Source organism: Cajanus cajan, chromosome 2 (assembly GCF_000230855.2).
Source record: "Cajanus cajan strain Asha chromosome 2, NIPB_CcT2T_4, whole genome shotgun sequence".
Taxonomy (NCBI): domain Eukaryota; kingdom Viridiplantae; phylum Streptophyta; class Magnoliopsida; order Fabales; family Fabaceae; genus Cajanus; species Cajanus cajan.
In genome coordinates this window covers 55,664,199-55,797,808 of record NC_138518.1, presented here as the reverse complement: position 1 = coordinate 55,797,808, position 133,610 = coordinate 55,664,199, and the positions used below count along the sequence as shown (strand labels likewise).

At 32.2% G+C, this 133,610-nt stretch overlaps 12 protein-coding genes, 2 long non-coding RNA genes, 7 other non-coding genes and 1 pseudogene across 24 annotated transcripts; 17 read left to right on the top strand and 5 right to left on the bottom strand.

Moving 5' to 3' along the window:
• Positions 1–6,041: 6,041 nt before the first annotated feature.
• On the top strand, positions 6,042–14,796 carry LOC109805315 (DEA(D/H)-box RNA helicase family protein). Its single transcript, XM_020367353.3, has 19 exons — positions 6,042–6,419; positions 7,068–7,247; positions 7,466–7,534; positions 7,673–7,779; positions 8,335–8,413; positions 9,112–9,285; positions 9,403–9,551; positions 9,912–10,007; positions 10,361–10,463; positions 10,665–10,727; positions 10,955–11,016; positions 11,220–11,316; positions 11,791–11,909; positions 12,004–12,046; positions 12,306–12,407; positions 12,988–13,086; positions 13,199–13,285; positions 13,394–13,668; positions 14,405–14,796. Exons 1-19 carry the CDS (start codon positions 6,075–6,077, stop codon positions 14,418–14,420), a joined length of 2,265 nt encoding a protein of 754 aa, XP_020222942.2. The 5' UTR covers positions 6,042–6,074; the 3' UTR covers positions 14,421–14,796.
• A 3,746-nt stretch (positions 14,797–18,542) lies between these two features.
• On the top strand, positions 18,543–19,610 carry LOC109804768 (uncharacterized; the record flags this gene model as incomplete). Its single annotated transcript, XM_020366611.3, has 1 exon — positions 18,543–19,610. A coding segment is annotated over one exon (516 nt), but the record flags the coding sequence as incomplete, so codon positions are not given.
• A 4,131-nt stretch (positions 19,611–23,741) lies between these two features.
• LOC114916318 (U1 spliceosomal RNA) lies at positions 23,742–23,908 on the bottom strand. Its single transcript, XR_003804724.1, has one exon. It is a non-coding gene; the product is annotated as a U1 spliceosomal RNA (small nuclear RNA).
• Positions 23,909–26,647: 2,739 nt separating this feature from the next.
• On the bottom strand, positions 26,648–26,808 carry LOC114916319 (U1 spliceosomal RNA). Its single transcript, XR_003804725.1, has one exon. It is a non-coding gene; the product is annotated as a U1 spliceosomal RNA (small nuclear RNA).
• Positions 26,809–33,072: 6,264 nt separating this feature from the next.
• On the top strand, positions 33,073–36,736 carry GDC1 (Ankyrin repeat family protein). The gene is made up of 2 exons (XM_020367064.3): positions 33,073–33,420; positions 36,353–36,736. Exons 1-2 carry the CDS (start codon positions 33,160–33,162, stop codon positions 36,605–36,607), a joined length of 516 nt encoding a protein of 171 aa, XP_020222653.1. The 5' UTR covers positions 33,073–33,159; the 3' UTR covers positions 36,608–36,736.
• A 10,271-nt stretch (positions 36,737–47,007) lies between these two features.
• Positions 47,008–49,231, top strand: LOC109808984 (uncharacterized). Its single transcript, XM_083069761.1, has 2 exons — positions 47,008–47,629; positions 48,146–49,231. Exons 1-2 carry the CDS (start codon positions 47,219–47,221, stop codon positions 48,293–48,295), a joined length of 561 nt encoding a protein of 186 aa, XP_082925887.1. The 5' UTR covers positions 47,008–47,218; the 3' UTR covers positions 48,296–49,231.
• A 935-nt stretch (positions 49,232–50,166) lies between these two features.
• LOC145955060 (uncharacterized protein At1g08160-like) lies at positions 50,167–50,859 on the top strand. Its single transcript, XM_083069760.1, has one exon. The coding sequence runs from the start codon at positions 50,167–50,169 to the stop codon at positions 50,857–50,859; it is 693 nt and encodes a 230-aa protein (XP_082925886.1).
• An 870-nt stretch (positions 50,860–51,729) lies between these two features.
• On the bottom strand, positions 51,730–53,595 carry LOC109805018 (fructose-bisphosphate aldolase, cytoplasmic isozyme 1-like; annotated as a pseudogene). The gene is made up of 3 exons (XR_014431583.1): positions 53,568–53,595; positions 52,569–53,253; positions 51,730–52,206 (listed from the first exon to the last, which is right to left on the bottom strand). The product of XR_014431583.1 is annotated as a fructose-bisphosphate aldolase, cytoplasmic isozyme 1-like (transcript).
• Positions 53,596–53,898: 303 nt separating this feature from the next.
• On the bottom strand, positions 53,899–57,285 carry LOC109805356 (uridine kinase-like protein 3). The gene is given in 12 exon segments (XM_083068463.1): positions 53,899–54,075; positions 54,186–54,268; positions 54,412–54,484; positions 54,564–54,657; positions 55,020–55,080; positions 55,542–55,602; positions 55,698–55,781; positions 55,899–56,093; positions 56,384–56,463; positions 56,763–56,787; positions 56,789–56,860; positions 57,181–57,285. Coding segments are annotated over 12 exon segments (1,110 nt in total).
• LOC145954378 (uncharacterized) lies at positions 57,270–58,647 on the top strand. The gene is made up of 3 exons (XR_014431584.1): positions 57,270–57,410; positions 57,504–57,738; positions 58,318–58,647. It is a non-coding gene; the product is annotated as an uncharacterized LOC145954378 (long non-coding RNA).
• A 3,230-nt stretch (positions 58,648–61,877) lies between these two features.
• On the top strand, positions 61,878–66,389 carry LOC145954376 (uridine kinase-like protein 4). Of its 2 annotated transcripts, XR_014431581.1 has the most exons (5): positions 61,878–62,040; positions 62,784–62,959; positions 63,714–63,805; positions 65,142–65,277; positions 65,837–66,389. XR_014431581.1 is itself a non-coding variant. In XM_083068462.1 (4 exons), exons 1-4 carry the CDS (start codon positions 62,404–62,406, stop codon positions 65,175–65,177), a joined length of 327 nt encoding a protein of 108 aa, XP_082924588.1. In that variant the 5' UTR covers positions 62,047–62,403; the 3' UTR covers positions 65,178–65,440. The 2 variants fall into 2 exon arrangements, 1 of the variants encoding a protein (XP_082924588.1); XM_083068462.1 differs by lacking the exons at positions 61,878–62,040; positions 65,837–66,389 and adding an exon at positions 62,047–62,426 and having other exon boundaries at positions 65,142–65,440.
• A 192-nt stretch (positions 66,390–66,581) lies between these two features.
• On the bottom strand, positions 66,582–70,017 carry LOC145949290 (heme A synthase COX15-like). Its single transcript, XM_083069759.1, is given in 7 exon segments — positions 66,582–66,896; positions 68,064–68,195; positions 68,458–68,568; positions 68,680–68,705; positions 68,708–68,924; positions 69,014–69,239; positions 69,800–70,017. Coding segments are annotated over 7 exon segments (1,101 nt in total). The 3' UTR covers positions 66,582–66,725.
• LOC109810693 (putative galactinol--sucrose galactosyltransferase 1) lies at positions 69,557–72,456 on the top strand. 2 transcript variants are annotated; one of them, XR_014431580.1, is made up of 4 exons: positions 69,557–70,376; positions 70,484–70,618; positions 70,717–71,126; positions 71,233–72,456. XR_014431580.1 is itself a non-coding variant. In XM_083068461.1 (3 exons), the coding sequence occupies exons 1-3, from the start codon at positions 70,333–70,335 to the stop codon at positions 71,057–71,059; spliced, it is 522 nt and encodes a 173-aa protein (XP_082924587.1). In that variant the 5' UTR covers positions 69,557–70,332; the 3' UTR covers positions 71,060–71,193. The 2 variants fall into 2 exon arrangements, 1 of the variants encoding a protein (XP_082924587.1); XM_083068461.1 differs by lacking the exon at positions 71,233–72,456 and having other exon boundaries at positions 70,717–71,193.
• Positions 72,457–78,045: 5,589 nt separating this feature from the next.
• On the top strand, positions 78,046–80,974 carry LOC109805303 (septum-promoting GTP-binding protein 1). Its single transcript, XM_020367336.3, has 6 exons — positions 78,046–78,510; positions 78,868–78,988; positions 79,095–79,191; positions 79,303–79,342; positions 79,890–79,973; positions 80,365–80,974. The coding sequence occupies exons 1-6, from the start codon at positions 78,121–78,123 to the stop codon at positions 80,527–80,529; spliced, it is 897 nt and encodes a 298-aa protein (XP_020222925.1). The 5' UTR covers positions 78,046–78,120; the 3' UTR covers positions 80,530–80,974.
• A 2,966-nt stretch (positions 80,975–83,940) lies between these two features.
• Positions 83,941–89,702, top strand: LOC145954377 (uncharacterized). Its single transcript, XR_014431582.1, has 2 exons — positions 83,941–85,196; positions 85,473–89,702. It is a non-coding gene; the product is annotated as an uncharacterized LOC145954377 (long non-coding RNA).
• LOC114916317 (U1 spliceosomal RNA) lies at positions 84,700–84,860 on the top strand. Its single transcript, XR_003804723.1, has one exon. It is a non-coding gene; the product is annotated as a U1 spliceosomal RNA (small nuclear RNA).
• LOC114916321 (U1 spliceosomal RNA) lies at positions 85,984–86,143 on the top strand. Its single transcript, XR_003804727.2, has one exon. It is a non-coding gene; the product is annotated as a U1 spliceosomal RNA (small nuclear RNA).
• On the top strand, positions 89,542–89,702 carry LOC114916330 (U1 spliceosomal RNA). The gene has a single exon (XR_003804735.1). It is a non-coding gene; the product is annotated as a U1 spliceosomal RNA (small nuclear RNA).
• Positions 89,703–103,436: 13,734 nt separating this feature from the next.
• On the top strand, positions 103,437–107,475 carry LOC145954375 (uncharacterized). The gene has a single exon (XM_083068460.1). It carries the CDS (start codon positions 106,845–106,847, stop codon positions 107,466–107,468), a length of 624 nt encoding a protein of 207 aa, XP_082924586.1. The 5' UTR covers positions 103,437–106,844; the 3' UTR covers positions 107,469–107,475.
• On the top strand, positions 107,472–111,631 carry LOC145954047 (uncharacterized; the record flags this gene model as incomplete). Its single annotated transcript, XM_083067718.1, has 1 exon — positions 107,472–111,631. A coding segment is annotated over one exon (669 nt), but the record flags the coding sequence as incomplete, so codon positions are not given.
• Positions 109,761–109,921, top strand: LOC114916320 (U1 spliceosomal RNA). Its single transcript, XR_003804726.1, has one exon. It is a non-coding gene; the product is annotated as a U1 spliceosomal RNA (small nuclear RNA).
• Positions 111,472–111,632, top strand: LOC114916331 (U1 spliceosomal RNA). The gene has a single exon (XR_003804736.1). It is a non-coding gene; the product is annotated as a U1 spliceosomal RNA (small nuclear RNA).
• The last annotated feature ends 21,978 nt before the right edge of the window (positions 111,633–133,610 follow it).

Sequence of the window (133,610 nt, the reverse complement as noted above, 5' to 3'; positions counted from 1 at the left end):
CGTGCAGTTTTTTAGTTTAGGGTTTATTAGTTGTAATATATTATAAGAATGAAAATAAAAAAAATATATATATATATAAAAATTTAAGTTAAAAAATAATATTAATGTAATATTGCTAAAAAGACAGAAACATATTTTTACCTCGAAAGAATAAGTAAAATATTGCACAATTTTTTGTGTTGATGTTTGTACCCATTGTTTGAGGAAAAACTAATAAGAAAAGGAAAGAAAAAAATTGAAATAAAAATTATTAAAATGTTCAAAATATTTTTTTTTATTTTTTATATACTTTCTTTTCAACTAAATAATTAGTTTTTAAATTGTATAATTTTCTACTATTCTTGTTTCTTTCACACTATAAGTCAAAATATAGAATACCTCTCAAAGTATGAACTCTATCTAAATGTTAATTTTTCCATATGAAAATAATTTAAATTTGGGCATGTTTTCAATATTAACCCGAGCAAAAAAATAATCGAATTCTTCTTCTTTTTCTGCTAACTAACGAAAAAATTTATATATAAATCATATGCATCATCCACATAAGTCGATAATTACTACAATAACAAAATTCTTTTTTAAAATATCTAATATAATTATAGTAAAAATTTGAACTTGATGACATTCAATTAAATTCAAAACAATTTCGCGTTAATTAATTCAGAAGTTCAATAGGTGAATCAAATTATTTTAAGACAATAAATGTGCTACACTTTTTAATCTAAATTGCATTCCTTTTCCAATAAAAAACAATAAAAGTTAGATAATTAATTCTTATGTACGTACCAAACAATTCAAACACTTAAAAATCCAAGCACATGTGGTGTGGTATTAACTCTTAACTCCACCCAAATTCTCCAAAGTCATGAACTATAGAATAAGACGTGGTACTTGAAAAATAAAATAAAATAAAATGCTATCCACATTAAAGATCATCAAACATTTTAAATTCAACAAATGGGTCCAACGTTTCCATGAAAATGTGGCACATTTTTCTGACACCAAATCCACTTCATAAGACACGTTAAGGAATACCAACCAATATGTTGTTTGCAAGTCTAATGCTAAAAGTTTGCGTTGTTAACGAATTTCAACAAACTATCAATGATCACAGAAATTAATCATAGTGTTTAACGAACCAATTGCAATTAAAAATTATTGTCGGCTATTGGTATAGATGAGGAAAAATAATTGAATAACGAAAGCAAGTGTTGATCTCAAATTTTTCATTTGTAAATCGGATTTGGTAAATTATGTCATGTGGATCTAAATTATGAGGTAGCTTACGCAAAATACTTTCTTCCTAAAGAGGCATTGAGACAAAACTTTGGTTATTAAGAGACAGTGACAAGAAGACAAGGTGTGTTTTGTTGCAACAAGATATTACCAATGATATGATGTTAAATTTCCTAGCTAGACAACCTTTAAGGAACTGCAATACGTAAGTCACTTGAATGATAATTAGAAACCACTCAATTCTATAGGTAACTTTATGAGGTGTTATTTTAAGAAGTTGTTATTATGAGGCTTCACCTTATTAAAAAAATATAAATTAGGCTTCACCTTATTAAAAAAATATAAATGCTATGAGGTTTATGTATTTATTATTTAAGAAAATATTGGAGATCTTGTATCAATTAATATAAATAAGTGATAAATAGTTTTTATCTTATATAATGATTTTGTAGAATTAAGTAATAGACTTAAATTTATATTAAATTTATTGGATCATCTAATACAAAGTTATTATCAAATTATTTATAAATATTTAGTTGTATAAAGTTTACGTTCGAGGTATTCAATTTATGTGAAAAGACATTCATCTACTTAACTCTCATCTTACAAATAAAATTTTGTTAGATAATTAGACTTAAGCACACTTTTTTTTTAAATGTTTATATATGTATTTTATTTTTTTATCATCTATTTTTCGTTAAAAATTATTTAAAATCATGTCATCATGGTCATATTTTAAAATTTGATTATCGTTTCAATTGTATTTAGTAATTGTATATTAATTATTAGTTTGTAATCAGGAGAATATAATTTATTAAAAAATATTTTGATTTAAATTATTTTTTATATCATGAATATACATCAAATTATATTAGTATTAATTGTAATGTTTATCATAAAAAATTTCTTCAATATTATAACATTAATTAATAATAAGACTAAAATATATGAATAAATAAATAAGATTAAAAGATTGATAACAAGAATTTTTCGCGTATTAATTTTTTTAAACTAAATAATTAGTTGTAATTTACATAATATTGTTACTTCTAATATAATTATTTTAAGTAAAATAACTAAGATAAACATACACAAAAATGTCATAATTTTATATATATTTACCTTTTGTCTAAGGAGAGATTAGAGTTCTAAAGAATTTTTTGTACACAATATTTAAAACATTATTAAGTTTTATCTCCTAGTGGCAATAAAGTTGCAATACTTGAAATAGCTACCACAATAACAATCTTGCCTTGAAATCTAACTTTTGTAAGGAGAGTTTTCCAAAGAAACATTTTACCTATTTCTCCTAAATCATACACAAGAAATAACTTTCCAAAACTCATGTTAATATACTATAATATAGTGTCATGGATTGACTTTGATCATAATTTAAGTCACAAAGTAGTATAGAGTATTCTTCTTGCATTTTTAACTTGTTGTAATTTAATTTTTCAATAATATGATGATTATTCATTTGGGTCATTAAACGATCATGGAGAATAGGCATTCTTAGGTAATCTTTCAATATTTTCCTACCTTTTTAAGAATTTTTTCAATATCTAAAAAGTGCATCATTTTTGAATGTGTTCATCTAATAAATGGAGATCAAAGAAGTTTTAACAACCGATATTGCTTGTATAAAATATCTTTTTAAAGTAATTGCTAATGTGACCCCCAAATGCATCTTGGAACAATAACCTTACAATGCAACAAAATTGTAAAAAATAATCGACGAAGTTGTGTTCTCGTATCCCATATTGAAGTTTCTTGTAAGCAATCATCCCTTTTTTTTTATCATCATCTAATTAACCAAGGACATAACATGCCTATTTAAAGGTAGGATATATGAAACCATGTATAGTTCTTATTTGTTCACAAGAACAACAACCTCAAAAAATATTCAAAAGCATTCTTAAATAATATTTCTCACTTGTTGTGGGATACATAGTATATTCTCCCAAAACACCTATTGTTGCGCCTTCTTGTCCATATCTTTTAATTGTTGTTCCACACAAATATTGTAAGAAAATCTATGTAAGTTAATTTTCGAGCTTCAATATTTTTAGAATTCATTCTCATCCACTCAATGAACATTATCCTCTCAATTCCTAGCAATGTCAAATATTATTAATTGTAATATCTTATAGAAAATAAATTGTATTTTGCCTTGGAAGATGAGAAGATAAACACTCTTGGTTCTTGATAAAATGTGAAATTGGAAAATTTGTCAAACAACCTCAACTGCATAAATATATCTACAATAAAGATAGGATTGCATTTCATCATATCCATGAATTGAATTTGTAAAGTCATGAGCATAATTTTATAGATTTGAGATAACAACAATAACTGAATCTAAGCCTTTATTGATATACTTGAATATATATTTAAATGGTCTTGATCAGTTGTAAAGTTCAACATTGATATGAGCATCAAACATGACTAAAATATCTCTATTATAAGGGACTGCTTAATGAATGTCAAGTTGTGATGGAAACATGCCAAGGCTACTCCCTTCCATCAAGTTGGGTGCCATTCTTCCGAATGTACCTACCATTGTTTTTCCTCATATATATTGGAAAGTCATCTTCACCTAAAAGTGTCTTATCATGGAACTTTTTAGGATAATGCTTTGAACATTTGTTATTCACCATGCATGGAGAACAATAATTTAATATTCCACAAGGTCCATGAATCATGAATCTGTCAACTACACTAAAAGAAAACTAATATGTGTGGATGAGGTAAGACCTATTTTCTAGAATTTCATTATGTAGACAACTAAACTAAATTTAAAAGGAAGGTTAAAGATTCATATAAATTCCTATATAAAATAGAAAAATATAAAATATAAAAGAAATGACTATTTAGTATATAACCATTTAATAACATCATTATATTGCAAAGTTCTCGACCTTGGTTAGTTAGAGGCCGAGACTAGAGACCTAAGTCAAGTTTCAAAAGTAAGGTCGAGACCTAAGCCAACTTTTTAGAATAAGTACAAACAGGTTATGAAAGAGTTAATGTGAATTACTAGGAACGTTACATCCTGAATCTCATCATTAGTAACATACTACCTAATTGGTAACAAGGGAAATAAAGTCCAAGGTTCAAGCCTAAATACCTTATTTGAGCATAGAAATCATAGTTTTAAAAATTGGTCAGTCATATTAGGAATTGGTGCTCTGGCCAGTCTAAGTCCCTTATTAGATGAGGCATGCATTTGACCTGTTACACCTTGGTCAAGTTTTCAGTTAAACCACCAACCCATTGGGTTTCGCAACCCAGAGTGGATCATTATTTTTTTTTACTTCACAATAATGTTGTTTTAAAATTTAAAAATAAAAAATTAAACATTTATAATTTAGAAAACTAAACCAGTGAATGTGTTAACACATTCAAATAAAATCCAAAATTCCCAATTTTGAACTTGAAAACCTATTGTGTAAAAAAGAAAGATCGAGGGATATAGTGAAACTCACTGAACCATTTGTATGTCTGTTGTCTATTGTTGATAGTGAAGATAAACTTGTTATGGGTTTTATTTACCAAGCTATACATAAAGTTAGAAAATAAATAATGAACAGGTTTAGAAGAAATAAGAAGAAAAAGAAACCTTACTTGAAGATCATAAATAATCATTGGAATTCACAACTTCATAGAAATCTTCATGTTGCTGATTATTGGTTGAATCTAACTTGTAGATTTAGTGATGAAGAATTTGAACAACATTTGTCCACAACATTTAGCCTTTTATATGTCATTGAAAAGTATTCTGATAGAGATCTTGAACTATGAAATAAATTAACTGCAGATATGAGAATATATAAAGATGAGTTAGATTTTGGAAGGCAATCTACTTTATGCGAGCAAAATACAATTATGCCACTGTCATCGTTAATAACATATTACCTAATTGATAATAAGGAAAATAAAGCCCAAGGTCCAAGTGCAAAGACCTTATTTAAGAGTTGAAATATCTTTTGTTAGTACCCTCATACACGGAGCGTTTCGTCACCAAATACCTATTGGCTATGTTATTGGAATGAAGTGAAGTAAGAAAAAAATTACCAAGATACTTTTAGACAAGTACAAAAATAAATTAACCAAAATTCATAAAGGACCAAACTAATGCAAATTAAATTGTAAAAAATACTTTAATTTAATTCAAATTTATTATCACACCCAAATTAAACTAACTCGAATAATATATATTTTATATCAACTCTTATATATTAAACCTTTTAAGATTTCGCGAGATTGTTTTTAGAGATTTTTTTAATCTCTTATTAATTCACTTTTTTATTTATCATATTTATTTATAAATTAAAATTTAATATTTTTAAGATACATTATCAATAATTAAAAATAATCTTTTATCTTAAATAAAAAAAATATAATCATATTTAAAAACATCTATTTTTATAAATTTAAAATATAACTTACATATTTAGATATAATTAATATATATATATATATAATTTATTATAAAACTTTATTATATATAATAAACATTTAACTCGTGAAATTCAAACTAAAATACTAATTTAATTTGATTTGATATTTTATCAAGATGTTTTTTTTTTTTTTTAAATAATTTTAAAAATCCCACGGTATCCATACTCGGAAAGTCTCCAATGAAGGATGTCCATTGGGCCGAAAACGAAATTGGAAGGAAGCTCGCCCGACCCGGTCCAATTGACAAAGGCGACCGGGCCGAAAGGGGTGTAAAAGTAAAACTGGTTGTTGAATCCGACCCGGCCCATTGAAGAAGAACCCTTCTAAAAACCTTGTGCACAAAAAAACTCACAACAACCCTTCTCTCTGCACTAACAATGTCGCCGAGCTTCGTCTTCGACCCTCCCAGCGACGAAGAAATCGAACTCTCCGAACACGAAGAAGACGAAGACGAAGACGAAGCTGATTCAGGATCAGAATCAGAATCAGAAGAAGAAGAAGAAGAAGAAGAAGAAGAAGAGGGGAACACAGAAGCGCGGGTTTCGAAGAAGAAAACACAGTCTCCATGGGACTTCGCCAAATACACAGAGTCAGTGGCCGAGGAACACGCTCGCAGGAGCACCACCTCGGTCGACGAGAAAATCTCCAAAGCACTGAAACAACGTTCCGCGCCGCTCCTTGCTGCGCCCGACCACAGCTCTGACTCCGAGCCTGATGAACGGGTATCGTAGGGTTTTCGTTTTTCTTCTATATTCGTTTACCCTTTTGGGTTTTTACTCGCACACAATGGTAAAAATGCTTTTTTTTTTTTTGGGTTTTATTTGTTGGGATGGTTGTAGAAGAAGTGCGTCTCTGTTTCAGAAGTTGGTTTTGTTTTGGATAGGGAGTGGTTATTTGATTCAAATGTTGCTTTTTGTTTGTTATTTGTTGTTGGGTTTGTTAAGGGAGAGTAGAGAAGGAGCTTGCTAAGGGTGTTTTTTGAGTCATGATAGAAAAGTAGTGTTTTGTGTTTTGTTTAAGATATTGCTTGTTTGTTTATTTAGTGTATGCTTAGAAAGATTATAGAAGGAGTGTTTATTTGTTTCAAGAGGAGTGCTAGTAACATGCATCGGAATACAGTCTTCTGACATAGTTAGGCTGTTGCTAGTTAAAATTTGTTGGAAACGGTTGTGAGTGGGGGCTTATTAAAGGAGTGAGATGTCACCGGTTTTGTGTTTTCTAATAAATTTAAGCTAATAATAACGTGCTTTAAAAGAGTGTGTTGCTAGTATTTTTTGTTTTAGGATTTGCTTTTTGATCCATGATAGGAAATAGTGCTTATTTGTTTCAGAAGTTGATTTTTTTTTTTTGAATTTGTTGGGTTTATTTAGGAAGATTATAGACTGGAGGAAGAAGATGAAGAAGACGGTAATGATGATGATAACAAGTCCTTTTTTGCTCCTTCTGAAGGAACCTCCTTCCATGCTGATTCCTTCTTGCAGCTCAATTTGTCTCGCCCTTTGCTCCGGGCTTGTGAGGCCTTGGGGTATGCTAAACCTACGCCAATTCAGGTTTTTATTTTTGGCTTTGTTTTTGTTGTATTTTTTTTTATATTTTTACTCTCAGAATAGTTGGAATGCTACGTAGGACACTTTGTCTCGAGTAAATTACATAATTCTATCTTTTCAGTCTTAGCATGATTGTAATTGATTATGTTATTTCATGCTGTGTAGGGAATTTTTCCTTGACATATTTATTTTGTTTTTGGAATTTTGAATTTTGATGATAGGCAGCATGTATTCCACTAGCGTTGACTGGTCGTGATATATGTGGAAGTGCCATTACTGGGTCAGGGAAGGTAATGTCTCAGTTACTTTTCTTTAGGTGTTTGTAAATTTGTGATACTATGCTTCTGTGATTTGGTGCCTGAGTTTTTGTACTATGGTCTTTGTTTTAATGCCCTTCATTCATATCCTGCTATTGTCTTTCCATGCAGACAGCTGCATTTGCACTACCTACTCTAGAGAGGTTGTTGTTCCGTCCAAAGCGCATGCGTGCAATAAGGGTCCTCATTCTTACTCCAACCAGAGAGTTGGCAGTCCAGTAAGTATTCTCATAATTGTTCTCATTTTTGCTTCTGGATCATATTTATTATGTAAAAATATTCCAAATAGTTACTTGTGCTAGGAGAGCAAGTGGCCTACAGATCTGAATTGTACCATGAATGTTCTTTTTCTTTTATTTGGCTGAGAATTTTGTATACCTTCTAGTATATATGGCTTTGCATGTATCTTTTTCATTCCCACCTTTGCAAATGCTTGAGCTAACATGCTTATTGAGTATACATAGCTCAGTCATGGTTGTGCATTGGATTGATCTAATTTTTGCATTATTCGATGCCCTTTTTATTTGTTTAAATTAATGAAATAATTTAGGTTGTAAATGCAAGTACAAACTTCTTGATGCTCAAATCCAAATTAGGCTTAATTTAAATTGATGATATATGTATATATGCATAATTGTATTTATATACTCTATTCTTATGAATTTAGTACTTCCAGTCAAAGGTTGTTGATGTTAAATTTTGAAAGCACTCTTTTTATGATGATTCATGTAAATTACTTTCCAGGTATACTTATTTCTAATTATTTTTTACAGAGTTCACAGTATGATAGAGAAGCTTGCTCAGTTTACTGATATAAGGTGTTGCCTGGTTGTTGGGGGTTTGTCAACAAAGGTTTGATCACTGTTTCAATTTCACAATGACTTATTTATAAGATACGTTGGTAGTTCAGAATAGAGTTATGTACTTCTTGTGATGATTTCAGTATGCATCAGCTATTTTGGTTTTGTCCACGGGAAATATCATATTCTGTCTTCTGTCTTTTTATACAGTTCCATCTGCAATTCTGCTAAATAAACATTGGGTCTTGTCCCAATACATTCATGTCTGTTTTGAGTCTTTTGACATACAAAATTCAATCCTTGGGTTTCAAGAGATGAATTTTCTTTCATATTAGTGGTGTATTAAATTTGGAATATTTTAGCATTGTATATGATATGATCTCTTTTTGTTGATGATATGAATTCCTGTAACTAAGCAATTTATAAAAGTGGCCTTTTCTAATGGCTTACTAAATTAACGAGCCCTGTGAAGAAATGTTTTCAAACTAGTAAGCTAGAAGAATGGATTGTATTTTGACAAGCAAAAATTCATTGATTTTTTCATAATCTGCGGTTTGTTTGATTTTTGCCCAAATGTTATCTCATTGGTAAATATCACATGGTTAGGTGGGCTTATTTATTTTTTTATGAATGAGAGGATGCAATGTGATTCTTATAGCTTTAAAATTTCTCCCAGTTATCTAGTTGATTGGTAACACAGATTGTCTCCTTTGCTATTTATGCTTTAAAAGTGATATTTTCTCATCCTAGGTGCAAGAGGCTGCTTTGAGATCAATGCCAGACATTGTTGTAGCTACTCCAGGACGCATGATAGACCATTTACGCAATTCCATGTCTGTGGATTTGGATGATCTTGCTGTTCTAATCCTTGATGAGGCAGATCGTCTTTTGGAGCTTGGATTTAATGCTGAAATTCAAGAACTCGTAAGTTTTAGTGGCCATTTAACACAAGAACCATTCAGTTAAATATGCTGTTTTATAATTTATCATGTTTCAGTTTTTAGGAAAATAAGTGTTAAACCAAGTTTGATGGTTTGACAGGTTCGCTTGTGTCCTAAAAAAAGGCAGACTATGCTGTTTTCAGCAACAATGACCGAGGAGGTTGATGAACTTATTAAACTTTCCCTGTCAAAGCCCTTGCGTCTTTCTGCTGACCCTTCTACAAAACGGCCAGCAACATTGACTGAGGAGTAATTTCTTTATTATTTTTCTTTCCCTTTATATTTTCTAATTTCTTCACTCATTTCTATTGTCTTCTGTTAGGTATGCTTTGATAGTTAGCTGTATTTCATATACAATAAAATTTCAATAAGAAATACTTTTTCAATGTTTTCCCTTGTAAGCAATGCTTTTGATGGAATGGACTGAGGCTTTTTGAACTTTTAAAAAAAACAACTGAAGAAGCGTGTGTTTCTTGCTTGTTAAGAGTATTTTTATTTTATCCATAGAAGATAATTAAGTGAAACTATCATTTTAATTTTTTAAGCTTGAAAGGTTAAAGCATCTAGTAAAATACATTGAGCTTTCTCAACTGTTGTTTTCCTTTTCAGGGTTGTTAGAATAAGAAGAATGCGGGAAGTAAATCAAGAAGCAGTTCTTCTTGCAATGTGCACCAAGACTTTTACATCCAAAGTCATAATCTTCAGGTTTCATTTCATCATCATTTACTGTGCTTATACATGTATATGTGATTGTATTTCATGAATTGTTTATGAATTCTCTTATATAGCTTTTTAACAAGTAGGAGGTTGATTTTACTCTGACTTCTTCGTATTATTAGGCCTCTTAATCTAGCGGTTGGTCATCATGTTGTGATGGTTGTAGCTGTCTAGTTGCAAGGAGCCTTATTATGAATTATGATCCCAATTAGCTGAAAATCTTTGTTTTTTATCTTAGAATTTATGTCTTACCCTTCATCTACACTGCTTGATGATTATTATTTCCTTTCTGCTACCTCTAACTAACTAATAACTGTTTAATATATAATTTTGATGTGCAGTGGAACCAAGCAAGCTGCGCATAGGTTGAAAATTATATTTGGATTATCTGGCTTAAAAGCTGCTGAGCTTCATGGAAATCTTACTCAAGCCCAGCGTCTTGAAGTATGTTGCTAATATTAATGTGTATTTGTGTATTTTTTGCTCTTTGGTTGGCTTTGTTCTTATGTTACTATCAAATTTTTGGGATTCTAAAATGATGATGATTTGGATTTCATTTGTTTGTTTTTTATTTTCCTGTTGAAAGGATTTGCTCCATTGATTGTGGTTATGGAAAGATCTACTCACTTCTGATTATCTATTTAGGCTTTGGAACAGTTCAGGAAGCAGCAAGTGGATTTTTTGGTCGCAACAGATGTGGCTGCCCGTGTAAGTCAATCCTTGATGTTTATTTAATTATTTCTTCTTTACTTTGAATATTGTATTATTATGGCAAACACCTCGCTTTTTTTCCCCTTGTCCTGAAACACAGGATAAGGATTGTAAAACTGTGATAGCTTGAGGGGAAATACAATTATTAAATCTGTGGCTTATCATTAATTTTCTTTTGGTGTCTTGGATATAGATCTGACACTGTTGGATATGATTCTTTTTAGGGCCTTGACATTATTGGTGTTCAAACAGTTATCAACTTTGCATGTCCGCGTGATCTTACTAGGTATACTCTATGATCCATCTTGGTGGTAACTCTGCTTGACATGTTGCAGCTTTCTTGTGCATCCTGTAATTTTTGTCATTTTCCTGCATTGCTACTGAAGTTACAATTTATCATACATGATTACATATTGATCTCAGCTTAAAAACATTATCTCGTTCTCTCTTTGAACATCCTGATAACTTAAATATCTCTTATCTCTGAAGCTATGTTCATCGAGTGGGTCGTACTGCAAGAGCTGGAAGAGAAGGATATGCTGTCACTTTTGTGACGGACAATGACCGATCCCTTTTAAAAGCCATTGTGAGTATCATTTGAAGAATTTCTGCATTTGTTTTCAGCTTTATTTTATATTTCCTTGCACACTTTTCCTTACAATATAAAAAAGTTATGGAACCTGACCTGGATTTTGGATCCCATTTACATGGGTTCTGTCAATAAATATTAATTTTCCCAATAAGTTATTCAAGTTTCAATAAAAAAATGTTAATATTTTTCCCAATTAGTTATTCAAGTTTGACATTTCGTGAGAAAGTTCCTACTTTCAAAATAAACATTCATAAAGCATTCTCTACCGAGAGCAATCCATTCATTATTAATCACTTCACAAAAGTATGCCTGAAGGAAACCCAAATATATTTTTGTTTACATAGTTGAAAAGTTTATTAATTCTATGTTAAGGTGGAGATGTAAACTGAAAAAGGAAAAAGAAAGTTGATGTTTTAAATGAGCCATTCATTACTTAATCTTTCCTGTACATGCTTTTTAATTAATTAGGCAAAGAGGGCTGGTTCAAAGCTGAAAAGCCGCATTGTTGCTGAGCAATCTATACTCAAGTGGTCTAATATAATTGAGCAAATGGAGGATCAAATTGCTGAAGTACTTCAAGAAGAGAGGTTTTGATTATTTTTAATTGTTAAGGCTTCATTCTTTTTATTTTCTCTTTCTTTTTATTAATATTGTACTGTATTTTATTTTCAATTTATACAGAGAAGAAATGGCCCTAAGGAAAGCTGAAATGGAAGCCACAAAGGTATTGATAAATTATTTTGTTTTACTTGCCTTCAATCCTGTATGCCTTGGATTACACAAATGTAATTATGTACAGTTCATGTGTTCTCATCTTGTCTTGCAAAATAGCATTTCCAAAGTAGCATCACTTAGAAAATTGTATGTCTTAATACGATTGTATTGTATTCTGTGGCTTTAGAACCCTATATTGATTATTTTCATTTTCTCATCCTTTAACATGTTTCCTTAACTAAAATCATGCACTTATATGAAATTGTCAGGCTGAAAACATGATTGCACATAAGGATGAGATCTTTTCCCGTCCCAAAAGAACCTGGTTTGTCACAGAAAAGGAGAAAAAGCTTGCTGCAAAAGCAGCCAAGGTACAATATTGGCTCATGCTGAAATAGTTTCTCAAATTACTGTCATTTATTTTACTACTTTACGGTGGACTGAGTGGTTCATTATAATTCTAAGAACAATCTGACTAGGGATAAATTGCGTATCTTCTGGACGGTCCACAATAGGTCTCTATATATTGCTGCATATCTGGATTAGCTTATTTGAGGAAATAATCTCTCTCACACACGTGCACATATTCAGTCTCCCATTTGCAGCTTTTTAGGAAAGCTTTTGGAAAATGATGATTATTTCTTCTAATAAAAGCTAAATCAAACATGCAGCTAGTATTAGTATTATTAGTTATTATAATTTTTCAATCCTATTTACACAATATATGAACCTTAATTAGTTCCTAAACTTGCTCCTAATTCATTCTATCATATAAACATGTTTCCATAAATTTCCACGAGATTCTAATGATGGTGATGCATACCCCTTACCTTTATCAGTGAATGTGACATGCTAGTTGAACTAATTGAATGACAGTGGTATTTTTGGGTTCTACTTCTCTTGTGTGAAATGTTGCCTGGTGTTGATAAAAAATGAAATGACTGTAAACAGGCATCCATGGATAAGAACAAAAGTTCTGGGAGAGAGGTAATTAGTGCTGAACAAGCTGAAGACCTCAGAATGAAGGAAAAGAGGAAGCGAGAGCGAGAGGTAAAAATGTTCCCCAATTTTGTTATGCATACAATTGTTTTTGTACATAAGTTATAAATAAGCTTGCTTGTGTGTTGCTATGTATTTACATAATGAATATGATTTGGTATAGAAAAATTTACCTAGAAAGAAGCGTAGAAAATTGGAAGCAGCTAGAGAGATGTTGGAGGACGAGGAGCAAGATGACAAACAAGTAGAGGTATATACTTCTTTCTTTTCCTATTAGCATTCTCTTTGCAGCTAAGTTTGAAATACACTCTTTATTCTTCACCCTGTTGCACCTAAAATGAAATGCATATGATTGCAGGCTAAGGGGGAAAATAAAAAAGAAAAGGGTGGAATGTCACTTGTTGATCTTGCTTACCGACGGGCAAAGGCAGTGAAGGCTGTCAAGAAGGCATTAGATTCTGGCAAAATTGTGCAGAAGAATAAAAAGAAATCTAATAATGCTCCGCGCAAAACTTCTTCAAGGACAGAAGAGATGCGGGAGCTATTCCAGACTGATATGAAGGATAAAAAGACAAAAAGAAGAGGTGTTGGGGGAGGAAAGAAGTCAAAGAGTTCATTCAAAAGCAAGTCAAGGTATTAATTGATAACATTGTCTGAATTATGAAACTAGGAAGTGGAGTATGTTTCCAAGCTTTTAGGCATCTAACATACTTTTGATTTCATCTTGATTGAGTGCAAAAATCCATTTGCTTCTGAAGTTCGATTCATCTGAAGTGAGTCCTTTGAGAGGCCAGCTAAACACGTAATGATATAGCCAATCAGTATTAATCTTGTCATTTCATTTTCTTGGTAATAAAATTGTGTAAATCTTACTCTAAATATATATTTAAAAAAACCCAAGACGCAGCAGTCAATAATTTTAAAGATTTCATTTTATTTATTTATTAAAATATGATCTAGCATTTCATGCACCTTCCTCCCCTTTCCCTTCTTGATGGCTGTAGGTTGGTATGTTACCTAGATGTGTTATGTCATGGAAAGACACGTTCAATGCTGAAAGCAAAAAAAGAAAAAAGAAATAAAAAAGTCAAACTTTGCTTATTTGAATATTTGTCACTACTTAGGTTTCGCTTAACATAAAAATTCTCCTTTTTTTGGTTACAACTTTTGGTTTATTCAAGTCCATAGTTTTGTGGTAAATGAGATATTTGGTTGCAATAAATTTTATCATTTTTTTTTCCTTTTCAACATGGCGAAAAATCAGTGTGCAGTGCACCCCCTCTTTCTTTTCTATTCCAATTATTGCATTGGTAGTAACTTTTAAGCATTTCAACATTTATTTTACACTTGTTTGTGCAATGCTTTGCAGGTACAAGCGAAAGTAGTTTGAAGTTATAATCCTTGTCATAAATATGTGCATGGAAGAAGGACCACAACCTGCAATGCATTGACCTGACATGTAGTCAAATGGTTGTACCATATCCACTCCACTATTGGATTAAATGATCTCCCACCTGTGAATTTCGGCTGATGCGTTTGGATGTTATTGGGTGGCCATGGTGACATGTGTGTAATCACAGTGGGGTAGGATAGCAGTACCTATTACTTCCAATACTTTTTTTTTTAATTGTATCACATGAGTTTGATTCTTACCCCAGTTGGACAGCATAATTTATAGCTGCTCAATTTTGTAATCCTAGCACCAGATTGAGTTTTAAATGTTACCAATAGCAAAATATTTATTTCTGATTACTCTTTTAATTTGGTTCTTGTGCTGTATATATATTAAGTGAAGCTTAAATGCTCCTCACTGTTGACTTGGGAAATTCGGTGTGAAAGAAAAATTCATTAACCGTTATAAAAAGAAAAAGGAAATGTATTATAGTGATTGGTGAAAGAATGAAATGACAATGTTAGGAGTAATGCATATTATTAAATGATAAGTTAATATGAAAAGCATAATGTTAAGATAAATTTTTTATTTGGCATAAAGGATCATATAATGTCTTTTAAAAAATCATAATAAACAATTAACAATTTATACATAGATTCGAGTCTTAACTTTTTTAAAAAAAAAACTTCAGAATAAAATATTTTATTCTATTCTTCAAATCAGTTCACGTTTTTATTTTTGCTCAGGTCTTTACTGTCTTGGTTGATTCTTAAATAATGCTTTAATTAGTTCTGAATTAGCATTTTGTTCCAGAGATTTTTGGACTGCTTAGACTGGTAGCCTACCTTCTTAGTCCAAATTGATCAAATTACAACCATTACAGCCTCCACCATTAATTATTATGTTGGTTAGGAGGAGGAATATTTCATGCTTATATGTATTTTTTTAAAATAAAAAAATGTAAAAAAATTAAAATAAAAGATAAATGATAAATAATCAAAATTTTAAAAATAAAATATTGAGGAAAAATAACCATTTGTTGATGTAGAGAAAAAATCGTGATTAATTTATGATGATAGGATACTGACGAATAGAAATTAAAATTTAAGTTTAAGGTTATTTTTAAAGTTAAATAAATAAAGTAATAAAAGATGACTATGATATTAAAAGGTAAAATTAACCATTAAAAAAGGGAAAACTGAAACTCTATAGTTATAAAAAAAGAAAAAATTGAAGTGAAAGGCTCCATTTTTTTTCGTAATTCAATTACTCCTAGAGTAGCTTTGCGAACTAGTTTTCACATTGGATAAGGAATACCAAGTATATTTTATTAAATACTTTTAATCACTTAAAAGGCTAAATAATATAGGCTGAATGTGCAATTTTATATATTTCAAATGTTTTTGTTGTTATAAATAGTTTATTTTAAAAAAAATATGGTAGTCTGATTACTTGATTCAATCAAATCCAAGTTCAGATTTTTTTTTCACAAACATTATTTAACTCAGTTCATTTAAACTTAATCAATTTAGATTGCACTTTAAATTCAACCAACTCAATTTGTGATCACCCATAACATGATACTTATTTTTAATTTGGTTCTTATACTTTACACTAATTCTATGTTATGCTTATTTGACATCTTTTTCGTGGTGTTATGGTAATTGGTGAAGGTGGCATTGAAATTGATTCTAAGTATAAAAATTAAATTGAAAACTCTTTTCATGAGTATCAAATTTCATAGAGATAAAAATTATATAAAGCTATTATTATGAAAATTGAAAAATATAGATGTCCTTAATTTGGTTCTCTAAAGAATTATGATACCAATTTATTCTTTTATTTATAAAACGTATTGTCCTACATATCAAGTTTGATATTAAGGAATTAAGCTCCTATTTGTTCTGGTATTGGAAAATCAATTCTTACACATTTTAATAATTTTTTTTTCAAACTGAGTTTAATTTAAATTCACGTTATAATTATGTTAAATGATTCAAAATTAAATCTCTTAAAATCAATTATACCCAATTTTAAAAGAAACGAGCCTTAAATTACTATACATTTTAAGTTCTAGAAATAACTGAATATTAACTTTATATTATTAAATTGAACTACTTTTGTGTTTGATAAATTAATTTTAAAGATTAAATTGTGACACTTGTGTAGAAATAAGGATCTTCTCTCAAAATATAAACAAAACATTTCAAATTGAAGTAATGAATTTACATAACTTGAGTCTATCTTTTTCTTTAGATAACATTTTATCACTGTCTCTATTTTTTCTTTACTAGTTTAAATTTTTTTCAATATTTAACATACAAATCATAATTTTTTTTTTAAAAATAGTATGACATTTATAAACATTCTTTTCAAAATCACAGCTGAATAGAGTGAGAATATGAACATTTGGTTTGAAAATTAACCGCGCGGCGCCTACAATTATTGTCAAACCAGCAACAGTGAATTCGACATACTCCGATGTAGAGACACAAAAAGTTTGTCTTACAGTTGGATTTCGATATGATTTTGTCTCTTTCTTTGTTTTTTCTTGGGGAAAAAAATAATAGTTTTGTCTGAAGACCATTCTGTCCTATTTTTGCTTATAAACCAAAGTTTTCATTTTCCCAGATTCTAATTTGCAAAAAAGATTATCTTTTTCTTTTCCCATTCTTTTTTATCTGAGAAAATCTTAGCTGGGTCAGTTTCAAATTTTAAAATTTGAAATGTGAGGAGCTGTGTTAAGGACTGCACTGTTAATGCTTCTGATCAGTAAGATAGCTATCCTTATTTCCACAACCCTTGAACTTACCTGTGTTATGATTTGCTATTTTGTTTCTACAACGTAAGGTTAGTTAGGATTTAAATTTGAGTGCATGTTTGTGTTTTTTTTGTTTCTTTCTATTTTTTTTTATATTAATTTAATATTGAGTCTTTGATATTCTGCTTGAGTATACTCTTTCATATTGTCAAATTTAATGGCTTATTTGTGTTTGATTTCTATGTCTTTTCTTGAAGTTGCTACCATTCCCTGGATTCTGCTAATGTAGTCCCTTTAAGGATTGGATGATTTTTAGTAGATTTGATTCTGCGTCATCCTCGTGGTCCTTTTGGGTTTGTTTCTTTACCTTTTTCATTCCTTTTTTTTCTTTGATAATTCATGCTTCCTTTATTTCATAGCCATAAATGCATGAAGATGATTCTAGTTGGCATTCTCCAACTTAGATTATGATGTGTGGAGTGTGGTTGGTGTCTCGTGGTTGAGGGGCCACATAATGTATCGTGATAATGTACATTCATATTTGTGTTTATTCAGCCAAATAAATCATGGTTTATTTGCTTGCCCTACTCAACTTTGTTATGGAAAATGGGTTTCCTTGTTTTATGATTTGCATCTCGATTGGGCTTATCATTTGAATGCAGTGGTTTATGTGAGTATGCTTTTCTGCTGTGCAGCTTGTAATACCTTACACCCCTTCCAACCCCTCTTTCTTGTTGTATGATATGATGCCTATCACTGATTTATTCATCATTTCCATTTACTTTCAATCAAGAATTGTTAAGTGGTAAACTAAAGCTACTCATGGCCTGATTGTATAAATTTCTCTAGAAGCATTTCTAGGAGAGAAAAATAGGAAGAAAAATTGAAATAAACTCCATAAGCTAAAACTAGTTTATGCATGGGTTAAAAATAAAATTTTGGAGAAATTAATAGAAGGGAGTTTTTACAAATTAGTTTATGGAGAAGTTTATTTCATTTTTCCTTTCTATGTTTCTATCTTATAAGTATTTCTGGAGAAGTTTACTTAAAAATCTATTTATTACTTATTATAATTTGCATACACTAACTGGGTGTATTGTTAACTCCTGCAAATTTACATCTTTCAATCCTGAATTGTTAATTGAAAGATTATGAACATGTTTGTATACAAACTTAAAAGGGCTTTTAAGAGTGTTTTACTGTAAAATACTCTATTTCCTATAGAGAAACTCTCAAAAATGTTTTTAAATTTTATCCAGATAGACACTGAGTTATTGATTGATTTGAATGTACTATTTACATGTAGAGATCATTTGGTAAATTTTCTGATAATATTCATCTCAGAAGCTTTGAACATTTGGGTCTTTGATCGGAGCTAAGAAGAGCATGGAAGGTATTAAGGGCGATGAAGGAGCAGTCACAGTAGGAACCACCGGAACAATCAGCTTGTTGATGACAAGGGAATTGGATCAGATCTCTTCTGTTCCACACCAGCAGGTATCTTCAACAAGTAAACCTCGAATATCATTTTCAAGTGGTAGTACTACGCCAAAACGCCCACAATCAAGAAAATCATTTGAAGCTAGTAGCAGCAGCAGTAGAAACAACATCATAAACCATATAAGTCCTGGAATTGGCCACAAAACAAAAGTTAATGGCAAACATACCCATCAAATACCCATGCTTGGTTCCAATAACGTTGCATTGGAAACAAGTCCAGAAGTGAAGAAAAAAGATAAAAAGAAGAAATCTAAAATTGTTGAAGTTGTGGACATCAAATGTGGTTATGTAGATAAAGCTTGGGCTAGCCCTATAACAAATTCTCTCAAGAAGTTGGGTTTTTCTAAGCTCTCTGAGAACATTACCTAAAGCTGAAATTTTATGTCAGACTTCAGGTTCTTGTAGCTGAAAGCGGAGGTGAAGTTTGTCTTACTGTTGTCAGATACATCTACCACAGAACAGATTCTTGGTAGGAGTTTGCTACTTGATCGCTTTTTCTTTGTACTTTCTACTCTGGATACAGTTGTCGGTCTGGAATCAATACTAATTGAGGAATCTATGTTGATGGTTTGAGACTTGTTCTTCTGTGACCAGTCTTGAGAATTGACTTTGAGCCGGCTGAAGTACTCAATTTCTTGCATTAGAAGGGATCCAACTGTACCTCTTGTTCCTATTTCTACAGGAGGAAATTCAGCCATCTCTATTGTGTTGCTTGTGGCAAGGATGGTGGGTTTATGCATGCTTTATTTTGTTGGTGTTAAGGAGAAAGCAAATCTTGTGATTGAAGAGGGGTGGTTTGTTATATTTTTTTGGTTGTGAACTTTTCCACAAACTGTGGGACATTTTCTTAGGTTTGAAGAGACTTGGTTTCACAAGAACTCTCCACCTATTTATATGAAGTGCTTGGTATCTATTTGTATAGTTGGTGACATAGTCTTTGCATTCATGTGCTTCTAGTTTTACACTTGAGCTCCTAACTATTGTACTATACTTGTAACTTCAAGTTTCATCATGTCTAGTCACAAGGAAATTAGGTAACTATTTGGGAGTCTAGTCTGTAATTTGGACCATAAGTTCACATGAAAGAATTCAAATACTTATTCATTGCTCGTACAATTTATAATGTGTTGGAGAAGTTATATAAAAGAAGTTTTACAGATTAACTTGTACATAATCTAATTTTAGGTCTATGGAAAAACGTATTTCATCTTTCTTTTCCATTTTTTCTTCTTAAAAGTGTTTTCAAAGAAGTTTATCAAAACAAATCTGTACTCAATGATAGTGCTTTAATTATTTTCAAACTAGGATTTTCAGTTTTCTGGTTCCACTGTTTATAATTAGAAGATTTAGAAAAATGAAGAGAGCATTGAAGATTGGTGGTAGGAAAATCAAATTGAGGGATTCATGATTCATATTTTTTTTTTTCTACACCCAAATTTGCTAATGTCCCAACTTGCAACTATGTTATTATCATTGTGCTTTTTAAATCTGGTTTTGATACATTTTAGTTATCTACATTATGGAACCTATTTCTTACTTACGTTCTTTTTATTTTGCTATTCGATTTTGTTGTCATCCACACTTTACTTTCCAAAAAGGACTCCGTAAGTTTGAGGGACTTGTGCAATCTGTCACACTTTGTGGACCCTCTCTACTGCCTTTGTTTGTAGTGGAGTCACTCACGGGAATTCCCTTCATTTGCATGTGGACTTCTTGGACACAGATGCCTTTTCACAAGATAGAAAACAAAGGTTCTCACCAAACCTAAGAAAAACTTTCATTCACTAGGGGGACCAGTTCCTTGCCATTTGATCTATATTGTGCATTCTAAGAATACCACACTTAAGCTTCTAATTCCAAGGAGAAATTACATCATTGAGTTTTAGATAAGTTTTTTCGGAAGCACTTCTAAGGAAAAAATAGGAAAGAAAATCTAAATAAAACTCTTCATAAGCTAAAATTAGCTTATGCATGAATTAAAAAGAAGGTTTTAGAGAAATTAATAAGAGAAAATTTTTACTACGTAATTTATGTATAAGTTAATTTTAGTTTATAAAAAAAATTATTTCATTTTTTTCTTTTCTAATTTGTTTTCTTAGAAGTGCTTTAGAAGAAACTTATCCAAACATAACTATTTTCATGCAAAGGAATTGATCAAATCAACTTGGAATAAGTGAGTAATCCTAGTTGCCTAAATTAGTTAAAAGATAACTGATTTTGTGAGTGCTTCGATCAGTTTTTAGCTATGGTAATCTAAAGGGTCAGTCATGACTACTGGCTATTTTTCTTCTTCTTATGGTATATTAATTTTTGAAAAATAAAATTAAGAATTAAGATTCAAAAATTCTTTCTCTCTGACAGCAGAGAATCCTTATCTAATGGAAAGTAGCTACAAGGACAATTCCATTGTTATTTTCAATCATTTGTCTCTGTATTCTTAAAGTATGATAAACTTTTCTGATTCTGTTTTGCATGTGACAAACATCTCATTGGTAAAAGACAATTCACACGTGACTAGTTTTCAATGGCATTAGCATAATTTGAAGACCCACTTCCTACTTTACATTGTTATCTTTTAAAGCTACCTTTAAGATATATTTCTTTTGATATAAATTATTTTCAAATATTTAAGGACTAACAAACTTTTGCAAGATTTTGTTTGCCCCTCAATTTTTGGTAACATTTCTAAATTAGAGTAAGATATAATTTCAGACAAATTCGGACTTAATCACCAATTCCTTTTAAAGATTTTTGGTAAAATTATGGACTATTTATCTCATTCTTGCACAAATGCACATGAAAGGATATGAAATATAAGAAAAATTAATTTAATTTCAAATCTTAGCTAATACTGGTTAATGTATATTGCTGTTTAATCTTAAATTTTGTTATGTGGGCCTTTTAAGGTTGACTACTTGTGAATAGTGTAATTGGGGAGAGAGGTAACGAAATACTAAATCATGTTCTAGTAAGGTTGAAAGATAAATTATGCTTATCAGTGTTTGCACACTTTGGATTTAGAGTGGATAGTGTAATTTAAATGAAAACCGTTATATTAGCATGCAGTAACCTAGAAACAACTCAGACCAGGGTCAGTGTGGGATGATATTTTGCATTTTTCTGAGAAATTTAAGATAACTTTTGTTAAAATAAATGGAATTTGTATACAAACTTAATAATGAGCTCATTGGGTGGATACCCACCTAAGATTCAAATTGAGGTGATGAGGCCCCATGGATGCTTCAACATGAAAGTTTTAAGCTTAGTTACAAAATAAATCAAGTTGGTGTTGTACTAAACAGTATATTACCCACTCAGATTTGTGATACCAGTGATCAATTATTGTGCTTGCTCAAGATGAACTAAACAGTTTTTCTATACGAATTCTTTCTATGAAAATATATTCATTAAAATACAAAAATACCAACAGAAAAAACTGTTTAGTAAAAAAATTAGGTTCCAAAAGTAGAATATAGTTGAAAGACAAATTTCCTAAAAAGTTGCAAAAATTATTTGAATACTAAGAGAAATAATCTTAATAATCAAATTAAGATGCTGCGGGATCATCCTAAAAGGCATGATCACCGATATGTCTTCCATTGATCACAAAAATTTACAGTCAAGATATGTCTTCCATTGATCACAAATACTATACACACATACACATTTAGATATTGTCCAAAAAGTCTTACTAATAAAAACTACTCATGAATACATTCCATGGTAACTAACTCATAAAATTCAGTCACACTCTAACATGTTAATCTAACTTTGACAACTTATATTAGAATCAACCTCTGACATGTTAATTTAACTTTGACAACTTATATTAGAATCAACCACAAAAATGTTAAATAGCAGACACAATTTTGACATGTTAATCTAACTTTGACAAATTAGTACAATGGAGGTCACTCTCCTAGGTCATGAACCTTATTGATCATCCATTAACCCCATCCAGGTAAGTATGTTGCCAAGTGTCAATCATTTCTTATTTGTAACTCATTCTCTGTGCTACTCTGACAAATCTTTTCAATGTGGGATTCTTTTATACAAATTGAAGACCAGCGAAAAAGTGATCTCAAGTTGTAGCTTGCTCTGCTAAGGGATATAAGCAATCAGTGGAATTACATCTGAAAAAGAAATGATTTGGTTGACGTTCCATTATTCTTCTTCTTATAGGATTGTGGCATGATTCATAGTTTTAATTTTTTTTTAATTAGTGTTGGAATATGAAGGATCATCTCCATCATAGAATAAAAACTTAACATTTTTCAATTTCCTTTTAATGTTTGATGATTGATAACCTATTAACTTTATTTCTGATATAAATTTGACAAATTCTTCTACATTATTCTATGCAGTTAAAAAGAATTATTCATCCTCCATCGAAGAGGAAATAGGAAAAGGAAAAACTAAATAGGTTCCCCCAAAATTGTCAGAGACTTGTGCAGAAAGAGTAAAGAAAGCATCACTAAATTAAGCTACAACAATTTCACTTATGGTCATATTTCATGTTTCAGATTATAATTAAAGGCTAACAATCCCATAGGAAGTTATAATCATATTTCCTGTTTCAGAAGTGAGTTTTCTCAAGCAAGATTTAACTATGCAACACAAAGGAAGGGAGAAAAACATTTCACACCTATTGGAGACTGAAATACTTATGCACTCTTGCTCATAACCAATTATGTTGTTAAGATTTAACTATGTCACACAAGGGCAAGGTTAATAGGTTCAGTTAGCTATTGACTAACATAAAGATGAAAATTTAGTAAGAGAAATATATTGTTGTTTTTCTATTAACCAAGAATTTGTTATATACATGATAAAGGAAAACAAAACAGTTGTAATTGTATAACCCACTACTAGTGGAACTGTCTGTATAGATGCAAGTACTTACCAAAATTAAACTATGTTCACATATTAAGTTTTAAGAAATGAGTAAACACTTCAAATATAATACTGAAAGATTCAAGAATTCAATAAAAGAATAAATAAAATGTAATAACCTGCAAAAACAGTAATTAAAATAAGCTTAAAACTGAACTGGAGGGGGCTGCGCGAACGCAGGCCCCCACTACCACTACCACAAATTATGATGTAGGCTCTGTCACTTGGACAGACCTTAGAGAAGCACCCCTCCTAAGTGCAATGGAGGTCACTCCCCTAGGCCATGGGCCTTCTTGATCACCCATTGACCCCATCCAGGTAAGTATGTTGTAATGAGTCATATGTTTCACTTTTATAGTCCATCCTCCTTGTTACATCAACTCACTTTTCGATGTGGGATTTATTTGTGCAGAGAGCTTCGAAGACTAAATCCAAATGGTCCGTGTGCTTCATCCAAAGAAAAAGCAATATATCAAAGGTAGAAAGTATTGCCTCCAAGAATCAGAACTCCATTAATATAAGATTATAGCTTTAATTTCCCATATCTGTCTCCGATTTTATCGATTGGAAAAAATTCGAACCCGAAATTGATAAACACGAGTTTTTCTGTCTAAATCCGGCGAATTCGGGTGGGTAACTACGGGAACGAGTTAGATTGTCATGCCTAAACCAAGTTTTGATTAATATAGAGTGGTTTTATTATTTATTTAGTTTTAATAAGCTCTAACAGTTTTCTTATATATCCTTGTAGAGAAAGAAAGAAGGCCTCTCTATATTTATTATAGGTAACCATATAGATTAATGGGTGAGGGATTTTATTTATTATAGAGTGAGTAATTTTAAAATATTTTATTTAAGAATAAAATTATTCAATTAAAAGTGAAAATCAAAAAAAGCGATTACTTAAATATAATATTTATACTTCTATACTTATTTGGTGTCCATTTTTTTTTCTTATTTTATCTTCAATAATAACACATAATATCTAATAAGTGCACTAATTATTATGAGAGATTTGTTTTTTTAATGGAGACATAAAGTGTTTTTTTTTACTAGTATATATTAAAGATGTTCATTTTTGTACTGTAAAATCCAAACTTGTGAATTTAAGAAATAAGAAAATGGATAGTCACTTATGGTAGAACTTAGAATAGAGCTCTGTTTCTCAAAGTCATAGACTTCACTTAAATGTTTTTGTTGAGGGATTCATTTAAATAGAGAGCTTTGAAGACTGATGCCAATTATACAAATGATCTCAAAATTACATGGTTCTAAATGACTTGTATAGGACTAGTAAATAATAATATTTGCTAAGATTAATGTAGCAAATATGTTGACACCTTTTGATACTAGATAGAACATAATACCTTTGATTTTATGTTGATCTCACTAGGCAGAACCTTGAGAAAAACAACGGAGTATTGATAAATATACTTCTAAGAGTTAAACTTCAAGTTTGGAATAACAGCATAAAATTTTTTTCTCCAAAATGAGGGTTAAAGTTAAACCTACTCTATTTTGCAAAAAATAATAGCCACAAACTGCAATCACTAAGAGAACGAAATTTAATCATTACCCGTAAAATATAACAAAAAAAAATCTGTGTGGAATGTAATTGGAGGAACCAATTATTTTTGTTGCAATGACAATATGCATTCCCAGGTCTGATTATGGACGGTGTCAATGAAATTAATGACAAAAGCAAATTATGTATACATTTATTTGTAGTTATTATTCTCTTAATTAGGATAATATGCAGAATAAATGTAAATATTGAAGTTTAACTAATTTAGCGGGCAGAAAATCACAGCAAATTATGTGATTTGTTTGAAATTATTTTGTACTTATATGAGAATTATTTAAGAAGAGAACACACAACTTTTGGCTTGATTCCCTGGATGCATGTCTGTGAAAAAGTATGATGTGTCTTAATAGCAAAAATCACTCAGTTTGAACATTCAAGCTCAGATATATGTCAAAGGAAAATATTTGTGGGTCATGTTGATGCAGCACTCTTCTCTTGAAAAGACCATGATAATTTTGTGAAGAGACAAATTCCAGTTCATGAAACTACATGATGAGACATTTATTATGAACTAGCAATCTAACGTATTCAGTCCAATCTCATGGTGTACCATCATTGGATGCATGTCTCAATGATCTGTTACGTGAACAACACCTTCATACACAAACATCATAAAATATAAATCATCTACTGTTCCTGTGACATACATATCACAAGAAAAATCAAGAAGTCATGACATAAATTCTATTCAATATTTTTTTCTGCATGTTATTTAGACATTATGTTTCAAACTGTCAATAAAAAAGATATGCAAGACTGCAACTACCGGAAAAAAAAATATGGGCTACTATTAAGGAATGACTAACAAGGCCACCAAGGTGAACTGCAACAACTTTTACAACCATAGATGATTGGTCTATTCCTAGTAGTTCTTCCAACCTAACACCTGTACAACAAAACATTCCTATTGCTGTTCCAACTTTAACCGATGAAAAAACATTAAAAAACTTGATTGTTGTAGCAGATGATTCTTGGTTTTACATTAAATTCTAGTTTACTAAGTAACCACAATGCTACTTAAAATCTATTAAAGATAAGCAGCAAAGCATATAAAATAGATATATATCATTGAAAAATGAAGAAGATATAAAAATAAAGGAATAATATATTTAGTCTAAAGACCTCAAAAATGATAAAAGTCCTCTGCATCAGCCAAACTCTCCCATCCTCTCCTTATGCAGCAACTACATGAATCTGTGGAACTACATGAATCTGTGGTTTTCTCCTTCTCTTAGTCAGATTAGTAATTAATAATTATCACACGAGTTAGCATGATTCACGCATACTAGGGTCATTTAATTTCAGTTCAGAGACATTTTCTTACAATTATTAGACTTCCCTATTGCTGTCAAAATCAAACTTCTTATTCATCTCTATCAAAGTGGAAATAAGATGAACACCTAAATGTATTTCTTAAAAGCTTAAAAAGTTTAAAACTAATCTAGAAGAAAACAAAAATTAAAAACTTAAAACTGAACAGGAAGGGGCCGCGCGAACGCAGGCCCCCACTACCACAAATTATGATGTAGGCTCTGCCACTTGGACAGACCTTAAAGAAGCACCCCTCCTAAGTGCAATGGAGGTCACTCCCCTAGGCCATGGACCTTATTGATTATCCATTGACCCCATCCAGGTAAGTATGTTGTTAAGTGTTAATCATGTCTTATTTGTTACTCATTCTCTGTGCTACTCTGACAAATTTTTTCGATGTGGGATTCATTATGGTCTCAAGTCAAGTTGCAGCTTACTGCTCCTAATGGAAAAACAATGTGGATTACATCTATGGCAAGCTTATTATTGGATTACTGCATAATTAATAATTATGAATAATTTTTTATTAATGATGAAATATGAAGTATCATCTCCATCAAAGAATAAGAACAATATTTTTCAAATATTTTTTTCATTGTTTGATGACTTATAACCTATTAACCTTATTTCTTTTGATTATAACTTGGCCTCATAGTTTGCTATTCTGAACATTTCTTTCATCCCGACCCTTAATGTTATTTTTTACGTTACACATGGCTCCTAATATTAGTATATTATAATATGATTAATTTATTAATAAATCAGAGTGGTGCAACGGAAGTATTTGTTATTTTTTATTTTTATTTTCTTTTTTTATAAATATTTAATTAGGATGAAAAATAAACCCCTTGGCCAGTCCGCTAAAAACTGAGGGAAGGATTAAGCATTCTAGTTCGCTTGTCCCCCAACTAGGTCAAATGTAGTAGATTGACTCACTTATTTGTTTTTTATATTTTAATTTTATCTTTAATGCTAAGTTTAAATAATTTGTTTATTTTATATATATATATATATATATATATACAATTTGGCATTTTTTATGCAATAAATATGTTGAAATAACTATTTTTATTATAATTACATATCTATTTTATTGTGCACCATATTAGAAATTTGTTGTGCACCAAATCAAACAAAATTTATAGTGATTTGAGATTTATCCTATTATTTAGGTATACTAATTAATGTGAGTTTTTTGGATATTGAGAAAGAAATATATTGAAAGAGATATAAAAAAAAGACATTTTTCCTTTTTTTTCTCCTTTTTATATTATATTTTTATGACTAGTTGGTCCGCCAACCCATCTTTAGGTGAGACAAGTTAGGGCAGGATATCCAACTTGTATTTACTTAGTAGGCAAGCCTAACCCGATTATTTTTTGTTGACTAACAGCGGTGTATATATTTAATAGTGGTTGTCCATCATTATTGTATATATTTCACCTAATACTATTCCTTATTTATGATCATTTATGCCTATAAATATATTATTTTATTTTTAAAAATAATATAAAAAAAATCTTCATTCTCTCCCTTATATTTTTTCTTTATCTTTTTTATCCTTTCTCTTCATTGCTATATATATATATTTTGCAATTTATAGTTTTATGTTGATTTTTATAACACATTAACACAATAATTTTTCTTTCATTGGTGTTGCAACCTGTTAGACAAAGTTGAAAAGATTTTTCTTGAAGGAAATCATAGTTTTCAAATTCATATTACAAGGTTTAGTATTTTATTAGAATTATATTTTGTCTTTATAATCATATTCTTCGCATTATGTATTTAATAGAATAGTTGAGTTGTTTATCTAATTGTGAAATTTGTTTAAATACTATTGATTTTGAAGACGAAATCAAGAAAATAAATGATAAGAATATTTTGCAATGGTCCAAAAGACATTGTCAAATAAAAAAAAAATTAACAATATTTTTTCTCATTAGAAATGGGAAAATGGTGCAAAAATGAAAATGAATGAATAATTTTTTCACTAGAAGTAAGAAATAATACGAAAAGTGAAAAAAGAAAATAATTTTCACTAGAAGTAAAAAAATTTGTCCAAAAAGTAAAAGAGAAAAAGATAGATAAAGTAGCAAAAATGATAGGAATATACTATATAATGTTTGATCTATCAATATAAATAAGCAATTTGGATCCTCTCTTGCAATTTTCTCTCTCCAGCCTCTCTCTTGCAACATTAATAGCTATTGGATATATCTAATGACTCAAATTTAATCTTATAATTAATGTAACTTCTTAAATGATTAAATTTGAGCCATTAAATATATCTAATTACTATTAATGTTGCAGGAGAAAGACTCGAGAGAGAAAATTACAGGAGAGGATCCAAATTCATAAATAAGAACATCACCAAAAGTGAAATAATTTTGTCAAGGCTATAGTTACAATGTCAAATAACATTTGGGATACTTATAAGTACTGTGGATAGTGAAGTGATCCCTAGGTGTGAATTACTAAAGGACTTGTGAGTACTCCTACATTTGTAATTGATATCATTCTTGATTGAATTGGTTAAAATAATTGAATTGTTATGTGTTTGGATACAATCAAAGTTACACATCATTCAAACAAGATGATGGACATATATTTGTAAACACACAATTGTCTTCATTGGTAAGAAGTCTTTTGGGTGATAATCAAAAGCAAAATTATGAGAACTTAGACCCAAAGTAGACAACATTTGGAGATCTTATTATTTGATTATGATTTTTATAGGAATAATATAATTTAATGAAAATATGATCAATTTTTATTTTTTTTAGATATAACATTTATAGGGAAAATATTTTTTTTTCCTGATTTTTAGCATTGTTTTTTCCCTTAGAGTCAACCTAGCAATGACATAAATATATTTTTATAAATGATATTTGAAATTATCTTTATCATTTTATTATTATACATTATAGTGAGAAAGATTTACTTTTTTTTAAAATAAAAGAAAGACATAAACACCAAGAGTTATGATTATTTCAAAAGAACATATGATTGTGTTGCATAATTGCTAGTAATTGATTTTAACGATTTTTATTTTTCTTGTGTCATTTATTTTCTAAAATGATAAAGTAAAATGTTGTTGAGATATGTCTTGTAAATGTTTTTCTTTTTGTACAATACATTTATTTCTAGATTATATATGTCTTTATGATATAAAAATTAGTGTAAATTTGAAATTAAATTTGTGTTTAAAGATACATAAAGAAAAATATTATTTTTACAATAATTTCTCAATTTGAAAAATATGCTAGCAAAATATTTTACATTTTTCATACATCTATTGTGCTCCTAAAGTAGCAATATTGAAAGAAAGAAAAAAGCGAAATGAAGAAATATCCTAAGTTAATTTATTGTCTCTTGAATATTAAATAAATTAAGATTTTTGATGCATGAGACCATTTCAACTAACACTATTTCACTCCCTAAAGTGAATGTAATAATTTATTAAAGGCTTCAAAAGTTTATGATATATGGTACTACATACATAATTGAAGATTCTATAAAAGTTAATATATTATTACTTAAAGAAACAAAGTTACATATCGATAATATATTATATTATTTTAAGTCTTGTAAAAATTTACTAAGTTCAAGACATTCATCTACATTATATCATATTAAAACAATCAATAAAGGAAACGTAAAGTACTTTGAAATCATGAGACTTAACTTGAATAAAATAGATATTGGAAAAATTATTATTTTTCATGTGGTTTGTACAACATACATACATACATACATATATATATATATATATACATATATATATATATATTAGTACAATTTAAATACATTATCGTAAAACAAAAGTTTACAAATAAAAAAATTTATTATTTGGCATAATTGGTTAGGCTATCTAGAAAGTCTATTATGATATAAAAAATAATTAAAAATTTATGCAGACACTTATTGAAGAGCTTGAAAATTCTTCAATCTAATAATTTATTATGTCCTAATTGTTTATGGGAGTTAATAATTTGATCATCACTAGATAATTGAGAAAGAAAATTTTATATGTTTAGAACAATTTGAGGGTGATATTTGTAAACCAATACACACATCATGTGAATCATTAAGATATTTTATGATTTTAATTGATTTGTTTATTGTAAATTTACAACTCAATGCTTGCAAGATTGTTACCTTAGATTAACAAGACTAAGAGTTTATTTTTCTAATTTTCCAATTGAGAAAATTCATCTTGATAAAGCTGGTGAATTTACATCTCTTGTCTTTAATGAGTAATGTAAGTCTATTAAAATTTATATTGAACATTATGTAACACATGGTCATACATAAAATGAAATCTAAAATTCATTTATTAAGCATCTAAATAAGACTATTACTCATGAGATCAAAATTTTCAATGTCTACTTGGGGATCCATAATCTTACATTTTGTAGTAATAATTTTGCATCAAACCAACAAGTTATCATAAGTTCTCCTTTTTATAATTGATTTTTGGTATCCAACCTTATATTTCTTATTTAAGAACTTTTGAATGTGTTGAATTATTATTCTACAATACGCCAAGATGAATCCTCGAATTAGGTTGAATTATTATTATTTCTATTACACATTGGTCAGTGTAATAGAAATGTAAGAACAATGAAGGTGACAGTATTGTATATGTTTAAGCATCGGCAAAAATGGTTGAATGCTTGCATTTGTGCCCAGCTATTAGGATGTAACTAGGTCAGCGCCACGTTTAGGATCCTTAAAACCCCCAGGTGAAGTTGTCAAACGGAAACTTCACTTTCAAATCTTTGAACGCAATCATACATATAGAACGAATCCATGTTTGGTGCAAGCTTGCCTAGGAAGATGTAATCGGGGTTTGGGGACGCATCGTTATGACACTCAATGGTACTTATCGGGTATGGATCCTCCGTAGCATTGAATGTCAAGCACTTGGTGTATTTTAGCAAATTGGCAATCACCCAGACATCCTGATACCGAGAAAAGTAAGCTGCCACCTCTCCCAAGTGTACCTCAACACTTTGGATGAGCCATACTTTTTTCGGCTAGACACTCGCTTGGGTGCAGGTCGACCTGTCAAACTGGTACTAGTAGAAGCTTCTTCCTAGCTCTTTTCGTCGCTCTCGCATTGTTCTTTGGTCCCACTGTGAATCGACATCACCTTGGGATCACCCCTAGCGAACTTCACACCCACACTCACGTGGCCACTTGATGTAGACGATGACAATGACAAAGCATAGGAACTGAATGACGACCCCAAGATAGACAACCTTACCGAAGAATCTTTGATTAAAGCATGACTAGACCTTATAGCCATGATAAAGAGAATTAAAAGAATATACGTACCAATTATAAGCTAATGGGACTCGGCCATCACGACGCACTCACTTGGCTATCACGACGCACTCTCTCAGCTATCAAAACACATTCACTTGGCTATCACAATGTACTCGCTCGGATTCAGATGAAATGACAAGATGGACTTCACCACACACACACACACACATATATATAGCTAGCACTTTGATAGAAGAAGGTAAGATCCCTTCATTGTAACTGTTAGATCTCCAAGATCTAACGGTGTATAATGCATGACTCTTCATTTCAACTGTCTCAATAAGAGTAATCAATACAATGGTTACTAATGATGTGCCTCCTAACATCCCTTACTTCCCACTTTTACCCTTGGTTCAATTTCTCTCTCCAAGGTTGGGAGGCATGTATATCGGATAGGTCGTTTGGCCACCAGACCGACTAGATCGAGATCCTTCAACACCTTGGTAACCAAAAAGATCATGTCATCTATCGACACCTTCAACCACCGAAAGGGATCAGGGTGCCTCTCGACACCCTTGGCAGTCGAAATGACTAAAGATAAACCAACCCCTTCGAAAGTCGATAAGGTCCAAGGACTTACAGACATAGGTAATCCTCAATTATTTTAACTAAGATAATTAGGGCTTAATTACAAGTACAAAATCAATTATCAATATATTACCTAATTGGTAACTCTAACTTAGGGCCCATCGAGATAGGACTCATTAATGTTAGTATAAATAGTTCATATCTCAAGACAAAATTTTTATTCATGACTTGCATTTATTATTCAAAATAACTTATTTGCGCATCGGAGTGCCTTTTATAAGTGTTCACATCTCGACAACCAATTTAGAGAGCGAAAAGAAGTGAAGGCATCAATTGAGAGCAGAGAAATATCTTCACACAAGTACATATAATTTTTAAAAAAATTCACAAATATTTGAATTTTAAATTTTTTATCTAAATAAAATATTTCATCCTAAAGTATTTAATTTTTTTTTTAAAAATTAAACCAATCCATTAAAATTTTAAAAATTACAATAATGAAGTGAAAGGTCCAACAAAAGAAAAATGATCCATCTTCCAAAATTTCCAATCAAAAAAATCTCCAAACTTTTAAGTTTTAGAATATTGAAATTAAAGAAATATTTCAAATAAAATTATTCAGTAAGTGTGAATTGTTTGAATGATTCGGAACACACAGCAAAACTCCCAACAAAGTATTGTGTACGGTGTGGTGGAAAGCAGCGTATAATTCCCCTATCTATCTTCAAACTTCAGACACGTGGGTGGATAGCAAGTGCAAGACAGAATAGAAGTGAAGTGAAAGTGGAAGAAGCTAAGTTTTTGCTTCATAGCTGAACAATGGCTTCCATCCCATGCATCACCCATAGTCCCATCACTTCTATACCCAATGTCTCTCCTTCACTGCGTGTTTCCGCCTCACAGTTTGTGGGCTTCAGAAAGAGACTTGGGTGGGTCAGCCTCACCTCCGGAATTGGGCCCTCCAACGGCTCCCGAGCCACGTGCTGGTTCAGGTTCGGCAAGAACGGCGTTGATGCCGAGGGTGCTGGTATTTATGGCAGCCAGCGCCGTGATGACTTTGACAGAGACGATGTGGAACAGGTTCGTGACACAACTTGTCGTTAGTTATTGTTCACATTTATGTGTGGAATTCTGTCTTGTGCATGTGGTTCTGGTGTACATGCATGTTCATTTCTATTTGTGTGAAGGGGAAACCCTTAGAGGGGAATTCTTATTGTCATTCTGGTGGCTAAATAAAATTGTTCATTTTCTTTGTTTTTATGGATTTCCCGTTTCTCTTTCTCGGGTTTCCATCAAATATTTTCATGCATGCTTTAATGCTCTAGGTTAAGATTGGAATTTTGTAACAGTGTTTTTTAAATAAACAAATGGGGTAGAGGAAGGGAAAAGCAGGCAGGAATTTAATTGAAGAAGGAAAGAGGTAGTAGGGAAGATATATCAGCAATTTTGCATTTCTTTCATAAAGATGGAAAATAGATTTGGGTTGGAATTGCGATGATTTTTATGTGATTAAATTTGTCTGTTCTTTGCCCAACTTTAAGTTATCATCTTTTTCCATATAGTTAAAAAACGGGCCTTGTTATTTATTTTCTTTCTATTAGGAATTTACAACTAGTAAGGATTGAGGAATATGAATGATGTTTGTTGTTTGGAAATTGAAATTGCTGCAACTATGGAGAATTATCCTTATAACATGAATCATTTTAGAGTGACGATGTAGTTGTGAGAACAATTTTCATTGTGATTTTCTATTTTATGTAACCATGCTGAAGACAAACATGAGTACATATTCATTCTAGCATTGAATTGTAGGGTCAAGATCAAACCTTGTAACAGCTTTGTTGAAGAAGGAAAGAGGTAGAAATAGAGATAGTTAGGTGATTTTGTATTTCTTCCATGAAGATGGAAAGTTGATTTGGGTTGGAATTGTTGAAATAATGTGATTAATAAATGCTTAATCCTTCTTGCTCGTTGTCCAACTTTAAGCTATAATTGATTCATCCTCCATTGTTTCATTAAGTGGAATGATGTGAAATGATCGGGCCTCTGATTCATGTATCACTATCACAAACACTTATCATTCACATTGTAATCACATGCTATATAAAGATTGCTCAGGCACATGCCTGCCCATCTTCTGGAAAATGGATAGAAATACATTTGCAATCCATTCATTCTTTATTATGCATTTCTGGTTTTGTATTCTTCAATTTAAACATGTTTCACCAAATTTGTAAAGCATTAAGTATCATAGTCTTATTATGCATTTCTGCTTTGTATTCTTGAATCAAGATGAGAATAATCTCTTTCCATTTCACCAAATTACCTGAAACAAAGCTAGAAAGGCCATGCAAACCTTAGGTCACCACTCTTCCTAAGTGCAATGGACGTAACTAGCTTTGGCCATGGACCCCATCCAAATAAGCACATTGCTCAATGGAAGCCTAAACCTTTACAATGTGGTATTCATTGAAACATGGTGCTTTGGAGGCTCTGCGTATTATCAGAATTTTATAACAGTATACTTTTTCAAAATTAAGAAAACTATAATTAAAGAATGAAAGGTGCAGTGTTTTAGATAGATCAGTAATTTCATATTTCTCCCATGAAGATGGAAGAATGGTATTGGTTGGAATTGCTGTGATTTTACTATGTGCTTAAATATGTCTGCTCTTTTTCCAACTTTAAAGGCATCCTCCATTTTGTTAAAAGCAAGACCTTATAAACATGTCTCATTGAGACTACTGCCATGAAACGACAAAGAAGGTAATGAAAGACAATAGGTGCTGCAGAATTTTCTGAAATGTATTTCATTCTATATCAATTATTTACAGCAGATTGTATACAAATATAGATGCAATAGTAATAATATATAAAAGGAAAAGTATCGGTTGACTTTGTGAAAATTGTTTTGTCTATTCCCACGAATCATGGCAAGGCATTGTGAAGATTTTCTTCTTTTGATTTGCTTGAATTTCCTATGATGTTGTAATTGTGGGATTGACACGTTTGAGGGATTTCTGTTATTGTTTATGAAAAGATCATCTTTGACACTAGCAAAATGATTTTCTTTTCTTCTCAAAACTTATTTAGTAAGTGACAGCAAAAAGCTGAATACTCTATAGAAACAAATATGGTTAGTGTTGGATAACACTTCATTTGAGATGTATGCAGGAGATGTCGTTTGTCTAGGTTAACTATATTGGATGACACTTTATATGGGGTTCTGAAAGTTAAATTAAATGAAGGAATTGAAACTGCAATCAATAATTTGGAAAACTAATGACTAGATTATCAATTACTGAACTTTAATCCTCTCCCCCAGTACACCTATCTGATATAATATGATGATTGATGAATTCATCATAAATTTTATATCTTGAGAACAAAACATATATATATATATATATATATATATATAATATATATATATATTTGTCCTAAATAAATCAAGCAAACACATTGCCTTTTTTTCTCTGCATTACAATGTCTCCACTTTTTTTATGACCTTCAGCTATCTCTAGTAACAGATTTCAAGAGTTTCTTCTCTAAATTGATTTGTGTATAGTTTCACTTGAAACAGTGATATGTTATTGAGTATCGGTCTATATGGATAAACTTCTCTATATGCACTTATAGAACAAGAAATAGGAAGGAAAAATGAAATAAATTTTTCCATAAGCTAAAACTTGCTTTGAACAAGTTAAAAATAAGTTTTTGGACAAACTAATATGAAAGTTTCTATAAATTAACTATGCATAAACTAATTTAGCTTATGGAAAAGTTTATTTCATTTCTCTTTTCTATTTTTTTCTCCTAGAAGTACTTGGGGAGAAGTTTATCCAAACATGTCCCTACTTATCCAATGCTTCATTATCTTTTCCTGTTCTTTTATTGACTTTCCTTAAAATGTAATTAGGTAATTCAGTTCTGGAAAACAAAATAAAATGCATGTGATTGGAAAATGCTTTTATGTTCTAGCAGTATTAATAGACATCATAATCTTTTGCAGTACTTCAACTATATGGGGATGCTGGCCGTAGAAGGATCATATGACAAAATGGAGGCTCTTCTAAGCCAAAACATCCACCCTGTGGACATCCTTCTCCTGTTAGCTGCCTCAGAAGGTGACAAGCCAAAAATTGAAGAACTCTTGAGAGCTGGAGCAACATATGATGTTAAAGATGCAGATGGACGGACAGCGCTCGATAGGGCTAACGACGAAATTAAAGATTTCATTCTTAATTTTTCAGTGCAGAGGGCATGATCTGTTTGTGCCCATTATAAGTGAGTTCAGCTACATAGTTGTTTATATTTTGTCTTTGATAACTTTTGAACTATATTGATTTATATGCTTTGGATAGATCATGAGAATGAAGCCAGTTTGTCTCAATAATCAGTATATACACTAATAACTAAACTTAGACATAGAACATGTTTGGATACAAGCTTAAAAAGACTTTTAAGAGAAGTTTTAAAGAAATACTCTTTATTTCTAGTAGAGATGTTCTAAAAAGTGCTTTTAGACTCTAGCCAAACAGACTCATGGAGCTTCTGTTCATGATCAAGTTCAGTATAGGAAGAAACTTTTTAAAATTTTTCTTCCTATATTTTTCTTCTAAAAGTACTTATAGTGAAGTTTATAAAACATCCTCTTAGCTTAACTTTATGTTTCTTTTCTTTAACATTAAAAATTATTGCGGTAATCTCACGTGGAATTTGAGTCTTCTAAAATTGATCTTAAAATATCTTACTGTACGAGTTTAATTTTGATATCTTTTGTAAAGTGTTAACAAATTAAAATAAAATTGATCTTAAATATAATTTAAAAATTATTCACTATACTATTAATAATTTGTTTTTGGAAAAATTAAACTTTTAATCTCTTATTTCAATATTTGGTTTCAGTTTGTTCTTCTAAGTTTAAGAAGTTTTAAAATGTTTTTGTTAGACTAAATTGGTTCTCAAGTGTTCTTTTAAAATACTAATTTAGTATAAAAAAAATACCTCAATAGTGTATTTGGATGGGGAATTTAAGTGAAGTAATTCATTTATTTGAAGAATTTCAAGTTCTTTGAGGTGAAATACCTTGTTTGGATGGAGAATTTATAAGAAATTTGAAATTTAAGTATTTGTGAAATTTCTTGAAATAGTAGAATTTCAAATTCTTCCAAAAAAGTAAGAATTTGAAATTTCTCATATTTTTTTTATTCTTATTTCACTTATATATTTTATGTTATCTCTTATCTTTTCATGTTTTTAATTATTAAATATTTAAAAATATTTTTAAAATTATTAAATATTATTTAATATTAATTTTTAAAATTATTAAATATTTAAAAATTAGCTAATATTTATTTTTATAAAATTTAATTTAAGAATCTTAACATATAAATATATTTTTAAAATCAATTTTATCATAGTAGAATCAAATTGTCATATTTAAACTAACAATTTAAAATTTGAGAAATTTGAATTGATTTATCCAAATAAAATATTTTAAAAATGATAGAAATTGAAATCATAGTAATTCAAATACCAAGAATTTAAAATTCTTTGAATTTGTAAAATTTCTCATATAAACACACCAAGGGATAGTAAAAATTTTTTAATTTAAAGGATTAAATTAAAAAATTTAAACTTAGAGGACTTTACGAAAAATTATAATAAGAAACTAAAATTTTATTTTGGCTTAAATTCATTGATTAGTAATCTTTTTTCAGAAAATAGGTTTTAACCCTAATTTAACCTTACAACGTTGAAAGTGAGAGTTGTTCTTCTCGCAGTCTATAAACATTTTTTTTTTACTAAATCATTACGTGGGTTATCTAATACCTGTTTCATGTCAAGTAAGAAACATTTCAAGCATGATAATGGGTGCGCTAATAGATCAAACAATGAAAATTATCTTTTGTTTATATGCTATTTTTTTTATTTATTGTATGAATCCAAAATTCAATTAATCATTATTATATTTCTTAATATATAGGAAAATTCATAATGTTAAATATCATAACTATCTCTAACATTTCATTGTAATATTATATTATTCTCGTTATATTACTTATAATTGTTAAAAAATTCAATTTCTCTATTAATTTGTGTCATAAATAACTATAACTTTTTAAAAATTAAAATTAAAAAGTTTACATTACTAATACTAAATGTATTAATATTTATTATATAATTACATATTTAAAAAAAAATATTCAAGTGACACTCAATTGTCATTAGTTATCTTTCATGTAATGCCATATAGATCAACATATTGTCTCAAAAATAAATAAAATAAATAATCACCAATTATGTAACAACAACAACAACAAAAAATAAGAAATCTAGAAACCATTATCTCCAACATATAGATTAAAAATGTTCATTACTACATAAACTAATGTACACTAAGGCCATCATATTTATTTATATTAATTGTAGTGAGTCTCATCTTAATTAATCTCAGAATTTGGATCCTCTCCTACAATTTTCTCTCTCCAGCCTCTCTCCTACAACATTAATAGCCATGTAATATATCTAATGGCTCAAATTTAATCTTATAATTAATGTAATTTGTTAAATGATTAAATTTGAGCCATTAGATATATCTAATGATTATTAATGTTGCAGGAGAGAGGCTGGAGAGAGAAAATTGCAGGAGAAGATCCAAATTCTCATTCTCACTACAAAGAAATTCTCAAATTATAATTGCCTACATCATTTTTCAAATGTTACCTCACAATTTATTCTTTCCACCATTTCAGCACACCTTTTATTTGTTTTAACTAGAATTGAAACTATGTTAAACATATATATTGAATTGAAACACACGTTCACATATATGTATGCGCATAACATATTCCATTGCAAATCACAACAAGACATTTATTTAGTGGTGATTCAACATAATTGCAATTAATTGAATTCAAGCACATTCAATTAAAAATATAATATTGATTCAACAATCACAAATCATATTAAAATCAATATAACATGGCACCAACATTAAACTCATAGGGATATAGAGAATTCTTGTAGACAGTGTTAAAATCATTTTTCACATTGCAACTCTGTCGAACAAATGTAGAATCTTTGAGCTTTTTCAATGACAATGCTTCAATCCCTAATCTTTCGTGTAAATCTCAACCAATTCCATGATGCAACCAAAGCAAAAATAATTATTACAATAGAAATATAATTAATCGAATAAGTAAATAAATAAAAGTAGTAACTTCAGCACCACCTTTTTATAAACAATTTTTTACGATTGAATCATTTGTTGTAGGTAATACACCACTCTTATCATCCATTTGCTCATACGCTTTTGCAACAATACTATGGTGTCTCAACACCTTGTCCACACTTTTATACATCATGCTCCTTTTCTCGTTCACCTTCATAAGTTTCGAAGGATACCAGGTCTCTCACGCTCCAATTCAGAGTTGTGTTGGGAGCGTGTGCATCAAGAACCACTACTCTCATGGCTAACATCATTGTCTTTTTCCTCCATCTTTATAGCTTTCATGTTTAACTCTCACATTCATCAAGAAATTTCAGACTAAGTTATATAGATTGTTGTCCATGGATGCTAAATACAAAAACTAATTTGAACTCTCGAGGTATGTACTGTCCTAAAGAATTTATCCGCAAACTTCCAAGATACAACATGATCTTCCTACTATTAGACTGAGGATGTATAACTAATAAGTTTTTATCCTAAAAAAGAGAGAACAAAGAATAGAAGAGAGAAATGCTTAGTACATGTAATCTCAATATTTATCATAGAGACTTTTGGCCGTTGTGACTATAATTAATCAAGATAATTAATACCAAATAATTTTGAAACGTTTGATCATTAAGATTAATTAAAACAATATTTAAGTCATTATATCTCTTTAAAATTAATATGAATTAGGTTTTTAAATATGTAACTAATAAAATAATTATATTTGAATTTAAATTTAAATTTAAAATAATTTCATAAATAAATTAATCTTTTAAAATATTTCAAAATATACAACAAATCTTACATCATTGATTTGTAAAATAGAAATTGTCCTTATTTATATACACTTATTTAACAATAGTATTAATTGATGTGAGATTAAAAAGGTATTAATTTAGTTGTAGGCTTATTAATCAACTTTTGTATATTAACCACGAACATCTATTTATGCTTGAACATTTTTAGAAGTTTTTCTTCAATAGAGGATGTGTAATTTTTTTTAAAACTTTTTATCTAATTTAATTTTTATTTATCATAATTATTTATGAATTAAACATTAATATTTTAAAATAAATTATCAATAAATAAAAATAACTTTTGGTATAATACAAATTATTTATCATAAATCTAAAATATTATTTGTATATTTAAAAATATTTATGTATATTAATTTTAAATATAATTTATATATTTAAGCATAATATATATATATATATATATATATATATATAATTATAAATTTTAATTAAATTCTATATATTAAACATCAATCTTCAAAAGATTTTTAAGAACTTTTCATTGATGAGAAGACTTTCATAAATCTTTTTAATTGATCATCTAATTCGATTTTTATTTATCCTAATATTTATGAATTAATTTTTAATATTTTTAAAATAATTTATTAATAAATAAAAATAATATTATATTATAATATAAATTATTTATTATAAATTTTAAATATAATTTATATATTTAAAATTATTTATTTATATAAATTTAAAATAATTTACATATTAAAATATAATATTTAAATATATATTTTATTTATTATTAACATATATATATAAAATAGATATTTAACTTTTACCTCGCACAAACTAAAATATCAGTTATATATATGATGGACCCACTTACATAATGTATCTCCAAATGCTAGGGTTGTGGAGAAAAGGAGAAGCATTTTTGTAGTAAATAATGTTTGGAAGCACATTCAATAATAATAAATTAATAGGAGGGTTATGGGTTTGATGTCAGATGGGGACATATGGTGTTTCCCTGTCGGTATGGGAAAGTGAGTGAGGATGTGAAATTGACTTCCCCAAATTTGTCTCTGTTCCGGTCACGGGATGCGCTAGGGTTTTTCCTAGATCAAGTCGCAAAGCCAGAGCATTCGAAAAGTGTAATCTGCCCTCTCATCTCTAGGGTTTTGGGTTTTATGGTACGTCGTTCATGGGCTACTTGGGCCCCGAGGATCAAGGGATTTCCTTAACCGTTAATATTTGGAGAATATCTTGTCATTAAAGATGGGATTTTATCCCTGATATCGGAACAGTATCTATGTGGGAGAGTTAGATCGGATTTTGGCCGAGTTACTCCTGCAGAGCAGACAGGTCGGATTCTAACCGAGTGCACCCATGTAGATGGGTTGGATCGGATTCTGACCGGGACGGTACACTTGCCTTCCAGCCTTGAGCCTATAAGGCGAAAAGGCTTGTAGCTTGGTAACCTAGTCAGGTATTAGCCGAGCAGAAGGTCAAGTCGGATTTTTACCTAAACGGTACACTAGTCGGATTTTTACCTAGACGGTACAGTCTCCTATTGCTACTTTTGCAAATCATAACTAAATTCAACTTTTCAGAATAACAACATGACCCCTTTGGAGGCATCCAACAAATAACCCAATTAAATTATGTAGGATAGATGTTGTACCGTCTTGGCTAAATGACGAGACGTACTCTCGGTCTGGTTATGAAATGGCCCAGGAACTGTTGTTCTAGCCTTTCTGTCTAATAGGCTCAAGGTTAGAAAGTAAGTATACTATTTTGGCTAAATGCCGAGATGTATTCTCGGCCTGGTCGCAAGATGACCCTGGGACAGTCGCCCTTACCATCTTGTCTTGTAGACCTAATGGACTACCGACTGATCTGTCCGATTTGGCTCTCGTTAAAATTTCGATGGTACCGGTCGGTCGGGTACCGAGCGACTAATCCCTATGAGGGATATTTTATAATTTCTTTATTCAATTTTCTCCTATACACTTATCATGACTGATAATATATTAAAAATATTATTTTTAAATTCAAACATTTCGTATATATATTAAAAATTTTAAGAAAATATATGTTGAAATGAAAAATATAAACATATTAAAAATCAAACAATTCTAAAATCAAATGATCAAATATTTAAAAAACAAAAAAAAACCCAAAATCATTTAAATATATAAGGATATAGTAAAATTTCTCTAAAAATAAAGGATTAAATATGTGTCAACTGGAATTAATCGCATTTTTTTTTCTCTCACTAAAATTTCAAATCCGTTTTCCTTTCCGGCGATTTTCACGACACTAAAATTTTTGTAACGCTTAAGAATCGTCAGATATTTTAAATCAACAATAATTTACTTATCATATCAAATTAATAGTCCTTGTAACAATATTATCACTTAACAATATTTGTTGACAAAAAGAACTAGAAATATTCAAAAATAAAAATTAATGGATTAAAAATAATAAAAAATCATTGAGAACTAAAAGTGATTTTTACGAAAAAAAATCACAAAAAAAACTAGGTGTCTATAATCATGTTTGGAAAAGGTTAATTCTTATTATTTTGACTGTTTTTTTTAGAAGGGAAAAGACTTGTTTGAAAGAAAAAAAAATATTGTAAACTTTTGGCCCAACACTGGAAATTTGTAAACATTTTTTTTTCTCACCTAAAACTAAATTCTACATAAAAATGGATTCTTTTTTATATCTAAACAAAACTAAATATCGAAATAACTTTTCGAAAAATTAATCCAAAAAAAAAATAAATATATATATATATATATATATATATATATATATATATATATATATATATATATATATTTTGTTGTTGTAAGTTTTGGGTTAATTTATTTTTATATCTACCTCGAAATTACCTTTTCTATTACTATCTTTTAATTAATTAATTTATTTTCTTTTTCCTACTTTAAAAATATTTAATTTTTATTTTTTATAAATAATCATTCATTATTTTTTATTGTTTATAAATTAAAAAGTATAAAGTGTTTTCTTTTTAATAACTAATATCTTAATCTTTACAATACACAAACTAAATATTTATTATATGTAACTATAATTTATAATAAATTATATATAAATAAATATTATATTTGAATATATAATTTATAATTTAAATTTATATAAATAGATATTTTAAATATATAAATTCTATTTTTTAAATTTATAATAAATGTAAAATATTTTTTATTTATTAAAAAAATATTTTAAAAATATTAAAACTTAACTCATAAATAATTATATAAATAAAAATCGAATGAAATGGAAAGTTAAAAAATTTCTTAAAATATTTTTTCTCGAAGAAAAATTCCCTAAAATAAAGATTTGTATTTAATATATAGGATTTGATAAAAATAATAATTATTCATACATATAATTAAATATTAAAATAATTTAATTTTAGAAATTTTTAATATTCACTCTAAAAGCATATTTAGATCGATAATATCTCTTTCAACAATTATTTTGTTATTTTGTGCTTCATTTTTATATGAAGTACTTTATCTTTCTTTATTTTACTCATAAATTTGAATAAGTTTTTTTAATGTCTTTTTCATCTGAATTTTTTTTATTCACTTTAAATAATTATTCATGTAATTAAACATTACATAATTTGTTTTTATAAAACTTATTTAAAAAATAGAGAGTGACATGAACGAAGGAAGAGCTTAAAGAAGTGGCTCCACGTTTTCAAATAGTTTCACTTTTCCCTCCACGTCATGCTCACCTCATCATAAGATGTCACTTCTATTCTAAACACCAAACACTCAACTTGCTAGTCTTGTTAACTTCTTCTTGTTTTTTTTTTTCACTTTCACTGTTATAATTGTTCATCAATTTCATTATCCTTATATCACAACTAAACTCACATATATCAACACCCAATATTCTAGGGAAAGTAAAGTTCTTTCATTTGCCTTTTGTTTCCCTGATTTCATTAATCAATTGGGGAATTTGATCTGATTCTGGTTCATTTTCCCAGCGGAATCATTCTCTGTCTGCATGTGTGAATTCTGGCAAGGTATCACTAAAACTTATACTTTTTGGTGGCATCTTGCATCTTGTATTTCATAAACAAATTATTTACTATATAATTAAAATTCGTAAGAAATTCTTTATATATATATATATTATATTTAAATATATAAAATATATTTAAAATTTATATGAATAGATATTTTTATAAATATAAATTATATTTTAGATTAAAAATATATAATTTATATTGCAAACTTGCAACACAAGATTATAATTAAATAATTTATTTTTAAATATTAAAATTTAATGCATAAATAAATATATAAAAAATAAATTAGATAAGAAGTTTTTTTTTTTTTTTTTTTGATCAGCTAAGAGAAATTTGTATTAAGGAGGCACTAGGGGTGCCAAACCCAAATACAGAAGTGTTGAGAAATAGAAAAAGTTACGAATAGTGTTATGCTACTCCACCCTGTTTACAAAATACAGAACTAGGATACACACTTGATACAAGAAATAGGATCCATAAGCCAATTAACATACAATAATTGATCTCTCTTCAAATCCACAGACAACCATTTCCAAGATCGATATTTAATGGCCTCCAAAATTTCCATTATATCCAACACCCCATCATTAAAATAACTTCTAAAAATAACTCCTAAAAAAGTTCTCACACAAAATAATTATTTACATTTAATATATAGAAGTTGATTATTAATAATTTATGTTTAAAAGATCAAAATTTAAGTAATAAATAAATATGACAAATAAAAAAGTTAAATTAGATAACTTTTTTTAAAAATATCACAAAACATATTCTCGTCAAAAACAACTCCTACAAACATTTATACATAAATTGATCGTTCATGTTTAATATATAAAGATGAATTTAGGGATTTAATTAAAAAGACCAAATAATATACTAAACTTTGATTAAATTATATATATAAGGAATGATTCATTTATTTTAAGAATAAGTCTACCTAAATTTATTATGCTCAATAACTTATATTCTATATCAAATCTTAATCAACCAATAATATTCTATATCAAATCTTAATCAACCAATAATTGAATTTAAAGCATTTTTTTCATACAAAGTTTATTAATTTTTTTTTTTTTCTGTTTTGCGATCCTAGCTTAAATTATGAGTAATTTTGACGTGGTATGATAACTATTATAAGTAGACTTCAAACACACCCTAACTTTCAGACATGTGAGTTGGCATTGAATTCTAGTTCATGTAGAGTAAAATAACACCCGTAATTCCTCTTGCATTTTTTTTTTTAAGGAAAAAAAACAGGGGTACAAAAGTAAAAAAATAATAAAAAGAAAGTATAATGAACTATAATTTTATGAAGGTAAAATAAATAATTTCAGTTGTTGATGAGAAAAACAATGATTAATATAAAGTACGCATTCATAACAAAAGATAAATTTATTAAAACACTAATCATTAATAACCAAGATTACGTACTTCATCTTTCTTTAAATATTCAATTCACAGTACTCTATACCAAATAAAGCAGGCCAGCCCAAAGAGATCGCGGCCTGTGTTTTTTTCTAACCCATAGTCCCATTCTGATTTATGGCAGTTCACAGTACTCTGTAGTCTGTACCAAAAAAGGAGTACGCTATCCTAAATGTTTACTTACACTTAACCACAAATATTATTTTTGTTTATTAAATTTATTACTTAAAATAAACAGAGATATGATTGCTTGAATAAACAAAAACCTAATTAAAAAAAAAAAAAGTTTGGTTGATTGGGGAAGGAAAAGAGAATAAAAAACAAATATCTCATATCTCTCTCAACTCCACTCTCTTGGTTTATATTTCTAAATCATGCATCCAAGGACTTTCTGAACATTCACAATGAGCTCTAAATTAAAAGAATTAAAATTAAAATAACATTTTAATTAAGAGAGTCCTTACCCCATAGAGATAACCCAGGTTATCAATTTCTAAAACAGTGTTGTTAATATTGTCGATGACTTGGATAACAAAAAGATGAATTACAGTATCTCATTCAAATAAAAGTTAAAAAATAGATGATAATTAATTTTTAATTTAAAAAATTGTAATTGATAAATATTTTTCAACAAATAATAGCAAGAACTTAAATAAAATAAAAAATATTAACAAATTGACATAACAAGTAAAAGAAGGTAATAAATGTACAGGAATAACTCCCATATATTATGCTGTTAAAATACAATCTTTGCATCTATATTTTTAGCTTTTTGGTTTATGGTAGCAATCGCCTTATCTTATTAGAAGAATGAGCACTTGTTAGCGTAATTCAAACCTGTTCTGATATAGACTCAGCATAAACGATCACTATCCAACATGATTGATTGGTTTATTGCATTTAGTGAAACATGGACCTTTACGGGTTGGCCACACTTTAAACCTGCTATGCTTTCTTAGTGCTTAAACATCCAACGCAGCACCTACCTAGTTTGATATCAAGGAACAAAAACTATGCTATAACTGCTACACACGCGTAATCCAAGCCCTTGATCAAACTTAATATTGTCTGTTGCCACACACATGCATATTTGACCAAGTCCAAACCATGGAAAACTTGAAGCCTTAAAGAATAAGCAATGAAAAAAGTGGGTCTCCGTTGAACTCATTCTTTAGGACCTTCTCAAACGTTGCCGCATCAACAATAAAAATTAAAACATGAATCTGCTCCAACTTTAGCTCAACTATGTCACCTTTTGCCAATACCTAGAAAAACACACTGTCCCCACACAAAAGCTTCACTTGATCACTTCCATTGATCTATCACCCCATTTAGAATTTAAAATAAATAAACACACCATCTCTATCTCACCCTCATTCACCACTTTGCTTGATTGGATTAGTGACCTATTATTCAAACATGCTAGCATCTGTTGCAGAACATGGAATATCAAAACCATCAAGAAATCATCAAAATTCTCACCATTCAGAAGCACCAAATTCCTATGCAAACACAAGGGCAATACTTGGCCAACCTCGACTTCAAAGGACTAAACCAATTATATGGTGTGCTGCAATTTTGTGCCTCATATTCAGCTTAGTACTTATCTTCTTTGGAATTGCAACATTGATTGTCTACCTTACCATGAAGCCACGAAACCCCATGTTTGACATTCCTAATGCAAACCTCAATGTAGTATATTTTGACTCACCACAGTACCTCAATGGTGAATTCACTCTCCTTGCAAATTTTTCCAATCCTAACAGGAGAATTGGGGTGAGGTTTGAGTCCTTGAATATTGAGCTTTTCTACTCGAACAGACTCGTGTCATAACAGACAATCAAGCCTTTTACTCAAAGGCCAAGGGAAAACAGGTTGCAATCAGTGAACTTTGTTGAAAAATAGGAGGCTAATTTTATTAATATACATGAGCAAATACAAAATATTAGTGCCCAACACCTCTAGTGATTTTATACTAATACAACACACTCACTTTCTTACACACTCTTCACAATACTATTTTTATTTTGGTGACACACACACTTAATATATATTCCTCACTTCTCACAAACACATCACTCTCACTCACTACTTATTGGGTTTCTTTTTCACTACACACATAAGCATGATCTCCATCCTATATATAGTCTCCCAATGGAAGCTTGCTAGATGCTCTAGATATTTCTTCAATTAATATCTCTAGATATTTCTAAAGCTTTCTAGTTGTTTCCATATGAAGGAATAATCTAGAATAATAATTGATATTTTAACAAACTTGATATCCAGCTTGGTGTTTTTGCCTCAAGATGTTGGTGTGAAAATTCAAAGGCAAGTGGAGAATAACAGGGTCAACTACATGCAAGGGGAACATTTAAGGTGAGGTTCAACATGGGCCTTTTCCATTTATCTTACTGGCTGCATAGCATATGTCAGATAGAGATGACTAGTCCTCCAGCTGGTATTCTAGTAGCAAGACAATGCATAACAAACAGATGAAGAGGCAACATGGTAGAGTTCTTTGTTTTTTTTTTTCTTTCTAGTTTCTACTTTATTAGGAGATATAGCTAATGCCTAAAGGTAAATAACAGTGTGCAACAGAGTTAAATGATTCTTGCGAGAAATGAAATCGAGAAGATTAGCTGATACCATTCGATTTTATTTGACTTTTTTTAATGTTTTTATTTTTAGATAGCGGTGGAGGGTGTTGAAGCAATTCTATACCAGCAGAATTATGATGTACATTTTATTTTATTTTTCTACTAATATCAGTCTATAGTTTTCTTCCAGAATGGGGTGGTAAGCAAACATTGAATTAACTTCTTGATATTGTTTTCTTTCCGGGGTACCATTTTGTTCATGTGTATGAGGACAAGTCAATCTGTGATGAATCCCTTGTTTAGTAAGATAAGGAGTAAAGGTGAGATACTCTTTTGCATTATCAGATTGTAAAACTTTTAAAGTTGTTCCAAGTTGTTTTTCAGCAAGAGATTTAAATTGAAGAAAAGCTGTAAATGCTTGAGATTTATTTTGAAGCAAATACATCCAAGTGTATCTAGAGAATGCATCAATGAATATTATGTAATATCTTGATCCATTAGAGGAGGTTAAGGGGGCTGGACCCCAAATATCTGTGAATACAAGATCAAGAGGACTAGTGTATACAGACTCAGAAGTAAAGAAAGGAAGTTGACGTGCCTTCCCCATACAACATGACTGACAAAGTAAAGAAGTAGCAGAATGATTACATGGTATACTACAATGACTAAGTACTGATCTGACGTTTTTAAGAGAGGCATGAGCAAGTCTTGAATGCCAAAGCTCCCAGAAGGATAACTAGGTCCAGAAACAGTGTTAGCCAAAACCAGATTTGAATCAGTTTTCTTGTGTTTCTCAAAACGCTCTTCTTGAGCCATTAGAAGTGCTTCAATATCATCAACCGTGTATGGATCTAATCGTGATGTAACAGCAGTAACAAAAGAATCATAATCTTCAGGCAAGCCATCTAAAATTGCTTCTATATGGTCATCATCAGAAATCGCAGAACCAATTGCAGCTAGTGAATCTACTATTTTCTTGATCGCAAGTAAATATTCCGAAATTGACTTATCTTTCTTAATCATTCGCAACTGTACCTTTAATTTTTTCACTTTCGCACGAGTCTGAGATGTATAATAGACTTCTAATCTTTTCCAAATCTGCCATGATTGTTGTAAACCAACCATCTTTGTGAGGATTGGTGTTGACATCGATGCAAGGAGCCAGGCGACGAGTAACTGATCCTGTTTTTCATAATTGAGAAAAGCTTCACTGATCGTACCATTCTTTTCATGTTCATTGGACTCAAATTTCTTTGGAACATGTTCTTCATGAAGATATTTATTGAGCTTCAGACCTCGAATTGTGGCAAGAATCTGTTGTTGCCAAACCAGAAAATTCTCATCATCAAGTTTGATCGAGATTGGAGTTTGAAATGTTTGAGGATTGAAGGAGGTTTCGGAAGCCATGGTTAGAAGGCTCTGGATACCATATTAGAATTTGTGATCATAAAGAGGAAGAGAATAGAATGATCTTATTCATGTTAATGAATGATTACAAGAGGGGTATTTATATATTATGATAATAAGAGATAAGAGATAAAACTGATAAATTATATCAGCAATAACAAACTATAACAGAAAGATAACTAACTAACAGTTTGACAAATTCCCTTTACATAGAAAAACACACTGTCCCCACACAAAAGCTTCACTTGATCACTTCCATTGATCTATCACCCCATTTAGAATTTAAAATAAATAAACACACCATCTCTATCTCACCCTCATTCACCACTTTGCTTGATTGGATTAGTGACTTATTATTCAAACATGCTAGCATCTGTTGCAGAACATGGGATACCAAAACCATCAAGAAATCATCAAAATTCTCACCATTCAGAAGCACCAAATTCCTATGCAAACACAAGGGCAATACTTGGCCAACCTCGACTTCAAAGGACTAAACCAATTATATGGTGTGCTGCAATTTTGTGCTTCATATTCAGCTTAGTACTTATCTTCTTTGGAATTGCAACATTGATTGTCTACCTTGCCATGAAGCCACGAAACCCCATGTTTGACATTCCTAATGCAAACCTCAATGTAGTATATTTTGACTCACCACAGTACCTCAATGGTGAATTCACTCTCCTTGCAAATTTTTCCAATCCTAACAGGAGAATTGGGGTGAGGTTTGAGTCCTTGAATATTGAGCTTTTCTACTCGAGCAGACTCGTGTCATCACAGACAATCAAGCCTTTTACTCAAAGGCCAAGGGAAAACAGGTTGCAATCAGTGAACTTGATATCCAGCTTGGTGTTTTTGCCTCAAGATGTTGGTGTGAAACTTCAAAGGCAAGTGGAGAATAACAGGGTCAACTACAATGCAAGGGGAACATTTAAGGTGAGGTTCAACATGGGCCTTTTCCATTTATCTTACTGGCTGCATAGCATATGTCAGATAGAGATGACTAGTCCTCCAACTGGTATTCTAGTAGCAAGACAATGCATAACAAACAGATGAAGAGGCAACATGGTAGAGTTCTTTGTGTTTTTTTTTTTTTTTTCTTTCTAGTTTCTACTTTATTAGGAGATATAGCTAATGCCTAAAGGTAAATACCAGTGTGCAAGAGTTAAATGATTCTTGCGAGAAATGAAATCGAGAAGATTAGCTGATACCATTCGATTTTATTTGACTTTTTTTAATGTTTTTATTTTTAGATAGCGGTGGAGGGTGTTGAAGCAATTCTATACCAGCAGAATTATGATGTACATTTATTTTATTTTTCTACTAATATCAGTCTATAGTTTTCTTCCAGAATGGGGTGGTAAGCAAACATTGAATTAACTTCTTGATATTGTTTTCTTTAACTTCCTTAATTGTGTCGTGTCAGCTGTACTAATTGGAAATCCTTTTGACTATGTAAAATACTTGAAGCTAAAATGTGTTAAAAGCAGAAAAGGACTTGTCAGAGATTGATCATCGACGTGGAATCAACTAGTATTTCAAAAGTACCCTTGCATAATTTATTGTGGTGAGCCTTACATCTCAAAATCATGTCTTATTCCAGAATCTTGGAAGCACACACATTTACACTAGTTTAAGCATATTCGCTTCGCATGGAGGCCATTAAAGCATATGAATAGTGGGATTAGTGGAATCTCCTTGTCCGGTTAATGACTCGTGACCCACCAAAACATTACTATTACTTTTGAGGTATCAATATATGATTTGTAGAAAATTAACTATACGAATTCACATTTAATTATCTATATTACTGTTTATGACAATATATATACCAGCCTTCATCTAACAATTATTTTTTAGTGGTACACCATCATCATTTGACATTAAATTAGCTCCTATAACACGAACCAGTATTTGAAAAACATGTAACCCAAAAATAAGCATGTTAATCAGAAGCAAATGCTTACTTAGGCTGTATCATACATATATATATACCAGAATGCAGTCACCCCAAATCAGTCCCCAAGTCCATTTAGAAGCCTAATACTTGTAGTCCTTGACATACAAACTCTCAGAAGCCAAGCCAGTTCCACTTCCACCAACATACTTCCCCAGAGTAGCCTCTGAATTGGCCTTGCATCTTGCCAGAAATGACTCTTGAGCTTTGCCAATATTCTCCTTCTTTCCACCCCATGTCTTGAGTGTGCTTTGCTGCAGTGCTCGCCCAAATGAGAATGAGAGAGTCCATGGCTTCAACACCTCCAACTTGTTCATTGCATTCAGGTTCAGCGTAGCTTCCTCTTCACTTTGTCCACCAGACAGAAACACAATCCCTGGCACCGCAGCTGGGACAGTCCTGCGGAGTGCTTGAACTGTGTACTCAGCAATCACCTCAGGTGCTACCTGCACACAAATGAAATTTGTTTCCTAAGTTAATAACAGTGTACATACTTAAATTCATTCCCTCTTAATAATTTAGAGGAATGATATTTGATCTCTCACCATTTTATACATTAACGCACATCATTTTTTTCTATATCTTTTTCTATCATATCATATTACTTATGGGTTATCATCCCAATACTTTCCTAAGTTGGTTTTTTTTCTTTTCTTTTATAGGCAAATGTAAGTAATTAACGTGTTATGTTAGTCGGAGGATTCAAAGTTACTCCATCGTATCTCTTTTTAAACTACCAGACTATCTTATAACTCTTAATAGATTGTTGGGTGTTCAGGAATCATTTTTGTTTTGAAAATGTTTCTACCTTTGGGCTATCTGAGCCAGGAGTGACCATGTTTGGCTTGAGAAGGGTTCCTTCAAGAAGGGCATGGTGCTCATTGAGTGCCTTGTAAACAGCTGCAAGCACAGTTTCAGAGACAGCAGCACATTTGACAATGTCATGAGCCCCATCAGTGAGAATCTCAGGCTCAACAATGGGCACAAGGCCATTCTCCTGGCAAATGATGGCATAGCGTGCCAAGCCCTGTGCATTTTGCTGGATGGAAAGCTCAGAGGGCTCATTGGGGCCAATTTTGAGAACTGCACGACACTTGGCAAAGCGTGCACCGGCCTTGTAGTACTGCTGGCACCGAGCTCCAAGAGAGTCAAAGCCTTGTGTGGTGGTTTCCCCATTTGTGCCAGCCAACTCAACAACACCCTTGTCCACTTTGATGCATGGGATCACATTGTTCTCTTCAAGCACCTCAACAAAAGGCTTTCCATCACTGGTTTTCTGGTAGAGAGTTTCCTCAAAGAGGATGACACTGGAGAGGTATTGGGGGGCGTTTGGAGAGGTGAAGAGAAGCTGGAGAAGGGCTTGGCGGTTGGCCTCAATGTTCTCTACGTTAATGCTGGCTAAACGCTTTCCAATGGTGCCAGTGCTCTCATCTGCTGCCAAGATTCCCTTCCCAGGTGTGGCTATATGTACTTGGCATTCTTGATAAGCTCATCTGGATATATAACATCACGTATGAAAAACCAAAGACCAAGAATTATGAACATATAGAATATTGCATCAAGTTGACGGAACTACTTAGACATGAAATCTTATATTTGGACTCCGTTGATGAAGAATTAACTACTTATTTAGATTAATACTTCTAGCTACTATCAACTTTTATTCAAACAAGTATACTATGATACATTGGAATGAGTATTAATGTAAAGTCGAATGTTTGACAAGCTCGATCGTACGTCAATGAAGAGATGTAGAGATAGAAGAATGGGTAATATATCAAGAGAAGAAGAAAAGAGATGAGATTACCTGCATACTTTCCAACGAAGGCAGACATGGTTCAAGCTTTGAAAAATGGTATTGGATGGCGGGAAACAGATAACAGATGACAGCACGAAAAACAAGTTTAGCCAAAACCAAAGATATATAGATAAAACTGAGAAGAATATACCAAGTGGTATCTACTCAACCCATGCAAAAGAACCACGTGTCAAGTGATTAGCCTAACGAAGCCAAGTGGCGACTCATCCTTTTCAATAATATATGCTCCATTCATCCTCTTGGACTTTGTTCATTTCCGATGTCAAGCCATACATACAAATTAAGATGTCAAAGTATTGTGGATTTGGCCAAAGTATAACTACTTTGAAGGGGTCACCACCTGCTGGTCATCATCGTCCGTTCCAAAGTACCTATCCCCAAACTCGCCCATGCCTGGTACGACACGGAAATCGTCATTCAATCCGATGTCAATCTCAGATGTCACGATTTTAATTCTGGGAAAGCTTTTGCAGACCACATGAACTCCTTGAGGTGCCTGCCAATATGGGAGCATATATGTAAATCATTGGGTGCAGGAAAATAAACAAGCAAGAGAAAATAACAAATATGGCAAGATATACAGAGGTACAGACAGCAGTAACTTACTGATATGAGATTGAGAAATATAATGTTAGACTCTGGGACCCCCTTCTTTAAAAGTAAAGAAATTGCTTGAACAGCCGAATTACCTTAAGATGAAGATATTCTAAAGTTTGTTAAGACGAAAACCAACAAAATAAAATATCAAGTTTTTTATATGCCCTTATTATGCTAACGGCTGTGTAACTCAAGAAGTGGCAATTGGCTGCTGACGGTTATGAGAATAACAAACCTGTTCCTAAGATAGGATCCAACAGTAATACATGCCTTTCTGAGATATCACTGGGCAACTTCTCATATATTAGCTGCCCAATAATCAAAGGATAAGTTAGTGATCGGGAAATGGAACACACAGATATACACAAGAACGCGCAGATGACAAACCTGTTGACCATTGTCACCTTCTCTATGAATAAGAATTTTCCCAATCTTGATACCTTTGCAGCATGCTCGTAAAGCATTTTCCATACTCTCCCCGCTGAAATTAGATTGAATGTCAAATTGAAGGACAAAGTTCTTTTCTAAGCAATAATTTTATTTATAAAAATTCAAATGATCTGTGATCATAGGTTCACATCAAACTGCGTAATAGGAAAGTAGAACTAGTTTCTTAAAATATAAAAGGCGGATGGATTTGGATAATATTTTCATGGAAAATGAATGGCACTATATGCATTTTAAACAATTTGGTAATTATAAATCCAAATCTGGCAAATCTACAATAGATCTTTCTCTTTATTGAATTGTTCTAGAAAATATTTTAGTCAATACTTTGTAGCAAGGATAACAATATTTAATCAAAAATGCCCAAGTGACTTCTGATCTGGACTAGTACGATACCTTGGAATGATGGAGACACCACACAACCTCTTACAGAAGTCCACACCACTATACACCGATCCTGCATTGAAAGACAAGTATTGGCTGTAACCATAAAAGCGCTAAGACAGTAAGACACAAACAAACTGATTCTATTTTGTAAATATTTGAAGGAGAATGTCATCTACACGGATGCAGACAGGAGAGTTTATCATCAAGAACAGAACATGTCTCTCAACTGTACAATAACATGATACCCCTTTGGTTCCCATTCTTTTAGCATTTGTTTGACTCAGAATTCAGACTGCAGAAGTAATCCGTATTCCTTCTAAGATGTCGAAGACACAGGTAACATGTAGTCCATGTTACTCTTCACTTTTGTGAAAAATTGACAATAAGCGGCCAGGAATTTAGAAATCAGAGTTACCCACCAATCCATGCACATCATCCACAACACTTCCCAGTGAAATGTCTGATAATTCATCTATAGAGGTAAATATAATCCAAGCCAAGGAAATCAGCATTCAAAAATCAACAGCTTACCAGTTGAAGTGGTTACTTGCTTTTCTGTAAATGGAAGATGCCCTAGGCCGTGTTCTACAACCTGGTCAAGCGAGAGAAATATGACCATTAGTGCTACAAGAATATGCCATGCCACCACTAAAATTAAGTAAGCAACTAATGAACCCCATTACATACCAAACGAATTAAACGGTCTGAATAAAATACAAAGTCATGTTTCGTTGTTTGAGAATCACGTACCAGGGTATGCATACCCCGTATCTGCATTGAAGCAATTATCGTGTTGATTCAACTTTTAATAACAAAATCAAATTTTGGGGCTCCAGCTGAACGAGGAAGATGGGATGATTGAAAAGTTCAATAACAAGAAAGGGTTACCTGAAAAGTAGATTGAATGACATATAAGTTAGGATATATTTTACACAAGTCATGTTGACCAAGCTTCGTGCGAATATGCTGTACAATCAAATCAATTGCCACGTGATTATCTCCTCCACGGGGTATAATGATATCAGCATATTTCTTGGTGGGAAGAATAAAGTCGTCAAAAGCCGGCTTCACATATTTAGAATACTGCATCAAGTAATATATGATAAACGAAAAAAAAGGGAATATATTAGCTTGATTTATTATCATAACCATAAAACAGATCATTGAAGATTTAATTACATAAAAACTGACTAAATACAGGTTTTCTAATCAAAGAAATTGCATAACAGTCTCTCAGCAACATGAATTAAAATAACTTTTCCATGTCTAGAAATGCAGTGCATGAAAGAAATGTGAAGGCCAAAAACCCAATGATGATCAAAATATGATAATGGAAGCGCAAATGGTGTGGCCGTGTGGCCGACAGTAGCTACCTGATCTAGCACAGTTCCAATATCACGAGCATTGTCAGCAGTATCACGCTTAATTCTTCTAGCCAGACGAACATCAGCATCTGCACTGAACATTTCACAATGTCAAGAAGGAAGACACAGGCAACTATAAATAAAAAAGAAACCAACAAAAAAATAGGGGAAAAAGATGAAGATATAGTATCATTAACACGTGAACGAGAACAAGCATATTTTTAGATAATGTGAAGAATATTGCGTTCTCCTATACCATGATGTGTGGATTAGGAAGGGGAAATTTTAACATTTGGTTAAAAGGAAAATCAACATGAGCCAGCAAAAAACATACAAATACAATACAGTAAGTTATAACAGTTATATTGGAACTAAAATAATAAGGGACCTGTGTCGACAAATATCTTCATATTCCATCAATGCCCGCACTCGTGGATCATGGAAAACAAGGATCCCTTCCAAAATTATAACATCCGCTGGGTTTACCTGCAAAATACATTAAAGTATCATGAAATAGAAGTCTGGTTGAAATTGTATTTCATATAAATATCCCCTCTGATGGAGATAAAACGCAAGAAAAAACATGTACACCAAAGTGTTCAAATTCAAATATGAAAACCATTGTCGTGTCATGCTAATATATTTTATACTTGCTCTATGCAATAATAATAATAATATAAAAAAAAAAATCTTTAGCATGATTAAAAAATCAAAAATAGAAACCTATATCAATCTTGGCCTGTTCTATTAAGCATTTGACGAACGAGGAATAAAGTAATTAATAAAAAGTTGAAAATTCCATATACCCGTCTTGCTGGAAAAACATCACTCTTGTAACCCTTAAAGTCATACTTCGGAATATCTACTGCTTGGCCACGCTTCAACTTGTTCACGACGCAGCAAAGAAGCATGCGGAGTTCACAAGCTAAGAGGAAGAACACCCTTCTCTCCTTCCACCCAAAGATCTTTCAATTTTCCCACCCCTCCCGTCGCCACCCATTACTTTCATGCTTTCCGATCCCATCTTCTGCCCAAGGTTATCTCGCTTTCTCCTTCATTTCTTATCTGGGTTTTCTTCAAATTTCAATTTTTCTCTATGGGGTCATCTGTGTTGAGATGATGCTTTTAGGGTGAGCATGTGCCACACATGAGGAACTTTTCTAAGATGGTGTCTGCTGCGGCTCAACACAAGGAGGAGTTGAAGTTGCTTGTGAGTGGGGGTTCTCGAGCCCAGAAAGTGGTTGGTATATGGCTCTTTGGCTCTGCCGCATGGGTGTTCAACATGGTGGTGCTTGGGGGTTTTACTAGACTCACCCGATCTGGTCTTTCAATGACTGATTGGAAATTCACTGGTACTACAAACGGTAAACTGCAAACACCTCAGTGATTATATGCTGTTTTACATTTTTTCTTTTTCATTAACTTATGAAATCCATCAAGGGGCTTATTTTCTGGTAAAAAAAGAAATTAACACATGTAAATAAGCCTCTTGAAGTTGGCTGACTAATTGTTGAAGGTTAAAATCCAATCATAAAAATTAGATGATTGAATATTGAGGAATAATGACTCAAATAACTTGCTCTAACTTTATCATAAAATCAACTTGATTAAATAAGCTTTTCAGCTTAATCACTTCTAGAAAACTTGACATGATTGTGTGTTTCAAAGTATGAAGATGATGGTTAATATGACAATGATGGTCAATAATAATAGACCGGATCGATCAATTTTTTAAATTACTCTCTGGAAATTTGCCTATGGACAAACTTGTTTACCTTTCAGGTTCTAATTACAATACGCAATTTTTAGTATTGATCGTGTATTTATTACAAGAATAAACGAGGGAAAGGCTTAATTAACTGAAAGTGGGTTGTCACCGGTCTGAAAGAGCTTAGTTGTTGTTATGAATGTTATGATGATAGTTCGTTTCACCTTTGTTGCAGTGTTAATAGAGGCATGAAGATTGAAGAATTCAAATTCATATATTGGATGGAATATTCACATCGTATGTGGGGAAGGGCACTAGGAGTTATGTTTGCTTTGCCCTATTCATATTTTCTTCATAAGGGGTATATTACCTTGAGATTGGGATTGAGACTCTCTGCTCTCTTTGCCCTAGGTGCTGGGCAGGGTCTTATTGGTTGGTGGATGGTCAAAAGTGGTTTAGAGGTTGGAATATAAATAATATAAATTCCTCTGTTTATTTGAAGTAATTTACTGTGTCATGACACTATATTTCAATAAAAATTACTTATAAATACAATTATCTATTATTAAGATACAACACAAACACTCTTTATTTGAGATATTCTTAGTTAACATATTATATATATATATATATATATATATATATATATATATATTACTTTAGTGATTTAGTGGAAACAATTAGGATAGTTAGAAGCATGAAAGTCTAGATTAAATCCTTATTGTAATCATCTTTGTAATCTTTCCTATCTTATATATGTGTGCTTTTTTTTTTATTGTTTCTTACACGTTTAAAATCTAGTATAATATTAAAAATAAAATTTTAAATATAATAGATTATAATTTTTAAGTTTTAAAATATAGTAATTATTTTTTCTTAAATAATGAGATAAGAAATTTTTTATTTTAGATTAAATATAGTGGATTATTAATATACTTTATTATTTAACTATTTTTTATTTGGATTAATATTAAAATAAAAAGCTTTAATTTATTTTTTACTTTAATTTTTATTTTTTATTTGGCTAATTTTAAGTATGGGTGTAAGCGTGTTGGGTTAGGTTAGATTTGGATAAATCGGTTACCCGATCCAATTAAAATTTAACGCGTTGGGTTGGGTTGAGTTGGGTTAATCAGATCAACATAATTTTATTTATTTATTTATTTTAAAATTTAAATATTTTAAAATAAATGTAAATCATTTTATATATTGTTGCAAATTCAATGTTATCAACCTATAAAACAAACAATGATACAAATTTGAATTATAAAATAAATTTGTTAATTTGTTACATTATTATCAAGTAAAAAATCAATATTAATTAATATAAAAAAATTTAAAATAAATATATTATATTGTTCCAATACTATCAACTTAAAACCCTAAATCCCAAGCATGTAGTCCAGCGGTAGGGGTTAATCCACGCTTAAGCAAGGTCAGGAGTTCGAATCCTGCCTTATGTATGTAATCGCCTTAAATCTTGGGGTCAGCTATCCCACCCTTTGAGGTGTCTCCAACGTAGCAAAGAGATTAGTCACTACTAGGGACGAACAAAAAAAAAACTTAAAACTTACTAAGTAAGAGTCATATTGGGATTGACCTAAACACTGGAAAAAAAAAAATTTGATTCAAACTTATTGAATTGATTTAGGTCAATTCAGGTTTGCAAGTTACTCGTACTCACTTACACCCCTACCTCTAAGGAGAATGGGGCATCAAAATTTTGTCCCAGTATCATTAAATGGTCTAGTTTACCTTATTCAATTTTTGAAAATAATGATAGAATGAGACAAAATTGAATGTCATAACTCACTTTATTACCTCTGCTTAACTAGTAGAGTAAAGGTCTAGTTAATATCAATTATACTTTTAAAAGAAAAAATAATAATTTACACTATGAAAAAGATGAAAGTGATTTTTTTTAATAATAGTATCTGTTCTATTTTTTACCGGGGATAAAATAAAGAGAAAATTGACCTAAATAAAGATTCATTTTTTTCTCTCCTTACTATTTGACTTTTTTTCTTTTACTTTCCCTTGTCTTAACTAACGTTGTCAACAAAGTTGTCATTTTTTTTAATTATAAAGAATTAGATAATTAAACACTCCTTTAGTATATATATGGTTTCTCTACCGCCAATAATTAAACACAAGAGCACTCCCAGTTTTAACAAGATTATGAATGAGGTTAGAGACGGGGATGACCACTAGTAAGACCCAATGGAAATGGATGACATGAAAACCATGTTGGAAACTACACGATGTACAACTTACCAAAAAATAATAATGAATGATGAATAAGACTTTATTTTTATTTATTTATAAAAAAATGTCACTGATTAATTTAAAATGAATTTAAATATATATTAAATTAATTATTATAAAAATTATTAATATTTTGTAGAGGAGTTAGGATATCTATCATATATGATATGAGAGCATGATAAAAATATCACAAACTTTATTTATATACATTATTTAAGTGTATACATGATAACAAATCATATAATAATAAGATAAAATATACTCTGACTTGCTTTTAGTTTTCATATATTGAGTGAGTAAATTTTAGTATTGATTTATATAAAAATAATAATTATTCATTTAAACTTTGGAATCATTAATTTTTATCTATATAAAATATTTTTTATTCTTATAATTTTTTATTTTGATTTTTATAAAATATTTTTAAAAAATTTTCATCACTCTAGAATCTAAAGTCATTATTTTTTTATCTTCAATAATTATTTTAAGGTGACTAATTTTCATCTATTTAAAGAATCTATAAAATAACTATTATTTTAACTTATGTATTTGTTTATTATATATAAATAAATTTTATAATAAATTATAACAAATAAATATATATTCAAATATATAAATTATATTTAAAAATCATATGACTAGATATTTTTAAACATGAAAATTATATTTTTTATTTAAGAAAAATAATTTATATTATAACATAAGATTAAAATTTTATTTATAAACAAATATAATAAATAAAAATTTAATAAAATAAAATTTAAAAGAACTCATAAAAACATTTTTTATCAAGTTTTTAAAAGTATTTTCAAACAAATAATTGTTCATACTTAATGTATAAGATTTGATTTAGAAGTGACTCGCCTACTAAATTATTAAAATATTATATATTTGTATGTATTTTTAAAAATAAAATTGACAATTAATAATAAAAGAGTATGAACAATTTTTTTGAGTATTATAATATAAAAAAATAATTTTTGAAAAATTATAGAAAAAGAAATATTTTGACAAGTTAAAAAAATTATTAAAAGAGTGATTACTACATAAAATAGTCTCCTTTATTATTGTTAATAGGATCAAAATATTTTGTCTCAATATTTTATTTAATAAAAATATTTAAAATTTATTGATATTTAATAAATTAATTGATATTATATTTAATCTTCTAACCTAAAATTATTGAGTTTGAGTCTTATTTTTATAAAAACAATTAATTTTTAATATTATTTTTATTATTTAAAAATTTAAAAATAAAATTATTTAAAAAAATATATATAAATTTAGATATTATAAGATATAAAATAATAGTAAAAATATGTGTTCTCTGATGAGGTGGATTATGAAAACTGCAGCAGCTTGGGCATGGAGCCCACAAACAAGAGAAAGGTGAGTAAGTGGCAATGTGACATTTCTCCACACGTACCCACCTGCCCCACACAACCATCCCTTCTGTCTACTTCCATAATCCACACCCGTAACCTGTCTTACAAAGAAGATATATAAGCAACAAAGAAGGAAAAAAAAAAAAAAAAAAAAAAAAAGGCAGCGTCTAAGTGAGAGAGAGAGTGCGCGAAACCGAACCGAACCGAACCGAAGCAAAGCAAATCATCATATCATATCTGTCACTGCAATTATATCTTAATCTTTTCCCTTTTCTCTTTGGCTCCGCTCCTTTCTCTGAGTTCAACAGGTACGTTCTCTTCTCTTCTGCCATCATCCTCGCGTCGTTTCTCTGGATCTCGATTTCCTCGATTTCTTATAACTGCATTCATTCACTCAGTACAATGACTGCGCTCTCTTTGTTCTTTTGCACGCAAATACATGTATAACTATGTCGTTGGATTCATTCTTACGTGCACCGCATGCTCATTATATCGTGTTTTCAATGTCCATCGGATCGGACCGAAGCCTCCTATCACCACGATGCCATCATTATTTGATGGATCACCGCGTGGAACGAATTCAATTGTGAAATCATTTTCCTGTCCTGCAGTTCAGGAATTTGTGATATCACTTTGGTGTTGTTCAAGAAGCCTTTGCTGTATATGTATGTATGTACGTATATGGCTTAAGGAAGTGAGTGGCAATTGTTAAGGTCTTGTAACGTATGCTGTACCGTGTTGTTTCTGCTTTATTAGGATAATTTATTGTGTGCAAGTTATATAGATCGCGGTAATGGATTTGGTGCAGTTGGCAACCAGATAGGATTTAAGGGAGTGTGTGAATGCGTCAATCCAGCTTAAGCAGCTAAGCATTGTTCTAGTGACTAGTATTCTTTAGTTAATGAGTAGTAAAATATGAGAATGTGCCCAAGAGTGAAATGGTTGGTTTGATTCAATCAGACAATTAAAACTATTATTCAGATTCTCGATTGTGTCTTTTATTGAGTATTTGTTTGGTATTGATTAATTTCTTTATATCTGTGATTTTCAGCTATTATATTTCCAGCTCTTTGCCTATGGGAACTAAATCGGTTGTGGATTTAATGGAGTCTACATCCGAGGTTCATTTTTCTGGATTTCACATGGATGGCTTAGAGCGAAGAAAGTCTGGCACAGATCAACCAACCACTTCAGCAACTGACGTGTATAAACAACCTTTTGTCATAGGTGTGTTTTTGCATGCCAAGCTAACTGCTACTGTAGTCATAAAATCGCTATCTGTTTATGTCTTATCTCATGTATAATAGGATACTAAATACATTTTCTCAATGGTTTGGTATTGATTGCTATATAAACTGAGAGGTCCCGGAGCCCATGTGTGGATTGTGCTGTTCTGTTATGCCAGAGAAAATGTCACCAGCCCCATTTTTTCTCCCCGCATTTGCATATGATTCCAATGAACTACAAACTTTTGTGCTTAACTGAAGAATAACAAAATTACCCTTGAAGACTATCATACTACAACCCAATTTTGTTTAGTTGGATCAATGAAATTTCTTGAAACATTTGTTTATCTGAAAGATAAACGACCAACTCAGAATTCATAGGAATGTTTTTTGTGAAGAAGAAATCACGATCATCATGCTTGAGTAAACTTAAAAGTTCTCGTGAAAACATGAAATGAAAAATACTTCACATTTTATTGCCAGTCCAATTTCTTGCAACATAATTTCGTTACTAGGTTATTCTACATCATAAGTCGCACAGGCACAGCTAACATCTAATCATATAAAGTAGAGCTCCCCTCAAACTTACACAGTTCCCATTGAAGTTTTCTTTGTTTCGAAGTTAGAAGCACCGGTTTTAAAAATAACATCGTAACAACTTTGGATGTCTTCTGTTCACATCTCACCAATTTTTATCTGATATCCATGATTCTAATTCATTTTCTAATACTGATTAACACATGTTGACATGACAGGTGTTGCTGGTGGATCAGCATCCGGTAAGACATCAGTTTGTGATATGATTATTCAACAGCTTCATGATCAACGAGTTGTACTTGTTAATCAGGTATTTAATTCTTTCAAAATGCCAATCCTCCATCAGTCCATCCCATTTTGGGGTGGATTGGGACATTGAGTGGAAGGGAGAGATTAGAAGAAAAAAAGAAATTATAGTTTGAGAAAGTAATACATGTGATAACTGATAAATGATGAGATAGAGAAGAGAAAGTGACTGTGTCTATGTTAATAATACAGTTAATTCTTGCTATACATACTTACTGGTGATCAAATCGAGAATTTATAAGAATTTAAGCCCGTTACTTAATCCAAAAAATTAATGGTTTGCAGTGAATGCTTGAATCATTATAAGCATCCTGTATCCTCTTTCATCTGAGTCCCCTTGGTATTCTGTTCGGCCATATTTTCCCTGTGATATCCAAAGAATCTATCGGAATGATTTTATTATCACCTTTGTTTTCTATTTTCATTGTAACATGACATTCAGTACTCACCAAAATTCCTCCACCTCTATTTCTTTTTCGGTGTCAGATTTAGTATTATGTTGTTCTCCTCACCAAATTTACCATAAACCTGTATGTTTTTCTCCCTCAAAATTTCCACCAGAATATCAATAATTTTCTCACCAACAGGTCATGCATTTGAATACACAGTTGTTTAGTTGACAAGATTAAAAATTTCTTTGGATGTATTTTTCTAACATTTATGCTGTTAGACCATCGTCAATGGGTTGATTTTCCGACATTAAATTATAAGTGTCTAGCAACTCAAGTCTTATATTTTGGATGTTGGAGAGAAATTTTCATGAGTTACAAAGAAAGCATCCTTGCTATATAGAGCACCTAGTGCTTTCAACGTGTAATGGAGTCTAATTTATTTTATATATATATATTTAAATATTAGTATATTTATTTGTTATATTGTGGTACTGGATAGACTCAGTTTGTTATAAAATAAAAGTAATAACAGATTTATCACACTTTTGAGGCTACATTGTGATTGATGGTCTTTGTAATTGATAAATTGAATAAAAATAAGCTGCTTACAAAAAACAAAAACATGACTATTAAGAAAACAACGTGAAAAAAAGGAGGGGTAGTGTCGGTCTTATGGTTAACTAAAGTTCATTTTCTCGAGGATGAACTATATGTTCGTGCTTTTAGATTCACAATGTGTTTGTTTTTACCAATTAAAAAAATTACATCCATTATCATGCTTTAACCTGTTTTAACTCTTGACTTGTGGCTTCTTTCTATCAATTTGTTATAATGGAATGTTCTGCTGCAGAACCAAACAGTATGATTAGAAATGGAACAACCTTTATGAGTTGTATATTATATCTAAGAAGTGAAGTTGTTCTGAGCATTTTAATCTGTGGACTGTAGGTTCTTTTGATCAAGTGGAAGATGTTGGAGAGTTGACAATCGATCAGGGAGGACACTCTGGTGACCAAGATATGATTCAAATTGATAAATTTACTAGTGATGTTGAGGAGTCTGCTATTAAATTACTTGCAGCTAAGTTAGTTGTTGTCTCCCATTTCCTCATCCGAAAAATAGAATTTATTCAGTGCTAGCCTTGTTATAACTGTATTGTAAATCAAATTGAAGAGATTCTGAACCAAACATGGCTGAGCATAATGTTCATTTTTTAAGTGCAAGAAAATTCAATTTTTGTCATGCCATTAGGAGTATGTAGTTAATTGTTACTCTTTTTTCCTGTGGAGCCCACTTCCTTTTTAGTTTTATTCAGTGCTTCAACTTACAATATTTACCTTCTTGTAACAATGCCATTGATAAATTAAAGAGAAAGTCAAGTATTTCATCTTAGTGATGTCTGGGGAGGGTACACATATGCAACCTTTCATCGTGCTTTTGAAGTGGAAAATGATGTTTTTGTTGAAAAAGTAAATCCAATTTAGGAAGGCAAACACTACAAATTTAAGATGATATTTAGACCAATACTATTTTCGAAAATCGACCGCATTAGGGTGCATTTTTTTATATATATTTATTTTTATATTTATAAAAAGTAAGGAGTAGAGATAATTATTCATGTGCAAATAATGGAACTTTTCCAGGAAATGTGGCTGTAAGGAGTGGAGATATTTATTCATTTTCAAATAATGGAACTTTTTCCAGGAAATGCCGCTCAACTCAAACTGTTTTTTCACATACATGAATATATATGGCCACGCTAACCATAAAATGTATTTTATTTAATGAATTTCTTTACCATCAATGGCAGTGTGTTGACAGTTCATGTTAGAGGAAGGGACTTAGAGTCTAACTCCATTCTTAAAGGCTGTCTCCATCTTGTGGATTTGGCTAGAAGTGAGAGAGTAGACAAATCTGAGGCGGTTGGTGAGAGACTAAAGGAGGCCCAACATATAAATAAATCTCTTTCTGCACTTGGGGATGTTATCTCTGCTTTGGCACAAAAGAGTCCACATATTCCTTATAGAAATAGCAAGCTCACACAAGTTCTACAAGATTCATTAGGTAACAAGCAGATTTAAATTGAAATTACCCCTTTCTTCTTTTGTATACATTCCTCATGATACTTGTCGGGAATAACATTAAGAGTTTGGATTCTTTTCTATTTTAGTTGGACCACCTTATTGTTCTATCGCATATTTTTGCCTTCTGTTGTTTTAATCCTTTAGGAGTTGCGAAGCAGCCCAATATTAATGATACATTTATATTATAGCCTGTCTCTCCTGACTTGCTGAAACCACCAAACTTAGCTCTAGTTTCTGCTGCATTTAAGGTGTAAAGTTTACATCATGATTCTCTAATAATTTTTAGCATACGTAACAAAAATAATTGATGACATAAATTATGATGAATTTTGTGACTTCAAATGTAGAAACCAAATACAAGAGATTCCAACAGTAAAAATTGGATAAGGAACTCAATGCCAAACTTAAGCATGGAAAAATTGAAAGTCACGAATTTTATTAACTCAAATTAGTGTGCTTTGACAACTTGAGGCAGAGATTTGAGAAGGGACAAAGACCGTCTTCGAACTGTGTGGTTAAGCAGTAACATGAACGTCAGAAGTGTTAAGGCTCCACCCTGATGTGCAGTGCCCATTGAAACAGGTACATATGAAAGAAGCGTTGAAATTCCTAAGGTAAACTGTAACCATGCAAAATTAATTACACAATATACCTAATGACAACAGCCACGAAGAAATCGTAATTAGAGGTGTGTGCAAAATATCCAGATTACCAATCTACACTATACTAGACTGCTTGCTACTAATAACAAACACCCTGAAGTCTTTCTTCTTATTTCTTTTATTTATTTAGAGTAAAACACTGCCACAGTAGTCCCTGAATCAAGAAAAGTAGCAAAAAAGTCTTTGAAATGAATGTCTGTTTAGTGATGCTGTTAACAACGTTGAAGTGGCATGTTAAGTATCATGTAGTGTCCCTGCTGGCCCACCACCTGGTGTCCATCTCAGCTGAGACAAAAATAAAAACTTCAAAAAAAATTCTCTTCCTTCAACCTCCATCTTCTACTTCTTCTCTTCAATGCATATTATCTCTTCTCTTTATCTTGTGCTCAACAAACAAGCCTTCAATGAAATCGCATTAATCTAAAGTTATAGGAATTAAAATGTGCAGCAGAATGATGCATACAAGCAATTAGACCGAGAGCCTTTTTACCAATCTCCTTTGGCTCTACTACTCTCTTTACATCTCCTTGAACTCGATGTTTCAGAATGTGTTTGTTGTAGGAAGTGTTGTTGGCAAGGAAGGAGTAGGCAACAATGGAGAATTCATTGAGGAGTTTGGTGAGGCGGAGGTCCGGCTTGTTGTCAGCTGCACAGTGTCAAGAAGAGAACGACGGAGTAGGGTCTTGGGGACTAAGTTTTTTTTTTTTTTAATTCTTTATTTTGGTCCCCGTTGATGTAGACCTCATGTGATAGGCCAGTATACTAGCGCCGTTAACAGTGTTACTGAATGGACATTCATTTTTGGCCTAACGTGACCGTCAAAATGCAGTATCAAGACCTTTTTGCTATTTTCCTTGATTTAGAGACCAAAGTGACAACACCTTACTGTTTCAGGGACTAAATTAGTGGCTTACACATATATTTATCATCATCATTGTCGTCTTCAATTAGAAGAATAATCAGAAAAAGCAGGGGGAGCAACAGGTTTAAGCATTTAGCGCAGACAAAGGAGGCAATATATCAACAGGCAGATAACAAGCTAGCAACAACAGCAAAGCAGGACCCTAACAACAGAAAATGATAAACATTTTACACTATATGCCACTGGAAATTGAAATTATGACCTGAAGGGCTGCCATGCCAAAAGCACCTCCAATCACAGATGGTACTGCGGGGTGTAAGTCCAGCTTTCTTGTTGACAACCATAAAATGCCCACTGAAATCAGAGTTGCAGTTGCAAGTAAACGGTGATCAAGCTGTTAAGAGCAAAACACTAATTAGAACTTCAACTTGTTATATAACATTGGTCACCAAACCACAATTATGAAGATAAATTTACTAATTACTGCTACCACTCCAGACATAGATGCCGCACAAAGTATTTCCAAACACTTCATTCATTTCAAATTTCTCATCACTTGAGAAGGGAACAAAAATCTAACCAAAAAAAAAAATCACGAAAACAAAGGTATTAATTACTATTTTAACAATTTAGAGATATCAGCATGGACTAATTACCTGCACAGTTGATGTGTTCTCGAAGAAATTACAAATCAGAGGCTTCATTTCAAAAATATCTTGTGGTATCCATGTATCACCCATCTTTGGGAAAGTATTAAATGCATGCCCCTGGCAATCGACATGCATGCAGAGTGATTATGTTTTATCCTCACCAAAGGCTCAATCATGATTTTTCAAGTAAAAATGAAAGAAAAGAAACTACTGAATAAGAGAACATACAGCATCATTTCCAGCTACAAATGCACAGAGAAAGCAGTAAGACCAACAAGTACGCTAATAGGCAATGCAAGTCTCCTCACTATAGCTGCCCCACGAACCCATGCTAGCGATTCCGCTGGCGGTTCAGGCATAACAACGGAAAGTGCAGTCCAAAAGAGGCCACAGTAAATAGCAAACGCTGATGTAAGATGAGCTGCAAGACGATAAGGGCTTACCCTTGGCTGGGAATATTCAGATGGTGGTTCCTAAAGAAGGAAAATCTTATTAGAATCTGGCAGTGCAGGTCAATTTAACTTCAAATAAACAGAGGAATTTATATTATTTATGTTCCAACCTCTAAACCACTTTTGACCATCCACCAACCAATGAGACCCTGCCCAACACCTAGGGCAAAGAGAGCAGAGAGTCTCAATCCCAATCTCAAGGTAATATACCCCTTATGAAGAAAATATGAATAGGGCAAAGCAAACATAACTCCTAGTGCCCTTCCCCACATACGATGTGAATATTCCATCCAATATATGAATTTGAATTCTTCAATCTTCATGCCTCTATTAACACTGCAACAAAGGTGAAACGAACTATCATCATAACATTCATAACAACAACTAAGCTCTTTCAGACCGGTGACAACCCACTTTCAGTTAATTAAGCCTTTCCCTCGTTTATTCTTGTAATAAATACACGATCAATACTAAAAATTGCGTATTGTAATTAGAACCTGAAAGGTAAACAAGTTTGTCCATAGGCAAATTTCCAGAGAGTAATTTAAAAAATTGATCGATCCGGTCTATTATTATTGACCATCATTGTCATATTAACCATCATCTTCATACTTTGAAACACACAATCATGTCAAGTTTTCTAGAAGTGATTAAGCTGAAAAGCTTATTTAATCAAGTTGATTTTATGATAAAGTTAGAGCAAGTTATTTGAGTCATTATTCCTCAATATTCAATCATCTAATTTTTATGATTGGATTTTAACCTTCAACAATTAGTCAGCCAACTTCAAGAGGCTTATTTACATGTGTTAATTTCTTTTTTTACCAGAAAATAAGCCCCTTGATGGATTTCATAAGTTAATGAAAAAGAAAAAATGTAAAACAGCATATAATCACTGAGGTGTTTGCAGTTTACCGTTTGTAGTACCAGTGAATTTCCAATCAGTCATTGAAAGACCAGATCGGGTGAGTCTAGTAAAACCCCCAAGCACCACCATGTTGAACACCCATGCGGCAGAGCCAAAGAGCCATATACCAACCACTTTCTGGGCTCGAGAACCCCCACTCACAAGCAACTTCAACTCCTCCTTGTGTTGAGCCGCAGCAGACACCATCTTAGAAAAGTTCCTCATGTGTGGCACATGCTCACCCTAAAAGCATCATCTCAACACAGATGACCCCATAGAGAAAAATTGAAATTTGAAGAAAACCCAGATAAGAAATGAAGGAGAAAGCGAGATAACCTTGGGCAGAAGATGGGATCGGAAAGCATGAAAGTAATGGGTGGCGACGGGAGGGGTGGGAAAATTGAAAGATCTTTGGGTGGAAGGAGAGAAGGGTGTTCTTCCTCTTAGCTTGTGAACTCCGCATGCTTCTTTGCTGCGTCGTGAACAAGTTGAAGCGTGGCCAAGCAGTAGATATTCCGAAGTATGACTTTAAGGGTTACAAGAGTGATGTTTTTCCAGCAAGACGGGTATATGGAATTTTCAACTTTTTATTAATTACTTTATTCCTCGTTCGTCAAATGCTTAATAGAACAGGCCAAGATTGAATAAGCAAGTCACTTTCTTGCTTTAACAGCTTTGCAAATCGCTTAACAAACATCAAAGAGAATCACAAGTTCCAGAAAGATGGCAAGGAAGGTCAGCGGGTAGAGGACCCAGCTCTGGGAATAAGGCATATTACTAATGAAATCAAACTAGAGCATGATATAAAGTATGCCATTTTCATATATTATTTCTTTTGTTTCTTCATAGGGTTTTCACTTTACAAGTACTCATGGTCTTTGGAAAATTTACCCCTTGAGTTTACAGGTACGTATATGTGTGGCATGCAATAACAAGATATTGGGGTGGTGTTAAACCCGGGGTTTCAGGTATGGAGCACTATGAGTCAAAGATGGCCTTCCCTGTCTCATCTCCTGGAGTTGACTCGAATCAACCAGATGAAGCTTTGACAACCATTGCCATGAATGGACTTGGCCTAGTGAATCCTGAGAAAGTTTTTCACTTTTATGATGAACTCCATTCATATTTGGCATCCGCTGGTATTGATGGTGTCAAAGTTGATGTTCAGAATATCCTTGAAACTCTTGGAGCAGGACATGGTGGGAGGGTGAAACTTGCAAGGAAATACCACCAGGCATTAGAGGCATAATCTCTAGAAACTTCCCTGATAATGAAATCATTTGTTGCATGAGTCACAACACAGATGGATTGTACAGGTGTGAATTGCATACAATTTACACAACTTATGTGAATTCTTCTATTATATTACTCTAGATTTATTTATTCATGCTAATGATTTTCTTTATGAATTTACTTGTTTAGTGCAAAGCGTTCTGCTGTTATTAGGGCATCAGATGATTTCTGGCCAAAAGACCCTGCATCTCACACGATTCACATTGCATCATTATGAGGCAACACTCAGTCATCCTCGGGAGGATCCACCAGTTCACCATTCACAATCTTCTTAAAGTAGCCCATTCCCCCAATGTCGAGATCGGCGTACAGAAATCTTATTTGAGAGGTTGCCGCATCAAAGCCTTGAACAAATTTCGTCAAAGAGTCCATCTTCGCGGCTTGAAGGTCATTCTGGAGTTTCTCCACCTCAAGCTTCATCAAGGACAAGTCGTTCTCAAAAACATTCGCAGCATCGGCCGACTTGTCCCGGGCCAGGCGCATCTCGGCCAACTCGCTCTCCATCGCAACCTTCTCGGCAGCCCAAACTTGCTTCTCTTCTTCGAAGATGCGACGACCCTCCAGCAACTTGTCTCGCTCGTTGGCTACCCACTTGAAGTCAGCTCTACTCTTATTCAAACCCTCCTCTAAGGAAACGATCCTTTTTCCTTGCAACTTAGTCTCCCTCACTAAGCTGCGAATTTTATCTTCGTGGACCAACGAAAGAGCCGAGAGGCGATTGGTAAGTGACTCGACGCCCTTGGTGATGGTGAAAGCACTCATCTTCTCCAAATCGTCTCGGTCGCCTTCTAGCAAGTCGGTTCCCCGAATGTGAGCACTGTGGTTGAACTTCTCGTCCCAAAAAAGAAACAACATTGCCACGGTCGTCCCCATGGTTCACCAGCTCCCAATTCTCGCCGAGACAGGCACTCAGGGTCCTCTCGGCCGATTGAACTTCGGTGTCGCCTTTGTCCATCTCGGCGGCCACGACCGTCTCCAAGTTAACAACCGATATCGACTTATCGGCCTCGCGACGGCGCTTTTGAGGGGTCTCGCCAATAGTTCTCGACTTCACCACCGGACTTCCGGTCTCCGCAACCTTCTCGGAAGCCGACTCACCAACAGCAGCAGCTTGGGAAACCTTTTGTTGTTTCCAGAGTTTCATCATTTCCCGGTTGCTCAGACTAGCCATTCTTGCTGCAAAGGGCAATCAACGAACAAGTCATAATAAGAAAAAGACGTCAAACAAAGAAGGAAGTTGTTAAACTTAAAACAGCAGGATACCAATGTGAATTTTCAATTCCTGAGGCCTACTCTCTAGGTCTAGGAGTTTCCCCGTATTGAAAAAGGTTTTCAAATCTTCAATTTTCTTAACGTCGACCCGGTCGCTCTCGGAAAGCTTCTCGGCATCTAGCCCACCGAAGGCTATCGTTTTCTGGTTCCAGTACAAGGGGAACCCTTCTAACACATCTTCGTGACCCGGTAAACTACGCACTCGGAAAAATGATTTTTTGAAATCTTTGTAGGACGATTGAAATAAGGACAACAAGCCCCGACCCGAAACCCCGCTAACGGATACCCAGCTAGTACGTTTGCTAACCCTACTCTCAAAAAAATAGAAAAACTTATCTGTAGTCGGGGTTATACCGAGTCCCTCACACAAGATCTCAAACACTCGCACAAAGGCCCAACTATTGGGATGTAGTTGGGTCGGGGCAACACCCAAAACTCGAAGTACCCCCTTTTCACAGTGGGTTAGGGGCCATCTCACCCTAATTTTAGAAATAAGAGTGGTGTAGCAAAATGTAAATTTTTCAGTTGAGGGTGAACTAACACACACTGGTTCCTTATCGACACAAGGTTCACACATAACTACTTCGTCCCCGTCACGGCAGACTACATGGTCTCTGCAAAAGCTGTCCATGGCTTCCCAAGAATTAATCAAAGACTCACACTTTAATGCATCATCCTTAACCCATTTATACATCTCCCCATAACCCACAACAGCCATTGCGAATATAATCTTTGTTTAACCTATAACTTAAAGGCTTGCAAGAAAAACCACTAGAAAGGCGAAATAAATATATGCGTACCTAAAGGGTTCTCTCACAACTCCACCCACTAAGAACAAGCACAAAACCACTGCGAGCCGCCGTAGATTAAAGCGGAGAAGAAAACCACCGCCGGAGGAGAAAAGGGCGTGAAGAGGAAAATGCAAAAGGTTTGAAAGAACAAGGGGCCATCTCTATTTATAGAGACTAAGGGCCGCGCGTGAGGGGGTACACCCAAGAGTCACGACGCGCGTGAGGAGGTACACCCAAGAGTCACAACGCGCGTGAGGAGGTACGCCCAAAAGCCACAACACGCGTGGGGCGTTTAAACATTTAACATCTCGTGACAAGCGCCGCCACGTGGCACCATCTTTATTCACGCTTCTGCAACGCCACCTTTACAATCAATGCATGTCCCATCTCAAGAAGGTGAAGAGACACACCTTGCCAGAACATGCGCCGCGCCGCCTCAGTCGGGACCCGAGGTACCTTCTCGGCTAACTGCCGAGACGTACTCTCGGCCAGGCTGCGAGATGGCCCAAGAACTGTCGCCCTAGCCTTTCCGCCTAATAGGCTCAAGGCTGGAAGGCAAGTGTACCATCTCGCCTAAATGCCGAGACGTACTCTCGGCCTGGTTACGAGATGGCCCAGGAACTGTCGCTCTAGCCTTTCTGCCTAATAGGCTCAAGGCTGGAAGGCAAGTGTACCGTCTCGGCTAAATGCCGAGACGTACTCTCGGCCTGGTTACGAGATGGCCCAGGAACTGTCGCTCTAGCCTTTTCGCCTAATAGGCTCAAGGCTGGAAGGCAAGTGTACCGTCTCGGCTAAATGCCGAGACGTATTCTCGGCCTGGTCGCGAGATGACCCTGGGACAGTCGCCCTTACCACCTTGCCCCGTAGACCCGATGGACTACCGACTGATCCGTCCGACTTGGCTCTCGTTAAAATTCTGATGGTACCAGTCGTTCGGGTATCGAGCGACTAATCCCTATATCGAAAACGTCCTCCATCAAATATCTTGCAGATAAATACGGTTAACAGAATCCCTCTATTCTCGGGGCCCAATAGGCCCATGAACGACATGCCATAAAATCCAAAACTCTAGAGTTGAGAAGACAGATGACACTTTTAAATGCTCTGGCTTGGAGGTTCAACCTAAGACAAAACCCTAGCACACCCCTTGACCGGAACAGATGTAATTACTTAGAAACTAATAACTCATAGTTATAATAAATTTTAGTTAAATTAAAAAATGAAACATGAAATGATTTTTAAATTTTGTAAAAATCTATACACTTAATCTATATAATAAATGTTCTTAGTTTTTTTTTTCATGGCCTATAGTAGCTAACTAGCTAAGGTATAAAAATATTTGCTTAATGTGGGTGTATCAAATAATGGCATCTATAAAGGCTTATTATGTAAGTTAAGGGATGATTAGAGCAAGCCTATGAAATTTGGACATGCATGCATGTTCTCTATTTTTTAAGTTCTTTACCAACTGAGTGCTGCAGGCTCACAGCAGCCTTTTCATTTATTGAAACTTTTTTTTAATAACTCATTCCCACTCATAAGGGATATCTTTAATCTTAATTTTTATATTTACATTTGAGTAAAGAATATTCGCATTTTAAGTATCTTAAAAGCTTTTATTAACTTAAAAAGCTGTCAGATCTACCACTCAACTATTTTTTTCTAACAAGTTTGAAACTATAAAAAATAAAAATTAGCCTACACTATTCCTAAAGTGTGATTAGTAAAGCACTAGAATTCTAATATGGTTAATTGGGCTAAGATTATTTTACGATGTTTTATAAATAAAAATTATAACGACAACAATTTTTGAAAATAAGATCTTTTGATTAATAATTTATAACTTTTTTTTTATATTATCTTAACTCTTATTATTAAACAAACTCCGTTAGTTCTAAAATTATTTTAGTTTAAGTACTGATTTTAAATTTGAATTTTGAGTATATAACTCTATTAAATAATTAGAGAGAAAATTTTGTAACTGAAAATATTCTTATCCAATTCGACCAAGATTATTTTTATGGTGTACATATGTTTACTTTTAGAGAAAAAAAATAACAATCATAAAATACAGACATGTTCTCAATTGTTTTTTTTTTTTTATACAAAAATAATGATATTTGACTTGTGAATAAATATATTAAATTTTTTTTTTTAATTAACAATAATAATTAATAAATTATAATTGAATAAACCCTCAACGTGATCTCTCATATATAGAGTGCTAAAACAAACTATGACCTACTAACCTCTTAAAAATTGAAGGGTTAGTCTAGTATCCTAGTTTGCTAGCCCACTTGACATGATGGGTAAGAGTCTATCTATTTATTTATTTTTAAGTATTTTTGTTTATTTATTATTTTTATTGTAAGTTTAGTTAAATTACTTCAAATTTAGAATTTCTATATAATTTATTATTTGTTATGGATTTAATTATTTTATTATATATAATTTGAGATTTGTTGTACAATAAATATTTTACAAAAGTTATAAATATTATTATAATTATATATCTATTTTGTTATACAATAAACTTCAAATTTGTTGTATAACAAATCAAATCAAATTAGTTGTAATTTGAGATTTTTAATTATTTTGGATATATTTATTTATATAAATTTTTTTAAATATCGAGAAAAAAAAATATGTTGGAAGAGTAACTAAAATTATATATGCATTTTTTTCATTTTCTTTTCTCTTTCTCTCTCTTTTTATTTTTTGACGGATCGGTTTGCCAACACCCGAACCTCCTTTAATTGAGGAGACCAAGATTTCTAGTCTATTTTTGACAAGCAAGCTAATGTCTACTCGATTCATTTTTGATAGGTCAATGACAAGCCAAAGCCAATAACATGCTAAACCTAAATGAATTAATCTGATTCATTTTATCATCTCTACTCTCATGTATTACATTACTTCATAAATAATCATTAAAATAATAAACTTATATAAATAATTCTTAAAATATTAAATATCTTTCAATTTAATCCTACCTTGATATATTTTATTATCATTCAAAGACTAGTTTGAAAGTTTTTTTTATACTCAGAGGACTGTTTAATTTGATTTCTAATACTTAAAAAATTACTTACTTTAAAGACTATTTATGAGAAAATAATAATTTAGAGATTAAATTGATAGTTTATTCTATTATACTTTTTAGCATTAAAAAGGTCTAATCTTTTATAACATAATCAGATAAAATTTATAACATAATATTTTTTCACATATAATTATAAAAAAAATATAGTTTTAGAAATTTTTAACTTTAATAGAAGAATCTGTTGCTACTCATAAGTGAGTTGTCTCTCCCTTATAAAGTTTTCTTCATCCACACCGATCAAAATTTAAAACACTTGATTACACGATATAACAACACATCATTAAATAATATCTTCTTTTTTAAATAAAAAAAAAAACAACTCTATCTATACATGTGTATAATGAACTTGATTGATAAGATTTATTTTTTCTTTTCATATCTCTTTCTTTGTGATATATCAAAATCAGAATTTGCATAAAACTTTTTCCCATTGATAAGCATCGTATGTTGATTTCATGAGGATTCAAACACAATAAAAGAAGCAGCAGCACACTTTCCAGATCCAGGGGATAAATTCCTTGTTATCATAAACATGTACTCTTTTTTCCTTTTCTTAATTATTTTTTACTTTCTTTTTTATATCTTAAAAGCAGATCACAAACAAGATGTTTAGCAGGATGTCGACAAAGACACGTTAAACATATATAAATAAATAGGTTTAATGATGATACTTTCACAATATAAAACAGTTTTACACATTAACAAATCATAATTTATTATAAATAAATAACGTTTTAACTTTTACAATAATTATCTAAAATATCATGCAAATAATAGTTTTTAATCAATTCATTGTGTGAAAATTCTTTATGATGATAATGTATCATCCTTGAATCTTAAATATACATACCTTGATACATGATTTTAGAAAATTAACTCACGTAAATTTAGAACTACTAGCAATTATTTAATGACAAAGTTGGAGTATTATGCAAAAAAATATTTAAAATTTTCTGTCATTATAATTTTTATTAATTAAAAAATCATATATAAATTTGCTAAAATGTCCCTATGATCACACCTCACTCTCTAGCCGGCACTTGGACCCTTTGGAGTCTTATGGAAATATTAGTCAACTGCCCCTTTGAAAGTGGCGTTTTCGTCTGTTTGTGGTCCTGTAATATTAGAAAATAGATTTTTTTAATAGATTGTTTGGTATTGAAAAATGTTATGTACTTTTATAATATTAAACTAAATGAATTAAATTCTGTAAAGTTAATTTAAAGAACAATTTGTAGTTGTAATAGTTAAGAATGAAAAGAAAAAATGGAAAATTAAACAGTCTTAAGTTATATGTAAACATCAAAATCTCACATGTATATATGCAATGCCTGGCTTCCTCTAAGTTTTTTTTTTTTTTTTAATATAGACTAATAAAAGTACACCAAATAACGGAGTGGCAAAACTTTTACTACAAAGCATTATAAGGAAATTTTCGGATTAAGGTGTTAAGAAGTTTGATCTATTTCATGTTAGTTCTCCGAATATTAAAAGAAAAAGCTACGACAAAAGCTTTATTCCCTTTAAGAGGTGTCAAAAAAAAAAAATTCAATTTATCACATACATATTCAACCAACTAACTCACTGTCTATATTTCTTTTTATCTATCTATCTATATATATTATCTATTTATATATATAGAGTTATATTCATTTATTTAAAAAAAAAATGCAAATATAAAATTTAAAAAAAAACTATTTTAAACATAGGATTAAAAAGCAAAACCAATGAAAAAAAGAAAAACATTTTAGCGAGTAGTTTATAAGGGGTAAGTTTAAGATATTGAATGCACGAGAATTTATGCGCGGTTGATGGGACCAATACGAAAGTAAAGGCAGAAGCAATGGAGTGATGAGCATTGAGAAAAGGCAAAGAAGAAGAAGAAGAAGAAGAAGCAAAGGGCAAGTGTTGATGGCGAAAATGATTGGGAAGAGCAGAAGAAGAACAGCTGAACTATGCCACACAATGGTCCATCAAGTCAACGTCCACTGCAATCTCTTCCACAGGCTCTCCTTTCTTGGCCGTTTCATTTGGGACAGAATCCTTCTTTGCTACCTTCCAAGCCCTTACCTCAGGCTGCCCCTCCCTGAACCTCCCTCCGCCCCGCCACCTCCGGCCACCGCCCACGGTGGCTGCCCCCCCATGCATGCCCACCCCATCATCACCCCCTCAGACTCTGATTTGGTTAACCTCAAGATCAGTTTGCTTGGTGATTGCCATATTGGAAAAACTAGCTTTGTGGTACTCTCACTTTTCATTCATCTAAAATGGCTGGCTATTGCCTTTTTTTTATTTATTTATTATTATTATATTTTTCAACATGAATCAATTTTTATTTTTATCATGTAGGGTTGTCTATTTCAACTTAAAAAAAAAAAAAAAAAAAAAAAAAACTTAGGATAGAAAAATATAAAGAGAAAATGGAATAAAAGTTTTGTACCCTAGTTTGTAAAAGTCTTGTTAGTTGTTAACCTTAATTTTATTTTACTAATAAACTAATTTTAGTATGGGAAGAAGTTTATTTCAAATTTTTTTAATTATTTCTTTAGAAAAGCTTATTCAAACATGTCTTTATAATATATGGAAACTTTTTTTCAGATCAAGTATGTAGGGGATGAGCAAGAAAAGATAAGCTTGCAGATGAAGGGGTTAAATTTGATGGACAAAACTTTATTTGTTCAAGGAGCTAGAATTTCTTTTAGTATATGGGATGTTGCAGGTGATTTTATTTGGTCTAACTTTCCCTTTCTGTACATGTCTATCTATTTTTTTATTTTTTATTTTTTATTTTTTGAGGGTGAATTATTCTGTGCTGGTGTATGTAGGTGACACAGGGTCTCTTCATCAGATACCAATGGCTTGTAAAGATGCAGTTGCAATTTTGATTATGTTTGATCTCACTAGTCGTAGTACATTAAATAGGTAGCTGTTAATTAGCTTCATGATCTGACTGTGTTCAGTTTCTGGGGAAACTTTGTGGTAACAAGTGCAAAGATATTTACATTTTTCTTTTACTTTGGGATGTTTTTGCAGTGTTGTTGGATGGTACAGGAAAGCAAGAAAGTGGAACCAGGTACCAAAGTTCAGTTTCACGTGGTGAATACTTTTGAAATTACTTGAATAAATTCATTGTGTGGTACAGATAATAAATACCTTCACTGATTAAAGTTATTTACGAATTCTTTTTACATGGAAAAGCTTTGAAATAATGCAAAAGGACAGGGCACATGCATTATTTTCATCAAGCTTTAATGACAATCATGATTTAGGACATATACGGGTGTCAAACTGTCAATTTCTCATTAACACCAAATAAAGAACGATATCTATTTATTGATAAAGATTGTGTAGTAATTGTTTCTTTTTCCATAATGGAAAAATCAATGTTTTTATAATATGCACTTAATAACATTAGTTTGTGTCATGCTGGGTTAGTACAAATATTCTAAAGTCTTAATCAAATTGGACATTATCTAATTTTGATTAATCATTAAATTGACGGTGGTTTTTGATTTAAAGATCCTTAGCATATTATTGACCTTTTCAAAATAATATATCATTTTATTTTATAAAACAAAAACCTTAGTTTTGCTTCTGATGTCCATGTTATGCACTTGCAGACTGCGATTCCCATTCTAATAGGAACCAAATTTGATGATTTTGTTAGACTTCCCCCGGATTTGCAATGGACAATTGTGACTCAGGTAAATAATTATTGCTTAATAGGAGATCTAGTGCATCCTTTTATTTTCTCTTGATCATTCATGCCAGTGACTGATTTGTTTGTTCTACACATTTTCTACCATAAATTGATCAATAACCCATTAACCCTTGATTGACGTGTGAAATTGAAGAATGGCTTCATTGACTTGGAGTCTTCTTTGGAATCTTGGCACTTGACATTTACCAAATTAGCTAGATTACTAGTGTTCAAACTTTCATTACTTTAAGGATAGCGATATTTGTAACAGTTGTTATTATAATATTGATTTTTAGATAAAAACAAAATGGTGTGTCTTACTTAAAATAAAGTGTTGCTTTCTATCTAAGGCATTGGCTTTGTTTGAAAATTTAACTTGGGAATGGTGCATACAGGCAAGGGCATATGCAAGGGCAATGAAAGCTACCCTCTTCTTCTCAAGTGCAACCCACAATATAAATGTAAACAAAATCTTCAAGTTTATCATGGCCAAGCTCTTTAACTTGCCATGGACAGTGGAAAGGAATCTGACACTAGGAGAGCCCATAATTGACTTCTGAAACTCTGAAATGTACTTTACATCTATTCATATGTAAATAGCAGGAAGAAAAAAAGAAAGAAAAAAAAAGATTTAGACATGGTTAGATAAACTTCTCAATAAGAAAAATAAAAATATTTTTTTATAAATTAAAATTAACTTATGTATCATCTAATTTATAAAAGATCTCTCTTATTAGTTTTTTTTAAAATCTTATTTATTACGAGTAACACATAAGTGGATTTTACTAATGATTCTTGTCTAACTTCTTATTATAGTAACTCACTTTCTATTTGGTGAGACTTGAAAATATTTTTTTCAATAACAAAGAATATTGTGTTATAAAATTTTCTTATGTATGATGCTTATTGCCACAAAGGCCTCAGTCTTATCCTTTAATGAAAGGAACAAAAGATGGGAAACAGATCATATTATGAACGGTTCTATTTTTGGACTCTCAAAGATTTAATTTTTTTTTTAATGTTAAGAAATTCAAATGCCATTGAATTGAAAGACACAAGACATCAGTGGTTGTTAATATAAGTGTTAATATAAATGATTTGACATTTGTGTTTTCTTTTTCAAAGTTGAGAATTCATCTCCAACTTGAGGACAAAGTCGTGATTGGATATACGACTTTAATCTCACAGGGATTAATTCAATGGAAAAGAGTTGCATCTTATCAAACCAAAAATAATTCAAAGACAAAGATTGATTTGTACGTGGTAGGAAAACATTTTAATTGTAAAACAATAACACTAATTTTTGTATAGGGAAAAGTTTTTCCCCAAACTAATTTGATTTTGCTATGATTTTCCATGATTTCATTAAATTTTTACGTACAATTAGGTGAATTATGGACTAAGGATGTTACAAGATTAGTATTGGCATAATAGGTACAATTCTAAATCGTATTAAAATTAAACAACTAAAGCAATGAGATTTTATTTCTTAAAATAATTGATAATGTATATGCATCTAAATATTAAAAATAACACGGGAAAGGTAAAATGCTTGTTGAACTATGTTCTAAGCATACTTTAATAGATTTTAGGCTTCCATCTTATATGGAGAATAATTCCAAATGTGTAAGTTTATATTGTCTTACTTGACCAACTGAAATGGATCATATTAGGGTGGAGAGAGAGACTCGTTGACAAAACAATAGCAAACACATAGGAAAGAAAAGAGAGAAACCTATTGTGCATTTTTGCATCCCCAAAAGGTAACATTTTTGCAACAAGAGATTTGGTAATCGTTGGATCGAGCTGAATTTTGGACAACAAATTTGTAAAATAAAATGTTATATGATTTTTAATTTTTTTTAAAAAGTTACAAATTTAACCCCTCATTTTAAATCACATTTAATCATGTAAATATAAATATTAAATATCCATAAAGATTCTATTCTTTTCTCTCTGAAACCATTAAGTGACCATTTCTAACAAGTATGACTCAAGATGTTTACCATATTGTATTCTAAACAAAGACCTAAAAGAGATAACTTTAAAATAACTTCCCATTTAGATCCACTCAATGAAATCTTTTAAATTTCTAAAATATTTTTTCTCTCCTCTAGTCTTTATACAACTTTCAACTTAAACACATGCATAACATGCATACACCATAACTTAATCTTTCAACTTATACAACATTCAACATCTCATCATTTAACTTTATAACATACGATAATTTAACATAAATCATCTTAACTCATCCATCTCATCATAATTCATCATCATATATCATCATCTTTCAACTAATATTGAACATTATAAAGAAACTTACATTAATAGATGAAGATCATATAAAATTGGCTAACTTAACCCACCTTAGGATTTATTGTAAGTAACTACAACTTGCTTAGCGAAAGGAACCCTTTTTTCCCTATCTCGTTAGGCAAGCTCTAGCTTGGTAAGCAAGCTAAACTCCTTGTGGGTTCTCTTGTTGAGGGATAGATGTGAGCAAGACCCTTTGGGGGTCTTCTTGTTGAGCGACTACAACTTGTTGAGTGACCTAAGCTCCTTGTTGGTCTTCTCATTAGGCGAGCTCCCAAACACTACAACCACAACAACTTAAGCTTGATGGGTAGCAAAGGTGTCGTTCAACAAGCCTTCATCCAATTCATCACAAACTCTCTTTTTCGCTGAGTGACTCATGTTGTCACTAAGAAAAAATAGGTTTTTGGGTTTTTGCCTTCATTTTTTAAGACTCGTTTGACAAGCATTCCTCCTCATCAAGCGAGAATGTGTTACACCTCATTGGTGCTCACATTCCCCCAACTCATGTAGCCTCCACAATACATATCTACTTCCTAAAATCCAAACAAATGAAATTAAACATCACTTGCAACTCAAATCCAACCTTAAAATCAACATACAACAACATTACAACAAGAATCTCCCACTTTTGTGATTTGGTTCTACAACCCCAAACCACCATCTTCACCCTTAACCTTGAACAACACCAAGTTTCATACAATTGTTTCCAATGGGCTAAACAACTCATGAATCAACCTAAACAACTTACGAAGAATCAATCTACAAGTTTTTCTTACCTCAATTACTTCCAAAAATGAAGGAATCAAGGAGGAAAAAGGATGAACTGCAAGACTCTTAAGAGTCAACTTCTCTTTAAGATTTCATACTTGCTCCTTAGACTTGAATTTCAACTTCTACTACCTCAACTAAGCCTTGGGAGAAGTTAAGAAAGCTCTTGGTGGAATTATAATGAAAATCAAACTTCTCTAACTTCAAAGTTTATCTCTCTAATTTATATATAAATTTATAAGGAAACATGTTTGTTTCCATCAAACACGACCACATATTGGATAAGTTAATCAAAAATGTCCCTTTTTACCTTTTTTTATTAAAATTTTAATATATATATATATATATATTATAAATAGTGCAATTTAATATTACTACAAGTAATTTAAATATATATTAATGTATATCTCTAATTATTCTATACATGCATGGTTGGCATTCTCATAAACAATTTTGATTAAATGTTATTATTTATGTAAAATATATAATATAATATATTACAATTATAGTAAAATATAATTAAAAAGCTTTGTTGAATATGAATTAATAAAATAAACATTAAAATAGTTATCTATTAATAACATTAAAATAATATCATATTGAATATCTAAAATATCATAAATATCTTTAAAATAATAATAAAATATTGATTAATATTTATAAAAAAATTATATATATTATACTTTCAAACTAATGCAAAGTTAATAAAAATAACATTAATATTATTAGGTTTGATTAAAAAAAAGACGAGGAAGAAATAAAAGTGAAGCCCAGTGGGAAAAAAAAAATAATAAAAAGAAGCTGTGATGGAGAGAGACTTTTTTTTTTTTTTTTTTTTTTTTTTTTTTTTTTTTAATTAACCTGTCCAATACACAATCGTGCTAAATGGAGACAATCACGTTTCTTTTTTCTTGCTTACCTCGTTTTTTTAAGCCTATTTTAGGTTTTCACAATTTTCCAACATGGCATTTTGTTTTGATTTTCATTTAATACGTGTAATTCAATAATTGGTTATGTCTAAATACGAGTTTTTAGGTGCAAGCCTATACATCAATATCTCTGGAAAAGTAATTAAACTTTGAATTATGCATTATTAAAAAAGAAGGGTTAGAGGCTTATCTATTTTCATACCAATACTATCACTGTAATGTAATATAATAGCCATAGAAGAAACTTCAAACAGAATATAATTCTTCAAATGAAGCTCACATATAAAAGTTTTATCAGAAAGAGTTACAAATAAGAAATGATTGATATTTTGCAACGTACTTACTTGGATGAGACCAATAATACTTTTGTTTATATTTTTAAAGATAAAATAAATAAAATGATTAAAGTTAAATATGTATGAATAATTTTAAGTAATTATTTAAAGAATATAAAATGTTTAAAAAATAATTTATAGAAAAATAAAAATAACAGAAAATATAAACTAAATAAAATAGTATGAGAAGGAAAGAGTGTTTTGAAAGATAAAACAGCTAATTTAAAAATAATAAAGAGAATATTATCTCTTATACTCATTTTCCATGCGCAGTAAGTTGCAACTTGACTTGAGACCATAATGAATCCCACATCGGAAAGATTTGTCAGAGTAGCACAGAGAATGAGTTACAAATAAGAAATGATTGACACAAAGCAACATACTTACCTGGATGGGGTCAATGGATGATCACTAAGGTCCATGGCCTAGGGGAGTGACCTCCATTGCACTTAGGAGGGCTGCTTCTCTAAGGTCTGTCCAAGTGATAGAGTCTACATCATAATTTGTGGTAGTGGGGGCCTGCGTTCGCGCGGCCCCTTCCAGTTTAGTTTCAAGCCTTTTTTTAATGTTTAGTTTTTGTTTTCAGTTATTGTTATTTTAAAGTTCTTAATGATTCTTGTCTTGAACTTTTTAGTATTCATTAACCTGAAAAAGACAGCTTTGTAGAAACATAAGAATGTTTTTAGAATACCTCACTTCTTTAACTTTGATGTGACAAAAAATTTCTATAGATTGCTAGCTTTTTAATGTTTTGCTCATGTTTTAATTTTCATCTTCATGTTAGTTAGTCAAATTTACTAACTGTGTCTCTGCATATGATTCTTTACATGTTTTGAAGAACCAGTTAAATTCTGTCATCAAAAGATGGAAAAAGAGGTATGTATTAAAGGTTAAGTGTTTGGAAACAAATCGAAACAGTGAGGCAGGAAGGAAATGCATGTGAAAGGAGTGAATACTTAGATAAAAAATTAAACCTTGAAGACCAGGAGAAGGGAGGTTTGTAATATTAAGAAACTAGAAAATAAATAAAAAAATATTAAAGATATTTTTGGGAAAAAAGAGTATAATGAAGATGTATTATTAATATATAGAGATGTATATATCATCAACATTATTTAAACCCTACAAAGGGTTGAGTTTCTGGTTTTGCAGGACTGAAATCGAGACCAGGTGACCCAATAGGCTCCAACAATGATGATTTATGTTCTTCAATGACAGAATGTGTAAGAAGGCGTTATTCTTCCATGTAACATGTAACAGATCATTGAGACATGAGATTAGAAGTTACAAACCTATGAGGCCAAGTTTATAGTTAACTTCAATAAGGTTAATATGTTATCAATCATTAAACAATGTAGAAAATATTTGAAAAATATTGCTCTTGTTCTTTGATAGAAATGATCCTTCATATTCCAACATTAATTTAAAAAATATTCATAATTATTAATCATGCAGTAATTCAATAAAAATCTTGCCACAGCCTATCAGAGGAATAATAATGGAACAAAAGTCAAATCCTTTGTATTTTAGATGTAATTCCACTAATTATTTTCCCTTAGGGAGTAAGGCGCAACTTGAGACCAAATGAATCCCGCATTGAAAAAATTTGTCAGAATAGCATAGAGAATGAGTTACAAATAAGAAATGATCGATATCAAATAACATACTTACCTAGATGGGGTCAATGGGTGATCAATAAGGTCCATAACATAGGAGGGTGACATTCATTGCACTTAAGAGGGTTGCTTTCCTAAGGTCTACCCAAGTGGTAGAACCTACATCATAATTTGTGGTAGTGGGGCTTGCGTTCGCGCAGCCCCTTCTAGTTCAGTTTTAAATGTTTTAATTTTATCAATTTTGTAACAAGAAGAACTGACAGAAGGCAGGCATCCTAGAAAGATGGGCAGATAGATGTTTAATTTTGTTAGTAAATTGCTAACTGAACTCACTAATCTTGTCACTGCATATGGTTCTCTACATGTTCTGAAGAGAGTTAAAGAGTGATTTAACTCTCGTGTGTGGTAACATGTGAAATTAATGTAGCTTAGTTTGGTGGTGCTTTCTTTACTGCTTCTGCACAAATCTCAAGACAATTTTAAGAAATCTATTTAGTTCTCCGTCTTCTTATTTCCTCTTTGATGGGAGATGAATAAGAAGTTTGATTTTGGAAGCAATTGGCAAGTCTAATTGTCAGAAAATGTCTGTGGACTTCGAAATTAAATGACCCTAATATGCACGCTAACTCATGTGTGATAATTATTAATTACTAATTTGACAGAGAAACCAAGAAACCACAGATTCATGTAGTTGCTGCATAAGGAGAGGATGAGAGAGTTTGGCTGATGCAGAGGAATTTTAGATCATTTCTGAGGTCTTTAGACTAAATATATTATTCCTTTTATTTTTATATTTTCTTTATTTTTGAATGATATATATCTATCTTATATGCTTTGCTGCTTATCTTTAATAGATTTTAAGTAGCATTGTGATTACTTAGTAAACTAGCATTTAATACTAAACCAAGAATCATCTCCTACAACAATCAAGTACTTTAATGTTTTTTCACGGGTTAAGGTTGGAACAGCATTAGGAACGTTTTGTTGTACAGGTGTTAGATTGGAAGAACTACTAGGAATAGAGGAATCATCTATAGACGTAAAAGTTGTTGCAATTCACCTTGGTGGCCTTGTTAGTCATTCCTTAATAGTAGCCCATATTTGTTTTCTCCTCAGTAACTGCAGTCTTGCATATCTTTTTTATTGACAGTTTGAAGCATAATGTCTAAATCAGTTCCAGAAAAAAATTCAACAGAATTTATGTCATGACTTCTTGATTTTTCTTGTGACACGAATGTCAGTCACAGGAACAGTAGATGATTTATGTTCTATGATGGATTGTTAATGAAAGTGTTGTTCACCTAACAGATCATTGAGACATGCATCCAATGATGGTACAACATGAGATTGGACCGAATATTTTAGCTAGCTAGTTCATAATAAATGTCTCATTTTGTAGTTTCATGAACTGGAATTTGTCTCTTCACATAACAGGTCAAAATTATCATGGTCTTTGTCAAGGGAAGAGTGCTGCATCAACATGACCCCACAAATATTTTCCTTTTGCATATATCTGGAACTGGAATGTTCAAACTGAATGGTTTTTGCTATTAAGACGAACTAATATGATATCATATTTTTCTGCAGACATGCATCAAGGGAATCAAACCAAAAGTTGTGTGTTTGCCTCTTAAATAATTCTCATATAAGTACAAAATATTTTCAAACGAATCGCATATAATTTGTTATGATTTTCTGTCCACTAGCTAAACTTCCATATTTACATTTATTCCACATATTATCCTAGTGAAGAGAATAATAATTACAGATAAATGTATATATAATTTGCTTTTGCCATCAATTTCGTTGACACTGTCCATAGCCAGACCTGGGAATGCATATTGTCATTGCAACAAAAGTAATTGGTTCCTCCAATTACATTCCACACAGAATGTTTTTTTGTTATATTTCACAGGTAATGATTAAATTTCGTTCTCTTAATGATTACAGTTTTTGGCTACTATTGTTTGCAAAATAGAGCAGGTTTAACTTTAAGCCTCATTTTGAAGAAAATATTTTTATGCTGTTATTCCAAGCTTGATGTTTAACTCTTAGAAGTATATTTATTTATCAATACTACATTGTTTTTCTCAAGATTCTGCCTAGTGAGATCAATACAGTCAACGGTATTATGCTCTATCTAATATCAAAAGGTGTCAACATATTTGTTACATTAATCATAGCAAATATTATTATTCACTAGTCCTATACAACAAAGTCATTCATCAGTTCGCTTAGTTCAGATATTAACAAGAAATTGTAACTAAATAATTTAGAATCATGCAATTTTGAGATCATTTGCATAATTGACATCAGTCTTCAAAGCTCTCTGTTTAAATGAATCCCTCAACAAAAGCATTAAAGTGAAGTATATGAGTTTGAGAAACAGAGCTTTATTCTAAGAATATATTTAATATAGTGAAAAAAAAGATACTTCATGCCTCCATTAAAAAATAAAAATAGCAAATCTTTCATAATAGTTTGTGCAATTATTAAATATTGTGTTGTTATTGAAGATAAAATAAGAAAAAAGAGAAAAAAGGATCCTAAATAGATATAAAAGTATAAATATTATTATCAATTTGGGTTAGTGCGAGTGACGAGAGATTTATGTCGCTTAATCAAAGGGTCAGAATCCTAACTCTTCAAATGCAAAATACTCAAGTTGGGAAAAGATATTCACCTATTTAGTGTCTATCAAACCTTCATATTTTTTTGTTTCACTTTTAATCGTACAATTTTGCTCCTAAATAAGATATTTTTTAAAATTACTCATTCTATAATAAAGAATAAAAAATAAAAAAATCACTCATTCACTAATCTATATGGCTACTATTTTCAAATCTTAATTTTGTTTGCGATCTATTTTAATACTTAGAAATGATAAATATAAAGAGATCTTCTTTCTTTCTCTACAAGTATATATAAGAAAACTATTCGAACTTAGTAAAACTAAATAAAATAACAAAAATCACTCAATGTTCTGCACTTCTGCTGTGTCACTCTGTTTTTTATTAATAAATTAATCATATTATAATATATTAATAGCAGTAGTCATGGATAACTTGAAAATTAATATTAAGAAGATTGCAAACTATGAGGCCAAATTCACCTGCTAAATCCAAAAGATTGAAAAGGTAAAGTATCAATCTCAGTGGAAATGGCAAAATTGCAGTCAACATTGTTCACATTTGAACATGGAATGTAGCAACTAAAAAATCACCTGTCATTTGGTACCATGGGGTAATACATCTATTTTATACTTAATAATACAATCATTATATCAACTCACTCGATAAATAATGCGTGCAGAAAGTAAATATTTTTCTTTCTGTTGCATTTTCTACCGTATTAAGCCAATGTTGATATGTATGTACTGATCTTGTCCCTGAAAAATATTCAGTCAAAGCTATTACTTTTTACAACCAAATGGCAATGCCTTGTATTAAGTTTACCTCATTATCTGAGGCTGCTTCACACTCAAGATCCTGGAAGGTGACGCTGAAGATGCTACTTTATGTCACTGCATAAATCCCACATCGAGAAGTGAGTTGATGTAACAAGGAGGATGGACTATAAAAGTGAAATATATGACTCATTATAACATACTTACCTGGATGGGGTCAATGGGTGATCAAGAAGGCCCATGGCCTAGGGGAGTGACCTCCATTGCACTTAGGAGGGGTGCTTCTCTAAGGTCTGCCCAAGTGGCAGAGCCTACATCATAATTTGTGGCAGTGGGGGCCTGCGTTCGCGCGGCCCCTCCCAGTTCAGTTTTAAGCTTTTTATGGTTTTTTATTTCCAGTTCAGTTTTAAGCTTTTTATGGTTTTTTATTTCGCTGGGTGTTGTTGTGTTAAAGTTTCTATATATTCTAATGAAAACAGGTAGATAGTTGGTTATACAATAACAATTGTTTCTCATATTGTATTATGTATATACAAATTCTCAGTTATTAGAAATACAACAATGTTTCTCTTACTAAGTTTTCATATTTATGCTGTTAGTCAATAGCTAATGCATCTTAGTAACCTTGCCCTTGTTTTGCATAATCTTAACATAATTGATTATGTGAGTGTTTGAGTATTTCAGTCTCCAATAGGTGTGGAATGTTTTTCTCCCTTGCCTTTGTGTTGCATAGTTAAATCTTGTTTTTGAGAAATCTCATTTCTGAAACATGATTATAAATTTCTATGGGATTGTTAGCCTTTAATTATAATCTGAAACATGAAATATGACCATAAATTTTGTTCGTGTTTTAATTTTGTTACCTTATTGTGGTAATAAGTGAAATTGTTGTTTTTTTTCCCCTTTTATTACTAGTTAATTTTCTAGTCATTTAATGAGTCAAAATAGTTCTGCAATCTGGAGTTATGATAACAGGAATGTGAAGGCAACTTTCAATTTATTGTAAGTGATGCTTTAAGATGTGTTTGAATTGGCATTTAAATCGTGTAAACATCCGTTCAACTCAAAGCAACAACTTTGTTACTTCTCGATTCTTGCATCGAAAAGTGAAAAACTATGGTTACATTTACAAAAACACATACCCAAACACACTGTTACTCACTGTTTTTGTGAAGTCTCGTCTTCTTGATGTTAGTAGCCAAACATAAGATTTTATGTTCCAAAATTATTGTTTTAGAACAATTTTTTATGTTAAGACTTTTACTTTTTCAAAGCATACTTTTTTATGCTCTAAGATTTTCACTATTGAAGACAACGGATTAAGTTCATTCTACCAAAAGTTATTTTAGATCATTTGAGGTCTTTAATTTTTGTATCTTCTTTAATTTTGAATTGTATGAATTACACAGCTCATAGTACTATTTGGGTATCCTTTTAGATGACTTTAATTACTGCATATCTTACATAGATTTTAAGTAAGATGGTGGTTACCTAGTAAACTAGTATTAAATGCAGTCATACAGACATGGTTAGCATCGTGGTTCTGAACCAGATGAGGAACTGTTTAATTTGTATCATCAAAAATAAAAAAAGATACAGAAACATGTGTCAAGAATTTTAGTTGTCAAAGCAAGAATCATCTCCTAAAACAAAAGTTGTTAGCATTGTTAAAATCTGCATAGGTTTCTGTAATATTTTATTTCTGTTATTTTATTTAGTATTTAATTTGTCTCTTTTTGCTCTTATGAGTATATTTCATTATGTCCAAAAATTTCTGCATAAGATTTTGTCTCCCATATGGTATAGTTTTATGGGATATAACACTAACACACTGGATTAGGCTGAATATATACATATATTACACAAACTTTTGCTGGTCATCATATATAAATTCAACTGTTATTGTGGTAGCTGTTTTAGCAAAGTAATGAAACAGTAGCTTTATTGTCATGTGTAGAAATAGGCACTAGAGCAGGCTTGAATTAAATTTTACTTTTGGACTCGTTTAACCGTGGAAAATAATGTAGAAGAATTTGTCAAATTTATACCAGAAATAAGGTTAATAGATTATCATCAATAAAGAAAATGTTTGGAAAATGTTGTTCTTATTCTCACTAAAACAAAGTTTATTATTAATGACAATAAATTAATTGTTTCTATTTTATTATCTAATAAAAATATTAATGATTAATATATAATAGTTATTAAAAATATATTTATATTACATTAAAATTTATTCTTAGCAACAATTGAAAAAATTTAAGTCTCACATCGTCTAGAGATAAAATAATTAAAAATTATATAAGTGAATGATAATTTTCATCTTATAAGTTAGTTTTGTAGGGTTGAATTAAACTCGTAATTCACTATTTTAAATTAGTATCAGATTATCCACCATTACCAAACGCGTGCTAAATTTGAGGGTGTATTGGAAAAAAAATCTAAGTCACACATCAACTATTAATAAGACAATTAAAAAATATATAAGTAGAGAATAACTTTTATTTTACAAGTCCTACATCTCTTAGAAGATAAGACAATTAAAAAGTATATAAGCTAGAAATTATTTTTTTAAAGAAAAACTTGAGTCCCACATCGAAAATTAAAGAATATATATGAGATCAATCCTTATCTAGCAAAAAAATATTAAATATAAAAAAATACCACAAAAATTTATACATTTTACTCGACTATTATAAGGGTATATATTTTACCGATACTGCATATAATGGTTAATGTAAAAATATTAATAAAAAACGCCACAAAACTTTTAAATATAAAAAAAATATTACAAAAATTTATACATTTTACTCAACTATTATAAAGTATGTAAAAATATTAATAAAAGATGCCACACAAATTTTTAATATAAAAAAAATGTTACAAAAATTTATACATTTTACTCAACTATTATAAAGTATATGTTTTACTGACACGGTATATAATGGTTAATGTAAAAATATTAATAAAATATTTTACATTCATTTTAATTATTATTAAAAATAATATTAAATACATTTTATTGTAGTGGATGATCTTTCATATTCCAACATCAATACCATAGACTGCCAAAGGAAAAATAATGGGACAAAAGTCAAGTCCTTTGTATTTTTGATGTAATTCTACTAATTGCTTTTTATTTGGGCAGTCCAAGCTCAAGGTGAGACCACTTTATCACTGGACTTTAATCTGAAGAATCCCGCATCGAAAAGATTTGTTAGAATAGCAAAAAGAATGAGTTACAAAAAAAAAAAAATGATTGACACCTAATAACATGCTTACTTGGATGGGATCATAACATCCTTACCTAGATGAAATCAATGAATGATCAGTAAGGTCCATGATTTAGGACAATGACTTCTGGTTTAGGACAATAACTTCCATTGTACTTGGGAATGGTGTTATATTAAGGTTTATCTAAGTGGTGAGAACTACATCATAATTTGTGATAACTAAGGTCTATCTACGTGGTGAAACCAACATCATATGGATTTTAGTTTTAAAATTTATAATTAGAAATATAATTTAACTTTCAGTTTATTTATTTATTTTTATAACTTTCTTTTTTGTTGGTCAGCATTTTATGTATGATATTTATGTGAATTTTTTTTATATGAATTGACCTTTTTGTGTTTTGTTCTAAATTTAGTATTGTTATCTCCTACATTTATGGTAATTTTGATGTTGAAACAGTGTGTTATGTATGCATATTATTATTGATTTTATAAACTTATCCAAACAACAGTGTGTTATGTATGCATATTATTATTGATTTTATAGACTTATCCAAACAACTTATGGTTTAAAACAATTATTTTTGTCTATATTTCCCAGTTCCTTAAAACGTGTCCAATCAAATATTGGATTAGGTAAAGTTCTCCATATGTTCTAACATTTTTATATAAGGTGGTTTATAATCGTTCATCAAACAATGAAAGTGAATATTAAGTTGGTGGGTTACTGAGTTTTCAGAAAATATTTGAAAATTGTTCTTATTTTCTGTGAAGATGAATCCTTCAGATTCCAACACTAACAAGGGATAATGGGACACTGATTTTTGGAAGCAAAATCCTCCTTGTTTATATTTGCAGATTGTTTTTCTGTCAGACAAAGCATGCAACTTTGAATTGAGACCAGTTGATTAAGCCTTCAAGCAGAAAGAACTTTGTTTAAATGAATGTGCGAGAAAAAGTTAGGTAGAGTTGTGTATAGAAATAAGACTAACAACAAAAGTGAAGTGAACGACATTAAGCATTATATTTACTTGAAGTGTTGATGACTTCTGTTTAACTATTGATTACTTTTAATTTTCGCTCAAAGCCGCATATAATGTCATGGTTATATAAATACTTTGAAATAATACTTAGTTACAACATCTAACTAAAATACATAGCAAAAATACCTTTGAAAACTTAAAACAGCTTGCTATAGTACAGTACCAGCTTAAATAAGGCCTATGTGGACAATGAAGAACCAACACCTTCAGGTAAAACCCTTGATCAGGTCACATACAAACTGTTAGCTGTTAAAAATGAAAACACATAAATAGAAAGAGAGGAGAACAAATGGAGCAAGATAGCCTGTGTTGTGGGGATGCAAAAGTGCAGTCACGTTTTTTGCATATAACATGTTACAATGACTTGGAAATTTGAAAGGTTACAAAGAAAAAATGCACACATAGTTGACTTAGTATCCAAATTAATCCTCGAAAAAGGTTTTGGTCATGATATCTGTAATGGCATAAAACTTCACCTTTATGTGTTTGATTATTTTATGTTGGATAGGTTTTTTTTTTTTTTTTTTTGCAATAAAAATAACATACTTAGTATCCACTCAAATGATATTAGGTTCATCTTGAATCTGTCCCAAAAATAGCTTGATTTGCAGGAGCTCCAGCTAAAATATATTTAGTTTCAACTCAGGATTGGGCCAGAACATCTTGGTTCTTTGAATTCCAAGAAAAAAGCATTGTCAAATGAGAACATGTATCTAAAGGTGCTCTTAGAATCATCTATACTTCTTGCTCCATCACTTTGCATATCCTGAACCTCTCCACTTTCATATTTTAAGAAATACAAATCATAATCAACTGTAACTCTTATATTCTTCAAAACTCAAAATTCTTTTTGATGCACAAAAGTGAACTTAACTAAGAGAATGAATATTTTGAAAGCAAACTTGCAACAAACATTATGTTTGGTCTTGTTGCTGAAATATACAAGGTACTTCTAATTATACTCTTATAAATAGAAACATCTACTTTATTATCACCATCATTCTTTAATAATTTTTCGTTCATAACCAATAGTGTAGCATTAGACTTACATTTTTTCATGTGAAACTTCTTTAATATTTTCAAAGCATATTTTCTTTATGATATGAATATTCCATCATCTTGTTGAGAAATCTCCATTCCAAGAGAGTAATTCATTTTAGCCATGTTAGTTATTTCAAATTTTTTCTCCATGTCCATCTTAAATTGGTTTGAGGAATTTGAGTCATTTTCTATAACCAATAAATCATCAACATACAAAGACATGAGTTGCACTTTATTATTTAACTTCTTCACATATATGTAAGGTGACTTCATTTTCACTTCGTTTAAATCCTTTTTGTAGAAGATATAGCCATTAATTCTATTATGCCATGCCCTTGGTGCTTATTTTAAGTCAGAGAGTTTTATGAAGCTTGTACACTTTATATATGTGAACAAATTATCGTAACTTCATAAGGGACTTTATATTTTAAAATTGATAAGCAATAACTATTTTATATTTTGGTATCCTATACATATATTTGTTATATAAATATCCAAGTATTGTTTGCATGAGAATTTTAAGTTAGATGACCTTTATAATTTTTTTTTGCGTAGAGTTTGTGTTATTATGCTAAGTTTAGTAAAATTGGAGGGTCGTTCCAAGTATTTTTGGATGCCATTGTTACTTGTTATTGCAAGAAAGCTACCACTTCAATATCTATTTGGCTTAGTAGAAGCTATTGGTACTAAATGTCAAAATATGTAGAAGAAAAATTGATGCATATTCATTGAAATCTTACGGCTACATATGTAGTATGTGTTTGAATTATAGTTAGAAAGTTAAGTTGAATTGAACTTAACTTTTCAAATCAACTTTCAAATAAAATCAACTCATCATTTTTAACTTTTGTTTCAATTGAGATTTGCTTGTATTTTCACAGAAAGAGAAATTTTTTTACCAAACATATAAGCACTGCATTCGAGGCCAATTAACTGAGATTACAAGTTTCAAATATGTATCCAAACATAACCATAACGGTTCAAAGTAACAATTGTTGCTTAAATCAAGAAGATAAAACAACTAACATACCGGATAACTTGAAAAAGATTCCTAAAAATGTGGCCTAATGCAACAAATCTCAAATAAATAGGACTTGCTCAAAACAGAAAAAATACTAAATAAAATTTAACATTGTATTTACGATATAAATATATAAAAAATAAAAAGACATTGGAGTCATGGGACAAAGTAGTGTAAATTTGGCTACTTTAATGAGCATTTGGCTACTTACAACATGTTTGATAAAGTAGTGTAAATTTGACTATTTTAATAATCATTTGGCTACTTACAACATGCTTGATTTTACATTTAGTTTCTAAACAGGCTTTCATGCGTTCCAATATTCTAAATTACAAAACAACTATACTAATGAATTGGAAAAAATTCAACATTTTTGCGAAACACACACTTGATTAACTGATTCAAATAGTAGGTTTGAATTTTTGCACTTCTCAAAAATTTGTCATTTTGTATTTAGCTTCACCTTAGGGTGCAGGGATTCTTTAAGTCAAATTTACAGCATATACACAGACATATGACAGTTAGACTTTTTTTCTGACCAAACAATGCAAATTTGTCACAGACCTATTCTGTACCTTGCAATGAAATGTGAGAACACTTTTTCTGTGCCTTCCAAAATAATATTAACAAAATCTTGCCGAATTCTATTAGCCTTAACTATTTGAAAGTAATTTTTGTGAAATAAAATATTAAAATGGCATTAAAAAAATAAAGATATGGAGACAGTAGGCATAATTTTGGGGACTTCAAATATAAAACTAATGCCATTAAAATTAAAATCAAATATGTGAAGAATCTTTCACGAATGAAAATTTTGTTACATACATAACGTTTAGAAAAATTTATGACAATGCATGAAAATATGTGCCACCCATGACGTAGATTGCTCCTGCACGTGGATGCATCACTTTTTGAATTTTAAAAAATATGAACGTTGCGAGGAGGTTATTTAAACACAGCAATGTCATTTTGTTTGCACATTGAATGTTTCAGTTCGATCGTATTGAGTGTCGATTTTTGTAGCAACAACTTGTGGTTGTGTTGTGCCACTGGAATTTGAGTTGATTGTTCGAGGAAGAGGTAAGTTGGTATAATATTTGTGTCACTGTATTTTATTTTATTGTTTTTGCTGTAACTTAAAGTAATTTTAAGTTTAGTTATATAGTTTCTATATTTTTTATGATATAACTATTTGTATAGTGTAAGTATTTGTTCATTTTGTTTTTAGTCTTCTTCGTTTCCTTAATATATGTGTAGATTATGTTTATGTATAGTTTTATTTTTTTTTAGTTCTATTTAGTTCCGTTATTATATATACTTGCACAATATAATATTTTTAGTTAAGTTTCTTTAATTTATTTTATATATGTATGCCTCATTTATTTACTTTTTTAATTTTATTTACTTTCATTCATTTAGTTTAGTACATATGTATAATTTAACTTTTTTCTTCTTCTATGTTTCGGCCTTTTATAACATTAGGAAATTTAGTTTATTTTAAGTTAGTAACTTTAGACCTATTAAGCAAAAAAAAGAAGAAGATGAATATTTAGTGATATAGGTGTATTGAAAATATATATTATGTATAAAATAATCTGTTATATTAATAGTTTAATTGAACAATGTGAATAGATATTTGCAAAACTAATTTTATTATGTTCGTTTACCATGAGATTGTTTTTATTACGTATATTTAGTTTTAGGTAAGTTAGTAATTTTTTTTGTATCATATTTAGTTATATATTTTTTCATTAGTTTTTTTTATATTATTTTTATTACAAGTTCTTATGATATACTTAAATATGTTTTTGTTCTCTTAAATTTAAAGTAAATTTATATTTGATCTTTCAAATTCAAAGTTATTTATTTTAGTTTTTTAAATCACCAATAATATATTTAAAAATGACAAATATAAAGTCTTATATGAATTTAATGTGATACTTTTTTTAACAAGAAAACTAATAAACAAATTTTATGCGACAATATTTGACAGATTCATTAACAAATTTTGAGTATGAAGATTAAAATAAAATTTTAAAAAATTTCAGCGACTAAAAAGATTAATTTTAAATTTAAGAAACTAAAAATATATTTAAAATTTTTGCAAAACTAATTAATCTTATTATGTTGGCTTGATTTGAGGTTTTTTTTGGTGTTTGTTTTAAATTAATTATGGAAATGTCAATAGTTTATTTTGTTTTTTTTATAAGAATTATATGATTTTTTTGTGGTAATTATTATATGATGTTGGTATAATAAAAGTCTCAATTATTTGTATATAAAGTATTCTTTAATTATTCTGTATACTGAACGTGCAACGTTAATGTTATATATATATATATATATATATATATATATATATATATATATATATATATATATATATATATATATATATATAATATAATATAATAGAGGGAGGGGGGTTAACATGTTTATTATTTCTTATAATTTTTCTAATTTTATTTTTGATTCCTATAGTTTAAAATAAATTTTTTATTTTCTATACTTATAATTTTTAATCTTTTTTAGGTTTTACTAATAATTTTTTTTGTTATATTATATTTAATTTTGTGGATTATGATGTATCACTTAATGGATTGAGAAGAAAAAAAATAATTAAAAGCCTATATGATGTTGTGAAGGATCAATATTTACTAAAACTTAATATAATTTAAATAAATGATCAAATTATTAATGACTACGTAATATATTATATTAAGTGACAAATAAATTAAGTGATTCATGCATTAATTGAGATATCATGATCCAAAAATTCAAATACATTTTTTTAAAAATTTATGTGTAGATTAAAACATGCGCATGCATTACAATTCAGTGAGTGTTTGGATAATTTAATATTTGTACTTAATATAATCTGATTTAACTTGCATTTAGTTTGTTCAGTTAATTATTTCTCTTTGGTTATAGAGAATGTAGTGTAGATTAGATTATGTGCATGAATTGTAATTTATTGAGTGTTAGGATAATTTAATTATTTTTACTTAATTTAATATTATTTTATTTTGTTTAAATAATGAATATTTTTAACACGGGTTTGTAGAATTAATTTTTTTATTATTATTAAGTTTTAGAGAAAATATATGGAGAATAGAATATGCATGACTTGTTTTTTAATATTTCTTTTTTTATTATCTAAATAACCCAACCCCTATTATTTATCTAATTAACCTATTTTTCCGGCTTCAAACTAATTTCTCACTTGTTTCCTCCCTCCCTTTCTCAACTAGTCTTTTTTTTATTCTTTTTTTTTTCTTTCCATTTTTTTTGTTTGTTGTTTTTCAAAAATTTTAAAATTAATTTAATTTAATTTAAAAATCAGAATTTGAATATTATTTTTAATATTTAAAATTTAAATTTTATATATTTAATAATATTATTATAATTTAATTTTAAAATTTTTTTAATATTTAAATTTTATGTTAAAAATATAGATAATTTAAAAAATTATTTTAATAAATAGAATTACTTATAAAAATTATTTTAATTTAATTTAAAATTCAAAATTAAAATTAAAATTAAAATAATAATATATTTTTAATATTTTAAATTTATTTTAAAAAATAAAGATAATTTAATATTTTAATTTAATAAATCATTTGTTATATTTTAAATATGCAAAATTTATTTTATTTTTTATTTGGGTTTAATAATTATAGATAATTAATTAGAAATGAAAAAATAAAAGTATTTTAAATTAAATTTAATTAATTTATATAAAAGTTTTAAGATATATAACGAGAAACATTCATATTATATATTAAACTTTATATTATAAATCAATGAATATTAGTATGAAAGTAATTTATTTTTTCAATTTTAGGGTCTTTTAAAAGGTATCAGGAACATTTTTAAGACTTGAAAGTGGTATTGTTGAATTGATTGACATAAAAACTAAAGGAAATAGTTGTGCGAAGGAAAAAAAATAACTTATTAGAGACATAATAAAAGGTCACGAAGTGATTCAATGGATATACTTTGCTAATGTGAATAGAATAGTTAATAATACTTTCATTGCCGGTTCCTTATTGGGTTTCAACGACCAATGGTTCAAGTTGGTCCGGATCATGTTCTATTTGAGCATTATCCATAGTAGGATTCGACGAAGCACTTCCACCAACCTCAAAGAGAAAAGAGGAAATGAAGAAAAATTTATACTTTGCATGTAAATCATATGTGGTGTATGTATGTATGGGACCTCTTGTTGATGGTGGGTGTACATGAAATGTTCATGCTGCATATGAATTGGTGGATTCATTGAATAAGACTAGGGATATTGTTCCACATTATAAGGTGGGTGTGGTTATCTCCAACCCATTGGGTATGTGATGATGTTGAATAATGTTGTTGAAATCCTATAGTTGTTGGGAGTTGTGTTTAAGTGGATGCACCAGATGTAGAATATTGGCTAGAAAGAAATAATTTAGAATTTGCAAAAAACCATTGCAAATACTCAGTAGTGTGTTGGAGAGGCCATTGAAGTGGTTGGCCAAAAGGAATATGTTAGTGTTTGTCTTTCCATATGGAAATCCAATCTGCACGTTGTTCAGCCTAGTTGGTGTTGTTATGTCCTCTCATGTCTATTTCATGCATTTTGTCAAGATTATGTGCTTCATTAGGAATCGGTTGTCACAAGTTAAATTGCAATTGGACTTTGTCATTTTGATGCTAGACTACAACTGCAAATGAAGTTAAAACAGTGCAAGAAGTCCATATTCTAGAATCCTTGTAAGTACATCTTAGCAATGTGGACTCAAATCCCCTATATGGCATCCACTCAAATTGAAACAAGAAAAAGGTTTAGGCTATAAATTAATTGAATAAAAGAGAGTATGTTTGAGACAAGTTGACATTGTAGTACCTCGTTATGATTCATGTTGTCATATCTTAATCTGTAGCCAAGTAAATTTCCATGGGACGTGCTTGTAGCCCTCTTCCTGTCCATCTAAAAAAATTGTATATTGATTAAAATTTAGCTAGAATGTACTTGTTCAATGTATTAAAGTGGTATATACGTTAATTCACACCTCAATGCAAGTGGATATGTAATTTCTCGTTCGAATCTTGGTTGGATGAAGGACATGCGATACCAAGCCCAAGATTGTAGTAGCAAAGAACATCTACTCATTTTCTTTGATGATAGATAAATCGCCCTACACATTTCCCTGTACAAATGTGCTAAACAAGCAGAATCCTAACTAAATCGTCTTGTACATTCTAAGTCAACCAACAATGGTAAATACATTAAGTGAAGTCTGTTACCTAATTTGTTTGACATAATTGCACAACCAATCAACCTTAAAATATATGCCCTACAATGTTGGTGCAATTGTTGTTCAGTAGGTTCATCTGGTAGTGCAATTAAATGATCTCTTAACCATTTTAGTTTTATTATTGACCCAATTAGAGCTTCCCCTTTTGGAGGTACTAAGCCTAACAACTCATAATACAATTATTTTCAGTTAAAAAAGTAGGTCGGTGACTGCTTTGCCATCGACCTTCAAACCTAGTTATAGTGCAATATCTTCCAAACTAAATCGGAAGATGTTGCACTACAACTAGGTTTGAAGGTCAATGACAAAGCAGTCATTAGACCTACTTTCTTTGACTGGGAAAAATTGTGTTATGTGTTGTTAGGCTTAGTACCTCTAAAAGGGAAAACTTTAATTGGGTCAACAATAAAACTAAAAAGGTTAAGAGATCATATGATTGCATTAAAAGATGAACTTACTGAATAACAATTGCACCAACATTGTAGGGCATATATATTTTAAGATTAATTGGTGGTGTAATTATGCTAGACAAATCAGGTAACAAACTTCACTTAATGCATTTACCATTGTTGATTGACTTAGAACGTGCATGATGATATAGTTGGGGTTCTGCTTGTTTAACACATTTGTACAGGGAAATGTGTAGGATGATTTATTCATCATCAAGGAAAATGGGTGGATGTTCTTTACTACTGCAATCTTAGGTTTGGTATCGCATGCCCTTCATCCAACCAAGAGTCAAATGGAAAATTACATATCCCCTTACATTGAGGTATAAATTAACTTATATACCATTTTAATACATCGAACAAGTACATTCTAGCTAACTTTTAATCAATATACAACTTTTTAGATGGACAAGAAGAGGGCTAAGATTTATAGGCACGCCCCATGGAGATTTACTTGGCTATAAATTAAGATATGACAACATGAATCATAACGAGGTAATATAATGTCAACTTGTCTCAAACATACTCTCTTTTATTCAATTAATTGATAGCCTAAACATTTTTCTTTTTTCAGTTTGAGTGGATGCCATATATGGGATTTGAGTCCACATTGCCAAGACGTGCTTACAAGGATTCCAGAATATGGACTTCTTGCACCGTTTTAACTTCATTTGCAGTTATAGTATAACATCAAAGTGATAGAGTCCAATTGTAATTTGGCTTGTGGTAACTGATTCTCAATGAAGCACATAATCTTGACAAAATGCATGAAATAGACATGAGAGGACATAGCAACACCAACTAGGCTGAACAACATGCAGATTGGATTTCCATATGGAAAGACAAACACAAACATATTCCTTTTGGCCAACCACTTCAATGGCCTCTCCAAGACACTACTGAGTATTTGCAATGGTTTTGTGCAAATTCTAAATTATTTCTTTCTAGCCAATATTCTACATTTAGCACATCTACTTCAAGGACACAACTCCTAACAACTATAGGATTTCAACAACATTATCCAACACCATCACATACCCAATGGGTTCGAGATAACCACCCACCTTATAATGTGGAACAATATCCCTAGTCTTATTCAATGAATCTACCAATTCATATGCAGCATGAACATTTCATGTACACCCCACCATTAACAAGAGGTCCCATGAGGACTTCATGAGCAATCTATTTGGCGTTGACATACATACACCATAAAATGTATATGATTACATGCAAAGTATGAATTTTCCTTCTTCTCCTTTCTCTTTGAGGTTGGTGGAAGTGCTTCGCCGAATCCTACTACGGATAATGCTTAAATAGAACATGATCCGGACCAACTTGAACCAGAACAACCATGCATTGGTTGTTGAAACTTAACAAGGAACCGACAATCTCCAAGATGTGGACAATCTCCAAGATGTGGAATTGGTATACATAAACATCATTAACCTATATTGTTGTTATGTAATTTGGTGGACTGTGATTGTGTTATTCTTCTTATTTATTTATCTTATCATTTGATCTCCTATTTTGTTGGCACAATTATTTCAAAACTGTTCATCTCAATGAAAATATTGTCAACTATTATATTCATACCAACAAAGTATATCAATTGACTCACTTCGTGACCTTTTATTATGCCTCTACGAGATTAATTTTTTCCTTTGCACAACTATTTTTTGTAGTTTTTATGTCAATTAATCCAATAGTATCACTTTTAGGTCTCAAAAATGTTCCTAACACCTTTTAAAAGTTACCCTAAAATTGAAAATTTGACTTTCATACTAGCATTCATTGATTTATAATTCAAAATTTAATATATAATATAAATATTTTTTGTTATATGACTTAAAACTTTTATATAAACTAATTAAATTTAATTTAAAATATTTTTAATTTTTTCATTCTAATTAATTATCTATAATTATTAAAGAAAAATAAAAAAAATAGAATAAATTTTACATATTTAAAAATATAACAAATGATTTATTAAATTATCTTTATTTTTAAAATAAATTATACATATTAAAAATATATTATTATTTATATTAAATTAAACTAATTTTTATAAATAATTATATTTTTAAAATAATTTTTTAAATTATCAATATTTTTAACATAAAATTTAAATGATACGACTTATTGTGATGTCCCCTATATCTCTTGTCATGTCTTTGTGGCCCTCCAAATTTTGTATTAGTCTACATCCCCTTTAAACTTGCTTTATAGATCCGACACTTGTTTACCAATGTTCAGAGGCCAGTAAGCTTAAAGAAGACACTAATCGTAATGTGGATATAGGCTCACAAACCATTTTCAAATTGAGTGCATAAATCCTATCTATTATCATCATTCTAATAATAAGGCTAGTACTTCATCAGGATGTGGAATTTGGAGGTGCACTCCCCCACAATCATGTTTCCTTTCTTAAGACCCAAAACTTCCTTTGCCTTCTGTTTTCTCATGTCTCTTCAAAAATATTACATTAGTTTCATAGAGGATCACAACTTATAGGAGTAACTATTCCTACTAATCACAATGAAACATACATTTCATAAAACAATCAAGTCACACAAATCCCTACTTAGAATATTAAGTAGGTCATACACACAAAAGGAATAATGGACAAGTCTATATTAGGATGAATTCTTCTAATACCACTAAATTGTGACTCCCAAAATCATCATTAAAATATTTAGAATTTTCAAATTTGATTTATTTAAATAAAATAATTTTGGCGAAAAGAAATATTTCTAGCACACTAGCATTTATAGGTAATTTCAAAAGAAAATAATTCACATGAGCACAAAAACAACATTAGGCCCGTAAACTAAATAAATTAAATATGAAAAACCTAAATAATTTATTAATGATTTTGGGCATCGATCACAAGAATTACAAGCCATAATTATAAGAAATGCTCTTAATGAGTTGACTTTTTCTCACAAAGCTCTTCTCAAGTTGACTTAGTTTTTTTTTACTACTTATAGATTGTGAACCTACCTAATTAATGATTTACTTATCACTAATTATGGTGACTAATATCATTCTTATCATTTTCATTATTTTTTCATTACTCATGCGTCATAAGGCTAGCATTTCCTTAATTTTTCCCTTTTCAAAGTTTAAGGCCAAAAACATCTTAATTCAATTAATTGTGATTAATTTAAATTAATAATGGATTATTTTTTTTAAATTAAGAATGTTACAACTCTTTTTCTCTTTCAAAATTTGTACAAAAAAATAGACTAACCTTGGAATAATTGTGAATACTAAGAGCAACTCCAATGGGAGTTGCTTGGCTCATCAAGCAACTCCAACATGAGTTTCTTACCATTGGAGAGGTATGAGGTGGCACCCAAAGTTTCTTGCAGAGGAGAGAGGGTTTCTTACTGAAGCAACGGTTGCTTATTTTCGTGAACTAAAGGAGGCACGGCGGAGGTGCGGTGGAGACGCGGGGTTGGATGGCGGAAGCACGGGGTTGGACGGCAGAGGCACGCCGGCAGACAGCGGAGGCGCGCCGGTGGACGTTCTGCCGTGGGTGGACCTTCTGGCTGGACCTGCGCGCAGCAACGGCGGCGGCGGCGGCGGTAGACGGAGTTGGAAGAAGAAAAGGTGAAGAAAAGGAAATGTAAAAAGAAAAGGTGAAGAGAAGGAAATGGAAGAAGAAAACCCTCGAAGACAAGAAGAAGAAGAAGAGACTGTAAATAAGAAATAAAAAATACAAATTAAAAAATTAATAAAAAAATAAGGAAAGATCTGCTGAAGTTACGTTGAATAGCCAAATTAAAAAATTAAAAAATTAAAAAATTAAAAATTAAAAAATTAAAAATTAAAAAATTAATAAAAAAATAAAGAAAGATCCGTTGAAGTTACCGTTGAATAGCCGTTGGGAATTTTTTTTTTTTAAAAAAAGAAAAAAAATCATTATAAATATGCATCAACCCAATTCAAAAATTTGGACCTCTTTAACTCTCTTCTACTTCTTTTATCTTGCTTGTTTTGCTCTCAAAAATGGATCCTAACCAATACAATCATCAAAATTTTTTAAATTCTTTCCAAAACCAACCACCACCGACGAGTGCAAATTCTCAAATTCCTCCGCAATATGTTATGTATCCACCATCTTATTTTAGTGAAAATTCTCAAAATCCACCACCTTATTGGTCAGCACCACAATATTATATGTTTCCAACACATCCACCTAGTGGTGATAATTCTCAAGGACCACAATTTTTTAGTCAACCACCACCTCTCACCAACCCAAATGCATGTTATAGGCCTTCTCCTCTACACAATATTGACACTCCTAATAGTGAACCTGAATCACCAATTGGTCTCGATGGAATTCAACTAGATGGAAGTGCAGAGAATTCGTCAACAAAAAAAATTCGTGTTCCATTCACAGTTCAAGAAGATATTATTCTCGTGAGGTCATGGGTCAATACATCGAAGGATCCAATCATAGGAGTTGATCAAATGTTACGACAATATTGGTCGAGAATCACAGAAGCATACAACAACGATAAAGACCGTGGCGAGTTCCCAGAGAGAGAATCGACTTAACTAAAAGCACGTTGGAATCGAATTCATCTTGCAGTTCAAAAATTTATTGGTTGCTACAAACAAGAAATTAGTCAAAAGAAAAGCGGGAGTTCAGAGAAAGATGTCATGGCATTCGCACATAAGATTTACACTCAAGATACAGGTAAAAAATTTGATATGGAGCATGCATGGGTCATTTTGAGAGATGAACCTAAATGGCAATCTGATTTCGTGCAACATAATTCAAAAAGAGGGAAGGTAACATCTGCAGGTGGTTACTCTTCAGAGACACCCATTGAACTTGATGAATATGAGATACCAACGCCAACATCCCGTCCGATAGGACAAAAGGCAGCCAAAAGGAAGACCAAAGGAAAAGAAACTTCCAATACTAATGTTGTTGATTTTTCTGGCATAGAAAATGCAATAAAGGAGAAAAATGCCTATGCATCAAGACTAATTGAGTTGAAGGAGGCACAAGAAAGACGTTTGGCATATGAAACCATAATGAAGGATACTTCCAACATGAATGAGACTCAACGTGAAGCTCATGAAAAGTATTGTAACTATCTTAAACAACAATATGGGTTTTAATTTCTTTTAGGGTTTAGGTAAGTATTTGAGTTTTAATTTCTTTTATTATTGTAATTCAAATTGTGATGTTGTAAAACTAGCCGTTGTAAAACTAGCCGTTATAAAACTAGCCGTTGTAAAACTAGCCGTTATAAAACTAGCCGTTGTAAAACTAGCCGTTATAAAACTAACCGTTGTAAAACTATTTATATGTAGACTTTGTCATCTAATCCTACTCATTCTCACATCTTCTCTCACACAAAATCCCCATCTATTCTTCTTCGATTTTTAGATTGATACGTGATGGATCGAAACAACAATTTAGATGATCCAAACATCAATTTAAATGATCTTTTGGATCAATTCATAGATGAGGAACTACACGACAACGCCGACGAAGAATTGATCCAGTTGATGATACAAACCTATCAACAACAACTTCCCAACACCACAAGGTCAAACCAAACAAGGAGGGTAGTTCATCGAAATCGTGAGGAAGGTCATGAACGATTGTTCAATGACTATTTCTCTGAAAATCCAGTATACACAGAAACTCAGTTTCGAAGGCGGTTTCGCATGCGACGACATGTGTTTCTCCGAGTTGTAGATGCCATAAGCAATTATGATGAGTACTTTCGAATGAGGCTCGATGCAACACGTAGAAGGGGCCTATCACCATTGCAAAAGTGCACAGCTGCTCTTCGTATGTTGGCTTATGGGACACCTGCTGACTTTGTGGACGAGTATATTAGAATTGGTGAAACCACTGTAGTGGAATGCTTACAAAGATTCGTGAAAGGAATTTGTGAAATATTTAGGGGTGAGTATCTGAGACGCCCTAATAACGAAGACATTCAACGACTACTACGGATGGGAGAGGCACGTGGGTTTCCTGGAATGCTCAGTTCAATTGACTGTATGCATTGAGAATGGAAGAATTGTCCAGTTGCGTGGAAAGGTCAATTTTGTCGAGGTGATCATGTCAACCCAACAATTTCCTGGCATGCATTTTTTGGAACTGCAGGTTCGAATAATGATATTACTGTGTTAAATGCATCTAATGTTTTTAACGAAGTTCTTTTAGGAACTGCTCCGACAGTGCAATACACCGTGAATAGAACCCAATATAATATGGGTTACTATCTAGCAGATGGCATATATCCAGACTTTGCTACATTTGTCAAGACCATCTCCATGCCACAGGGGGAAAAAAGGAAATTATTTGCCCAACGACAAGAATCAACGAGAAAGGATGTAGAACGTGCATTTGGAGTGCTTCAATCTCGATTCTCAATCATACGAGGTCCAACACGTTTTTGGGATGCCGAAATAATGAAAAATATAATTTATGCATGTATCATATTGCATAACATGATTGTCGAGGACGAGCGAGACACCTATCAAAATTATATTGATTATGATGGTGTAGATGATGACATGTCAAGATCTGAAATATCTATAGGTGCTCATCCCAATTTTAGAACAACATACCTTCAAAGGAGAGCAGATGTTCATGACAAACGAATACACCGCCAACTTCAAGCAGATCTTATTGAACATATTTGGGAACGTTTCGGAAATAATAATGATGAAAATTAATTTCGTATAATGTTTATGTATTTATTATTGCTTTATTTTATTTTTAATATCTACTTATTGTGTATTTTTTCTCATAATTCATTTTCTTTTATTGTAGTGCAATTGTCCTTTTTAATAAAAATTTTAATTGGTTCATAAATGATTTGAAAAAAAATTCTAAAAGTTGAATTTCTTAAAGTTTCTTACCATTGGAGTAAATTTCTGTTTGAGTTGCTTAATGCTGACATGGCACAGTGGGGACCACTTTTTTGTTTCCAATGCATGAAGCAACTCATAGCAACTCAAATGAGTTGCTTCTATTGGAGATGCCCTAAGTAGCATCTCCTTCATTGATCGAACTTCATATTACTTTTACTAACCGAATATGCTTGTCCTTCAGTTGCTTAATCCTTTCATCATTGAACCTTACAAGAACACCATGATAAGTAAGGTTATCCATTACTTGCTTTTGATATAACTCAATTACGTGAGTTGGATCGGGGTGTATTTTCTAAGTTATTGATATAACTAAAGTAGCAAACTAATCTAATATCTCTCATTTTTTAAATTCACAAGTTGCGATTTCACAGTACAAAAATGAATATCTTATGCATATATAAACTGTATTACCTTTGTCAAACTCATTCTAATGGAAAAATCAAAACTCACTTATAAATAGTATAGGATAAAATAATGTACAGAAATGGAAAAATTGTTGTCCACATTGTTCACATTAGAACACAAATGTAGTCACTAAAAAATCACCCTTCATTGTATTATGCAGCTATACATCTATTTTTATACTTAATAATAATATCAACACACTATAAATATTATGTGCAGAAAATAATTATTCCTCTGTGTTGCATTTTCTCTTGTACTAAGCCAATGTGAACAATATGTACTGTCTTATCTGGGCAGTGAAAAGTAGTCACTCAAAACTAATATTTTTCAAACCAAATCACAATGCCTTCTGTCAAATCCAAGCAGGAAATTTACCTTATTATCACTGTTTTGCGAGACTGAAATATCTTTGCACTTTTCAGTGAGGCTTTATCAAGTTACATTTTTCTTCTTAGTTAATGCTTGTTGGGAAACTAAGTAATTAAACTTTGACTAATACATTGTTACAGAGAAGTTAGAGGCTTATCGTTACTGAGTACTATCAATATGATGTAATATTAATATAATAGCTTAATAGGCTTATTGAATTACAAATGCCTTGAAGAAACTTCAAACAGAATATAACAAATGTAAATTTGATTTGACATTGATTCTGATTGTATGCTTCAGTTGATGTCTACTGCAGGAGACCAATGATTCAGCATTTCCATACCATGTGTTAAACTACTAGATAACTGCAGAAACATTTGTTTAAGTTAATCAATGCTACCTAAATATAAACACTGAACTTCTAAAGTTCTAGAACACAGTGATGCTGTGGAAATTATTCTGGCAATAGATGATATAGAATGATAGAATTGATTATGGTAAAGAAATAAAATGTGTGGATGGTAAAGATGTAGATGAGACTATATCTACTGACCTTCACTATGTTCGAATGAATCCCACATCGAAAATATTTGTCAAGAGTAGCCTGGAAAGTGACTCACAAATAACATATGACTGACACTGATTAACATACTTACCTGGATGGGGTCAATGGGTGATCAAGTAGACTCATGGCCTAGGGGAGTGACCTCTATTGCACTTTGGAGGGGTGCTTCTCTAAGGTCTATCCAAGTGGTAGAGCCTACATCATAATTTGTGATAGTAGGGGCCTGCGTTCGCGCGGCCCCTTCCAAAAGTTTTAATTTTTTTTGGCTTCCTAAAATTTATTATATATGTTGCTAATTTGTGTCCTTGACATGAACTATTTATTCATTCAATAATTTCTCAATACAGTTTTAGTTTTTTTTTTAATGTATGTTGGTGCTATTTAGTGTCCTTGACATGAGCCTTTTTATTGACTTAGAATAGTTCTGAAGTAGGTGATGAATCCTCTAAAGGTTTGATGACAGAAAGTATGTGTTGAACCTTCCTGTTTGTGAAAAGGACTCGTTTCATAAACGGGGTAGATATCATGTGTATAAATTGAACATAGAGTATGTTTGGATAAGTTTTTTCATATGCACTTTTAAGAGAGAAATATGAAGAAAAATAAAAATAATCTTAGTTAAAATCAACTTATACATAAATTAAATATAAGATTTTGAAAAAGTTAATAAAAAAGATTTTCAACAAATTAACTTAACTAATTTTAGTTTATTTCATTTTTCATTCTTATTTTATTCCAAGTGTTTTTGAAAAAATTTATCCAAATAAACTTACAAAATGTGTGTTGGAAAAAAGGTTGGGAGAGCTTGACGGATGCAGAGGACTTTTTTTTAATCTCTTGGCCACCATATTAATACGAAGGCTAACATTTGGGTATGAGAGAACTGCAGACACATTTGAAACATAATATTTCATGATCTAAGATTTTCACTTTTTTAGAACATAAATTTTTATGTTCCAAGACTTTCACCTTTTCAAAGCATAATTTTTTATGCTCTAAGATTATCACTTCTTGAGACTATTCATTAAGTTCATTTCACCAAACTTTATCTTAGATCATTTTTAAGGTTTAGGGCTCATAGTTAAAATCTGCATAAATTTATGTAATATCTTGTTTCTGGTATTTTATGCAGTGTTAATTTTGCCCATTTCTGCTCTTATGAGTAAATTTCATTATGTCCTAAAACTCCTGTATCAGACTTTGTCTCCTATATGATATATAGTCTCATGGGATATAACACTAACAGACTGAAATCTGCTTTAATTTATTGTTATCTTCGGAAATGAATTTAAAACATTAGGTTACATATATGCATTTATTATACAAACATTTGCTAGTCATCGCATTTAAGTATTCAACTGTCATTCTTTCTGCTGTTTAACTGCACATGTGTAGAAATAGTCTGAATTTTCTCCAATAAAAATCAAACCTTTTGGACTTGTTTAACTGCATAAAATAATGTAGAAAATTTTGTCAAATTTATAACAGAAATAAAGTTAAAAATTAACTATCATCAAACAATTAAAAATTTTGTTCTTATTCTTTGATGGGGATGACCCTTCAGATTCCAAAATTAATACCACAGAATGCCAGAAGAAAAATAATGGGCAAAAGTCAATTCCTTTGTGTTTTAGATGTAATTGCACTGATTGTTTTTTCCTTAGACAGAGCAAGCAGTAACTTGAGACCTCTTTGCTGGCCTTCAATTTGTGTAGAAGAATCCCACATCGGAAAGATTTGTCAGAGTAGCAAAGAGAATGAGTTACAAATAAGAAATGATTGACACTTAACAATATACTTACCTGGATGGGGTCAATGGATGATCAATAAGGTCCATGGCCTAGGGGAGTGACCTCCATTGCACTTAGGAAGGGTGCTTTTCTAAGGTCTGTCCAAGTGACAGAGCCTACATCATAATTTGTGGTAGTGTGGGCCTGCGTTCGCGCGGCCCCTTCCAGTTCAGTTTTAAAATTCTTTTAATTTCTGTTACAACCTTGTGATTTAACTCTTCCTGTTGGTATTTTCTTTACTGCTTCTACATAAATTTCAAGATAATTTCAAAGAATCTATTTAGTTCTCCATCTTCATATGTGAATAAGAAGTTTGATTTTGACAGCAATTAGCTAGTTTAATTGTAAGAAAATGATGCTAAATGGGACCACAGATTCATGTGGTTGCTGCATAAGGAGAGGATGGGAGAGTTTGGCCGATGCAGAGGACTTTTAGATCATTCTTGAGGTCTTTAGACTAATTATATCATTCCTTTTATTTTTATATTTTCTTCAATTTTGAATAATATATATCTATTTTATATGCTTTGTGTAACACCCCAATTTTCAAAAAGGTTATTATTATTATTATTATTATTAGATGGTATTTGGTCATAATTATTTTAATAATTATAGAGGAATATTATTTTGTACGTTTTAAATAATTATTATTTTGGACAATTATTTTGTACGTATTAAATAAGTATTTTTATTAGCATTTTTAAATAAATATTTATATGTTTTAAGAGAAGGTTGATTTTATATGATATTTTGTTATTGAAATTATATTATTATATTTAGGGTCAGAAATATATTATTATTATAGAGAAAAAATATTTTATAATATACATGTATTTATTTTATTTAATTATTTTGAGGAAAATTAGAAGTGGGTTAGAAGAGAAGGAAAATGGGTTGGGTTGACCCAGTCCAATGGATTAATTTTAAGAAAGGAGTCAGGTGGTGTTAACCCTATCTGCCTCATTTGCGTTCCGAAGGGTTAGGGAAAAAAAGAGGAGAAACAAAGAGCTCTAAGGAAGAGTACTCAGGAACGATCTTAGATCACACCAAGACCATTTATCTTCTGCTCATCCAGGTACGGGGGAGATGAGTTTCTTCACATGTGAATATAGGGATGTTCGGGTAGTGAGGGCAATCCCTAAGTCCCTCTAGGAACTCTATTTAAAATTCTGAACGATTATTTGTGCAATCGATGTTCTAAATTCTTAATTCATTTGGAAGAACTTATTTCTTGAATTGTCTTTGAATTCCATTGGGGCTTTCTTGTTAATTCTTTATCCTTAAATTTGATGACTTGAATTTTATGTGTTAAGAAGAGTTTAGATTTTTTTTTGTAAAACCAATAGAAACCAATTTTTGAGGCTTGAGATGTGTATGGATTGATTTGGAACGTATGAAGAATATAAATGGAGTTAAACTGAACCAACGGGGTGTAGAAGTAGTGAAAATTGGTAAAAACCTTGTTGAAACTCGTAAAACGCAGGTTTAATTTCACAGAGGGGAGTCTGGGCAGAGATTTGGGCGCTCAGCGCCAGTTTTGGGCGTCGGGCGTCGGGACCTCGACATACGTTTGTAATTTTGCGATATCTTTCTGTGTAGTTATCCAAATCGAGTGCCGTTTGTTTTTTTAGAAACTAGACATCTGGGGCTACCATTTAGACACAAGAATCGTGTAAAAATATTAATATTTGATCAAGTTATGTGAGTTGCAATTTGAGCCTTCCAATCTGTGTGCGAACCACAACATCAATTTTTGTGAGCCCTGAATGGTAACCTAAACGACTTTATTATGATTTGTGTTCTTCATGAAAGTTGTAGATATTGATGTTAGGATTCTAATGGAGTTGGGATCACTTAGAAAGGATATGTATATCTCAAGTTATGGTTAAATTATTAACTGAATGTCATAGATATTGTGATGTGTGTGAAGAATTATGTGAAATTTGTGGTCTATGATGTTGATAACTTAATGATAGGTACCTAGCATGTGAGGATGATATTGCATGGATTGTTATTGACATGTGATGATGTTATATAATGGAGATGCATTAATTATGAGTTACGTGGGATGCATGAGTTGCATGAGACTTATGAGTTGCATGTGGTGCTTGAGAAGCCAGACGTGGCTATATTGCATTGGACCCTGGGCCCAGAGAGGGGTTGAGACAGGGGGGACCATGACGGGAGGCATTCCATGCGTGGGCCATTGGGTGTTTAACTGCGCAGCTCACTGGCCACAGAGGGTTTAACGGTGGGTGGATTGCCTTTGCACGGGCCGCTGGGTGTTTAACCGTGCAACATACCGGCCCTGGGAGGGTGTGAGAACGGTATGCCCGCATTGGCAACAACTAAGGGAATTGAAGAGGTACGCCCATTGTGCGGAGTGCCAAGTTGATACTCTTAGGAGAGGAGATGTGTATGAGCATATAGTGAGCATGTGTATGAAAGCTTGTATGATTGAAAAAAAAATGATGTTTGGTAATTATATGAGATGTATTTGTTGTTTATAGTTAATGATGATATTTTGGTGCACGGTGTGGGGTGGGAATTGGGTAGCTCTATGTTCATATATGATGTTATCTATCTCTCACCGTCCTGTTTTTATGTGGTTTTCTTTTAGGTGAAGATGAAGGCACTCATAGTGTTGAGTTCTAAAGGGAAAAGGTTCTGCTCTGATAGGATGTGACATTGGGGCATGAATTTAGGATGCTTTAGTTATGAATTGTTATTTGTCGTTTGAGGATACTTATTTTTAGGAGTTTTATATTCACCTTATATTTGTAAATTTTGGATCTCTTTCATTCTTCTTTAGAGACCTTGATAATTTTCTTCTAAGAGTAAAACTTTATTATTATTATTATTATTATTTCTATTTATTTCAAGACTTGTGAACCTATGAGTTTTTATTAAAATATGTAGACCCTTCTTGATGTTATATTTATTGAATTATTCTTATTGTTGTTACTTATCTATTATGGGGTAGAAGGGTGTCACACTTTGCTGCTTATCTTTAAATAGATTTTAAGTAGCATTGCAATTACTTAGTAAACTAGTATTTAATGCTAAACCAAGAAGTTTGATTTTAATGTTTTTTCACAGGTTAAAGTTGGAACAGCAATAGGAATGTTTTGTTGTACAGGTGTTAGGTTGGAAGAACTACTAGGAATAGACCAATCATCTATGGTTGTAAAAGTTGTTGCAGTTCAGCTTAGTGACCTCGTTAGCCATTCCTTAATAGTAGCCCATATTTTTTTTTTTTGGGTAGTTGCAGTCTTGCATATCTTTTTTGTTGACAGTTTGAAACATAATGTCTAAATCACATGCAGAAAAAAATATTGAATAGAATTTATGTCATGACTTCTTGATTTTTCTTGTGATATGTATGTCACAGGAACAGTAGATGATTTATATTTTATGATGTTTGTGTATGAAGGTGTTGTTCACGTAACAGATCATTGAGACATGCATCCAATAATGGTACAACATGAGATTGGACTGAATATGTTAGATCGCTAGTTCATAATAAATGTCTCATCATGTAGTTTCTTGAACTGGAATTTGTCTCTTCACAAAATTATCATGGTCTTTGTCAAGAGAAGAGTGCTGCATCAACATGACCACAAATATTTTCCTTTGACATCATACTTTTTCACAGACATGCATCCAGGGAATCAAGCCAAAAGTTGTGTTCTCTTCTTAAATAATTCTCATATAAGTACAAAATAATTTCAAACAAATCACATATAATTTGTTGTGATTTTCTGTCCACCTAAACTTCCATATTTACATTTATTATGCATATTATCCTAATTAAGAGAATAATAACTACAAATAAATGTATACATAATTTGCTTTTGTCATTAATTTCATTGACACCGTCCATAACCAGACCTGGGAATGCATATTGTCATTGCAACAAAAATAATTGGTTCCTCCAATTACATTTCACACAGAATTTTTTTGGTTATATTTTACAGGTAATGTTTAAATTTCGTTCTCTTAGTGATTGCAGTTTGTGGCTACTATTTTCTGCAAAATGGAGCAGCTTTAACTTTAACCCTCATTTTGGTGAAAAGATTTTTATGCTGTTATTCCAAACTTGAAGTTTAACTCTAGAAGTATATTTATCAATACTCCTCTGTTTTTCTCAAGGTTCTGCTTAGTGAGATCAACATAAAGTCAAAGGTATTATGTTCTATCTAGTATCAAAAGGTGTTAACATATTTGCTATATTAATTAGAGCTGTCAAAGTAAGTTCCAGCCCGTGGGTCAACCTGGCCCACCTTGAAAACGGGTCGGGCCGGGCCAAAAAAAAAAAATTTATGATGGGTCAAAAAATGTGACCCGGTCCACCTGACCCACTTACCAACTCATCCCCTAAACTCACTAACAACCCACTAATAACTCACTTAACTATTTATTATTATATATGCATTATTTTAATAAGATATCATTTTTTTATAGATAAAGATAAAATTAATGTTAAACAATATGAAATTACTATAAATTTATCTATCCAAACCTCTAATAAAATTTAATATTGATGAATAATCACTCATGAAAGATTTTTTATTTTTTTGTTTTAATTTTTTAAAGTTGCACACTTACTAATTTAATTTTAATGTTGTATCCATGATACTTAGTTTAATAATTTTTACTTTAGATTAAATATTATTTTATATTGAAATTTATTTTAAATTATAATTTTTTTTAAAATCAGGTGGGTTGGCGACCCGTTTAGCCCACCAACCCGTGGTGGGCCGGGCCGGACTAGAAAAATATGTAAAATAAATTTGGTGGGCCTAGCCAGGTTGGCCCACTTAAAAAATGGGTTGAGGTGGGCCAGGCCAAATGGGTCGAGCTGGCCCGTTTTGACAGCTCTAATATTAATCTTAGCAAATATAATCATTTACTAATCCTATACAAGTCATTTAGAACCATGCAATTTTGAAATCATTTGTATAATTGGCATCAGTCTTCACAGCTATCTGTTTGTTTAAATGAATCTCTCAACAAAAACATTTAAGTAAAGTCTATGACTTTGAGAAACAGAGCTCTATTCTAAGTTCGACCACAAAGTGACTATCCATTTTCTTATTTCTTAAATTCACAAGTTTGGATTTTACGGTACAAAAATGAACATCTTTAATATATACTAGTAAAAAAAACACTTTATATCTCCATTAAAAAACAAATCTCTCATAATAATTAGTGCACTTATTAGATATTATGTGTTATTATTAAAGATAAAATAAGAAAGGAAAAAATGGACACCAAATAAGTATAGAAGTATAGATATTATATTTGAGTAATCGTCTTTTTTTATTTTCACTTTTGATCGAATAATTTTATCCTTAAATAAGACATCTTAAAATTACTCACTCTATAATAAATAAAATCACTCATCCATTAATCTATATGGTTACCTATAATAAATATAGAGAGGTCCTCTTTCTTTCTCTACGAGGATATATAAGAAAACTGTTAGAACTTAATAAAACTAAATAAAATAATAAAACCACTCTATATTTATGAAAGCCTCGTTCACTCCAGGGACATGTGCGTTATGGCTCACCACTCCGCTGCATCACTCTAATTTATATTAATAAATTAATCATATTATAATACATTAATACTAGTAGCCATGGATAACTTGAAAATTAAGATTAACGAGAAGAATTAAAGTAATGAACAGAAATTGCAAACTATGAGGCCAAATTCACCTGCTAAATCCAAAAGATTGAAAAGGTAAAGTATCAATCTCACTAATGACAAACTTGCAGTCAACATTAATCACATTTCAACATGGAATGTAGCAACTAAAATATTACCTGTAATTTGGTATAATGGGGTCATAGTGTCGTACATCTATTTTATACTTAATAATACAATCATTATATCAACTCACTCGATAAATAATGCGTGCAGAAAGTAATTATTTTTCTTTCTGTTGCATTTTCTACTGTATTAAGCCAAAGTTGATATGTATGTACTGATCTTGTCCGTGGAAAATATTCAGTCAAAGCTATTACGTTTTACAATCAAATGGCAATGCCTTCTATTAAGTTTACCTTATTATCTGAGGCTGCTTCACACTGAAGATCCTGGCAAGGTGATGCTGAAGATGTTACTTTATGTCACTGCATAAATCCCACATCGAGAAGTGAGTTGATGTAACAAGGAGGATGGACTATAAAAGTGAAACATATGACTTATTACAACATACCTATCTGGATGGGTCAATGTGTGATCAAGAAGGTCCATGGCCTAGGGAGTAACCTTCATTACAGTTAAGATACAAAATATCAAAACTAGAAATGGGAAGAGGCTGCGTAAACACAATCCACTATCACAAATTATGATATAGACCCTGACACTTGTCATTAGACGCTTAATTATAGTTAATTTTCAGTTTTTTTTATTGCTTTCTTTCTAGTGTAATATATGTCATTTTTTTTGTCTTATTGACAATTTTGTTATTTGTTCTAAATTTGTTATTGTTATCTCTGATACTATGATGATAATTTTTATGTGTGATAGACCATGGCTCAATGGCCCAGTCACTAGAGCTATGGCTAGAAGAATCTAAGAAGAGTTGGACCTTGTGGAGACTAGTGGACTTGTCAAGCCCAAGGTATTCTTCACTTGAAATGCTCTATCATGAAGAGAAGACTTAGTTCTATTTGTATATATTGTATAATTTTTACATAGTCTCTTGTATAGGTTATTTTTGTCTTTGTATTTGTGAGACACTTTACTTGCTTTTTCCTAGTGTTTGTATATTGTTTTTAAGGTAGGCTACTTGGAGAGTTTAGCTCCATTTAACCTCCTTAGTTGATACTTTCATTTTGTATTTTTTCAGTAGGAAAAAAGGGGTGACATTTAGCAAAGCTAGGGAGTGTGCTTAAAAATTGGGCCTGAGTTGGGCCTAGGCAAAATTTTGCATATTGGACTCATTTTGCTCCTAATTTTTCATAGATTTGATTTAGCTAGGTCTCATCATCATATGATGAACCTAACTAAACCAAATCAAGGATTTTCAAATTAATTCATGGAGCCATTTGAGATCAAGGCCGCTTAGCTCAAGAGTTTCTTCTTTGGCCGAATTTTCAAGCTTCACCTCTTGGTTTTTGAAGCTTGCCTTGCAAGCTTCTAAACCTTAGTAGGGTAAGCTTACCTTACCATGGTTCTTAAGTGAACCATGGTCAAGGTTAGCTTCTCCTACAAGCTTGCTAAACCGTGGGAAGTTAAGCTTACCTTACCATGGTTCCTAGTGAACCATGGTTAAGGTTAGCTTCTCCTAGAAGCTACCTCTACCCTATATATTTGTAATTACCTCTCTTGTACTCATTTTTGAGCATTTTGAGAAATAAACTTCAGATTTCTCTCCAAAAGTCCCTCCTAAAAACCGTAGAGAACTTCCACTCTAAGGTTTCTCACCAAAGGTTTTCAACCTTTGCTTGGTTCCTTAAGCTTCCTTCACTAGCTTAAGAAGTGGCCGAACCTTCTTCAAGGACTTCTCCTCCATTGAAGCTTCTTCAAAGGAGATTTCAGAGGTCTAAAGGTGTCAACCTCAAGAAGCATAACGGTCTTTTCATGGAATTGTTGAAGATCATCAATCATCTTCAACTTAGTTCCATCATTTTTGGTATCTAGAGCCTAGTGCTCTTGAGGTTTTGTTTCTAACTTGTTTTACTTGAATCCGTGTTGTATCTTCCTTCTATTACATGTCTTCTTATGTTTGCTGAATGAAGCTAGATTTTATACACACTTTGATGGATCCAAAATGTCACATAATAATAGTTTGATTCATATTTGCTTGTTCTTCTAATTCTTGAATCAAACCAGTTTTGTTGTGCTTTAGGTTCCTATACTTGTGCGTTTTGTATTTTCTTGAGTCTTCTCCATTCATTCACATGTGTCCATGATTGGACAACATGCATTGAGCTTAAATTTTGCTTTTGAATCAATTGTTTTGTCTTAGAAAGTCATGTGTAGTCCTTTGTATGTTGAAACTTCCTAGACTAGCTTGTTTGACCTAATTTTTGTTTTGTGTTGTTGTGTCCGAAATTTGTGTGTATTTTCTTATTAAATCTGAACCTTACTATATGTGTTTTTGCTTTACATGTTTGAGTTCTTAATTTGCTATTAGTTCTAGCAAATTTCTTAGAGTTAGGTTTCCTTTATGTCTTGTTAAAATTTTTGTCAAAAAAAAATTGTTAAACACTAATTCCTATTAGGTTTCTTTGAGTCTTGTTTTGTGGCTGAAAATTTTAACACTTTTTAAAGCATTGAAACAGAGACAAAACAGAGGTGTATGTGTTCTTAATGCATGAGAAAAACAAAAGAAAATAGTGCTTAAAGATTTGACCTAAAAATACTACAAAATTGTGAAGCACTAGTGAAAACATGCTTGTGAACACCTTTTGTTTTGTGTGAAAAAAATTTGTTGCAGTTTTTCTAGCCTAAGGCCGAGACCTATACTTGTTCAAAAGGCAATTAAACTCCTGTTTAATCAAAGAAAAAAAAGTGGAAAATAGTTTGCCAAAAGAAAGAAAGAAAATAGCAAAGAAAAAGCCAAAAAGGAGTGAAAAATTTGTAAAACTAGCTCTCATTTTTTGGTGTGTGTTTGCTTACATATTTGTTGGTCCAGCCACATCATTTGTGTCTTATTTTTGTTTTTAATCTTAGCTTTTGTTTTGTAATCTATTCTAGTACCTTTGATAGGATTTCTATTGTGTGTAGCTCTTCAAAATTAGCCTTAATTGTTGCTTGTCATTTTTGTGAAACTCCTTCTAGTTTGTCTCTTTTCATTCTACCATTTGGTGTAGCCATTCTAAATTGTGCATTTTCAGTTTTTACACTAATATTCCAGTCTTGAAGGTGGTTGAGAGCTTCTTAAAAGGTGTAGGAGGCCAAAGCAAAGGAAGTCAACTTGAAGGCTTTGGTGGTTGCTTAGGGAGTTTGTTCTCTCTTGGTGGCAAGGCTTTTGAAAACACCTAGAAGTGACTAAAGTCAAGGTTGCTTCTAAAGAGGAGTGAAAACACCTTGTGAGGCTGCAGTTTGGTGGCTGAATTGGAGCAAGAAGGAACCAAATTAATTGTGATAATTTTTGTGAAAATTTAGAGACTAATTTAGTGACGGAATTTTTGGTTTCTAAAACTTGTTTTTCCTTACAAAATCCGTCTCTAAAATTTGTTTCTAATTAGTGGCTAATTTGTTTTTCTTTGAAATTAAGTGCAGCCACTAATTTCATTTGAAAGTGAATTTACATTTCATTTGGAGTGCGAATTTACATTTCATTTGAAGAAAATTTGAATTTGAATTTTTCTTATAATTTTTGTTTTCCAAATTTTTGTACAAGGCCTTTATTAAGGAGTGTCTTGGAATGTCTTTGGTGTATCTCCATCTCTCCTTAAGAGTTCTCATAATAAATTTCGTTTAGTACTTGTGAGAGGGTCCTTGAAGGTCTTTGGTGCCTTTTAAGCAATTTATGTTTTCAGTCATTTAAGTTTTCAAGTAATTTATGTTTTCTTGCCATTTATGTTTTCAAGCATCATATAATTGTACACTTAGGCACTTGTTTGTTATTTTTCTTTTGAAAAAGATCTTTGTGAAAATTGATTTGTGCAAGGAAAACGTACAAGGGGGTTTAGAGATTTTTACTTGAAGAGGCTTGATTATTAAGTAGCTCGATAGTAGCTCACCTCCCTCCAAAGTTCAATTTGTACTCTTAGATCTCCAAGTGCCAAGTCTAAAACACTCCAAAAAAATCTTATTTTCATAAAAACTATTTTTGTTTGGAAAAATCTTCTTGAATTAAAATGTCTCAAAATTCCTCTCATAGTGAAAGTGATGGCTCTCCAAAAAGTCTTTCATATATCACTAAAGAGCTCAAATCACTTAAACTATGGAAAAAAACAAGAGTCCATTCAAAGAGAAAAAGAAAGGATTGAAAGAGAAGGACAACTTGCTTACCTTGAGGAAGAATTGAGGATTTTAAGACAAGAGGAAGAAAAATTGAAAGAAGATATGAAGAAACATAGGAAAAAGAGTAGGAGCTCACATTCCCAATATACATCCCCTAATGAAAGCATGAATCAAGGGGATCACTACCAACACACTCCTAAAAGGTCCATAAGACCTAGGGAAGTCAAAGTTGACCTTCCACAATTCTTTGGTAAAGATGATGTGGAAGTATACCTAGATTGGGAGATGAAAGTTGAGCAACTCTTTGCTTGCCACAGGGTAAGTGAAGAGAGAAAAGTCCCTCTAGCTACCCTTAGCTGATAGAAAAGAATGGCACAATCCAAGAGGGGGGGTGAATTGGATTCAATGACCCTTTAAAAATTTATCAGAGTATTCCAGATCTTAATTTCAATTAAAACTTTTCTATGACAGAATTTCCAAATGAAGCACTTCTAAAGACTTGTTATTAAAATATGAATGCAATATGCTCACTTGATTACAACATAATGAGGTTCAACAATTATGTTCAATTACAGATTTAAACCATCGAGATTCACATGCACTTGTTAATCAAGTTTTATCTTCTTTAAAGTTCAACCAAAAAATTACACAAAGTAAAAGAGATAAGGTTGAAGAAGATTGCACAAGTCTTTTATACTGGTTCAGCCACTCCACATGTGACCTACATCCAGTCCTTAATCACCACCTGATTAAGATTTGTTCCACTATCTTTAAGCAAGAAGGTTTACAAGCACACACACATGCATATACTTCAACACTAAAAGATAACCACTTTCTTGACCCCAAGAAAGCACCCCTTGTAGAACCCACTACAAGAAACCTTACCACTTGAGAAACCCTTCTCAAGATTTTTCACAAAGATTCACAAAGAATAAAAGGAACGAATTCACCTGGAATTCTTGAACAAATCTTTATCTTCTCTTTCAAGAATATGATGATGATGATCTTCTTAACAAAGCTTTTCACAAACGTTTTTCACTCTTGGATTTCACAAAGAAAACTCTCCAAGAAGTCACAAAGACTCACAAAAACGTTCTTCTCAAAAATGATTATCAGTTCTAACTCTTGTCTGAAGTTTCTCAAAGTTCAAACTATTTATAAAAGTTTCAGACCCAGATAATCGATTATTTTAAAGAATAATCGATTATTTTGTTCTTCAGATTTTCTGGAAATCAACCAAGAACAATATAATCGATTATTTTGCTGGATAATCGATTATTCCAGAGAGTTGTTCCTGGGATAATCGATTATTTTGGCAAATAATCGATTATTACAGTAAGGCATTCCACTTAGCCTATTTGCTGAAATAATCGATTATATTTAACAATAATCGATTATTTTGAGTTAGTTCTTAAAACTTCATTTTAAGACTCAAAATAACTTTCCAATGTTTTTAACTCATCATCATATACTCTCTACTTGTTTTAGATATAGATTTGCTTATGCACAAAGCATACTTAGCACACATAATATAAAAACACATTTATAACAATTCATTTCCTAAGTTCTATTACATAGCTCCATTTTATAGCATTTTCTGACTCTTCGTCAACTTTGTTTTTGTGCTCAAATTGTTGTTCTCATGTTGTGATCATCAAAACTCTTTAAGCTCTCCTAAGCTCAACATTAGCTTCCAAGGGCATGCCATGTATTGGTGGACTGCTCTAGAAAGAGAGAGACGCCTCCACAATGATCCTCTAATTCAATATTGGAATGATCTCAAAAGTTCTATGAGAAGGAGGCACATACCCACCTACTATGGGAGGGAGCTTATGAATAAGCTCCAAAGGCTCCAACAAAGAGACATGTCTGTAGAACAGTACAGGAAACAAATAGAGCTTTTAATGATGAGGGCATGCATAAGGGAAGAGGAAGCTACAACTGTAGCTAGATTCTTAAGTGGTCTTAATTTAGAAATAAGAGATCAAGTGGAGCTACTACCCTACAGGGACCTAAATGACTTGGTCCAACTTTGTGTAAGGGTAGAACAACAAAGAATGAGAAAATCTTATAAAAAGGATAGCTCCCACTCTTCATTTCTAAAGAAAGATTCCAAGAAGGAGGGAAAAACTTTTGAACCCTCTAAGAATCAAGCTACAGAAAAAGATAAGGGAAAGGGAAAATACACTACACACACTAGTTCTAGGACTAGTGATATAAAGTGCTTTAAATGTTTAGGGAGAGGCCACATTGCCTCCCAATGCCCCATAAAGAAGGTCATGATCATGAGGGGGCATGACATTTATAGTAGCCAAGATGAGGCTACTACTTCCTCTAGTAATAGTGAGGAAGAAGCAAGTGAGCAAGAGGAAGGTGTAGAGTCTACTTTTCCTTATGAAGGGGAGCTCTTAATGCTTAGGAGTCTCCTCAACAACCAACCTAGTGATACTCTATCACAAAGGGAGAACATATTTCATACTAGATGCAAAGTTTTAAACAGTGCATGTTCTCTTATTGTTGATAGTGGCTCATGATGCAATTGTTGTAGCACTAGGTTGGTTGAGAAGTTGGGTTTAACTACTAGCCCCCATCCTAAACCTTATCAACTCCATTGGATTAATGAGGATGGTGACTTAGCAGTTGACCAACAAGTAAAGGTCAAACTTTCCATTGGGAATTATGAAGATGAAGTGCTATGTGATGTAGTACCAATGGAAGCTTGTCATATCTTATTAGGAAGGCCATGGCAATTTGATAAGAAAATCATGCATAATGGCTTTACTAACGAGATTACCTTTACACATAAGGAAAAAAAATTTGTGTTTCATCCTCTTTCTCCTCAACAGGTGGCTGAGGATCAAGCACAAATGAAATTCAAAAGAGATAGTGAGAAAAGATTTATAAAAAAAAGAGGAAAAGAGTGAAAAAAAAAAGTCTGTGAAACCTAAGGATAGAGAGGAATCTAGGGAGAAAGGAGTTCCCTCCCTAGAGGTTGTTGCTCAAGAGAAGAATTCTTCAAAAAAAACCTTTTGATTCAACAATCCTCTTATATCTTTCTCTGTAAAGGAACTTTGTCTTGAACTGCCACATCTAGTGGACATGAGACTTTACCTAAGGGGGTAAAAGCACTTTTAAAAGAGTTTGATGATCTATTTCCTCTCGAGGGTCCAATGGGCCTTCCTCCTTCAAGAGGAATAGAACATCAAATTGATTTGGTGCCTAGGGCTAGCCTACCCAGTAGGCCTACCTATAGGACTAACCCCCAAGAAACAAAAGAAATTGAGTCTCAAGTCCAAAAGTTGTTGGAGAAGGGCTGGGTTCGAAAGAGCTTAAGTCCTTGTGTTGTTCCAGTGTTGTTGGTTCCCAAGAAGGATGGCAAACAAGAAGGATGGCAAGTGGAGAATGTGTTGTGATAGTAGAGCCATCAACAACATCACTGTGAAGTATAGACATCCTATCCCTAGACTTGATGACATGTTAGATGAGCTTCATGGAGCCATCATATTTTCTAAAGTTGATCTTAAAAGTGGTTATAATCAAATAAGAATTAAAGAGGGTGATGAATGAAAAACCGCTTTCAAGACCAAGTTTGGATTATATGAATGGTTGGTGATGCCTTTTGGGCTCACCAATGCTCCTAGTACCTTTATGCGTCTCATGAATCATGTTCTAAGGGATTGTATAGGTAGATTTGTTGTAGTTTATTTTGATGATATTCTCATATATAGTAGGAGCCTAAGTGATCACATAGGACACTTAAGGCAAGTTTTCAATATTCTTAGGAAAAATCAACTTTTTGAAAATCTAGAGAAATGTATATTTTGTGTAGATAGTGTTGTATTCTTAGGGTTTATCATTAGTAAAAAAGGGGTTCATGTGGACCCCGAGAAAATCAAGGTCATCCAAGAATGACCCACTCCTAAAAGTGTTGGAGATATTAGGAGCTTCCATGGGTTGGAAAGCTTCTATAGAAGGTTTGTTCCTAATTTCTCCACACTTGCCTCCCCATTAAATGACTTAATCAAGAAAAATGTGGAATTTATATGGGAGAGAAACAAGAAAATGTCTTCCTAACCTTAAAGCATAAGCTTACCCATGCACCACTTCTAACTCTACCTGATTTTTCAAAAACTTTTGAGTTAGAATGTTATGCCTCTAGAGTTGGCATAGGGGCGGTTTTGTTACAGGGTGGGCACCTTATTGCTTATTTTAGTGAAAAACTTAAAGGTGTCTCCCTTAACTACCCTACCTATGACAAGGAGCTCTATGCTTTGGTTAGGGCCCTTCAAACTTGGGAACACTACCTTATTCCCAAGGAGTTTGTCATTCATAGTGACCATGAGTCACTTAAATATTTGAAGGGTCAAGGCAAACTCAATAAAAGGCATGCTAAGTGGGTAGAGTTCTTGGAACAATTCCCATATGTGATCAAGTACAAGAAAGGGAAAAATAATATTGTGGCTGATGCCCTTTCTAGGAGACACACTTTGTTGATCTCCCTTGGATCTCAAATCTTGGGATTTGATCACATTAAGGAATTATATTCCAATGACTCAGAATTTAGTGAAAATTATACCCAATGCTTGGTTAAACCTCAAGGAGGTTTCTATATTTCTGAGGGGTACTTATATAAGGAAGGAAGAATTTGCATACCCCAAGGATCTATTAGAAAACTCCTTGTAAGAGAAAGTCATGAGGGTGGTCTCATGGGGCACTTTGGAGTTGAAAAGACTCTAAGTTTTCTAAAGGAAAAATTCTTTTGGCCCCATATGAGAAGGGATGTTGAGAGGTTTTGCTCTAGATGTATAGCTTATTTACAAGCAAAATCTAAAGTAATGCCTCATGGCACCTACACACCCTTGCCTGTTGCTAACTTTCCATGGGTTGATATTAGTATGGACTTTATTTTGGGCTTGCCCAAGACCCAGAGAGGCATAGATTCGATTTTTGTGGTAGTGGACAGATTTAGTAAAATGGCCCACTTTATACCCTGCCACAAAATAGATCATGCAAGCAACATAGCAAGACTCTTCTTCAAGGAAGTGGTTAGACTTCATGGTCTACCCAAAACAATTGTTTCAGATAGGGATACCAAGTTCCTTAGCCATTTCTAGAAAACTCTTTGGAGTAGGCTAGGAACTAAACTACTTTTCTCTACTACTTGTCACCCACAAACTGATGGGCAAACGGAAGTAGTTAATAGATCCCTATCTACAATGTTAAGGGCAGTCCTTAAGGGTAACCATAAGTCTTGGGATGAGTACTTGCCCCATATTGAATTTGCTTACAACAGGGTAGTCCATAAGACTACCAAAATCTCACCTTTTGAGGTTGTGTATAGTTTTAACCCTCTTACTCCTTTAGACCTAATACCCCTACCAGATTCTTCTCATTATTTTCATAAAGAAGGGGTATCTAGGGCTGAATTTGTTAAGAAACTACATGAGAAGGTTAAAACTCATATACAACAACAAAATGAAAGAACTGCTTTAGATAGAAGCAAAGGAAAGAAAAACCTCATTTTTGAGGAAGGGGATTGGGTTTGGCTTCATTTGAGAAAGGAAAGGTTTCCTTCTCAAAGGAAGTCTAAACTCAACCCAAGAGAAGATGGTCCCTTTCAGGTCCTCCAAAGAATCAATGATAATGCCTACAGGTTAGATCTTCCCAGTGATTATGGAGTAAGCAACACTTTTAATGTGAGTGATCTTATTCCCTTTGCAGGTTATGATGAAGAAGATGAACCTACAGATTTGAGGACAAATCCTTCTCAAGAAGGAGGGGATGATAGACCATGGGCCAAGGGCCCAATCACTAGAGTTATGGCTAGAAGAATCCAAGAAGAGTTGGACCTTGTGAAGACTAGTGGACTTGTCAAGCCCAAGGTATTCTTCACTTGGAATGCTCTATCATGAAGAGAAGGCCTAGTTCTATTTGTATATATTGTATAGTTTTTACATAGTCTCTTGTATAGGTTATTTTTGCCTTTGTATTTGTGAGGCACTTTACTTGCTTTTTCCTAGTGTTTGTATATTGTTTTTAAGGTGGGCTACTTGGAGAGTTTAGCTCTATTTAAGCTCCCTAGTTGATACTTTCATTTTGTATTTTTCCAGTAGGGAAAAAAGGGTGGCATTTAGCAAAGCTAGGGAGTGTGCTTAGAAATTGGGCCTGAGTTTGGCCTAGGCAAAATTTTGCATATTGGACTCATTTTACTCCTAATTTTTCATAGATTTGATTTAGCTAGGTCTCATCATCATATGATGAACCTAACTAAACCAAATCAAGGATTTTCAAATTAATTCATGGAGCCATTTGAGACCAAGGCCGCCTAGCTCAAGAGTTTCTTCTTTGGCCGAAATTTCAAGCTTCACCTCTTGGTTTTTGAAGCTTGCCTTGCAAGCTTATAAACCTTAGTAGGGTAAGCTTACCTTACCATGGTTATTAAGTGAACCATGGTCAAGGTTAGCTTCTCCTACAAGCTTGCTAAACCGTGGGAAGTTAAGCTTACCTTACCATGGTTCCTAGTGAACCATGGTTAAGGTTAGCTTCTCCTAGAAGCTACCTCTACCCTATATATTTGTAATTACCTCTCTTGTACTCACTTTTGAGCATTTTGAGAAATAAACTTCAGATTTCTCTCCAAAAGTCTCTCCTAAAAACCGTAGAGAACTTCAACTCTAAGGTTTCTCACCAAAGGTTTTCAACCTTTGCTTGGTTCCTTAAGCTTCCTTCACTAGCTTAAGAAGTGGCCGAACCTTCTTCAAGGACTTCTCCTCCATTGAAGCTTCTTCAAAGGATATTTCAGAGGTCTAAAGGTGTCAACCTCAAGAAGCATAACGGTCCTTGCATGGAATTGTTGAAGATCATCAATCATCTTCAACCTAGTTCCATCAATGTGAAAATAGTGTTATATATGCATACTATTATTAATTTCAAAAACTCATTCATTAATGAATAGCTTGAGCAATTATTTTTTGCCTATATTTCATAATTCATCTAAAATAATTATAACAATATAATGAAAGGCTAGATATATGAATTGGACAAAGTCCTCCGTATGTTATAACATTAGTGTTAAAATGACTTCGTAGTTTAGAACATGTGTATGAAAAATGCATAAAATAATAAAAAAAGAAGTTGACAAACTTACATAAGGTGGTGTATACTTTACAAAATATGTAGTTCATCAAACAATGAAAGTGAATATTAAGTTGGTGTTGATGGGTTACTTAATTTTCAGAAAATATTTGAAAAATGTTCCTATTTTTTTGTAGAAGATAAATCCTTCACATATGATAAGAAGGCTAATGACCTAAGAAAGTGACCTTCTTCATACGTGGATGGGCTTCACTCCTACCAAATAATCAACTCAACAGAAGTCTTATGAGTAAAAATTAACTTATTAATAATTTTTTTTTTATAATTTTGCATACAATGCTCAAACTTAAATTCAGAGCTTTTAGCACTAATTTAATATGATTATCAAGATTAGTAAAATAAAAAATTAAATAGTTTAGGATTTAGTCTCGATTTGCATTTCTTATGACGTAGATTCAACACTCATGTAATTTTAAAATCTTATTTTGATAGGCATACCAACTCAAGATTCTCTGATCAAGAGATGAAATTCCTCTAATGTGTCTTTACTAGCTATCTGTTCTTACCGGAATTTGGTCGTAGAGATGATCCGTCCAGTAAGATCGGTGAGCCTCCTTTGCTGATACGTTGATGCTCCAAGATGGGGTTGGTACCTGCAAAAGAGACTCCGATGCTAAAGTTAGGGTTTGTATGAGTATGGGTCTCGTATAAATAGTGCACGTACCTTGGTGTGAATTAGGGTTGTTTTGGGCTCTAGGCCTGAGATAAGATATGATGAGATTAGATAATGTATCTCGCTTGGGGCGAGATCCCTTGAGATCAGTCACGATCTTCTCAGATACCGGGCTGACGTCACATAATGCGTGCCCGAGGTTATGTCGCGTTGAGGTACCGAGCTCGTAGCTCGGTTTCATAATACGGATAGTACACTAGCCCCCCCGAGCTCCGAAGACCGTAGGTCGAGGAGTTAAGACCAAGCTCACGGGGGAAAATGACCTTCTGCGAACGTGGCTTGCAGAGGTGCCATGTGTCACAACTGTCCATTTCCCGAAAACGTGCGAGTGGCGCGTTAGAGGAAATGATGGTTATACCATGATGGTTTCATTTAATGCGCGGTCAGGTACGTCCTCTGGCTGACACGTGTCGTGGCCGTTTGAACATTTGGGAAACCTTTTTCTCTTTCTCGCGCCTTTTCTCCTTTTCACTTCACTCTTTTTCCTATCCTTTCAGCTTCTTGCGCACGCCTCCTTTCCCATCTTTGTCTGTTCTTTTTTTGTCTCCGTTTTCTTCATTCCGTCGATGGCCGGTGGTCGCGGTGCTAGTTCTTCTGCGCCTGCCAGGGGCAGGGCGCGCGGTAAGGTGGTGGCTGCTGGAAGGGCCACCGCCTCAAAGGCGGGTTCGCCTCCGCCTGCGGATCTAGAGCCACGCGTTCCTGGTTATAACTGGGTGAAGCGCGAGATGGCTAAGGTAGAGAGTGTATTCAAATCGTTCTTGGAAGTCAACTCGGTTTGGAGGACACATAGGGTCTGTGATTCCTCTACTTCCCGAATGATTCGGCTGGAGCCCTGTCCTGCCGGAGACGGTGTGTACATGGGGAAGTCTATCGAATCTCCCCATTTTTATGTTTATCAGTGCTTTTTCAGGGACCTGGGCGTCCGTCTTCCCTTCACTCAGTTTGAGTGCGATTTTTTGAACTACATCAATGCGGCTCCTAGCCAGTTGCATCCCAATAGCTGGGGTTTCTTGAGGGCGTTTCAAGTCCTTTGCACAGTGTTAGGGATAGAGATGTCCCTTCAGGTTTTCCTCAGCTTCTATCAATTGAAGTTGGGTGCTCCGCCTTATGGCGTTCTTTCTTTAAATGGGGGAAAAGATGGGGGTTTGTTTACTCTTTACTCCCAATCTTACAAGAATTACAAACAGGAGTTTTCCCGGGTTGCTCTTGTCGGTGTTGACCCCCTGCAGGATGAGGTGTTCCACTTTGGTGGCCTACCAAAGTTTCCTTTTTACTGGTGCCCCGACCCGTCTGGGTTTAATGGGGTGGATTCTTCGCAGTTGACAGCCTCAGAGGTAGCCGCCGTTGAGAATCTCAAGGCACTTCCCCGGCCTCTGGATGTTAAACTCATCCTGTCGCTTGAGAGTTCGTTGCACAGGGAGAGGGGCTTGGAGAGTGAGTATCCCCTATTTTTGAAGGGTGAACTTGTGTCAGTGACCGAGGAGCGTCTTCACGACGCGGTTATTATTGGTAGCAAGGAAGAGGAGATAGCCGCCCAGGGGGTAGGTCTCTCGGCGTTGGAGGCCGAGAATGTGGCGTTGAAGAGGAGGCTCGAGGAGGTTGAGCGTTCTCTTGTGGTGGAGCACAAGAGAGGTTTCCTCAAGGCCGCCCGCCAGGCTAGATTCCTTGCACCAGGGTTTGATTTTTCCAGTATGCATGTGGAAAAGGTTGTTCGTTTTGGAAAGCTGGTCAGGGAGGACGACATCGAAGATAGTTCTAGCGACAATGCCTCTGCGTAGGCCAGCCTGCTTTATTTTCTCGTACTTGTATTCATGTATTGAACGTGGTGTTTTGTATACATGTGCTTTTTTCTCATGTGCTCGGTTTGAGTTGTTTGCCTTACTTTGAATTCGTTGTGCTGAGGTTCGGGATCGACTTCAGTTTTTTATTTAGTAGTAGTGCCGAGATCTGAAACCGATTTTGGGAAATCATGTTAACCGACTTTGGGAAATCATGTTAAGGCCGTACTCGACCTCAAATGAGCGTGTCAAGGGTCGACTTCTAATAAACGTGTCGAGGTTCGTTCTCGACCTCTAATAGACATGCCGAGGTTCGTTTTCGACCTCTAATAAACATGGCGAGGTTCGTTCTCGACCTCTAATGAACGTGGCGAGGTTCGTACTTGACCTCTGGTAAACGTGGCGAGGTTCGTACTCGACCCCTAATAGTTATGACGAGGTTCGTTCTCGACCTCCAATCGACATGGCGAGGTTCGTACTCGGCCCTCAATAGTCACGGCGAGGTTCGTGCTCGACCTCTGATAATCGAGGCGAGGTTCGTACTCGACCTCTAATGACGAGGTTCGTTCTCGACCTCCGATCGACATGGCGAGGTTCGTACTCGGCCCTCAATAGTCGCGGCGAGGTTCGTGCTCGACCTCTAATAATCCTGGCGAGGTTCGTACTCGACCTCTAATAGTTATGACGAGGTTCGTTCTCGACCTCTGATCGACATGGCGAGGTTTGTACTCGGCCCTCAATAGTCGCGGCGAGGTTCGTGCTCGACCTCTAATAATCGTGGCGAGGTTCGTACTCGATCTCTAATGACGAGGTTCATTCTCGACCTCCGATCGACATGGCGAGGTTCGTACTCGGCCCTCAATAGTCGCGACGAGGTTCGTGCTCGACCTCTAATAATCCTGGCGAGGTTCGTACTCGACCTCTAATAGTTATGACGAGGTTCGTTCTCGACCTCTGATCGACATGGCGAGGTTTGTACTCGGCCCTCAATAGTCGCGGCGAGGTTCGTGCTCGACCTCTAATAATCGTGGCGAGGTTCGTACTCGATCTCTAATGACGAGGTTCATTCTCGACCTCCGATCGACATGGCGAGGTTCGTACTCGGCCCTCAATAGTCGCGACGAGGTTCGTGCTCGACCTCTAATAATCCTGGCGAGGTTCGTACTCGACCTCTAATAGTTATGACGAGGTTCGTTCTCAACCTCCGATCGACATGAACAAAATGATGAAAGTAAGAAAGTGTGAATAAAAGGGGATGAGTCATTTTATTGATGAAAATGTGTGCCTCGTTAAAAACCCTCTAAGCCAAAACCCATCTTTTTCTTCTTAGGGGCAAAAGACTGAGGTGGGAAAAGAGTGCATGACTCATTGGTACAAAGTTTAACTGAAATAGAACTTGAGATGCGTAGCATTCCAAGTTCGCGGTATAGGTTTCCCGTTGAGTTCTTCCAGTCTGTATGCTCCATTTTCCAAGTCTTCTGTGACTCGGAAGGGGCCGCCCCAAATGGGTGCGAGTTTTCCATCTGACGTGTCTTTTCTTGCTTCGCCTAGTAATCGCCATACCAAGTCGCCTACCCGGAAAGAGCGAGGTTTTACTCGGGTGTTGTACCTCCGGGAAGCTCGGAGTTTGCAGGCTTCTTCGTGTATTTGGGCTTCGTCTCTAACCTCGTCCACTAGATCGAGGTTAGCTGCCAGTTCTTGGGCGTTCTGCTCGCTGTTGAAGGTTTGACGTCTGTGAGATGTTTGACCGACTTCTACTGGGATCATTGTGTCAGCTCTGTAGGTTAGTCTGTAAGGCGTCTCTTGTGTAGTTGACTGGGGGGTGCAATGATATGCCCAGAGGATACTGGGGAGTTCTTCAGGCCATTGCCCTTTGGCGTTTCCTAGCCGCCTTTTGAGTTTCCGGAGGATGACCCTGTTGGCAGCTTCGGCTTGGCCATTGGTCTGGGGGTGTTCCACCGAGGTTGAGAGGTGTTTGATTCCGAGCTCGCGGAGGAACTCTTCGAATTCTTGCGCAATGAACTGTCGCCCGTTGTCGGTAACTAGGGCGTGAGGGATTCCAAAACGGCAGATGATGTTCTTCCAAGTGAACTTCCGTACGTTCTCGGTGGTAATTTTGGCGAGTGGGCATGCTTCAATCCACTTGGTGAAGTAGTCGATTGCTACCAGGAGGAACTTCAGCTGACCTTTTGCAGGTGGGAATGGTCCGAGGATGTCCATTCCCCACTGGGAGAAGGGCCATGCTGACATCATATGGTGGAGATTTTCGGGTGGCTGTCGGTGTGTGCTGCCGAACTGTTGGCATTCTTTACACTTTTGGATGTGGCTTTGGCAATCCGACTTCAAGGTGGGCCAGTAGTACCCGGCTCGGAGTACTCTAGTGGCCATCAGGCGCGCGCCGGAGTGCATGCCGCATATCCCTTGGTGGATTTTCCTGATGACATAGGCTGCCTGAGACGCCGTTAGGCATTTGAGTAATGGAGAGGAAATACCACGCTTGAATAGCTCATCGCCAACGATGACGAACTTGGCCGATCTCATCCTTATCCTCCGAGCTTCATCTTTATCCTCGGGCAGGATTCCTTCTTTCAAGTAGCTCCAGATGCT

Bases quoted from the DNA above. Each gene is read 5' to 3' on its own strand.
- GDC1 (XM_020367064.3), top strand. From the start codon at position 33,160: ATGGCTTCCATCCCATGCATCACCCATAGTCCCATCACTTCTATACCC. The intron at 33,421-36,352 runs GTTCGTGACACA...AATCTTTTGCAG, and splicing joins ACAGAGACGATGTGGAACAG to TACTTCAACTATATGGGGAT.
- LOC109805315 (XM_020367353.3), top strand. From the start codon at position 6,075: ATGTCGCCGAGCTTCGTCTTCGACCCTCCCAGCGACGAAGAAATCGAA. The intron at 10,008-10,360 runs GTTTCATTTCAT...TTTGATGTGCAG, and splicing joins TCCAAAGTCATAATCTTCAG to TGGAACCAAGCAAGCTGCGC. The intron at 11,910-12,003 runs GTTTTGATTATT...CAATTTATACAG, and splicing joins GAAGTACTTCAAGAAGAGAG to AGAAGAAATGGCCCTAAGGA.
- LOC109810693 (XM_083068461.1), top strand. From the start codon at position 70,333: ATGACTTTAAGGGTTACAAGAGTGATGTTTTTCCAGCAAGACGG. The intron at 70,377-70,483 runs GTATATGGAATT...TTGCTTTAACAG, and splicing joins ATGTTTTTCCAGCAAGACGG to CTTTGCAAATCGCTTAACAA. The intron at 70,619-70,716 runs GTATGCCATTTT...TTGAGTTTACAG, and splicing joins AAACTAGAGCATGATATAAA to GTACGTATATGTGTGGCATG.
- LOC145954375 (XM_083068460.1), top strand. From the start codon at position 106,845: ATGGATCGAAACAACAATTTAGATGATCCAAACATCAATTTAAATGAT.
- LOC109808984 (XM_083069761.1), top strand. From the start codon at position 47,219: ATGCTAGCATCTGTTGCAGAACATGGAATATCAAAACCATCAAGAAAT. The intron at 47,630-48,145 runs TAACAGACAATC...GGAGAATAACAG, and splicing joins ACTCGAACAGACTCGTGTCA to GGTCAACTACATGCAAGGGG.
- LOC145955060 (XM_083069760.1), top strand. From the start codon at position 50,167: ATGCTAGCATCTGTTGCAGAACATGGGATACCAAAACCATCAAGAAAT.
- LOC145954376 (XM_083068462.1), top strand. From the start codon at position 62,404: ATGTACGTATATGGCTTAAGGAA. The intron at 62,960-63,713 runs GTGTGTTTTTGC...TTGACATGACAG, and splicing joins TAAACAACCTTTTGTCATAG to GTGTTGCTGGTGGATCAGCA. The intron at 63,806-65,141 runs GTATTTAATTCT...TGTGGACTGTAG, and splicing joins GAGTTGTACTTGTTAATCAG to GTTCTTTTGATCAAGTGGAA.
- LOC109805303 (XM_020367336.3), top strand. From the start codon at position 78,121: ATGAGCATTGAGAAAAGGCAAAGAAGAAGAAGAAGAAGAAGAAGCAAA. The intron at 79,343-79,889 runs GTACCAAAGTTC...ATGCACTTGCAG, and splicing joins AAGCAAGAAAGTGGAACCAG to ACTGCGATTCCCATTCTAAT. The intron at 79,974-80,364 runs GTAAATAATTAT...TGGTGCATACAG, and splicing joins AATGGACAATTGTGACTCAG to GCAAGGGCATATGCAAGGGC.